The following is a 144,179-nucleotide window of genomic DNA, read 5'->3' on the forward strand; positions in this document are numbered from 1 at the left end:
CATAAAACCGCTGCATTAGGTCAGTCCTTGCTTGGGCCATACAAGAGGTACCTTGCAATCCCAGTTCATTCAAGCGTGTTAGTTTTTTATTGGATGTTAACACCTGATATTTCCTCCAGGCTCTGGTTTTACTGAAGGCTTTGTGGCATTATGTTCTTTGGGGCTGGAATGGCAACGGGAGCTGAAAGAAAGAAGAGTGGGAACCCGCATAAATCACTGCCCTGCACTGTATCCTGACAGTGAAAGATCACAAAAGACACTTAGGCTGTTGAAGGAAATAGCTGTCGTTCACATGTGGAATACAAGATGTTTCTTTCTGTTGAAGACTATTTATGGCGAACACTGCACCTGTAAAAATTAGTTCCACACTTCAGTAACAAGGACTCGCAAGAATTCAACTCGGACTTGAACAAAACCCGAGGATTGTGTGAGGGTGTGGATGAACGTGACCTGTTTGTTTACATCAGCTGTGGGTCTTCCAGTACAATGCACTCCATCTGCAATTCCATCTGATTTTGGAAAGATTTTCTCCTTACGAGTTAGTGTTGCAAACAGAAATTTCACTTAGAAAATTTGTTTTCTGGCTCATTTCTCCTTGTATATAAGTAAGGTCAGATATCAAAATCTGATCAGTAGGAGTCTTGAGACTTCCTAGAAGAAAAATTGGGCAGCTTTGAATCAAACTTTAGGCTATAGACAGTTGCCTGAGAAATTGTGACACTAGTTTAAGCCTAAAATCTAAACTGTCCCTTTGGTTAATTTATCTGGATGCAGCTAAGATGCAGCAATGCATCTTGACAAGCAAATAAAAGGATACCAAAGACTGGAAAGAGGTGTATCTGGAGAAAGCCAGATGAGGTGTTGTCAAACATCTAACCTTGGTCTTTTAGAAATTGCTTTTTCATTTGACAGGTCAGCTGTCAGGGTGGAGAAGGTCCAAGTCCCTACGCCACGCTGCAAACAATAAATGATAAATGCCTCTCTGGAGTAGCTCACAGCAGACAGTGATAGTGTAGATCCTGTTTAAAACTGGTCTTCCCCTTCCTCCAGGTATTTTACTTACCTTGGACACAAATACAGGTAAGGAGAAGAACCAGTGTTAGTTCCCAGCTCACACTTTAGGCAAAAAAATTTCCTTGCTCTTGTTTATTCACCTTCAATGTTAAAGTCACTTTCCTGTTTGTTATTTGGTTTAAAGTAATTGTTCCAGGATAGAATGAAGCCAAGATGGCATACTAAATAATTAAAGCTACATTAATAAACAGCAGGATGTAACTCCTCCAGTTATGTTTAAAAATTAAATTAAGGATTTTAAGTGCAAATCAAGTGACTCCGTCTACATGCAAAGGCAATGTGTGTACACAGACGGAAGTCAGGCATGAGCGCCATGAGGGCTGACACCCACGATGCTGCTGGGGGAACTGGGGAGGTGAACCTTGGCCAGGCAGGGTGGTGCTCGGCTCTCCCCGGGCTCACTAACCACCAGCAACAGCAGCAAGAGCTCCCCTCGCTCGCGTTACAGCCTCACGCCAAGGATGTCTTGGCAAGAGAGTGGTTAAAATGCTGGCTGCTCTTCATTAGGGCTCTGAAATTTTACAGCTCATGGTGTGCTGGTTGTCAAACATAAGGAGAACAGGATGGAGCCTAATAGAGATACAGCTGGAGAGCAATAAACATTTCCAGCAACATCTCCAGGGTAAAAATCTTACCTTGCAGGGGCCGGGAGGACTGCTGGCAGTGCCCCTGCCCTCGCAGCAGGATGATGAGCTGCTTCACTGTCTGCTGCGGTCCAGAGGTCTCGCCTCAAAGGTCCTATCCTTTAACTCTTGGAACAAGATCAAAGGTAATAGAACATGGTAAGCATGACCCATTTGAGCTCCTGGTTCCAAATTAGCGCCTTGGCCTGCCCAGGAGAGCCAGTTCACATGCAGGACCTTCCTGTCCAGAGCAACAGCAATGGCTCTGCCTGTGCTGGTCCAGATGCAGGATGCAGTGATTCACTGGAAACCACCGGGTTGGACCAGAGACTCTGTCTGACAGAGGGAATGCTGATCCTTATAAACGTGGCTTTTGTTCAAAACCTTAATCTTGAATTGACAAAGGGTGCAGAGGAGTTCAGCTCTGCAGGCAGCATCCCTGGCCTCTCTCACAGGCATTTCTCTCCATGGCAGTTACACCACTGCTGCTGGAGCAGGTAACATGCTTCACCGTGACCATTACAGGGTATTTTATATAAGGGTCTCACTGATGAATGGTTTGTTCTCATTTTAAATAGGAATCCTGATCAATACCGATTTGTATCACTTTATGACAAGTAACACGTTGGTGAAATCTGCCGCTGTAGAAAATGAATCCAAAGTGACATGTTTTAAAAACACAAGAGCCAGCGCAAGACAGAACCCTGTCTAACGGAAGAGAAATGTAACGCCTACAGCAGAGCTACAACACGGCTTTTTCGGAGCAGATGTGCAACACATGAGTGTGGCACATGTACTGCCTGATGAAATCTCCAGCACAGGAGATACCCGCTTCCCACATGCCCACCGAGGTGTGTGCTCAGGGAGTACTTCTGAGCTGACTAAGCAGAATCTCACTGTACAATCAATTCACCTCTGCTCATGCTCTTAATTTATATTGTGGGTAATTCTACTTTTACCCTGGTAAACAAGTTTCTGGATATGGTTAAGCTACTCAGAATGTACATTTTAAATAAAATCTGTTTCACATAAAAGGACAAATGAGAATGACTATTACCCCCATCTTTAATGCGCTAAATTCTTTTGCACAGATTGTTCTTGTTACTACTTCTTTCTGTGAGAGAATCTGAACAGCACACAATATTCCTCCTTACGTGCACAATTACAGCAAGCCAAGAGAGAGAGGCTTTAAAGTGGGAATGCAATGATTTTAAAGCCCTTTTTTGTAACCCACCCACTCAATAACAGTTCGGTCTTTGGCCACAAAGGGAGGAAGAACAGCAGAGGGAAGGACATTCTTCTGAAGGCAAGATGATGATCATCTATAACTTTAATTACAAGCAGCAAAAATTCAGAGGTTCACCATGTAACCTAGAGAGTCCCACACCACCCAGAGAGTTTTAAGCCCAGGAAATGCAAACTGGCAGCCCAAGGAAACCACAGCATCAGTTTTGATACTGACCTTAAATAGGTGCTGGACCGGGATTAAGTGCTGCTTGTAACGCTGTCACACTCAGCAAGGTTTTTCTTGCATTACCTTTTTGCAGTTGCAGCAAACAGCCAGCTGCTACTCACACTCTCTGCAACTCACCATTTTCACATGCAGTTGCAAAACATTTAGCACAGATGTAATTTGGATCTGCAGTTCCAGGTTTAAGATGGAAGAAGAAAAATTTTTGAAATGGGGTTTATCAATACTCCATATAATAAGGACAGGGGTTTTTTTGAAGCCTGCAATCACATTCCTAAATTAAAAACGGACATCTGAATACTCTGTAGAATAAGTAACTTCCCTACAGCATTGACTCCAATGTTGAAGTCTAACAATCAAACCAATAATACTGTTCTGCACTCCATGCTCTGCTATGGACTCTAGGTACAACCCAGAGACCATAGGTTATCTCCGCCCCTGTCTCCCACCTGTGAAATGGGAACAGCAGCAGTTACCTTCCTCTAGTGAAGACTTATCATGACAATGGTATTTAATGCCACAGTAATGCAACAGAGAAGAGGCAGAGTAGGTGCAGAGCTGCCATGACTTGAGCCTTCAGAAGGCAAAGACAGAGGACATATTGACAAGGTTTTCTTCTCTCCAAAAGGTTTAAGGCAAAGGGAAGCTTCTGTATGTCTTCATGCAATATGTAAGGCTCAGGGCCATAGTAAGATACCCAATTACCAGCCAGCGCCTATTCTTTTTTCGGAAGAAAAAAAAAAAGAGAGACACCAGTGTATAATACAACCACAACTCAAAAAAATAAGGCCACTGGCATTCTTTGGTAAAGCCTAGGCTGAAAACTTATCCCAGGATGCATGATCTTCCAAAAATCTGCCAACCCCTGCAGTGTTCAAACTTCTTGTATGACCACAGCCACATGAAGAATGAAATTAAGCCCCATGGAAATCTTTGACATTTCTACTATTATGCAATGTTTGGGTGAAAAAAAAAAAAATTGCAGAAATTCTCCTTCCCTTTCCAGAGTGAGTTTAGAAAAACTATTTCTAGCTTTTTTTAATTACACATTTCACCATTAAAAAGAAACCATCCATAAATTAAAAGAACCACTAACTAGGGCTTATGTAACCCATTTAGAGTGGGAAATTGGTAACACTTGGGAGCGAAGTCTGTTACTGTAATTTCTGGAGTCTACAGCATTCATTTGATGTGTGCAAACATCACAAAAATTGTTTATTTAATATTTGCATTAACTGTTTTATACAAAAAAGTTATTAATGAAAAAGGTTTAAGGTGCTGGCATCTGCATCCGATTGACTCTAAAAGTAAAACTTCAATATATGTTTAATGATCTGAGGAATAGTTTATCACTGCTTCAGTTAAATAGTCTCCCAGGTCATAGTTCTACTTTATCCTTTTTTTCTTTTTTTTTTCTTCAGAGTTTTTATGGCTCTGTTATATTTTTGGTAGAAAACTGTTGTACTATGCTCTTAATCAATGTTATTGAAGTTTCCCCTGTGGAGAACATTCGGTGTTAAACTCCTGTCTTTCCTTCCCCTTTCTGACCCAGAAGTGGGGCAGCGAGCCCTAGCCCTGGGACTGCTGTTGTCTGAGCCAGTTACTTAATCTAACGTTCAAGTGATGAGAACATTCCAAAAATAGCTGTTCCTAATGCTATTGCATCACCGCTTTTCCAAGAGCAGCATATATATTTCAAACGAAAGACTTTTTCCTGTTCACAGCAGCGGGTACCAGCAGGAACAACGACCTTCTCCCTAACTGGGGTTGTACCAAAAACTGCAAAGACAATTTGACCAAAACCTTCCTGAATGAGCTGAGTCTCTCGAAACTGAATTTACAGATTAGAAGGGCTTGTTTAAAAATCCTCGGGACAGTTGGGTACTCTGGGACTGCCTGGTTGCAGCGAAGGCAGCGGCGGAGCAGCAGCCTGGGCTGAAGTTCCACCTGGCGGTCAGAGCCACCGGGCCTGGGCCGGAGCGGGATGGCAGCGGGGTCAGCAGCCGGCTGCGCCCCACAGCAGCTTCTGCGCTCCACCGAGCTCATCCACACCACTGAACTGCAGTGATGGCTTGCAGAAAGCAACCTTGCACTAATAAAGTGAAGGGCAGCAAAAGCTTAGACCAATACTTTAAAAAAAAACCCCAAACCCTAATCAAAACCTCCCCCCCCCAATCCTTTCCTCTTAAGACTGTTAGAAAACTGTTTATAACAAATAAATTAATGAAGCAGGTCTACACTGATCAACACAAAGCACTGACCATTACTTGGATATGCATTTCCCATGCTGACAAGTTAAAGGGCCACAATGCAACTTAACCTGTATACTTACAACTGACAAGACACATCTTGAACTGATCATGCCAGGACTAACTTAGGTGCATCATACAGGGGTATATGGATGAAGTAAAGAAGTTGCATAAAATTTATTTTTCCACCTTGTTTTACAACATTCCCTTTTAAGATCTTACACATCTGCAACATGTAACTCCACAAAACAATAAATAACTGGCATTCATATTTCTCTTGGATCAAGAGTATTTACACATTGTTTAACTAGATGACAGGTACAAAACATCGGCATCACAGTATATATAATTTTGACACCAGAATCCATTTCCCCAATTAAAAACGAAATTAAATTAACATTTATTTTTTAACAATTTTAACAATTAAAAATGTTCTCAAAGGCATATAAGTACACAAGTTGTAGTAGGCAGTAATAATGGACCATATTGGCAAAGCTGTAGAACCCAGGATTTCATGCAAATCAAACATTTTATTAATTATGAAATCATTAATAATAAATAAAAAAAATAAACGGCCCATCCAGCTCACACTGAAGATTTTAGTGGGCACTGGACTGGCCCCAGCAACTGTGGAGACGAGTTAAACCCCATCCAAAACAGTTGTGTGCAAAGACCTTGTGACGGCGAGCTGCATGCAATAGTACTTCACATACCTGCTTTAGAGCACAGCTTGTACAAACCAAGGATTTATGATGCATCGGATGGTGCAGCAGCTTTCTTCAAAAGATAAAGTCAAAAGACGAGCTTTAGGGATTCACACATCTAACTCTCTGGGGCTCCCTGACAAACTCAGCTCAACTGTAGCAAAATTTCCCTCAGCAGTGGAAGAGAATGAGAGAGGTTGTCACGGCGTTTAATTGTGATAGTTCAGTAGACCACAGAAAAACGCCTTTGGTGCTGCTCAGTTTGGTCCAGCCACAGCTGTAGCTCTCAGCATGTAGTTCTCAACACCGAGGGGACACCAGGGATGTCACTCATCACTCCTTAGCCCAGTTTTGATAAGACCCTGCACAGACTTAAGCTGCTGCTGTTGAATAAAGAATGTTGCATTTCAATTGCACTACGAGCCGAGCAAAACAAATGTTTGCAGAGATGAACAGAACAAGCTCTATGGAGGAAACAGATACAGAGTTTAAAAAAAAAAAAAAAAAAAGAGGGCTGCGACACACCTGGAATTACTGCAGAAGAGAACAGTGCATGTCACAAAACTGCCATGTTAACTAACCACTGCAGCAGCACAGCAGAGCGTTGGCTTCCCTAAAGCAGCCATGGGAAGTGAGAGCACAGTGTGAGACACACACCGCTACCCTACAGCATCACTTGGAGCACAGTCCTAAAGTACACAAATTATATGCACTGCTACAGTACATAAACCTGAACAAAAAAGAATAGGAAGAACACTAAGTAAGGCTACAAACAAGATACTACACAGAAGAAAACAATGCTCCACTTCCAATAAGCACAAATTATGAGCATACTAGAGGAAAAAGATTAAATTAAATTTCCAGCAGAGAATACACTTATTCAAATGTACAGTAAGTATGAACATATGTATTAAACTTTGCTTTTAAAAACATTGTTTAAATAACTTAAGAGAAATAGATTGCAGACATAAAGTGCTAAACTTGAAAAATACAACAATCATTCCTCTTTCCTGCTGTTAGATGGCAGTTTTAATTTTCTGATTGCTTTAAAAAAATGCAGTGTATACCCAGACAGAAATTACCTCCTGGATTTACAACCTTGTGCAAAAAAACTAGCTGCAAAGGAACATAATTCGCACCCCAAAACACAGCTATAGATTACTACAATTCCACTAAATACATGTTCATTATTAAAGTCATGACTCAATAAATATAACCGAAATCACAATTCACTCCCTTTCTTGGTGTAAGCTAATATTTTGCAAATATGGTCCACTCAGTGTAAACTGTATTGACTTCAGGAAACAGTGAATTCTACCATATATACGTCTCAAATATTTACATACAGTAGCATGGCACTGTTATTCTTGCAGAACATTTAACTACTAATACACACTAGATAGGGACAGGGCTTCACAAAGATGTGTACTGCGATGTGTTTGCCAACAAAGAGGGACTGGGCTTCTCAGTCACAAGAAGTGGCCAAAAGAAATTCTTGATTCTTGTATTTCAATCTACTTAAATCAAATGCTGACTGGGGACTCCAGAACACCTGCAAGGCCAACACTATACTATCCAGGAGCTGAAGCAAGTCACAATAAAGACAACATGAAGTATCTTTTTGGCAAAGTGGCATAATTCACAAAAGGCGATTAGCCCAACTCCCCCACAAATGGGCTGTTCAGGCACTGCTTTTCCTCTGTGAGACAAATCACTGAGAATGTTGGGCTTCTAGGGCCTTTCCCAACATGAACACACGTGTCAAATAATGTATATTATTGTTATTTTTAGAAAAAAATTAGAAGAGAAGGAAAAAGGCAAATTCCAAAATATTATGAAAAGGTAAATGCTAAGAATTAGCTTTCCTTAGCCAATAGGTTGTTTCTGAAGGTGGTCGTTTTGTATCCAGACCTCAGACAAGAGCATCATCAGAAGAATGGCATAAAAAAATGCCCAGTGAGTTAAAGAGCTTTTGCTGCTCTTATACCTAAAGGATTTTGAAACATAATTTTCTAAATTAAAAGGGTTTCCCCACATGAAGTAACAACAAGGTCATACAGACTTGCACCTTCCTCTCACCTCGAGCCACAGGCATTATGAAGCGCATCCAATTTTTCCCTAAATCTTCCAGAACTTGCTTCCCTGCCTCTTTGATATTTACTCACAGGAACTGAGAGCAAAGAAGGCAGGTCAGGTTGTGTAAAACATTCCCCGGAGCAATTACCACACATCGGCCACACAAGCCACAGCTATCTTACATCTGAAAATTCAAGATGTACTGCTATGGGTGAACACAGACTCCAGCTCTTTTAAAACAGCACTCCCATTTTCCACTGGTTTTCACATCAGACCTTCTAATGCAGCATTGTGCTGCTTGCAACAGTGGAATGCCTGTAGCAATGGCAACAGAAGCTGGCAGTCCACTAAAGAGGTTCAGACTGGCAGAGAGACAACCAGGGAGCTTCTGCTCCTCACACCAGTGCGGCTGCCCTGACCTGGAAGGGCTGCCTTGAGAGGGGAGAAGGGAGCTCAGGCTCTGGGCTCTGCCGTTCCCAGTCCCTCCACGCAGCCAACCAACAACGGCGCCAAGCACTGCCAGCTCCGACAGTGGTTTTTATGATGTGGGAATGAGACAGCAAGCAACTAATTTAGCACAGACTAAACAGCCATTAGATGAGGATGGCTGCCACTGCTCATCCATGTTTGTTGCGTGGACCCAACCATAAAAGGTTCCTGTAACCCTCTGTTCTTACCCTGAGCAGCCCAAGTACATGTTGCTCTCCTCACAGTATTATAATGCAGGCGAATGCTTATTATAAAAACAGGCTCATTGCGTTTAATTTTTGAAAATTAAAAATAAATACATAAATTTGCTCTGCACATGAGCCTGAAGCCTAATGCCTCCTGTGATTCAAGTTTGGGTTTTAGAGCAAAAAAACCTGCCTCTCCGCAGGGAGCATGTCATGAACAACATCCACCTAGGAGTGCCTCAGCTTATTTGCAGCTCATCTTCGCAGTTTCACCCTAACAGGAAACAGATTTCGTGTAACTGTAAGGAGTAGCAGCTCCATGACCTCTCCTTTCAGTCTCCAAGGATTCAAGACACGTCTGCCACATTGTCTACAGAACAGTACGAGCCTCCTCTCACGTTGTCGACACATTTCAAGTCTGATCAACTGCAAATTTCTTTTCCAAAGAGGATTTGCTTTAGTTTAGATAGTTTTCTCCTATACAAACAAATACAGAGTAAAGCTATTATGTCACCAGCTTCTTTTAACAGGAAGCACAGAAGGTAAACAAAAATTAATTTATTCATTTTGAACTACCATTTCTCTGTGTTTATCAATGGCTGGATACCTCAAAAATCACTAGCGTGACCACATTTCAACTGAAGGAAAATCTCAAATACGCTCAGATTCTCAAGTGTGTGTAGAACCGACATGCTGGAGCCCCATTATGGAAACAACATGCCATAAATCAGGAATCAGCTGTCAGCAGTAGAGTGCATCACCTACATTAAGGGATTTCCAAGATGTAAAAAGAATGTAACTACTTGAATCAAAAAGTTAAATAATATAAACCAACATAAGACAATGCAAGGAACACCACTTACTTACTTCAAAGTAATTTAAATTTGTCAAATGTGAATTCCAGGGTCAGTTAGCAACTTTCAGATACTTTTAACCACGCATGAGAAACCCCATCATCATCGCAGTTACGTGCATTTGACCCCAGTTAAGTTGAACAAAAGTGACAAGAACCGGATGAACTAACAAGTGCCTCCACCCTCAAAAACCTCCCTTTTATTGTTAGGTTTCCGCTCATGACAGTTGTGAAGTCTTTTTCAATAAAGCAGCATGTAAGATATTACCACATGATCCTTATGCAAATATCGGACGTATTCATTATAGTAACAACTACATGATTTTGTCTCTCAGCCATGTGCAATATTTGTCTCTGATGTGCAAGGACAGCAGCCCTAGGATGTAAGCTTCGAATAGCTTGGGGGAGAAAACCTTCGTCTCAGGTACTTCAGGACGTAGAGGGGAAGGCAGCTCACCAGAGTGATGACGGTGACTTTCCACAAGAACGACAAAGTTGCAATAAAGTAAACATCTGTATAAAGAAAAGAGCACAAAGTCAATGAAGATGGGCAGTAAGTTCTGGGAAGAGGTGCAGAAAAGCAATTCAACCTACTAATGCTTCTTGAACTGCCTCACCTTCTCCGCATTCAAGTTCAAAGCTCGTAAGGTACCTGGTTCCTCATACTTCTGCCCTTCTCTTCCACAAAAGATACAGCTTTCTGCACAGCATGTTTCAGTAAGGCATGCAACTCCTCACATGCAAATGCCCATCTGAAACAGGGCTGTCCATCTCCTGGTAATACTAAGCTTCCTTTAAATGGACTACTAGTCCTCTGACTCTAGGAACTAGCCTCTGCTGCTGACAGTCCAGAAAACACATCTCTTGATTGAGTTATAACACCTCGCAATCTTTGCAAAAATAGTTGAAGCATCACTCAAAATGGAGCTGGTATACCCATATGCAAGAGATGCGGATCCAGCCCCTTGGGAAGTTATCCTCATCGTCTTCAGAGTTAGCAAAGAGCGTTATGGAAGAAGTAGTGACCTCTTGTGGCTCCTGAATGAACATTGGAACAAACCCTATGGATCTGATACTTGCAACTAGAGAGCTATTGGGGGAAACTGGAATTCCTCACCCTTTTTTCCTTTAGTTAGGGAAAAGGATTAGCTCTGTTTCAGGCAACTAAAAAAAACCCAACAAACAAACCAACAAGAGAAGGGCCCTAATGAAGCAGATAAAATAAGGGCAGTTTTAGGAGGCAGCTCCTTCACCCAGTTAAAAGATGAAATCTTTCAAACCAACAAGAGGCTTCCATCAGTCATCTAAAGTTCAGTTCCCGTACAGAAATAAAGACCTCTGTTACATTTGACAGCTGACACGGGGTGGAGCTCTGCAAGTACAGATGAGATTTACTGGGCAGCACACACAGTCACCTGACAACCTGTACCTCCTGTAGCATTTTGTTATGAGAAGAAACCATAAAATATCTTTCAAGTACCTTCAAATCAAATAGAGCTTATTCTGGTCATAACCACTGCTATTGTAATGATTGTTGGCTGCATCAACAGCCTTTAATTCAGCTCTTTAAGGTCCTATGACTGCTCAGTAACTAACTGACTGGAGAAAAGGCATTTAACCTTACCAATGAACTCATGTAAGAAGACCAGAGAAGCTATGTAGCAAGAGAGACTGAGCAGCTCAGCCACTATCATGAGCCAGTGCCACGTCTGGATCGTCAACGCCACCATCAGTAACTCGGTGAGAATCAAGGATGTGAAGGAAATGGCAACAATGTGGACAAATTCGGATTCAAAGAGGAGAAGTGCTCCATACATGATGATGCTACCTGCAAGGGAATGGAACATTTCGGTATTTTATTCAAAGACCAGTCTAAGCTCTAAAACCCACTGCTAGGTCTTGGAAAGGCTGAAACACAGTCATGCCTTGAGACTGTTTTTCATGAAATCTGATGAATGTAATGACAATGAATCAGTTTCTATTTAGGAGACAGAACTGATGAGAAGACAGGGAAAAGTTACAGCAAAGGTGCCCAGACTTTTACAACAGTCTATCATGTTCATAGACACATGGAGATTGGAAATTAATACACGCTATTTTGGCAGCTGGAGATTTCTAACATCACGAAACTCTATCCTCCCAGAAAAGCAGTTGGTCACTACTCAGAAGCAAGAAGATATCAAATATTTCTAAGACCTACTGCATTGCCCCAGTGCCCAGATGGAAGCAAGGTGTTGAAAAGCTCAGTGGATACAAGGTAACTTCTCTTTGCACTACTTTAGCCAAGATCTCTCCCCTTTACACTTCTCCCCAAAAGGCGTACATATTAAGCACTGTTAATGATGCATTGTTTCGTGCTCCTATTCTGGCTAGCCAGGGAATGCTCACAACGCCCTGCACGGCCACCTGCACAAATAACTCATGTTAGCAGCATGAGTAATCTGCACCAACATCCATCACACCAGGCTAGTTTCAGAGGGGAAAACCTGCAAGTGACTAGAGCTTGAGCCACAGAGTTCAAATCCAGCTGTGAACTTTCCAAAATCTCGGACTGCTCAAGTTTTTGGTCAGGCTCATCTCTGCTAGCAACTAGCCCAACTGTTTGGCCTGCTGTTTTCTAGTTATTTAGCACATCAGAAGTGAAGTCACTTTAACCAAATATTGTAACCAGATAGTGGTCTTAGCTCGAGAAGAAATCTTTCCCTCAATGCATCACCCTCTGGCTTTAGCTTTCCACCACTTGTGAGTTTTTTATAAATGCCTTGGCTTTGCCATCATATTTATACAGCACCAGAAAACCATTATCCCTGTCGTAGGGTTCTACTGTATTAGATTTCAGAAGATAATGCTAATAGAGATTTTATAATCTTGGATTCACTCCCTACTGAGAATGGTATTATCAATTAAATCAGTAAGAATTATCTGATTATTTTGGAACATTTATTCTGACTCTTGTTTATGAAGGAGTTTTGGAAAACAAGAAATTTTGTCACAAAATTATATGGCCACTTTAGCTTTACAGCTCCACGTTACTTACATGTTTTCAATGATTCCCTAATTAAACACTTATATAAAGTATCTTAGTTTGAGGTTATCTGATTAAAAAAAAGACAAAATAAAAGACCTTCTTAGACACATACCTCAATTATGTCCACTTTTGGTAAATGGATGCACTGTAATTAAGGCATTTGCTTAACTGTTTTAGCAACCTAATTAGAGTGTATGGGATACGATCAAGAACCTGAGCTCTACTCTAGTCCTTCATTACAGATGACTATGAAGTAACCAGAACTTTTGCCACTTCTAGTAGACAGGGTTTAGATAAAATACACAAAGCTACAGATTCCATATGGTGCATGCTGACTTAATAACCTGTATAACCCATAGGTTTGAAAACCTTTTTCAAAAGAAAATTCACAAGCTCTACTTTACAGCAATTAAAGCACTGAAAGGAACTTGCATAAAATGACAAAGGACAGTCCCTATGGGAAGAGGCATGATGCTTGACCAGTTGAGGGTTGACCAGTTGCTGCCAATATTTAGATATTTTCTTCCTTTGGTAATGCTACCAACATTCTTGGAGACAAAAAAATATCTATTTGTTTTCCCAAGGGTGCATTGCTAAATTCACTTCATGTCTTATTTAACTTCTTGCAATACAAAAAATTAGGTATTTTGTACTCATTAAAACATCTAAATGCACACGCAGAAGTTGATTTCTTACCTTGATAGATGCTTATTAAGACCCATATTAAAAATGTTTTGTATGATAACGGTCGTCCCTGGGGTGGAGGTGAAGAAAAAAGAAAAGACAAAGCTCCATTGGTGTTTTCTTTTATGAACATTCACTTACAGATCAACCCAGCAATTAATAAAAAAGAATCTGAAGGCGATTTGGAGAGAAAACAAAACAAATCAAGCAACCCTGAGGTACTGTCTCTTTATTCTCATTTTTCATGATGCACGAAGGAGGCCTGGGACTGTGGAAGCGCACTGCTTGTACAGTACAGTACAACCTCGTCCTTACTGCACACACAATTAATTCCATGCAAAGATGTCTCATGAGTTTAGTAACTGTACTGTGAAATATAAGATGTGTGTATACACACACATATGAATATATTAATATTGTATTTCTAGACACACACACACAAATCGCCATCATATTGAAGGCAGATAGGTTTTTAAAAAAGCATCTTCAGCCAACACAGCTATACCAGTACAAAAAACCCCTATGTTTAGACCAGGCCTAAGGATGGTTGGAGAATTAGTGGTTTATGACATAAGAGACAACATACAAGTGAAACCAGATGGAGACTTATTCAGGCTGTTGGAAAAACAGACTTTGCCTCTCAGAGTATCTGTTTAACAGAAATCCTTGAGGGAAAGGATCTGTTGAAGACTCAGTCCACCCCTTCCTTCAATTAAGAAAGATGTTCCCAGTCTGCATACCCCAGTTATTCAAAAAAATTTCCAGGAAAAAAAAAAAAAAAAAGAACTTAAGACAATATTTACCTTCCTGATATTTCTATGGTAAATATCAAATAAAGTTTTCTTTGTCTAAGGAGAAGGACCTGACTTTCATGCTAAAGCTACAAAATGACACAGCAACCAAACCTTTAGGTCTCTATAGATCATCCTCAAGGCAAATTTCTGTCCAAGAAACTATGTGATAACCTCCTCCCTCCATCAAATGAGCATATCCCTTCCCCCCATCCTCTTTTCTGGCTTCAGGATAGTGCCAAATCCCCGACAATTTCTCTTTCCCCTTTATTTTGGAACAAATCAGTAATATTAAATCCTTAGAATTTCCCACAGAATGGAACTTCTATTTCCCCCAGCCGTTTTTAATAAATTGTATTTCATGTAGCATTCAATAACAAACTGCCAGGAAATCTGGTTGTATCTGTTAATTTAAATTTGCCTTTAAACCAACTTTGCTTGAAAATGCATGATAAAGTTCTGTATCTACTGATCATATATTTGACTTTACACATTTAGAGTGTTTCAAATTAAGATGGGAACCTTGCCTTAAACCAAAACAGACAAACAAGAGCCTCCCATACCTTAAGAAGATCTTTGTAGAGCTCTGGGTACAACATTGCAACTTCAGATTTAACATCCTTGTCCAGGACTAGTGAAAACACTGGAAACATTGTGTAGATTGTGGAGTATCTGGGAAGAAGGTAGAAGACCAGTAAATTATCAAAGGTGTAGATGAGCAGAAATGCTAGTCTTCAGAAAGCAAAGAAAGTTTTCTTCAAGTGCTAAATGATGTATGTATTATAAAAACTTAATGGAACACAACAGAGTTTTGCATGAAGGAAAAACCTCTAGGACTTGCTTTTTGAATGGATTCTGATTAGGAACACTCACACACAGATGACCGGTTCAAGTATTGTAGCTGGTGTTATAGAGTTATTAGTGGAGCCAAGGACAGACCTGTCCCCACCCCAAAGTTGGTTCTACAGTTCAGGCTTGATCCTGTTTGCATCAGAAGGCAATGGGGATGAATTTACTGTTTATTTTTTAATTACGTACTTGAAAGTCCATAAAATCATGGTATTACAAGTGCAATCGCAGTATATTTTAGATAGGAGCTGATTCCTCCTGTTGAAAAGGTTGGCTTGTCCCCCCTTTCTGACACTGTCAGGAGCTGGGCATTGGCTCTCTGCTGCAAAAGCACCAGAGCATAACGACTGTCCCTCTGACTTTTACTAGGATCAGAGGAACAGTTCTGGAGGATGGCTTGCTTCTCATGTTCTGAATGTGACAAACTGTCCTTTTGGAAAGGTTTCTAGAAGTGTTTGCACTGCTTCAGCGGCTTTGCTCAGCGCAGAGGAGGAGAAGGGGGACAAGGATCACATCCATCTTCTGAAGCAGTGTTGTGAAACACGCAGAGTGGAGATGTGCATGCCTTGCATGTTAATTAGTCCAAATGTATTCATTATGCACAGGTTTTCCACACTATTAGTAAAATGTGAGCTCTTACCCAATGATGAGAAAGCCTTGGTAGAGAGGAACTGAAGCAAAGTAAAATACTGATGAGAAAACAGCCTAGAAAAGAAAAGAAACAAGCTTTTCAGGTGTTAAGATACTGCAGTAAAAGTAACAGCTTAAAAATATACTCTGTTCAAACTGCAACATACTTGCAGTGGGTTCTCTAAATTTCTGAAATGAAGACAGAAGAATGTAATATCAACCCTTGTTATTCCTACACAAACCTTGGATGAAAGCTATGCTTAATAGCAAACACTGGAGAGCCAGAGTTGGAAAACTTTTTGTAATGTAATTCCACAGAAAAGAACATGACGAGTTTCCTTTAAAGCCCACTGGTTTGATCAAAGCCATCCAGATGCTGTGAAGAACAGGTGCATACTTATTTATGCCTGGATGATGCCTTCACAACATAAAAAGAGTTAACACTCACCAATACAAACTCCAGAAAGTTTAATTATTTATTTTTTGTCAGAAGTTACAGGTTTGTTTTCTGTTCTTGTTTTCAGCTGCCAAGTAAGCTCTACTGTCACCTGAGTTTGAACTTTTCGTCTCCACGCATCTCTCTCCAATGCGTTTATTCTAAAAAGGGGAGAGGGTGGAACCAGCCTTCTCAAAAATATAATGTAACTTATCAAACAAATACTTAGTATTAAGGAATAGACACTAAGGTGTGGAAATGCAACTCCTGAAGAGTAACCTTCATCCTTAACTGTAACTTCTACTCAAGTCACCGCAGCTAAGAACACAATTTGGCTCATGAACTCATGATCTCTTTCAATTCTCCCTGCCAACTGGCAATTGCATTTTTCTTACACTGAGGCTCTGCACACATGAGCAACATAAATTTTGTGAATACCAAATCTGTTTCTAAGGTTCCCTTTGAAATGGAGGGGAACAGACCGCCTCCACGTTGCTGCAGCGAGCTGCTGAGTACTTGGGAAGGTTCATACGTGCTTCAGCAGCCTCCGCGGCACAGCTCCCACGAACACTCCGCAGCACGCCAGGCCCAGCTTTCGGTAACCTCATCAGGGTCTGAGCCAGGTCCCCCTCAGCTGCTTAAGTAAGGCCTTCAAACAGTGAAACTGAAGTTAAAACACACCTGAAAATAAGTGCACTTACTCAGCAGAGTCCTCGAGAGTATCGCCCTGCTTCAAATTTTTCGGTATCTCCTGGCGTTACTAAACGACAGCGATGACACGGAGCATGAAAGCAGTGTTTTTGGAGGTAGAACACTGTTCAATACCAGGAACTTTCTCACGTGTTTTCACATCAAAGTAACAACCTCAAGTTCCAATCCACAAAAATTTTCAGAAGAGATAATTGCATCCAAAATGAAACACGGAACTTTTACTTTTTCCTTTGGCTTTTTCACCTCTCCATTGGAAAAACCCTCATGACAGTCCATTTACCTGCATTGTACTGATGCACAGGCTCCTGTGGATTACAAACTGACTGAGAGCTGCAGACCGTTTGTAACTGTTCCTTCCATGCACCATTAGTAAACGACCCAGATGTTTAAACTGAGTGATAGAGAAATCGGCTGCAAGTGATGCCTGTTTTCCTTCCTGTGTAGAAAAGCATGTAAAAATATAGTGAGATAATTTCATTATTGGAAACAAAGAAATACTGTATTGTTATTTAGTTATCACTGACAGAATTTCCAAGAAAATTTGCAGTACATTAGGTGGGGAGAGTATTACCTCAGCACTTCTGCCTTCCACCGTGGCTTTTAAGCAAAGAGTAAAAATATGAGGAGAATTCCCATTTGAACCCTGGCCTCCAATTCTAAGCAACCCTCTGGATTATGATTCACAACACGCATGTTAACGTGACACTCATATCAAGTCAGCTTTGAACTGAAATTTACAGTCTCAAAAGTTCAGTTTTAATGTTTTGGCTCACTGCAAGCAGAGTCTTTCCACCGCCGCCAAATCCAGCCTTGTTGCTCCAAGCAGCTCCACATGCAGGAACCAGAGCTCTAACCCAGAGTTTGCTTTCTAAACTAATATAAACAGTGCTTAATTGTACATGTAGGGTACGTGTTATCAGAGTAATTATAACTTCAGCATTTGGAGCATTTATGCACGATCAAAACCCCCAAAACCAACCACAGGGGTCCAAATTCAGGAAATCTGCCAAGAACCAAATAATGAACTTGAACTTTGTTAAACAGTAGTCTCCTTTACAGCCAAATTATTTTTCATGATAAGGCTATTGGTCTGATGATTATTCTTGGGGAAGTTTCTCACTTTCTTGCACAAATTTGAGGATTCATTTAAGAGTTACTTGCAAACTAGCTCCTGAATTGTCACAGAAATTACTACTAAACATGAGGTAATCTCACCTTTCCTTCAACTCCAACACCACAGTCAGCCTCCTGAATCATGCTAACATCATTCCCTCCATCACCTGCAGGTCAGAGCACAAACGACACTGATAGTTAAGCAACAGGGGCAATTTGCAACCCCAAAGGCATCTGCACAGACTGCAATATTAGAAGAAACATTTAACCTTACCAACAAAAGCAAGATTTTAAATAGAAATCATTAACTTAAGTTCTTAAGAAGTTTTGTTTTGCTTTTAATAGACCCACAGGTCCACTGGTAATTTTACCTGACTTGTAGGTGTACCATTATGCCTACAATGCTGAAACAAAGTTCACAGATTAACAATGGCACTTTACTTGCTCAAGTTCAAGCTTTAGTTTTGCAAACATATCACCCCAAATATTTATGAATAGTTTGTCATTGAAGTTTCCATGTGCAATATTTCATCTTCTCAATCATCCCACAAAACCACTTTCCCTAACTCACCATCTCTAGGCCTTATGAGACGACACGGGACTATTCACTCAAAAAGAGCAGTAGTAAAGACACTATCCTCATGGTCACTCCTCTCTAACTAGTTCCTTACCTACTGCACAGGTGAGTTTGCCAGTCCTTTCCTGGAGCAATCGCACAATCTGGGCCTTCTGCGTTGGAGCGCATCTGCAGCACACGACGGCAGGGCACTGGCAAGCCAGCTCCATGAACTCATACTCGTAGTATTTCAGACACATCTAATTTACAGAGATCAGAAGTGTCACCAAGGTTTGTGCTATGAAAGTCTCTTTTAAAAAAATCTGAATTCAGCCAGTGTTTTGGGGCTGTTCCTGAACAGCCTGAGGCACTTGAAACCTACCTCCAGCGAGTCGCCAGAAATAACAAGAGCACAGTCATGTTTCCGGCGGAAGGCGTTCAGCTCCAGATGGGCTTCTCCACGGTTAGTCACCTGGGGAAAAAGATGGCAACTGAGGAAGGGCTTGCTTCACGGGGGTGAAAAAAAGGAACAAACAGTCTCGGAGGGAGCAAAAGTAATATGGACAGGCAGCACACTGAGTTATTCAGAGCACACAGTCAGATAAACAAAAATTCAGAGGATAGAAACGGTCAAAAGAATAAAAAATATTCTGGGTCTACTGCTGGAAAACAGTTGTGATCTCAGCACCCCTCCTGTCCCAGAATTAGGGGTCCCGAACAAGTCTTGAGAGAGGGGTATGTGGGTGCTACTCACTAGTCTGAATATATGGATGTCCTGTGTCCGTGTCACCAAATGTGCGTTCTTGGCTGTACACGTGGCTGTCTCTAACTTATCCCCTGTCAGCATCCACACCTAAAACCCAAATGCTTAATGTATTAAATACAAAACTTAACAATCACGTCTGCAGGACATCTAGAAGTACCACCTGCCAGTTCAGGCATATAAAAAGACTGTTAGAATATATATATATAAATTATTCTTCTAGAAAAGCCTGATTTTAAAACATACAAGAAAATTCCCACAGATTAAAGGAAGCAAAGCTTTTAAAGAGGCTGAAATGCAAAAGAAGTTACAAACAATGTATAATATTTTTCCCACCTGCAATATTTCAAGATTCTGCTGATAAACCCACAAAATGCAAGCTAAAGAATGTGTATTCGTGTGTTAATGTGTCCCACCCCAGCTATTTCTTGTACGCTGAAATAAGCAGGCCCTGCCGCAAAAAATCCCTCATGGCCCTGCCTGAAATGTGGATGATGCAACTGGGGTTAGCTCACTGCTGATGTGTGCGTCTGGAACAGACTAAGTTGGTTGGTTGGGTTTTTTTTTTTAGTTGTTTTTTTTTTTTTTTAAAATACACTGCTCCTTTTATTTTGTGCTGGTGAGGGGGGCATTAGAAAGCAATGGCAGCGACAATACTCAGCAGCAATACCCAGTTATAATCTGTGAGGGAACTCCCTCAATAGTGTAAATATATCAGAGTTTGTTTTGTTTTTTCCACTGGTGTTTTTATTCTTTCAAGACACCGCCCAAGAATATTTAACAAACTTTAAAAAAAAAAACCAACAACACAACAAAAAACCAAAACACACACAAAGGCTCACTTATTTGTTTAATAATCTGAGGTTGGAAAGAGATTTGATCTTAACAAGATGGTCCCTGTAATGAATTACAAGACTGCCTTCACTCTTGATTTACTTCTTGCATGCAATACCCTAATGAACATACCATTGCAAGGAGTGCTCAGAAGTGCTGCGCTCGCTGTGTGACAACACGCTCCACACCCTGACACCAACTCCAGCCAAGGTGAAGAGAAAAAATTAAACAGCTCTGGAATAACTGGCCAGGACTATGCCGCAGGGGGAAAAAGCCATAGTGCTGCTAAGAAGCTCTGTCTGATTCCACTCATCTTGCTCTCTGCTGAAGTTCCTGCTGTTTACAGGGATGTCTCCAAACAGAAAGCACTTTTGGAAGCTATCTCAAGCCTTGAATTCCACTTCCTACCTAAATCTAAACCTACTTAAAGCAGAGAAACCACAAGAAGAAACTCATACCTACTTTTCTTGCCCGGATCTGAATGTTTTTCAGATTTTTCAGTCTTTTTTTTTTTTTTTTTTTTTCCCCCTTTTGCAAGTCCAGAATCTGACTTACAAGTTTTCAGAGAGAGAAACTAAGCAGGCATCACACCAGTTCCCTCACCACCGAGCACAGCTCAGGCCATAGGTGTCTGAGTCTTACTATGCCAGAGCCCAGAAAGCTGGAAAAAAAATAATGTTCAGTTCGTGATTCTCTTGGCTTAGACCCCCTCTAGTGGCTACTGAAAACGTATATTCACAGCCTCAACAGGACTTTATGCACCAAGTATGTCCAAACTAGTCTTGTTTCATGCAACTAGCTGAAGGAAACAATTGCCCAGAAGTCTCCTGTAGCTACTCTCCTGCCTACATGCTCAGTTTCTCTGCAGGAGGAGCCAGAGCATGTTCGGGAAAGAAAAGCACGAAAGTGACATGCATTCACATGTTTAGTTTACATTTACTATTTCCAGCCTGGCTTTTTTCCCAAAGTGATGTTTAAAATGCATCGGCCAGCCCCACTGTTCCCACTCACAAAGGGCATGTGGTGAAACGGCCCCCAAACTGTCTTCATTTACTATCTGTAGGACAGGGCCACATACTCTCGAGGGTCTAAGTGTTCCTGCTAGGAGTAACATTAGGTTAGGCAGACCTTAATGCCAGCATTTCTCAGCGTCTCCAGAGTGGGTCTGACATCCGTCTGCAGCTGATCCTCGACGCCGGTGAGACACAGCAGCTCCATCTCCATTTCCAGGCTCTCGATGACTGTGGCTACCTTCAGGGAGCGGTCGTGCACGCTGAGCTTCGCCTGGACATAGCGTGCCTGAGGACAGAGCAGACACAGCCACCGTCACTCACACAGCTGGCTTGCACTTCTGTGGAACACAGGGTTAACTAGTTAACTTCCCTCTGTTAACTATCACTCAGGGATGCCACTCGTAGTGGCTGGCAAACACGAGGGGCATGTTACAGAAGCTGGCTGCTCGTGGCTTGGATGAGCACACACTTAACTGGATAAAAAACTGGCTGGATGGCCGGGCCCAAAGAATTGTGGTGAACAGAGTTAAATCCAGTTGGTGGCGGTGACAAGTGGTGTCCCCCAGGGCTCGGTTTTGGGGCCACTCCTGTTTAACATCTTTACTGATGATCTGGACGAGGGGATCGAGGGCACCCTCAGTCAGTTTGCAGACAACACCAAGCTGGGTGGGAGTGTTGATCTGCTCAAGGGTGGGGAGGCTCTGCAGAGAGACCTGGACAGGCTGGAGCGAGGGGCTGAGGCCAACTGAGGCCAAATGCTGGGGGCTACACTTGGGCCACAACAACCCCCAGCAGCGCTACAGGCCTGGGGAGGAGTGGCTGGAGAGCCGCCAGTCAGAGAGGGACTTGGGGGTGTTGATTGACAGCCGGCTGAACAGGAGCCAGCAGTGTGCCCAGGTGGCCAAGAAGGCCAATGGCATCCTGGCTTGTGTCAGCAATAGCGTGGCCAGCAGGGACAGGGAAGGGATCTTATCCCTATACTCAGCACTGTTGAGGCTGCCCCTCGATTATGGGGTTCAGTTTTGGGCCCCTCACTACAAAAAGGACATTGAATGACTCGAGCGTGTCCAGAGAAGGGCAACGGAGCTGATGCAGGGTCTGGAGCACAGGTCGTACGGGAGCGGCTGAGGGAACTGGGGGGGTTTAGTCTGGAGGAGGCTGAGGGGAGACCTCATCACCCTCTACAGCTCCCTGAAAGGAGGGTGCAGAGAGCTGGGGATGAGTCTCTTTAATGAAGTAAAAAGTGACAGAACAAGAGGGAATGGCCTCAAGTTGCATCAGGGAAGGTTTACACTGGATATTAGGAAGCATTTCTTTCCAGAAGGGGTTGTTGGGTGTTGGAATGGGCTGCCCAGGGAGGTGGTGGGGTCCCCATCCCTGGAGGGGTTTAAGAGTAGACATAGTGCTCAGGGATATGGTGTAGTTGGAACTGTGAGTGTTAGGTTAATGGATGGACTAGATGATCTTCAAGGTCTTTTCCAACCTAGATGATTCTGTGAATAAGGCAGAAAATATTCCAGAAGTTTTTGCTGTTTCATGCCTGTCCCATTCCAGCTGGGCAGCACGGTGCAGAGCACGTCCCTGTGCACACAAACGCACAGCAGCTGCTGAAGTGACACCTGCAGAAAGCCCGGAAGCGACTCCCTCACAGCACAGGTCTAACCATGGTTTCTGCAACTAATTCATCTACAAACAATGGCAGTGGAGGATCCTAAGCCTTGACACTATCTAATCTCTGCACTTAACTAAACAGTTCTCCTTCACATTTTGCCTGCCTGGGGTAAGCAAAATAGTGCTGTGTGTAGAGATCTGTCTGACAAACCTCATGCATGAGGCCTGTGTTTCCATGAGCCCGGGTTATAGTCTGGTTGTTTGTCGTTTCCCTTGATGTTGGAATGCAATAATGAAAATTAAAAAACAACACATTTCCTCACACAAACACCCAACTTGTCTAACAAATGATGAATATTTGTAGGATTTATAACCACAAAAGATTATAAGGCAGGATTCAGGAACTGTTTTTGAGGGTCCTGGCTGGGATCCAGTTTCATACATATCACTTAAAAAGCAAGTTTGATTAAGAGAGCAGCAAGACATTGAATAATGACAACTCTAGCAGAAGGAGTAGGGAGATGAGAGGCGGTATTATCACAAGAGGTCTGTGAGAATCACTTTAGTGATTGTTTGTTTAAAAACAAAGGGAAAAAAAACAAATAAAAACTTACTTCAAAGTCTTGATACTGCTCTTCCGTCAGAGACTTCTTGGCTACAACAAGAACCCTCAGGCCTTCCCGAGCCATGTTACCACACTGAAAAGAAGTATCACATTGTAAACCATAAACTGCATCTCAAGTAAGATGATTTATGCACAGCATTGCAGAGATGGCAATGTAAGATAGCGGGTTGAGAAAATAACCGTCCTATCTGAGCAACCCCCGTGAGTCTATAACATCTGATAAAGTGTGTGATAAACCCGAAAGGAAAATGGGAGATCTGCAATGGTTCATAATCTATCCCAGTGATCAGAGACAAAAATGTCCTCTTTGCTATGCCAGTGTGGCAAAAACCACCCCACTGATTTAATTTTCTCTGTCTTGAAGTAAAAGGACACGAGCCTTTGATCTGTAGACTTCACACCTTTGGCCATCGAGTCTTTAAAATAAGACCAAGGTGTTATTATTTCTTTGAACACCAGGTTTCGGGGGTGGGAAGAATCAGTAACTGAAGCTACTGCTATGAACTCTTGTGTCAACATTGCTACTAACCTGACAAACATATCCCAGTACAAAGCTGCCAAATGCAATTTTGAAATTAGATCTTTCAATCTAAAATAAATCCAAACACAGGAACAAGCCCAGGACAAATTTGGTGATCTAGAGTGGCAATCAGTTTTGAGCAAAATCCATTTTATTTACAGGACATATTCTGTACTAAAGATGTTGAACTCGCCACCTGACTCCCTTGTTACTACATATACATTTGGCTGAAGACTAATCCAGCAAATTGCCAAGATCAGTGACCTTCTGGCTTGCAGATATTTTAGCAGTTATGTCCACTCTGCCACAATGACAAGTTTTATCATGCGTTGCCCTGGAAGGAGAAAAGCACTCGCATGAAAAGCCCTCTGTATGCAGGCGAGACAGCCCTGTACCTCCTCTTCCAGCCAGTCGTTGTACTGCACGATTCCAGCCATCACCACATCAGCCCCCTTCATATAGAAGGTGATCTCTCCTGTTGATTCATCCTGCAGATAAGAAACAGAAGAGTCTAAGTTGGGCCAATCTTAGCATATTTGGAGTGGCCTCACTGCACAACAGTTACAAAAACGTCTGCACTGGGTCACACTGAAGGTCCACCTGCCTCAGCATCTTGTCTCAGGGCCAAAAGGAGATGCTTATTCAGTTGCAACTTAGTTACTTAGAGCAGAAATGAATGCTTTAGACAAGGATGATCAGTTTTTTAATCAGCAACATGGCATCTCCATGCAGACATCTCTCAATCCTGACTGAGCGTGCCTTCGGAATAACCTCTAGCCCTCACCTTGAAAATTTATTTCATACTTACCTGAAACAATAAAACAAATGCATGAAGCTTAATAGAGTAAAAATCACTCTCAATTACCCACTCTGTTACGTTATATGGCATAAGCATACTTAAAGTTTATGCTTGCTGTAGAAAGGTTAGATTGCTGCCTGCCTTATCTGATACAAGTAATTTGTAGGCTGCAAGCAAAGCATATTTACATTACTACAAATTAAAAAATCCCTTCTAACCAGGCAGATACCTAAGGAGGTCACAGCTATTAGCATTACAAGCTAATGGAAACCCTGGCAATTTCCTCAAAGGAGACAAAACAATGAGTAAGGAACAAACTGCTCTGTAAACCAAGATAGCCACCAGGGATAGGAAGAAAATAAACTTAACACGCAAAAACAAAAAGCCCAGGAAGGTCTGGAAATAGACAGCTGTGAATGAAGGGGGGAAAGTACTTTAGGAAAAAAAGAAACTAAAGAAAAGCACGGTGGACACTTTTTCATTCTCACGCTATTTAATATACATGTCAGTCTGTTCTGCCATTACAGAAACTAGTGATGAAGGTTGTCACACATGAAGAGTTTGAGTGGGAAGGTGAAACCCTAATGTCCTGTGGCACTGGCAAAACAGAGTTTACATCCTTAACACAAAACACACACAAAAAGCAGCACCTGATGTGGATATTAAAAGTCAAAGAAGTGTCTTTGCTAGGGAAATTAAGAAGCAGTCAAGGTTAATGAAGTCCTTTTACTAAACATTTGCCAAGCTCATAGAGGTATTCACAAGGAAGATTCTTATAATTAATCTTAGGCACAGTCTTCAATGTCCTGAAATGTCCAGCCTTCATGAACCAAAACCCACACAGCCCACATCCCCAAAGCAAATTGCATGTCACTCCACCAAAACAACTAGAATCTGCTTAAATAAAACACACTTTTGGCAGTAGCCAAAGGTACAGGTTTATCTATTAAATTATTTGATTAAAAAGTGTCTAACAACATCTCTGTAGGAAACTGAATAAAGACTCCACTTCCCGTGCTGCAGAACTGGCTTAAGATAGTTTAGATTTTTTGTCCAATATAAATACTGTATCAGCTATCTTCTTGCATTAGTCATTTCCTCTCACCGAGTTCAATAGGAGGTTAGTGTGTTCTCATATTATGGTAAGATCACACTATAAATCTACACAGAGATTTGCCAGTTATATTGTTTTGGAGAGGCATCTTTTTCCACCGTGGTCTGACTCTGGCCACGGTTCAAAGGCTTCTTTCAATTCCCGATATGACAATAGCGCTATCTTTGCTTTACAACAAAGATAATTCCACATGGGTAAGGGGAAAAAAATGCAAAGAAAAAGAAAAATGGAAAATATTGTGGTCAAACAAACAGGCCTTCTTTCAAGAAGAAGGTAAGTCAGTAAACAGTACGGTGAAGAGCGGCTGCTTTGGTAGAACAAGACTTCTTAGAACTGAAATAATCAGCTGCAGAAATGACAGTTGATCACAAGTAAACAAGCAGATATTGCAAAATTATCCCAAATGAGGCAACATCTGCTACTTGTTTTCAATATTAACTACTACTTTATTTACTAAACGTTACATGTTGAAGGAGATCTTTTTATTGGAGCCAGAGTGGACAGGACCAGCAGGGGAGATGGTCGTCTCTGCCAAGGACTTCAGTAACAGCATTACTGGGCTGGACGCATAAATCGCTGAAACTCTATACCCACATTGTACAGGAAGCCTGGCAAGACGATTTCAATGGCTCCTGCTAGCTGTAAAAACTGCAGTTTATAAGAATGGGCAATATCTGTAGAACTGAGCAGAAAATATTACCAGTTGAATTCTATTCACTACAATCCTGAGTGCAGTTTCTTCTACAGTTTCGCCCTCCCTCCTGTCCTGCTCACCCTGTCTGTCATCTTCTGGATACTTATTGCTACTTTCCTTCCCCTTATTTCTGTTTTTTAAACAAGCAGCACAGTTTTAGAAGATACACTGAAGAGGTAAGTACCTTCCAAGTTGTGGATTAAAAATAAATGGAGTGCCTAAACATGCATTCATGTATGTTTAATAAAAGAAAATTTTACTTGACAACTGCCTCTTTATAAACCCTTCTTAAAAACAAACAAACAAACAAGCCCACAACATTGCTTGAATATATTATTTTGGAGTATACAGGAACAGGCAGCCAGCATCTGCTACTGAAAGCCTACTTCTGCACAGGGTATACAGGGAGATGATTTTAGTGGCTTAGCAGCAGCTCAGTAGCTGAAAAATAAAGACACTCTAATAAGCACAACAGAGAGGGGCCAGTGCTTCTATTAACAGTACTTAAGAGTGAGGATCTGCGCCTGACATTGCTCCCACTGACCACAAGTGGGAGTTTTGCTGGTTTTGGCAGCAGTAATACTCTAAATAGAGAAAGGCAAAATAGAAAACTACTTCTTCGTAATGGAGGAGAATGTAGATAATAGATAATTTAAAAGGAGTAAGCTTCAAATCAAGGAGAAAAAAAAGAAAAAGGTGGCTCTTCCACTTAAATAAGATAATTTCAGGGCATCCACTTCTCTGCTGAGCATATAAACACAATTTAATGAAGTGTACCCTGGCTTCAATGGTTAGCCCACTTCCTATACCTTTGATAAAACAGGATCTCACCAAAAGTTTGCACTTACAGTAAGCAATGAGGAGGGAAGTTGTTCAGTCCTCCTCCTTTCATATCTAATTTTTATTCTAGGTCTTGAAAATGCTGCCTGAAGTCTCCACATCATTTTCACTATAAAAATAATCTGAAGAATTTACATTTGTTGTACTTAAACAGATTTGTCCCCTCTATACCATACTGTGGTGTGTGATCCAGAACTTAAAAGTGGTTCCTTGAGCAATAGGAGATCCAGGTCCAGACCTTATAGCAGCCTTCCAGTACCTAAAAGGGACCTATGAGAAAGCTGGAGAGGGATTTTTTACAAGGGCATGCAGTGACAGGACAAGGGCTTTAAACTGTAAGAGGGTAGGTTTAGATTAGATACAAGGAAAAAAATTCTTTACTATGAGAGCAGTGAGACACTGGCACAGGTTGCCCAGAGAAGCTGTGGCTGCCCCCTCCCTGGAAGGGTTCAAGGCCAGGTTGGACGGGGCTTTGGGCAACCTGGGCTAGTGGGAGGTGTCCCTGCCCATGGCAGGGGGTTGGAACTGGGTGATTTTTAAGGTCTCTTCCAACCTAAACCTTTCTCTGGTTCTGTGATACTCAGGTAGGATAACACAAATACAATCATTTGCATGAGCTTTAATGATTTTCAATCTACATTAAACACAGCTTTGAAAAAATCATATGCACATATTACAGTTCCATCTTTATCACCGAATCTCTTGGTAACAGGAATACTGAAGTTCTCTGTAACATTTGTTGTTGTTGAATACAAACACTGCATTGCTCCATTTTACATCATCCCGTCACGGTGCCATTTCTGACAGGCTATGCTCTTACAGGGGTCCAGAGAAGTTGAGATTTGTGAAGCTACCAAACATCAGCCAATAAAGCAGACCAAGTGAATCTGCTATTGAAGAGGCCCACGGGTGAAATACTCATTCCAACTGCTTCTAACCAAGCCAAAGGGTACTCCTCCTACTGTTGTAACTTAAAATACATGAGGCAGGTATTTTTATACTCTGTTTCCAGATACCCCGAAATAAGCATGCAGCAACCCAGCTTTACCAACCAATAAATGAAAGAGTAAAAAAGAAGAAAAAAAGAAAAGCAAAGGGGAAAAAAAAAAAAAAAAAAAGGAAAAAACCCACCAACCTTACCTATTCTCATCACCCTAAATACAAAGCTGCAGATCCCATGAAATGATACAGCAAATCATATCTATCATATCTTGCCTGGGATCAGAGTTTTCACATTCATGTTTTAGATTCCTGGTCGCAATTAACTGTCTGTACTCTCAGTAAAAAACAACAAGGATGTTTTAATTATCTCCAAAAGAAATATTCAGACTGCTTCACCTTGTTTGCTTTGCAGGCAAATGGAAGTGTCCCACCATAGCTGGGTTTGTCTATCTTACTAACACCGATTCTCTAGCACTATCTTAAAAACTAACAATGATAATGGTGACAACTGATCTTAACTGTTTTTAACACCCACACTTTCTTCTTTCTTTTTAAGGTAATTTTTTCTGAGAGTCCAATCTTAGATTGTCTTTGTATATAAGCCCACAAGCTATGCATACAATTTCAGCTGGGCACGTATTTAGTGTGTGCAGTGCCTGCTGCTGCTGATAAAGGTACTTGAACAAATGGACCCTTTTACCTTAACTCAGCTATTTTCAAACCCTGCTCATGACACTGTGTTCTCAGCATGGCTGCAGGCTCTGTTAAACAGATTTAAAAAAAGTCTCCACAGCTCCCTGCAGCTGCAAGTGCTTCCTCCTGTGGTGCTGTACTTCCACAGGGCCCGAGAGGACTTTTGATGCCTCTAGAGATCTGGGGAGCACTTTCACAAAACCACTAACAATATCCTAAAGTTATTTGTTGTGGCATAATGCCAGGATCTCCTCCATCCCATCTCCATCACCCCCTGTTGTACCACCACAACTGCTTTGGAGATGCCCTGCAAGCTGGACCCATGAACCTGCTTGGGTTCCTGCTGCTGGCTGACCCCGATGGGGGAAAGCACTTGTGACCTGGGTTGACTCACAGTTCCAGTCCACCACAGAGCACCCCCCAGCTCTGCCAGCATGACTGTGGCATGGACAGGAACTTCTGGACAGACACACCCCCCCCAAGTGCCTGAAGCCTGGGCTCCTATGTTACTTCAAGCAAGGGACCAAAGATCAATAAACTAAAGATGTGCCAGGGCACTACAGGACTTAGTGCCAAACATGGCCAAGCAAAAGGATGTAACACCAAACATAACAGGCAGCGAGATGCTATTAGCTCAAAACAGAGAACCAGCTTGCAGCCTGAGGTAGAAGAAAGTGCAAAACCCAGCCAGGAAGAACAGCACAGCTGAGAGCAAATGATTTATATGTTTCACCTTGTGCCAGCAGGAGATTCACAAAGACACAGGAGCTTACCCGAAGCCACTTACCCGAACGATTATCCCCATGCGCTTGCTCTCGTAAGTGAAGGGAAAGATCTGGAGGATGGTGAAGTTCAGGATGTGGCCACCCGGTGTCCTCAGCTGCACGGAGGACTGGTCTCTGCCGACCAGCGTTAAGCCCACGCTCTCGGTCCACTGTACCAGTGCCACCTGAGGGGAGAAGGCCACGGGTGAGGGCCGCCAGCCCACACCACACCTCCCCTGAGCAGCACCGGAGGGGAAGGGATAGGGGTGGGCGCTGCAAATAAGTTCATTAGTCATTAATGGTGCTACAGAATGAATCCGTTCATATATGCAGGTGCTCCTATATGGCTCTTTCTAGTGGGCTTTCCCTCAAGTTATAAATTTACTAACAGCATCAGTGGGGTTTGGGCAGCCCAGCTCCCGTCCCGTTCAGCTGCCAGGCTTGCAGCAGGAGGAGTCGGCTCCCTGCCTTCAGCTGCCACATCCTGAAGCACAACCCTTCAGCAAGGGCAGGCACAGGCACCCTCTGCCCAAACCTCCGCTTGGGCACATCAGGTAAATCTCTTTACACACATTTACTTTTTCATGTGCTATTTCTCAGTTTGCTGTTTATGAAATCAGGAATTCAAAACGACACATTCACCCTGGATTTACAATATCAAAGCCATAAATACTAATGCACAGCACATTAAAAATTCATATTAATACAGCAAACAAACAAAACGAGCTCTGTGTTGTACTCCGGTAGTAACAGTTCAACAACTTTCAACCTCTGTACTCATCAGCAAGACAGCTGAAGGCTGACTCACAGGCACTTCTTAGCTGAGAATCCCCTCTGCCCACACATTAAAAAAAACCAAAACAAAAATCGCAAAACAAACACTAGATTTTTCAAGGTACACACCAGAACTCATTTAATTGAAGTTATGTGGGTATCATTTTGATTGCCTCTTCCAGTATTTAAGGACCTACAACATTGAATTCTTTACAAGCTTTCACTAGATTACAACCAGAGTCAAGACTGAAGAACAAGCCTTTATTTTGCTTCCCTGGCAATCCCCCCAGAATCCCCACCTCAGATGACACATCCATCTAAGATCGAGTCTGCTGAGATACGGAGGTTTAACTCTAGAAGCTGTCTTGGCAGTAACAGATGGGAGCAGCAGCTGACATGAGCCCATATATCACTGGCCTCCAGAAAGGATCAAGGGATACTTTCTGCAAACAGACACAAAATACTGGAAGTATTTTACAGTGACATTTTCAAAGGCATGAGAGTGCTGGGCACATGATTGCTGCTGACTTGAAGGTTAATTATCCCTTGTGCCTTTCAGGTTCTGCCTTTACTGCCTTAAGCGACCACAAATACCTCAGACAAAAATGGAATTTACTTTGGGAAATCACATGCACAAGATACAGATAAAAATGGAACCTATAAATAGTTGTATTGAGTCAAGATTTTACTAGATGAATTGATACAATTGGGTCTAATTGGAGGATCTTCTGTGAACTCAGCTCCCTTTCATCCACAATTAGGCTTAAAAGACAACCTAAAATAAACTTTTCCTTTCATAAAGTAGTCTTAAATCTCCAGATAAAAAAAAATTAGTTGAATTGGTTTTGCCTTGAAAGACCTTTAACCAATTTGAATCAATATTTGGTTTAGTATTATAGCAAGTTTTTGCAGGCTTGCTCACAAAGATTACAACACAAAGATTACAACAAATCAAAGGCTCTTTCAAGCTTATCTTTTTCAAAAGTTTCTTCAAGCCATCCTTGGTGCATTAAAGTGTGCAGATAGATAATCCTCCTAACAGTCTCCCAGAGCAGAGATGGAGCTTGGGCTTCTAATATTCTGGTTAATAAATAATTATCAAGAATTTTTCACAGCATGATGTAACATGACGTTCAGTGTGTGTGACACTGGCTGTTGATTTGCCCGTGTTGGTAAGCTGCAAATGTCTGGATACAGACAGATCTCTGCTCTCAGCTCAGCCTGTTGAAGCATCTCCTTTGATACTTTCTTTCACAGACACTTCCTCCCTCCTTCCTTGCCAGCATCTCATTTAAATCCCACGTCAGGAAGCATTCAAACCTCCTGAAAGAAAAGCCTTGCACAGAGGAACAAATGGATGAGCAACACATCAGAGGTGCTACGTCATGCACGTGACACACTTCAAACTAACTGCATTGCACTGTGCAATGCCAGTCATTTCAGATGGCCGCTAGACCACAAAAAGGTACGTCAATAGAAGGGGAAGAATAATGAAAGAAAACCCTCTTTTCCATGCTGCTCCAGAGCAGGCATGGGTCTTGTCAGCCCTTAATGGCCCTCCAGGTGAACCGCATTCAGCACCGGAGGGGAAGTGGGGCTGACCCCTTTGAACATGCCATTTCCCTGCCTCTATAGTACTTAGGAATAATTACTGAGAAAGTGATATAATTTTGAAGTGTTTCTATCAGATGTACTAAAAGCATTGAAATTACCGTCCCCATTCAACAAGCCAACACAATGGGCCCAGCCTCTGGGAAGTGCTGCGGAACCAGCAGACAACACTGATGGCAACAAAAGCACCAATGGCTCTTCTGGCAGAGTCTGGGCACCCTGGGATGGGAGCATGTTCCCACCCAGTGCAAGACAGGAGAGGTTTACTCTGTACCAGGCAAACAGATACCTAGAGCTGCTTTCAGTCACAATGAAAAGATGAGAAACATTCAAGAGAAAAAAAAAATGCTTACAGCTTAAACAGAGAATATTAAAAGCAGGCTTGAAACTCCTCAAACACCTTCAAGAGAGCCCATGCTCACTGATGAGGGGAAATCAGTAAAGTTTCTGACTGCACTCCAGGACTTTTGCAGCTCCATCCAGGCCAAGCCAGACACAGATCCGAGCATTACAAAGCAGAGCAGCTACAGCGCCTCGGCACGCTATTGCCCAAACTTTACTCTTCCCGACAATTAAATTACCCGAGCCACCACTGAAGTGGATATCGACTAATAAATTTCATTCTAAAGAGACAAATTGATCCTTCTGTGCCATGAGTTGCTCTACAAATGTCCCATTTAGGGTTGCCTAGGCAGACAGACAACAGGCAGAAACCAATTGATCGGTGCACCCTTTCATGTCCTGGCAGCTGCAGCGGGTTGTCAGGGTTAAAGACTGGTTGCCCAGGAATCTCAGGCACTCTTATCTCTGATCAGATTATATCTATTTCATTTCCCCTGTTAGTTACTGTATGGCTACAACTGACACGCTTGCAGAGCCCCAAGGCTGTAACTGATATCTGAATAAAGATACTTCAAGACTTCTAAATGGCAGCGTGCACAGGAAACAAATTTAGGAAATCCTGCTTTCTGTTACAGGAAATGAATCCTATGCCAACTGGTAGAAATTACCCTTGCTGTTAAAGTAAAGAGAATACAAGTTTTTGTACTCATTTCATAAACTGACCTTCCCTGCCATGGCAATATTTTATTGATATAGGATTTCAAAGGCTGGCTTTAACAGGAGTCCAAAGCTATTCCCCTACAGGGAATGTTATTTAACAGCATCGCTCTCTTCTCAAGGACTCGACTTGTGCTGATCCTGCGTTTTGTACCATCTAGTATGACATACACAGAGCATGTCTAAACAATATTTGTATATCTAAGACCTACAGACAAGATTTCCTCAGTGCAGCAAAGCATATCTGATTTCTGAACCCGCTGTAATTCTCTACTTAAGATACCACAAAAAAGGAAAAAAGAATTTAAATAATAATCTTGGAAGGATTAGTTATCATGCTATAGTAAAACAAACAAACAATAATCTCTTGGGTATTTGAGACAAATTGCTGCATAAATATTTTAAAGACAGAACAGTATAAAGTGAAAAACAAAAAGAAAAATCACTGACTTCACTATATACCATAGTATATATGTAAATAAACAGTGGATCTTTGAAAAAATAGCCAGTGAATGCTTTAGGGACAAAAAAAAACCCCAAAAAACCCAACCAACCAACCTTAAATGCAGATCACAAAAATTACCATCTGGAAATCATTCAGAATGGGTTTCAACCCAAAGGCAGTTGCTTTCTGTAAGCTGTCTTTTCAGGCAAGAGCCACACATCAGGGGAGAAAAGCAGGTAAGCAAAACATGGATCTAGATGATGTGGTGGAAGAGGACACATGCACTCTGCTCACCAGCTCCAAAGCCAGGGAGGAGTGCTTGCTGTCACTGTAGGCTCATCAGTGAAGGAGGGAGGAAAATAAAGATCCATCTTTTGTATAGTACAGACAAGAACACATTATATGAAATTAATGAATTGGGAAGAAAAACACTATAGGGAATATTTTGAATGTACCTGAAATGTGGAAACTAATCCTGTGTGCCAGTCTTTCAGTAATACATGCAAGAATCAAAATCTTCACATAGCTGGGCTTCTAACGAATACATTTATTTCTATGCAAACAATGTCTCGCCACTGACAACGAGGAAAGTCAGCTTCTCTTCCGATGTCAAAGGTGAAAAGGTTATTATCAGAGGCAAATCTCTTTTATTTGGGGCAATAAATGGAAGAACCCTTCAAATGTAGTCAGATGGGTGATATGATCTCATATTGTCAGTAGGTTTCTTACAGGAAGTTTCAAACTTCAGTCTCTTTCAATGGCACAGAGCAAGTGTAATTGTACAAATTAATACAAACCAAATTGTTTTAGCTTGGTTGCACTACAGAAGATGTATCCGAGAAGCATAACCAATACATGAAACCATATTTTATTCCTCCTGTCTTTGTCACAGAAGGAAAAAACACTCTAACTGGATTTTCCAGACTTTGCAGAGGGTGGCAAAGAGCACTTTAATTCTAAGTCCTGTATTGGACCTGATCTCTCAAGTGTTCAGTAGAAGTCTCAGCAAGTCTCTGAAGAGCTGTAAAGTTTCCCTCTACTGTACCACACTGCATAGCCCTGGCTGGACTGTGTGCTGGCAGAGAACTGGCAGGGCACAGTTTTGCTCTGAGAAAAACTTCACTGCAGAATTAACTCGGGCTCTAGGTCTGTCCCACCCGCATGGGAAGGGATGTTAGCAGTGCCACTCAGAATGATTTACAACTTTTCACTTGGCCTGGAAGTTCAAACATCTTGCCGATCAGGGACAAGCTGACTTGTGGGAGTGCTCTAACCCCCTCCCAGCAAGTGATCATCCCCCAAACGAGACAAGATTGCCTATAATTTACCAAATGTGGTCAAAGGGACTCATGGGATCGAATTGCAAAATATATCCTGGACAAAAGGCGTTGAAACATGAGCAAAACTCTGTGATGCAGAGGCTGATACAACAGCCAGATGGTAGCCACCATGTAGCATTACAGCTTCAGGCAGAGAGGCAGATTTGGCTGAAGTATATCAGCTGAGAAGGCACTTAGGGTCTATTCATGGGTTATCAATGCATTAAAATATTATCCCCTTCACTAGACTGGAATACTTTCACCAAATGTTTTGGGTTTTTTTTTCAGCAAGCAAGGTCACATTTGTATTTTCTTATACTCAAATGGATACCAACCTCATCAGGACTGGAGGCCTGGTACACCCTGCAGGAGTCCTCGTAGTGTCTCTCGGCCTCAGCCTGGTCCGTCACGCCGTTGGACTCGTACACTGGTGTCACGTTGTGGCACAGCGCGATTGCCTTCACCGCCTCGTGCACTCGGCTGCTCATGGTTTTACGCACCTTGGTGGCTAAGGTAAGGCCCTTCACAGCAGGTGGGTCCTGAGATTGCTTATAAAAAAAGAAAGCAGAATAAAGTCTTACTTCAGGGAAAAAAAAAATTTTAATTAAGTTCTTACTCCAGTGAAGACCACATATGTAGCAGCTGTGCAGATTCTTATATCTCCAGAAATGAGACACACTCTTCATACACCTTAACTCAGACCATCACTGGGAGCACACCCCAGCATAATGCAACTTCTTTATCATTGTTACTGGTGGAGGAAAGTGCCCCAAAAGATTTACCTAAGTTTTTGGAAGAGTACATTGAGAAAAAGACCCTTTGCTGCAGATCCACCAAACACCAACTGGTGAAAAGACCAAAGACTCAGTGAAACCACTTTTTGCTCCACAATCATTGGCTTTGAAAACTCAGAGTCAATTTGGTTTCATGTGCAAGAGAATATAATTGCCAAAAACAGAAAACAGATGACTCGTATGGACCTAGAAAATCTTAATTACATTCATTTAATTTTTAATACTATTTTTAGTATCAGAATGGGAGTCTTCAGATAATTGCACAATTACTAAATTATCCTGGTTGAAGAAGGGACACACAGTGAACTAGTTTCCTGCTCTGTTAACCTTTAGTGTCAAGAGGACAAAAGTTTCACTTCCAGGTCAAAGGCCACAACATGGTAAAAATAAGAGCAAAGAATAAGAACTACAGTTCAAAATGAATCATTGCCAGCAAATGCTTCTCATTATGAGGAATCTCACTTGGTAATTATAAACATTTTATGAGACATATCCTTTACCATTACAATACCATGTAATTTCACATGCTGTTTTCCACACTCTTCAAATTTAGCATTGCTGCTCATCAGTACTGTTGCAACAGGCTTTAACCAAATCAAACAACAGCTGAAGTGCATTTAGATTGACATAAAGCACTAGTCACATACAGGACTAGTCAGTCACCCAAACGTTCTTGACAAATATTGAATACTTTAGCAAATAATTAACCAGTAGTCAAGTTTTCTCTGGAGATTGAGTACAAAATGAGGGCAAATAGATCTGAACTCTGAATTTTGGGTTTGGTTTTGGGGGGTTGTTTTGTTTAAGTACAGTTCAGTCATTTAAGGGTCTCAACACCAAAAGAAGAACTAGATGCTAAGACAGCTCTGAAAGCAGAGGAGGGAAAGAGAGAGATGGCTAGAGAAGTTACAAGTTACCTGAGACACAAGACAGTGAAAAAGGTAATTGCCCAAAATACCAGGCATTTATCAGCTATCATATGCTTAGTTAAAAGCACATTGTAGCTTGACAGTCTGCCCACGGAAGAGCTATGCCACCAAACGGATTACAGAGGTCAAGGAAACATGCTGTGTGTCTTTACCACCATGAACAAAATCCAAAAATAAAAAGCCCATTTACAATACATGGTGCCTTTTTCCAGGCAAGAATGCTGGCTTCACATTTCACTCTGGGGGGGGTATAGAAAGTGTACTTCAGTCTAAAATCTCCAGAGTAAAGCAAAACCAATGTGATGTGAAAAGCCCAGTTCACTGCATTGGGTATGCATGCTCAAGGAAAAGCAGGGGCACTTTGAAAACAACTTCTGCAGTTTCTGCATGAAGCAACTCCACAACTATTGAGAAATGAAAATGCTTGACATACAACAGGAGTTGTAACCCATCGCTAATGTCTGCAGATTGCATCTCTGGAATCACATTGTACAAAAGAAGAAAAAAAAAGTCTAATTGTAAGTCACAAAAAAGTTATGCCTAGCTGAAGTTGAGAGAATAGTTATTAACAGAAAATGAAAAATAATGCTTCCATGATCACATAATTAGCACCAATTCTTAAATCTTTTACAAGTACCACTCAGAGGGGTGGCTGGAACATCAGCCACTGATAGTTGATTTTTTTTTCTTAAAGGTAGTAATATTCTTAACTAAAACCTCACCCCTCCCACATCCACAAAGGAATTGCACATATCTATATGAAGTTTCAATTCATACGTATCTTGTCCATTGTAATATGCTAAGGAATACAGTTTGCTGGCCCAGACAAGTCACATGGCATTACCTGGTTATCACACAAAACTGAAATAAAGGTCTAAGAACAGACAAGAAGGCTTTTTAGATGCTGGCTTATCCAGTGATACAGAAAGAGGAATGCAAGGGAGAGACTTCCCAAAACAGGATTTTCCTGTTCTATACTTTACATGTTGACTTTGCTGCCTTCTTCAGGTGTAAACAGTTCTCAGAGCAGATGTCAGTCATGCACTATGCAAGATCACTGGTGCATTAGTGAAAGAATCCCACTTTTAGCATTTTCTTTTTTAACCATCAGGCCTAAAGCAGCAATACTGGTACACTGTTCTCTGTTACTGCTTACTGAGTACTGATGATTCCTCTTCCTTTATTATAGCTCCAGTACACAGCATTTCAAACAGCAACTTAATCCATTAAACATCACCCAGGCCCAATTTTTCAAAGCAAATGCTGTGGTCACTGTATGTGGTGAATATCTAAATAAAAGCATGCTATTTTACAGTTAGACCTCAGTAACAAGACACAGGCACATGCAGTCACTCTTGCAGATCCATGCATTTGCTGTCAGCTAAAGATTGGTGGATGTGAAACAATCTACAAATGTAATAAGCAATCATGATAATAGTTATGTATTAAGCTTCCAGTGACCTTCAGACTTTTCCAAAAAGCAATAGTTAATAAGCAGATCCCTGCCATATTAATTCACCGTTAGACCAGTGACATAAAAAACTGTTTTGTGAACAAAGAGTTAAGTAATGCAACTTAATTCTACCTGTGTGTATATACTGAATATGTGGCTCTGCACTTCATCCATGGAGTCCAGGCCATAAGCTACTGTTCCCAGGTGAAGTCGTTTGAAGACCATCTCGTTCTGTGTAAGAGTTCCTGTAAGAGAAGCAGCACCAGACATGGAGTGGGAATGAACATTCCTATTCCCCATCACACATTCTCACCCTTGCTCTACCCCAAATTCAAGAGAAACTGGGACAGAAGTTGAATCAGTGACTGCACCAGGCTCTTAGCACAGGCTGAGGCCAGCAAAAGACAATATTAACAAACCTGAGGGCTGATTCTCCTGGGAAGTACTGGTGCACGTTACTGTGCCAGTAAATAAGATTCACCCCAAAGTCAATGTCAGCAAGAGCTGCAAGCATAATTCTGGTCCTGCTGGAACCAAAGAAAACTGGAAAAACTTCTGTGGGACCAGGATTTTACATCAGACCAAGCTTTTCATTACCACTTAGGTCTTCTGAATTCAAGCTCAACTTTAAAAGTGTAAGGACAGTGGCAGACAGACTGGTGGTACATTTCTGCCTACACATGTAAGCTATCTTCATCTGGCTTTGAAAACTAACTCTAAAAAGTTGCTTTTAATTTTATTCTTACCCTCAGCTTTTGGTTTAATAGCACACTTTAAGCATCCTTTAAATTAGCATGACACTCCTGTCCTATCTTACTTATGGTGCATTCAGAACAAAAAAGGCAATTTTTTTTTTCAAAAACTGATTAAATCATATTGTCAAAGTGATAGGAAATGCATATTTCTTCTAGTCCAAAGAAATCTTACATTATACTCTCTGGCTGGCCAAAAATGTAACAAAATCCAAACAACAACATACTATGAATCAAAACTGTATTTTCTACATAAATACCTGTTTTGTCTGTAAGCAAATAGGATATCCTCCCCAGCTGCTCAGGAATAGTGCTGGACCGGACCACAGTCCCAGGAATTTTGGAATCTCTGCGGATCACCCAGCTGTAGACAATTTTCCCCATGTCCAGATTCACACGTAAACTATGCAGGAGGAAGGAAAAAAAGGGAAAGAAAACATATCACCAGTTAAAACTTTGGAAAAAAATCATTGTGAACTGCCACAGTGCAATGAAAGAAGGACACATCTACACTGAGTTTGAGCTGCCAATAAAGGTGTTTTGGGAGATGTATATTCAAAGCCACTGGCCAGGTGGCAAACTGTGGGAAGGACTGTGTATTGCTGCAGTGGTACTGTAATTCAGAGATACAATTACATTGAGAAGAATAGACATAATTTGCGGGGAAGATGGACACAGACAAGTAAGGACAGCGTGACTGATATGCAGACAGCAGGTTAAAAATGGAACTGAAATGAATCCCAGACCTACATTGAAAGTAGCAATCCACTTATTAATACAGTACAATTAAATATTAAAGTTTCAGTCCCCTCTTAACAGGCAATTGGGTCCTATTACACTCCATGCTGTATAAATAACCCTCCTTTTCCATTTTTTGCTCTACTTTTATCAAAGTAACCAGATAGCCCAAACTGAGAGAAGGGGTCTTAAATGACTAATCCACAGACTGAGTTCAAGTCAATGAACAGGTGAATACATTGAACAAATTCAGCAGAAACTACAAAGCAATTCTTGTGTTCTAACAGTAATTTAATTTCTATTTCTAGATTTGCTCAGTTGTCAAATGAAGGGTTTATGTGCTTGTTCATACTAGAAGCATGGAGGAGGACACAAAGCAAGCAGTATTCTGCTGGCAGGAATTAGCAATCGTCTTACCTAATGGGAATGATGTTTGAGAACAGAAGAAGAAATCTTATGATCTGGAGATACCAACGGCCAGCAAAGTGCTGAAGGGCCACCATGACAAGCGAAACCACCACAAGAGCCCCAAACAGGATCTTGGTAAGACAGTTCACTTCCAAATCAAAAAGACCAATCTAAAGAAATAAAAGACATTTCAAGAACACAAATGAAGATGTTAGCTCAATGTAGTATTCATAAAGGGAATGAACTGCCATATCCAAACTGCCATTCCCCACTAGTCAACTTCTCTTTTAAAACACTACAAACATACTTAAATGTATAAGCAATACTGTTGCCATCTTATTATATAAGACTTCCATCCTTTGGAAGCTAAGCAATACATAAAGGGGTGTCAGAGGACCCATGCTGCCAAAAAGCTGCAAACAGTATAAACATCCCTGCACCGTGTCTTAGCTTTGCTATAATAGAAGAATGAAGCAAAATGAGATTTCCTATTCTAACTGGGACTATCTTATTATAACCATACAAAAAAAACCAGGTTTGCCAAACTTAAAGTGAGAAGACACATGTATAATAGGAACAAAAAACATAAGGAGAAATAGGTTCTGCAACGTAACTATCTTAAATCATAGACTGGAAGACATGAATCATCATTCCTATGAGGTTATCCCTACAGCATGCACATATAGCATTTGGAAGGATTTTCTTTAAAAATTATAAATTTCTGCCCCTTTTTATTTATTGTAAGACTATTTCCTCACCATACCTTACTTCTTGGGTTTGAAGTATTCATCACACTGCGCAGTTCCCTTCCAGTGTAGAGGACAACTCCCACAACAGTACCTAAACAAAACAGAGCACGTGTCAGCCAAAGGAAAACAACCTCCAGTTGTTTTCTCTATAAAAACACTTGCTGGATTGAAAGGCTTGATAGTTGGAAAGGATTTTTAGCAGGTTAATTTCAGAAGCAATAACAACCAGAAATTAAAAAAGCCAGTACCCAAAATGTAAAACCTACAAAAACAGACTCTGAACAGAAGACATCCTACAAAAAGTCTACAACCACACTGCTGATATGGTTGGACCTGACGCAGCATCACAGACTGCATCAACTAATGTGTATGGAAAGAGAAGTCAACTGCTTTGTTCTCTCAACCATCCCCTGACCCTCTTTTGATGTCAGTTGTCTTGCCCCACTATAAAAGTTGCTAAGGACGGAGGATTTCTTGGTTTTCCTCCCACCACTTTGAATTCCACTTAGGTGTGTGTAAATTTGCCTTACGCCAGACAGTGTTCCTTCATTGTGTCCAAATTAAAACAGTGCTCTGGCCTACAGTTCTTTATTGTTGAAGGTTGCCACAATCAGAGTAAAACAAATTAATTCCAACAGTTTTCAAAGACAGAATTACCTTATTTTAAAATCTACATTTTACTTTAAATGTTTGTCTAATTGCTGTTCCCACCAAAAGGCGAAATCATACCAACTCCTACCTTGCCGTAACAGATGGAGCTGCTGGGAGCCCATCAGTGTATTTTAACGCTATGTCCCACAGTTGCTAAAGAGCTGAGAGCAACAAAGTTCTCCCTTTTCTTCTCACAGAAACATAATACAGTTAACACCATAAATTACTGGTTTTCTACAGATTTCTCTTAAAGACTTTGCAAAAAGCCATAAAGAAAAAGCCATGTACCGTCAAGAGTTTAAAAGCTGCTATTGCCAAGGTCTAATATTTTACTAGAAAATTTTAGGGGTCTGTAAAAACGGAGAAAAACAACACTGAAAAAAAAGCACTGCTGCAAATACATTGCCATTTTATACTCTGATTTTCCCCTGCTCCCATTAACGATCGAAGTTTTAACAAGCTGCAAGTGAATTATTTTTAAATAAGACTGATTCAAAAGAGGTGGTTTCTAAAAATATGCTGGGAAACATTCCTTTAAAAAAAAAAAAAAAAAACAAACAACAAAAACACTGAAAAACAACAAATCGCTGGAGCCAGATGGCAGGTGGTGGTAAGATCATCACAATTCAAATCAGCAGATGGCACAGCTACTCCAAATCAACCACAAACAGTCAGAGTCAGACCTATTCCTACTACAGCAGATGGAGAAAGCCACATAGCTCTGCTCCATCTTACAAGCAAAGGCTGCCCTAGTGAGATGGCATCACTACAACTTGACAGCTTTCACTTCCAGAGGAAGAAAAATAATATCCCCATTTTTTCTTAACAGAAATAACCTAAAACATGCTATTTATTATTGCCATAGGAGAAACAAACCCAAGTATTATATTGATCAAGTCAGTCAAAATGAGAGTGGAAACCTGTCAGGGCTAAAAAACAGCTTGAAGGCAGACTGATATGTATTAAAAGTGTGTTTCTAACTGTAGTTGTTTTATGGCCATTCAAAACAGACTCCAGTGCATAAACCATTTGAAATGATGAAAATATTTGCAAATGTTATTCCTATTAACTGAACTCACAAAGATGTCTATCTACAAATAACTTATCCAGAAAGGAGGATTAGATTCAAACAGTAGGTTCATTTGGGCAGACAGGAGGTTGTTGCATGCCTTGATACAGACACCAAGACCACACAGGACTTCTGAACAACACTGGAGTAGAGACCAGGTGGAGTAGAGTGTGAGCTCTGCCCTCCTTTGGGGAAAAATGTCTGCACCCACATGTAGACTACACAGAGCTGAATGTGCAGCAAAGGAAGACCTTTACCATCAGCAGGCACTGGCTGCGGGCATGCTGAGGACAGGAGAGCATCTCCCTCTGATTTCAGTAGGACTATTCACTGTGACACACACCCACACCCCATGTTAGGCTCAGCCATGGCAGTGTGAGATCAACACTGGTTCAAGAGCTGGTACAAATTAAAGCTTCAATACAAGAGGCAAGCAAGTCCCCCTGGGAAAGGCTGCTGCAGGGACAGTAGCCATACAGGACAGAATCACAAGGAAAACAGCTTTCCATTTCTCCATCTATTTTGTTCAAAAGCAGGATGAGCTGAGACTGATTCATTAGGCAGCCTGATGGGTATCTGAAGCTGCCAGACTGACTACATGTGTCTGCACTCGGAGGGGAGGAAGGTAGGTTACCTACTGCATGGCAGTTACTAATCTATAAACATAATTTACTTGATTAAATTGTATTTGGACAACTAGTTTATTATGATCCCTTGGTCACAGCACTGTGACAACACTGTAATACATTTCAAAGAAGAGTCAGAGCAGGATTAGATAGAAACATACAGGAATAAAATTTATTCTTGGATAGAAACATACAGGAATAAAATTTATTCACTGTTTTCTGCTTTTAAAAGAACAAATCAAAATCTTTTCAGTGCTTCAGGAAAAAAAAAATTCTTTAGAAGCTCATGTTCCTTTCCATTATTATTAATTCCATTATTAATTCACAGTACAGCACTGTGAAGTCTCTCCATTCAACAACTTTAATTCCAGAACAGAATTTCGCTCTCCTGCAGCTACCACCCTGTAAACCCTGCATGCATGCTGGACAGGAGAGGAACAAGGCTTTTACTTTGACAAGCCTCTACAAGAGGGCATTGATTAATCTCAGGCCTTGGGAGCTTATTGTATATATAAACCAAAATCTGTCACAGAATTTTTTTTTTTCCTTTTTGAAAGTATATAAGACTAACTCAATGGAAGCACTTACCTGGAAATCTTTCATCTTAGCTTCTGTTACCAGAATCTATTTGACACCATTTCTGTTACAGATTAGGATGTCAATGCAGAGAGCAATTAAGTGCTATTCTGGTCCTAGATGCTAAAGAAGTGCCCAAAGGCCACTCCAGTTCTTTCTCATCTAGGAATGTCCAAGAGGCAATTAGATGTCAGCTCAGCTCCCCAGAGGTGTTAGGACAAGTGGGAAACCTCATTCCAACTGCTAATTTCTCCAACTGACAGAGATTATTATTCCATTACAAAAAGACCTTTAAAAATTGTTAACATATTCCCTTTAAAAAAAAAAAAAGAAATTACACATGCCTCCATCTTACCTGATGCAATCACTGTGCTGGCCCATAGGGTGTTTTCTATGCTTAAACTTTCATTCACTGGAGGGTCACTGTCCTCCTACAACAGGATAGAAACCAAAAAAACTCGTCAGTAGTGTAAAAGGCCAGTGGATGGAAGAGTTACACAGAGATCTCTGGAGAGGGACACGGGGAGTGTTGGTAAAGGGCTTCTTGATAAAACAGGGGATTTTCAAAAACCCGGGTAAATCTCTGCTTGGATTAAGAACATGAGCACTTTGTTTCAGTGGAGCAGAAGGGTTGGGGGGAAAAAAAAAAAAATCTATTAAGATACCTCTGCCTGCTGAAGTCCCCCAGGAATCATAAACGAGAAAGGGATTTTTCAGCAGCTCTCCAGGGACTACAGGAAAACGTTCCCTCACTTGGTTCATGCAGATTAATAGCGTTTCTCCTGCTACTGTAAGATCTCACTGAGAACCTGGTTGGACTGCTCAGTGATGCCTGGAAAGTTGTCTGATACGCACCAGAGAACGGTTACAAGAAAGTGTGGTTCCTCTTAGGCACCAAAAGATTAATTCTACCCAATTATACCTTTGCATGAGAAAGTAAATTAATGTCAGTGCAGGTTTTGTACAAAAACTGTCTCCCCAAGCCACTCAAACTCTTCTTCCATGCCAGCACTACTAAACCAGATTAAACCGTGCCACATAAAAAGGGCAAAACCTACAATTTTGAACTAAAATATCAGCAGACAACTTCTAAAAAGCTGTAACTGTCTTCTATTTATTACAAACCCTCTTGTCCTCTGAAAACTCACCAAGGGTGTTAGATGAATCTCTCAAAGTTTTTGTAATCCCACTGAAGGGAAAAAACCCCAACCTTTTGCTCCAAGTAGGCAATGCATCTTCCCAACAAGTCAAGAGATAAATATTTTTTTTAATAGTGAAATTTCACAGTGGCTCTGAGCTGCTGCCCTCTGAAATAAGGGGGCAGATATAACTGAGTTCACATAGGTTGCATGCAATTGGAGGCAAAAAACCAACTGACTCAGAATTACAACTGCTATTGCTTGATCTAGCGAAGATCCCCTGTCTTTTCACAACTAAAGGATTTTAATCTACAGAGTCCATGGTGGTCCAGGTTTTCTTCTGAACATGCACCATGAATTCATAATTACCAATCTCCATCTGAATGTTCAGATCTAATAGCTTCAGAGTAAAGTCCTTAATCCCAAACAGCCTAATACATTGTCTCCAAGTCAAAGCTTTAATAACTCTATTTTTGTTTCAGATTTATTTCATGGATTTTATGAAGGGAAAAAAAAAGAAGAAAGAAGAGATAATTAATGACAAGACAGACTTCACTATTTCTCCTGAAAAACTCTGGCACTCTGGTAGCATTCAGAAGGTTTGCATAACAAACACTCCACATATGATTTCAAGCATATGTCAGCAAGACTCACCCTTGTGAAGGTCCCCACAAAGTTATGTATATCAATACTGGGTTCTTCTGCATATACATAGGATCGGATTTGCAGTAGGTCCTATAGAACAGATATGTTTTGACAGACAGTTAGACAACCACATTTTAATAATGTTTCTACCAAAACACTTTGAGCAAGAGCTACTTACCACGTTAAGATTATCACTAAACGATGTTACTTACTGGAGCCCAACTGCCTAAGACAAAATACAATTGGTGTACCAGCTTCACTGAAGGGTACATCTTGAACTGCTACCTGAGAGACTCCTGGGAGTTACTGAGATGTTGGTGCACCATAAAAGAAATTTCAGCCTGAATAATCAAGACAGCCTAAGACACTTATTTCTTCACAGCAAAGAAGGTTTGGACAAGTCTTCTACGGTAACCAAGAACACCCTATCACTCAATATTTAGTTCAAGCTGCCAGTGTCACTAGGAAGAGTTCTGTGATGACAAGAATATACACCAATTCTGCAGTGTTTTCATTGCTGACTCCTACACATGCATGAACTCCATGGAGGGAATGCCTTGCTTCAAAGCCTTTGTATAAAATAAGCTTCTTGCACTTTTTACAGATAGAACATAAATAAAGCAGGTATTCTGATTTCCCCTTCTTTTTCTTTTAAAAAACACAACACATAAACTACTTTAGCTAGAGATTCTGGGAAACAGCACATTTGATGGAGATTATATTATTTCAGATCATACAGTACAGCTTCCATGGTGACATTCCTCCTTTCATAAAGGTGAGCAATGAAAACTTAATGGCCTCTGAGGCCATTTCATTAAAATGCATCAATTGTGCCTCTGAACATACTGCAGTACAAGGAATGAAAGGGAGCATTTGAAAAGTACCACCAACCAAGGGTACCTGTCCTGCAGTAAGTTACTGCAGTGGTTTCTGGAGAGGAAAAAGAAAATAGGAGCATCCTACCATTAGCCACCTCCTGCTGCAAGGTCATCTCTAGCTGCCAACCCCAGTGCCTGTCTACACAGCTCTGGGTGACAGCCGTGCAGCACAGACACCTAGCTTCAACTTTCCTGAAATCACGCCTGGGGCTTAGGAAGAGCTGGTTTACCCTTATATTCTTTACTGCCAAAGCTAATCTGTAGCACGTACTGAGCCCTGTGCAGAACAATGCTGCATTAACCTGCTTCTCAAAACAGCCCATTAACTGAGGCACCTGAACATTTTTTAGGTAAAACAGATACCTGTGTTTACCAAGTACAGTATTTTGTATGAAGGCAGCTTACAGAAGCAGTTGGCAGCCTCTGAGTACAGGTAACAGGTAGCCGCAATTTCCAGTCTGTCTCACCATCCAGCTGGTCAGTGCGAAGGAAGCAAGACCCTGTGGATTTTCAACACCAGTCAGTGCTCTTTCCAGATCTATCTTAGGTACATCTATAACCCATGAAATGGCTTCATATCTAGGACACCCTTCTTTGGAGACAGTAACTGATTTCAAGTAGCATTTGTTAATAACATAATTCTTATATTCTTGCATCACACATTCATTTCCTCCCACTAGTCCAGAATACAGTTCGACTCTGCACTGTATCTTTAAGACATTTGAAATGCTCTCATTAGTTTTTGTTTTCTAATCCTTCTGATCAAACATTTCCTTATCCCACACTTAACAAAACAAACCTGAACAGCAAGTAAAATAATTTACATCTAAAACTCAAACTGTTACGCAACCAGATCCATTTACCTTGGATTCAACTACTTACATTCTTTGACTAGCAAACAAAAAGAGTATAACATCCCAAGAAGCGGTGGGCCATAAGAGCATTTTAATTTTCTGTCTCTCTAAAATTTTACTATTATCTATTTCTTTCACGTTTCCAAAAGATAATTTTCTCTAAACAACCAGTGAAAGGTTAATGGCTATTTTGACAATTGGTTCCAGATGTTTACCATTCTTCTCCGACGTCCTCAGGAAGATCATGTCAGCAGGGACCCGCTGGTTCTGTTAGGAGAAGAAAGGCTATTATTGTGCATACAGCCCTGCACGCGTGTGCAGCCGCCTTCCACAGCCCCACCATAACAAGCAAAGGGGATATGGAGGAGAAAGAGGATTTCTTTGTCAGACCGAAGATTGGTATTCTTTTTGCTTTGAATCCTGAACTCACTTCCCTGTAGAATTCCAAGTGCAGAATAATAACTGGTGCCAGCTCCCACTGACCAAACCCACCAATGGGTAGGTTTACAAAAGGGCTAGTGAGTAATTCTAGAAGTATGAAGAAATTTTAAACTAATGCTGATTTCCTTTCACGAAGTCCCGTGCTAGAAGAAAGCATGTATCTGGAATCTACAGCTACCATTTTTCTCTTTTCTGTACTGAATATTTTCATACTAATGGTTTTAGAAGTTACAGCTACTTGCACAAAGAGTATGTGTGGAAAAAAAAAAAAAAATCAGTGGATTAAAAACACACACATGATTGTATAAAGGGGAAAATATACCTGTACATACCAGTGCCTACAAATGGATCACTGTGTCTCCCAATACTTTTGTTGTTTACACCCAAAGCAACATTTGGATGTTGCATTAGTATCAGGTATTTAACCTGTCCAACAGTCAGAGACAGGACCAGGGAGGCTTTTTATCTTGCTATAGTACAAGTGGAAAAATTAGGTTAGAGGTGCATATCTACAGATTTGCTCTCATTCGTAAAGATGATGCTGCTGTTCTGGTGGGGTGAGGGAACCCTGAAAAGTGGTGAAATATTGTAACTAGTGTTCAACACTTGACATTCTAAGCCCACTGTAAAACAAATACGACTTAAAATATCTCCTTTTCTATGGTCTTGCCAAAAAAAAAAAAAAGTACATTACACATAAAGGCTAACCTTTTCAACAATGATGAGGTCGCCTACTTGTATATTGGAGCTCTTCACCTTCACAGTCCCTGCAAAGTAAAGATACCAGTGCATTAGAGCAGCAGCAGGACAGTTTGTGGGCACTGTGCAATGTTCCTTACCTCCCTTCCTTCCACTTCACTACTCTGGAGAAAATGGGTGATGTTTCCATCACAAGAATTAGGCAACACTGGCCAATCCTTAACCTCTCATCTAACCGCTCCAGATCTCAGCCCTGGATGCAGAAACTCCCTGCTCCCTCTTTAGTGGCAACTCTGAAACAAGCCCTTAAACTGTTTTTTGTAATGCTTAACCCAGGAATTCAACATTACTTTTGGCATCAGGCAAGAACAGGAAAATTACAACAGGGAACCATCAACTCCTGACTCCTTCTCTTTTCGTGGTTGAAAATTTAAAGTTCAACTCTCGAGTCAAGACCTGGAAGCTCTAAGTACACTGGACCCATCTTAAAAACCAGGCTCATTTTCTTCTGTGCCACAGCTCTTGTATCTAGGTCAGCTCTACCATATCTCCTTTGCCTCTTGATGCACACACCCTGAACAAGCCCTGCAGAGCATGGGTCCTACAGAAAACACATAAATATTTATTTATTTGCAGCTGTCAAACATTTCCCAGTTGCTTTAAAACAGGGGATTAATTTAACAATTGGCTAGTAATTTCAAATCATTAGCCAGCTCTAGATTTGGCTTCTCGGACTAGCTAGTGATTTATAATCAGTTAATTTGAACCCTGGCTCTATGTGTCTGTCTGTTATATTTCAACAAAAGCCTCTTTAATCTGCTGTGATTTGAGTGGAAGTGGGGGAGGCACGTGGAGCTCACCCTGGCACGGACAACACTCCTACTGTACCTCGAAATTCATGGGCTAACTGGCCAGATAGCAGCTCAGGGGGAAAGGAGAAGGAGGAAGGGAGGGGGAATAGAAATTAGCACAAAGCACAAAGGTCACTAGGATTTTACTACTGGCAGTCCCTTCATTAGCATCCTTCTCAGGATATGCTTCAGTGTTTCTGCTCCAAATTAACAATGAAAGCCATTCTGGGCTCCCGGCAGCCTGCTGCTTTGGTGACACACTGTGTGCTTAACAACATGCTTCATCACTGCTGCTAATAAATGCAGACTTCCTTACATGCTGTAATTATTCCTACAAATTATAAGCAGTCATGGCCCATTTCACAAATATCTCATAGGTCTTTCGTGGATTCTGGGTTTTGACTTGTGAGATTTTTAGTTTAAAAAAGGGTAAACAAAATGAATGCTGGGCTAAAGACATCTCTGCCGGGGCAGGAAGCATACCGGGGATTAAGAGTCCATTACGCAGAGGCTTGAAAAGAAAAGCCGCACTCCAAGAGGATCCAAAAAAGCATCCCTGGCAGTCCTCTGTATGGGCTATACAAAGTTAGGTACTATGACACTAAAAGGGTCTGACAGATAACATCTCTTCCTCCCCTTTTAATACGGTTATTCACAAAACAACAAAAAGTGCTTTTGAATATTCTCCTGTGCAAAGGAGGAGAAAAAAAACCTGTGTGCTCTCCCCACACAGGCACAGCAATTCCTAAACCACTTTGCAAAAAAGCTCTTGGAAGGAGAGGTGGATTTGTTTAACCATATTTTATGTGTTTCTCTTAAAGGATTTATTTGGTGACTGTCAGTATACAAAGCACTACCTTCAGGGTTCAAAAATTCACTTATTTTTGTAGTGCTTTCCTTAATGATGTAAATTCATGCTGGAAAAGAAAAATTAACGCCTGGTCAAAGCTACAACATGATGATTTCCTATCACTATGCACATAAAAGGCTTTTTGGATCATTATTCTGAAAACAGTATCAACTGCTTTAAAATTTTTCCAAGCTGAGAAAAATCAACGCAGCTGGAGCATATTTGTCTTGTTCAATAACCCTCCCAACCTCAGCTGTTTTCAGGTAAAAGAAAGAGGACCTTTCTAACCAATACACATTTTTATAACTCCTGTATAAATGAGATGCCCTTTTTAGATAGCAAAGCTAATGCTGCTTTTCCAACCATACTCCTGGCCTCTCATGGATGACATCTCTGCAGTATGTACCACATGTCCTGCTAAGAAGGCGCAGGACCAGATGTTTCCTTTGACTCAGGACTCCCATAAAGCAACTTACTTGAATTAGTTTTATTTTGATCTTGGGAATTCTGTAATTCCTTTTTCTTTCTGTGGGGAAACTACCTCCTAAACATTAGATGTTTTCTCATGCATGTTTAACAAACTAGCTAATAACACAACTGCTTCATTTCCCAGTACTTCCCTGCTTTTAAAGTATTTTTGTAATAATAAATTACTGCTTTTACAAATGCATCTAGACGTGCTTCCTCTAAATACACATCGGTTTATTTAGCACCTACAATACTTGCATATTTTCTGAAGTTAGAATACAAATCAGTGATCAACACAATTTTAAAAAGCAAGTAGTCATGATCTCTTATTAAAAAAAAAAAATCTGCTCTTAAAAGTTGATTGGTATTTGTTTATTCTTTGCTGTATCCTGATTTATTTTTTAAATACAAAAAAAGTAAACATAATAAAATGCAATCAGTTCTAACTTAAGCTATGGTCTTTGAAATTATCACCAAATCTGCAGAGTGATGGATGTACCAAAAAGCAGATTATTCTAAGTATTAAATATATTGGCCAGAAGAGATGCCATTTTTCTACAACTTAAGATTTCACCATAGATCTGCAGAACTTCACTAAGGTACAGATCAAAACACTTAATTTGCCATTAAAGATGAAGCCAGAAGTTTATTAAAACAAGCTAAATACATCTGAAAAAAAAGAGGGTTGTTTGGATGTGCTGCACCAAACTTTTAGCTTTTGCAGCCTTATGCTGTATAAACTGTGGAACAGGACTCAGAGGGTTTGGGAAAATATTGTTTTTATATGGCTGGTAAATGCCAATGATCTGTATCTTAAGTAGCACCCCTCAGTAGGAGGTCTCTTCCCATTTCTTTCTGTGGAGTTTCTCTCTATTATGCAGTGTTACTCAGGGAGGGGGGCTGCAAGAGAAGAAAAACAAACCAAGAATTTGCAAGCACAGTTCTAGCTTTCTATCAAGCAGAAAGTCAGCACACAGACCTCTGAACACAAGGAGGCTTGTGGGTTTATGAATAGGGGATTGAAATTTGATTATTTTTTATTACAATCCAAACAACTGTCCTTTAAATTGAGAGCTTTCTATTAAAAAAAAATGCTTTCCAGAAGTCTGCTGGTTTCATCATTTGGGAACATAAATGGATCATACCGGTAGAAAGAGAAAAGAGGTTCAGGGTGGAGTTTTTTCCACGTTATGTAAAATAAAGGAACACAGAAAATACACTACTGTCTACTCTGCCTCACACCGCCCTCCAGAAAGATTAGCCCCTGGCAGCAACTATATGCAAAATAAAATGTGATCCAAAGAGGATTCTTTCTTTTTCTCTAAAAAAGCAAGCAGCTTAATGAATCTTAAAAAGCTTAACAAGAAGAGTGCCTGAAAAAAGTTTAATTTACAGGAGCAAAGCTGCAAATCTAAAATACCACCCCTGCACCCCCAGGGGTGGGGGACCAGGCTGGGGGGGGTGCTGGAGCTGGAGAGCTCCTGGCTGACCACGCTGCCGCCGCGGCTCTGCGCAGGATGTGAGGAACTGCACACAAAGAGGACAAGAGGATCCCAATTTGGGAAAGCACTTAAATCTGTGCTTACGTCTATCCCTATAAGCATGTGGTTAAGTCTCCCTGACTTCATTCAGACCTAAGTATGTATATATCTACATTTGTGGGCTTGCACCGGGAGGCCAAGGTTGGAGATAGGAAAAACTACACTCCAGCCACCTTAACTGCAGCTTAGTGCAAATACTGAGGAGAAATAAAAATAACTTGGAGAAAGCTACAGTGCTCCATTAGATCCATTATAGCCAATCTTCAAGACAGCAGTGCTCAGTGTCAAGCCTCACCTAATCCCCTTCCTGCAAAGCACTGACTTTAGAGGTGAAACTATTGTGAAGTTTCAAAAAAATTACATAGCAACATTTCAGAAGGCTTTTGTGCATCAGTACCCTTCTGCACTGCCTCTTTTCAGTACAAGGCTGCGCCAATATCCTGAAGCATGAACCATGCCATTCAACATCAACAACAAAAACCCAAACCAAAAAGCCACCAACAGCCTGTAAACAGTCCAAAGCAAGTCCTATCTGGAGTTTTGTAGCTACACTGAAAATTAATGGTTAAGATCAGCTCTTCTCAATTTCTTTTGAAGCTTCTAATTCTGACCTGATGAAGGGCTTCTTAGAAAAAGTAAGCAAACTGTCAAACAGTAGTAACAGATATAATAAAACAAACCCAACACTCTTCCATCCCCCAGCCATGGTGGCCTCACAAGGTACTTCCCTGCTTCTAGGTGATTCTCAGAGGTGTTAAGGTTTTAATCAGTGAAAAAGCAGATGTTCAGGTCTCCTGAAAACCTCGAGTACTGAGATTCAGCGAGCACAGAAAATTACTTTTCTCCCCAAACCATGAGACAATCATAATTTCTGTGTTTTTCCTACTCAAAACTATACTGCCAAAGACTCTTGTTCCTGTTTCTGCATCAAATTCGTGTCAAATAAAGTGGCTTAAGATTTTCAGCTAGTGCCCAGCTGCCAATCCTCCTTGGTTTCTTTCACAAAATTAGAAAAGTTAAAGGACTGGGGGGAGGGAAATCATTCATGGGAAACGTAATAGCAATATGAAAAGAACTAAAGGAGAGGTCAGGCCCCTTATAGATCACTGAATAGAATCCAGAAGGCAACTCTTTTATATCTTTAAATAGATGTAGTACACCCCTCTTGGATGAGGCTTTTGTTGGTTGCCAAGCATTTTAAGTGTTGTAGTAAGAACACGTTATTAAAAGAGGATTTAATATTCAGAAACTCAAACTCCCTAGTTCGAAGTTGCCTCATAATTCCTAGCATGTGAAATATATACAGCCTTAAGCAATTACATTTAAGAAGCAGCCTTATTCTTAAAAGTGCAAGTGTTGAAAGCAGGATATTTTTACTACACCTAGTTCACTGCATCTTAATTCAGGGGTATAAACTTTTCTAACAAAGAAACTGGAAAAGAAAAAAAAAAAAAAAGAAGTTGTTTAAATTCAGTTCATTTGCTCTTTAAAAACAAAACCCTGTCCTCACCATCATTGTCATGGTATTAGGAGTAACTCCATAGTGAGGTTGCATTCGATTTTTCAAATGAGAATTTAAATGTCTTTGTTAAGTAAGGCACAGCTGTAAACAATGGCCAGAGCCGGATCAGACACAGCTGAGCTGCAGCCTGGGCTCACTGACAAACGAGGTCTCCAAACTCCTCACAGTTGGAGGAAGGGGCTAAAGATTATGTATACAAAAAAACCCACAAAAAAACCCACCAAACAAGAGCAGATATTTCCAGTATGAGGAACTATATCAGCCACTGCTAAGAGACACACACAAAAGATATGACAACGTATCACACAGTCTCTTTTATCAAAGGACTTGCACGATGTAAGTCCCTGTCTGATAAAACCCAGAAAAAACTATGAAACTCAACCAGTATTGTATGTTCCAAAATTGATGGAACATGTCAATACACCAAGCAAGTCACCTTAAATTTAACACATGCACTCACAAGCTTCTTCACTTCACAGAGTACTTGTACTTAATGATGATCTGCGGTACCTGTGCTGAAAGGGTCCCCAGCCCTAGGCACTAGAACACAGCCTGCCTTCACTCCCGTTCCCTCGATCTGCCTCTGCATAACCATCTTCTGACAATTTCACAGAAGCTGTGTGATTTAGTTCTTCTAGTAAAGTGCTTTTGCAAGTTATCTATGTGGATCCTTCTCCCTTTACTAAGCATGCTGTTTCCATTAAAGAATATGAATTGGCAGCTTATAGGAATTCTTACATCTGCCTCTTACCGACAGGGTGAGCAAGCAAAAAACACATGCAGGGGGCAGATGCACTATTACCAAAACTGGAAGAAAAACAAACAAAAACCCCCCAAACAACATATTGCATCTACTATACTTCCATTCTTGTTTTCTTCCTACTATGCTCTTCACTGTATTTGCCTCTCCCTCCCTCCATCCATGTAACCTTATGGAGCGCTTCTCTCACACCACAGCTTTGCAGGAAGAAAAACACATTTCCCCTCTGGAAACATCCACCTCCACAACCTAGAGCAGTTCAGATCCAGTTTCATTTTCTTTGGTGACTCTAATAGATGAAGAAGGGATAATAACTGGGAAACAAGCTTTGGCCTACAGTGGAGTTAAGAGCATATATGATGCGATATTTAAAAATACCACAACAGCGGCTTGGAAGTTCACTCCCGCCTTGTGCTGGCTGCAGTGAACTCCCAGCCCACCAGGCAATCTCCTGCACACGTAAACACACCAGCTGCCCACTCCCCGTGCCTTGAGTTGCCAAGATGATGCTCTGAAGTTACCTGAGGCAATTAACACACCCCCTCCTCGCATTAGCTGGGCATCTCCCTAGGAAACCCTCAGCAAAGCCCAGCATCCACCACAGCCCAGCGAAGAGCCATCCACAAGAAGCCACCCAGACCCCTGAGGCCTCCGCAGCGGCAGCAAGGCCACAAAGCCACGTGCCTGCGAGCCCATAACCCCCTCCCCATTCCTTGAACTCTGCTTCTCCGACTGTCAGCAGCGTTTGATTGAGTTGCAACCCCCGGCGCTGCCGCAGCCGCGCCAGGATGCAGCGGGCACGCTGGAGCCACCGAGCCGACCTCTCGCTGTGAGCTTGCTGTAGATCTGCGAGTTCACTTCCTTGTCGCGCATGTAACATCTGATCTCCTCCGTGGCCTCTCGGATGACGGTAACAGCAAGCACAAATCCCTAAAAAGAGCATGGAGGGGGGAAAACAGCCTGGATGAAAAGGTCAGGAAAAATCACATCTGCCTCTAATAAGAGCAATATTTATCAGTACCAATGCCAACAATCTGCATTTCCTTATTCCATCTTCTCTCACTAAATCATTACAGTGATATCATGTGCTGCTGTGCAGAACTCCCAACAGTCTTGTTGCTTAAAAAAAACCATGGTTATTTCTCAGCTTTACTGTGATGCTCTTCCTGTACCTCCCCAAGCAATTCTTTCTAAAGTTTATCTGAAGAGTGTAAATAACATATTTCATCTCACTTCACAGGTGAGTAATCAAGACTGAGCGGGATTACACAAAAGTCCAATGTAAGACAGGATACCTCGCATCTCAGCACTCCCTCCACCACAGAGCCATCAAGGTTAGCTCACCTCATCAGGGAGATTTCTTTATATAGAAATTTATGTAGAAATTTATATAACTCCTTTTTTATATAGACAGATATATAGATATATAATGCATGTGTATTCATGTGTATGTATACACACACTCAACCTACACAAATAAGCACTCTAAATAGCGTGAACTACTCATAGTGTAATTACTCGTTTGTCTGATTAGGGCTTTGTCCTACTTTTCTGTGAACATGAGCCATCATTTAATTTCTTCTTGTCATGAGGAAAATACCCACATCACATCCTTCACTATATATATAAAAAAAGCTAAATTAATGCAAAACAATTCTTTATGGGACTAGGACCACAAAGTTATATTTTTATTAGGCACTACTCAGCTCAGACTCACTAAACAGTTAAAACACTCCTCATCCATTACAGAAGAAAAATGTACTTTTTACAACCTGTATTCTTGAAAATTGCAACCATGTACCGATTATCTCTATCAATGAAAAACTTTTTTATTTTAAGAAGGAGGAAGGATAATGTTAGAAGCTGAGGGTTACATGAAAAACATGAAAATATCTGTAAATACCCACCTACCCCAACAGGAGACTTTGCCAGAGGGTTGCAATTTCCAGCTTTAGGAATTTTTAGAAAGAACAGCTATGCACACACATCCAGAAAGCGTGTGTACAAGCTGTTAATCTGGGCACAAAGAACTTGTAAACCTGAAGTCCACAACCACCTCTGTAAAGTCTTGCTGTGGAGCATTGCTAACACTACCCAACACAGCAACAATTCAAACTGTCACTTTTTTTTTTTTAAGCAAAGAAAAATGATGAAGAATGACCTAACAGCTACTAAGACTGAAGGAAAGTAGCTTTTTTAATTATTAAAATACTGAGGTAAACTTCACTTGCCAGCTCTCAGAATCCCTATAATAAAATTAAATAGTCCCTAGTTCTATTACATACGTCTAAATGCGTGATCTTGATTCATTAATATGTCTTGAAATGCAATGTAGTATGTTTGTGCAGTATTTAAAAATGAAGACACATGAAGAGACCCAAGGATGGGCAATTACTTTTTAAAAAAAATGCCTGTATTCAATCCCATATTTATAAACATAGAAGTAAAAAGCCACTAATAAAGTATTTTCAGAGAAGTGTTTCACCCTGCAGCATTCAGGACCACAACAGTCTGGTTTGCACCACCATGGAAGATCTCTTTCCCATAACCAACAAATCAAGAAAAGAATGAACATTTCTATTTACAAGTGTCATTTGTGCATTTAGCTAGAAATTCCTATCTGCTTTCCAAAGTAAAAAGCATGTTGCTTCCAACTTCTGTTTCAGCTGTTTGAAGAGTCCTCCAATAATCACCCCAAAATATTCCCACATGTGCCGACTCACTGTGTCATCTCGTATGTCATTCCATCCCCAACAGTCATATTAGCAGTCAGTAATGAACAAAGACCTTTCTTATCCTGCTTTCTGGCAGCTAATATGACAAATTCTAATTGCTCACCTGGCACAGTCAAGTCACTACTGCCTATACCAAACCCCAAAAGAGAGATCCTCTGTGTGCATGTATACTTTATTTATAGACAGGATCTTGTGAAACTAGTGTTAGATTCACACAGCAAAGGAGAGAAGAGAGAGAATTCAGTGCTTGAGAGAGAATCTGGTGAGATCCAGGCTTTAATACAAACAGAATTTTAGCAGTAATGCCCCAATAGCTGCCCCCTTAACTTCTGTCTTTTACCAGGGATTTCACTGTATTGATAGTCTAAAAGGCAGAAAAAACTACCTTTGCTTCTTCTCAGCTCCCTCAATAGAACCACAAATTTTTACCACCACCATTTATCAAATCAGTGCACAAGTGGTTCTTAGAAAAAGCCCTGTGCTTTTCTAACCCATTTTCAGTTGCTTTTGTGTCATTTCTTTAAAGTAAAAAAAAAAAAGCCTATCCTTTCGAGATTTTAAAAACTCAGTTAGATGAATCAAACCAACCTAAGTTTAAAGATAGGCCTGCTTTGAGCAGTTGGACCAGATGTCTCTCTGAACCAACATCATTCTACCATACCATTCATGAGCTGAAGTGCACCAGAGAAGTTATTCACACAGAAAGAGAAATAATAGTTTTATTGAGATAAAGAAAAAAATATACAGGTACCTATATTTAAGCACTGAAGTGGTTGCAACTGGCTCATTCAGTGCATTTTAGAGATTTAAGACCACCATTCTATTCCTCTTTCTGTACTTTTGACAGCACTGGAGTTTCTGCTTCAAAACTGATTATTATCGATTTCCTTTGATCACAGGTGAAACACATGGCTATCAAAAGAAAAGAGCAAGTAATTTACAGGAAGGAAAGACTATCTGCACCTTGAACAAGTGTGAATGAGTGTGTGTGAATACGTCTCTATATATTTATTTTCTATGTGGGAGGTTTGTGGTGGGGTGTTTCTCAGTTTTTTCATTTGTTTTTTACAATGTGGTTGAACTATGAAGCAGCCTGTTGACCTATCCCAAGGCCACAGGTCAAACTGTTTGGCAGGGGAGCATAATTTGCCATCATTGCGCATATGGCCACTCATTAAGGTCACTTGTGAAAGGTGCCCTTCAGTCCTGCACTCCAGTTGCCAGGCTGGTCTGAGTCCCGCAGGCGCTGGCCCTTGTGTGATCACCCTGGGAGGGTGCAACACCCCACGCAGACCCTCCGTGAGCACACCCTGTGTTCAGATGCAGCTGTGAACAGCACACACGTTGCTCCAGGCTCCAGTTGTTTTCTCATGTTATTCATGCAGCCCTGCTGCCCCTGCAGTCACGGCAGCCAGTGGTGAGAGTTCTGTGCCTGTTAACACCCCACAGATGAACAACTTGGGGCAGAGTCCTCTCACATCCTTGTCAAACCTCTACAAAACAAAGCTTAAGGCCAGAACACACATCTACACTACATGTATGGAGCTGGCCTGAAGAAGTAAGCTAACAAAATGATTTAAGGTGCAAAAAGGCAGCAAAAGAAATTTCATCAAAATTAAACTTTCTTGAATAAACCAACCTTAAATTACCTACCAGAGGAACCCAATATGTGTAAAGTGCGCCAAGCCTCATTTCAACGACAAACTGAGAGCAGGCCAAAAGCAAAAAATAAAGGTTGAAGAAGTATTTGAACTGGTTAAATAACACCTAAAAAAGAAAAAAGGAGGGAGGAGATTAATGGAGTTCAGAAGTTATGTATATTGAACTAACCACTAACTCAGGGCAGTCTTAAAGTGGTCCTGGACACTCAGGACAGGTCCGTGCCTGGTTTGCTGCTGCTCTGGGGCAACTTTTGCAGAAGGCCCACCAAACACAACCTCAACTTTAATTATTTCCCCTGGCTCCAGGTTCTGCACCTGTCTACTGTAAAAGCACTGAAACTGGAAAAAGCATTAAGGTGGGATGATGAAAAGCAATTTTCTTCACACCTACCCCAGGGAGAAATGTAAAAAAGTTGTATTTCTGATTGTTGATGACATTGCGAGGATACCGCTGGTCTCTCTTCTCTGGGTGGCCAAGCCAAACAGTACGAGGCCTTGGGTCTCTCCTGCCACAGCATCTTAAGCACTCACAACACCTATGGAAGAAACATTTAATTTTAAATTAATGAGTTAACTTTTAACACGTTTCTCTGAGTCACACACACACCTCAGACGTTGTCCACCAGCCAGGCGGAACAGCTGAGCATCACTTCTTGATCAGTCACTCACCACCTCTCATCTGTCAATTATCTACTGTATTATAAGCATCTTAAAACCCAGAGCCTGACTTTCTACCAAATACAGTCACCCTGCCTGCTAGGGCCATTGCCAACCTGGCTCACAGTCCGCTGAGGTATGAGCAAACATCTCGTACGGTGTTGGAGCTGTTACTAAAACACCAGGCAACCATGTGTTTGAAGCTGGGCAGGCCTGTGGTAGTGCTAGAAATGTGCCCGCAGCAATGAGGGCTGGGGTGGGTCCTTGCTTTGCTTTCGAGAAGACGATGCATGGAGAAGTGCAGACCAAGCTCATCACTGACTGAGTCAGTGCCAGCTGCTGGGAGAGCTTCCACCTCCTGTGAATGAAAGGGTTTCAGGAAGCAAGGAGGTATGGGGTACAGGTGGAAAGGTCCCCTTGCGGCGATCCAGGATTGCAGCTTTTATGCAAGAAAGCTCCCATGAAAAAAAAAAACACAACCAGGTGCTTGTCTTTCCTTGTTGGTGTATGGGAACTCCCCCAAACAAAAAAGGGTTTTCCCATTCACAAACTGAACTTAAACAGGAATGCATATATGTAAAGTGATCTCATATGTCCTAAAGAAGAGATGAAGACAGAGACTCTCTCCTCCTTCACATAGATTTATACTTTTTAACAGAAAGGTTTAATAATTACAATTTGAATTTTTGCACTTTAAAACAGTCTTGCCAAGGAATAATAATCTATAATCCTCTAAAAATTAAACCTTAAGAGGAATCTGAAAATAGATACTAAATAATTAGTGATTTTATTTTTACAGAGTATTACAGCCATTCGCTCTGTTTATGTTAATGGCAAATCATATATTATCTATTAATGAATAATACATTCTCATCGACTGAGGACACGCACCACAGATCCAGACACACAGCCTGAGTTTGTTAGTTTAGCTATAATAATTCATATTTCCAGCTCTTGAGGTGACCATCCCACTGCAGCACCACTGTGGAGGCTGCATGTTCGGGCAGCCCAGACCAACCCTTGGACCCAGTGCCACAAACCCAAGGTGTCAGAGAAAGGGCTGCCAAAATTTAAGTTCATCCTATTTTGAATTAGACTAGTCCAATATAACCTCTGCTCTGATTTTTTTTCCTGCATTTTTGTCTACTTTGTCAGCAGTATCTCTGTTCTTGTTCTACTAAATACTGCTACGATCCATTATCCAGCTCGACAATTACTTTTTATATGTTGTAATGCCGGTTTTCCAAAAATTGTTCAAAATAAATATAACATGAACATGATAGCATGCTGACTTTTTACTTTTTCAACTCAGGTTTACATTAAAGCCATTTGTTTAACATTATTTCAGGTTTTTGCTAAAAGTTACATGAGAATTCAGGAAAGCCATGCCAACTTCACTAAAACTGATATGGTTACTCAAGGATCCTCTCTTCTCTCTGGGGGAGCTATTTAATATCCAGGCTATGAGATGAGAGCTAAGCTAGTGTCCTGAGCGCCTGTTTAAACCACCAGTACACAACACCTCATCAAAGGTTCCTCCACCAGCCCCAGTCTGGCCATGCCCTGACCTCTTGCCACTGCTGTTGGGCTCACCAGTCAAAAATAAATCCCAGGGATGGCATGCGGTGCCTACATTTGAAATTACCCAAATTAAAATCTCCTTTAGCACACAGTTGGATGTCATACAAAACAAAACTATATGCCTCATTTTGGAAACCACTGCACAGCCTACAAACTTCAGGCTAGATGTTGCTCTTCTCAACCGAAAGACCCCAGGATGAGGCAACAGGAAACGCTTACTCTAGAGAACGTGGAGGATCAACATGCAATTCATTAAGCATGTAAGAGCAGACTTTTCTTCCACAGGCCAGAGCCCACCTGCCACAGCCCCCCGGCTACCAGCTCGAGGCGCCTCACAAGGCTTTCAACCTGGCTGCTGAGGTCTGCAAAAACTCAGCTCTCACACAGATTTTAGTGAATAAAACCATGTACTGCTCAATGTAATGAATCCTTACTTGAGGCAATGAATCAGAGCATCAGTTACTTTGTGGGAGATGCAAGGACTTATCAGCCATCATTCTTGTACCTTGAAAAAGCCTCTCTGTTCAAAATTGCAGCATTGTACCTTCTCAAACCCCAAAAGGGTTATTTTTCTGTTGTCACTGCTTCTTATTGAAAGCCAATCTCTTCCCAATCCCCCTTGTTCCTTTAAAAACAGACCTATTGAATTTCGTTGACATTTGGGAAAGCCAGTAACAGCCGGATTGATAACCAAAAGCTTCAGAGCTCTTACAAACATCTTTCAAGAAACGACTGCTAAGATCTGTTCTTGAACTGGCATTTTGCTACAGAAGTCCAGTTAAATACATACCTGACCGAAAGTAGTAACTATTTAAGGAAGTCACTCTCTTGCCAGGAGATACAGGCAGCATGATGATGAACAGAGCTTACAACTCACCACACAGAAGGCGGTTTCCTACAAAGATACCATTTTTAATGTTTTATGTCCTGCTGGATGCAAATAAGCAGAAAGAAGTGTTATCAGTTAAGTCAGTTTCTTCAGTACAGAAGAGAAATAAAAATCGACTTTGCTTCCAGAAGTAAAGAAAAGGTGTCACCATGTGATTCAGTGCTCCATGAGCAGGCAGAGACATTAACTTCACAAGGCTGACTTGCAAGATAATTTCTCACAAGCTTTTAAAACTAGATAAAAGGATTTTTGCATAATCAAATTACTTTGACATTATTATATTTCATGAAGAGTGACAGATGAGCCCTGAAAGGTGGATTTTCTCTAGTCTGTACTCAAAACAACCTAAGCCATAAGTGTACAGATGCCACCCAAACACAGTAGAGATGGTTTTCTCACTCAAAGAAGCTTTGAGACCAAAATGCTGACAAGATAGAGCACTACATAACACCCACACATTGGTACTGAGGGAACATGAAATCACAAGTTTTGGATGGTGTCATATAGTCTCTTACCAGCTCCAGGTTAAGTCAAACCCTCCACTCCAAAACCAGAGTACTTGTAAGGTCCCCCAACTTCATTAACTATCCTACTGCTTTCACCTACACACATTTATCACTGGCCACGTAGAGATCAGCTTTATCAAAGCCTTGGCAGCTCTCAGCTCTGGCTTGCCAACCCTTCATTTGCTGAAGAAGAGAAAGTTGGGAGAATGCAGGAAAATCTGACAGAAATAAAGACAGTGGGTAATGAGAACAGTTCAAAACGCTGATAGCAATGATCAAATTACTGGGAAAAAATAATTGCAGATGCTTTACTGTTCAAGCATATAGAAGAGGCATCTGACTTCCTGCAGACTTGCAGCACCACTACTGCCATCTCTGCTTACCTTTATACAGGGACATTGCCTGCTATTCTGCATTTGTAACATTCCTAACACAATGGAGTTCCATCTTTGACTATTCCCTAGGCAGTATCATAAAACCATAATTAAGTACCCTAAATGTAACCCACTTCAAAAAGTTACACATGCCCCTGAAACCATCAATTTTTGTCAAATTTACAAAGCTTTTTTTCCCTGGTAAGAAAAACTAACTAGTAGATCCTTCTTCCCCACATGGTTGTGCATAATACCCACATCTGAAAGACAGTTACCAACAGGAAACAAACAGTAAAGCTGGTGTTAAAGATTCAAATTCATAAACTCTACTTCAGTAGTACAGTTTAACAACTTGACACTTTTTAACTGCAGTTTTCTTTTGTGTTTGCAGATGAAGACCTAAGACATACAGTCACTTATATTCCAAATATATTTTAATGGAAAATAGTGAAAATGGTGGCATTTGGATCACAATAGAAAAATAAATCTATCTTCAGGAAAAAAAAAAGGTTTTCCTTCTTTCATAATGGAGAAAACCATGCAAAATTAGACTTGATTCCATGTTTTAATGACTGTGAATTCTGTAAATAAGAGGCTTTGCCCAAGGTAGCAATCCTGGTATATGCACACCCGGTTTCATCACAACGTGCTTCCCAGTTACAGAGAAAGTCAGTCACTCTTTGTAATCAGACATCTGAAACCAGTTACCTTTGTTTATTTTTTAGGTTGGGCCTCTTCTAGGGTTTGTACTCAACAGCAAAAATACCTACACACCTATATGATAATATTTACAACAGGATAAAGCTCAAAGAGGGTACTACTACAATTTAATATATTTTTTACCTGTGTTGGAAATTTTTTTTTTACAAAGTAAAATTCACCAATACACTCCACAAAACTTTCCAAGTATCTGGACAGATCTTCAAACCAATACCTACATCTCCAAAGCAGACTTCCAGACATTTTAATAAGTTTAATGACTTACCAGCATTTTTTCTTTACAAATGTATAAGAAAATGGCTAATTAACCCCACAAACCAATCAAAATGTTTTACCTTAAGAAGAGTGTGCTCTGCCCAACTGTTTACATACAATTATATTGCTTTTAGTCTTTTCCAAATTACGATGAATTCATTCGTCTGTGAATGCTAACACCTAGCACTGCAAAACTGCTTACACTTGTATGGCTCTAAATGAGACAGCAGTCCCAATACTGACAGCACCTACAAATGCAGGGAAGTAGAAGGCAATTGCACAAAAGTGAAATTACCCAAAATTTCACACACATTCTGCAATCAAAACCATGACCTCTTGTAGCATTCCCAACACTAAGATATGTGCTGCTTTAAGAATTTTAATTTACAAATACTGTGTTACTACAAGGTTTGAGAAATCAACCTAAAAATAATGCAGGTCCAAGTATAAGGAAGAAAGGGCATGGGAGAATCTGCTGTGTAAAAATAACAGTTTTGTGAAATTCCTCCCTGGCTAGTGTCACTGTTTTTGCAACCTCCTAAATTACAGGGAAAGCAAACTGAAAACCTGATTAGACGAACAAAAGAAAAACTTCCTGTCCAGCAAGTTTTTGAAGGTGATTATCAGTAATATCAGTGCTCAAGTAAAGAATATCCAGCATTTCTACTAAGAATTCTCCTAGACAGCCTTTTAGTGTGAGGTTTCTATGCAACGTAGAGGAATTCATTAAAAAAAAAAAGTCCAACCAATGAACACAATACTACAACCAGCAATAACAGTCACACGTTGCAACACTTGAAGTGGGGAGGTTTCTCAGTGCCCGGCATCCCATTACGTCAGGGCCTTGGAGCCTCCTCCAGAGCGCGCAGTGCTCAGCAACAACTCACACACCGCGGCTGAAAATCCTGACAATCAGCAAATGCTGATTTTTATCCTATATATGTTCAAAGATCCCCAAAGAGTGTTTTTGTTAGGAAGGCACCTAGTCAGCCCCAGCACTGGCATTTAACTCTTACCTACTCTGTGACTTTATTTTTTCCTCTTGTCCCACAAACCACCCAGCACGCTGCCTGTGCTTTGCCAGGTGGGCACAGAGCAGAAGCCCACAATCCAACCCCTGGGCTAGTGGGAATGTTATCTCTGTACACTAACTGCACAAGTGCCAGCCCATGGCTTGTTGGAATAAGTTTGAAAATGAGCTTTTGTTAAGAACACAGGCATTTCTCCAGCACAAAACTGTGTGCTCACTCTTACAGGCAGGTGTTTATCACACACCCCCAAAGATACTCAATTGCCATAATTTTTATTTTTTTAAACTTTTCACTGATGTTTTAAACTTCATTAAGGAAGAATACATTACTAAGCTCATTAGTTCTATATGACATCTGTCATGTACAAAGCACTTTACACAAACAGGAGTGGCTGCAATGGCAGATCGTGTTTTACTAGACTAACAACAAGTTTCATTAACCTACCCGGGGTCAGGCGCAGACAGGACGGTTTCACTACCTGAACACTTTGTCTTACATGTGCCCATGTTGCAATGTGAGCAAACACCAGTCCCTGCAGCCACAGTTATCAGTGCACCAGGTTGCACTGACACAACACATGGTGAAACACTGGTGAAAGCCCAGCGCTCGCCGGCACTGCACAACTGCTGCACACGCCCAGGAGCCAAAGCAAAAGCCCTCAAAACTGCCAAGGACTTGTAACACGGGGAGAGACAACCATGTGCGAAGTCCTGAGCCATGCTGCTAAATATCTGACTTGAGATGTCCAAACGCTGGGATGACGAAACACAACTCGCACTGAGAGCAAAAGGGGAAGATGATGGAGAAAGATGGCTAGTGAGCCTAACAAGGAACATTTCGGACAGTTGCCTTTTCCCTTTCTCCTCTGGAAACCGAATAATCTTAACCTCAATAAAACCTATTCTGACAAATCCACTCAGTTGGGTACCAGCAACAAAATACTCTGAACACGTACAAGCAAGTACACAAACGTGTTTTCAGATTATCCTTGTGCTCATTAAATAAAAAGTCCTTTTGACTGGGGCTATCCGCTTTTTCCAGTTAACTTACACTTGCTTCTCCCTGAAATAATTCTACAGGCACCACACAGTTCTGTGATTTACTGTTCTTTGGATACCATCCTTATTTCTGAGTGTCAGCTTAAAGACCTGGGTGATGGCGGAAGGAGTGAGGGCCATCACATTACTCCAAAGCTTTCTGCTCAGGGCAAGGTCAGTTGTCACTGGAGGAAGTTGTCAGTTTCTGGCAGGCGAGAACTATCAGCATTATTAGGAATAATCAAATACTTTCCATCAGGAAATCAGAAGACTACACCCTTAAACGGGAAAGAAAGATTGTATAGAAAAACAGCTGAGAGCTTACATTGCTGCTTAGAGATGCTGATAAAAATAGTATGCACTTTCTAGGAACTGGAACCACAAAGTTACAGAAATGTGAGCAGTTTTCTGTAAAAGTTTAGGAATACACATTCTGAACCATATTGCAATAGCCCCTGCAGTAAACCAGCAAGTCGCTGTGTATCATGAACTTTTAAAAATTATTTAACAGAAAGAACATGAAAGGCAGCTTATATGGGGAAGCTTATACAGCATTGTGTTACTCACATTTTAAATCGTAACTTGGTAAAAATAATAATAAAAACAAACTCACAAATCCCCAAATAAAATCACAACCACTCAAAAGCATCTCTTTCAACGTGAACTGTATCTGAAACTTTTGAGTCCTGTAAGTAATGTGGCCCTTAACCTGCACAAGGATCTAAATGAACTGAAGGTGCTGAAGAACAGTCTACTGTGTGCTCCATTTGGGATTATATTTGTTTACAAAAATGCATTTTTACTGATTATGTAAGAAGCAGTAATATGACAGATTGACTGTCAGATGCCAATTAACAGCCATTAACAAGAAGCAGATTTATAAACGAAGCATGTTTGATGGAGAAGTATTTGAGAGAGCAAATGAAAAATGCTTTCATAAGCATTTTTCACGTAAAACAAACTTAATGGGAAAAAGTGTCACATTTGTCTAATACTGGGGTAGCATTTGTCAAACTAGTGCTGAAGTTCATTAACATATTTAATCAGTTCTACAACAAGCACGTTTCTTGAATAATGTTTCTATGTTTCTCACAGGCTGTGCTGTTAAGTCCTTGGCGCCTTTAATATACAAACCTTCCACACGTCATTATTTTAAAAGCATGTAAAGAATTTTCCACTGATAAAAAGTCCAAAGCCATGCACAACCACCTAGCCTTTTTATGCGCCTCCACATGAGTCAAACATTTCCCTGTTTCAGGCTGTGCAACGACACAGCTGGGGTGGCTCAGGAAGGGGCCAGCAGCGCTGCCATCCCCGCAGCCCACCCGTCAAGTGCCGCGGTGCGAAACAGCTCGGCGGTGGGAACCCAGCCCAGCCCCGCACGCGCCGAGGCACTCCCACACGCAGGCAGGCGGAGGGCAGGAGCTCCCATCTCTCTCTGTTCACTCTGAAATGGAATTTGCCATTTTAAATAGAGCCAGGGCACATGCGCATGTACAATGGAATGGCCACATGAAATGTTACTGTAAAGCTCCTCCTTCCCCATTCTCCCCCACACACATTTCTAGATCAAGGCCTTTTTACACTGCAGAGGCAGCATTAGCACAGCAGTTTGCTGGTTTGAAAAAATGCCTTGCAGGATTGTGGACTGAGACCATAAGCTATTTAGGGAAAAACTTGTGTCATGCACCAAACGGAGCATCTGGGGCGCTTCAGGAACTTGCAGCTCCCTTCCTGGCAGAGCTCGGCCCCTGGGAAGCTCAGGCTCACTTGCCATCCCATCAACAGTCCCGCTGCAGTTAATGCTATCCTTCCCTCCTAACTGGCACATCTCTCACTGTGGTTTTCAGAGCACTGCAAAGCATTTGGAAGAATATGGCTGAATTCAAGGCATACAGCTGCAGAACTCAGAGCTTAGCCTTTGCAGCAAGGAAGAGCCACATTAAAGTTATGCTCAGGAACAGATTACCACTTCTCCCACTGGTTTATTAAGCACATGGTTTCTCTTCTGTCTACACCATCATTTGTCTCTGCAAGGCTACTGTGTGAGTTCCTCTCTGGCTTCTCTTCAAAGTATGCTAGAGGCTGAGGCTGTCGTCCTTGCTTGGATGACACCTGCCCTACGCGAGAATCAGGCATTTCTTACTTCTTGGTTAATGTATCTGAAGATTTCTATTAAGTCATTCAGTACAAGAACAGATTTCTGTTCCCCGCTCCAGAAGACAACACTGACAAAAACTTGCGAACCTGCTCCCACTGGTAGGGGGAAATCCCCACAGTAGAAATTGCTGCCAGGGCTATGCTGAAGTGAAGCCTTCCAAGATTTGCCTATCCCTGGGATTTCACATGTATTAAGGAAGGTAACTCAGAAGGCTTTTGTTTGGGTTTTTCTTAGAGGGAACATAATAAAGAAGGTCTTGTTTATGGCTTAGGATTCCCTGGACTCCGTCCTGGATGTTATAACAGGGACCCTCCTGGACTTGCTGGCTCGTTTCTTCTTTGGTTTATAATACTGGTTTGGATTCACTCGACTCTGATGCTTTGCTATCCACACTCTGATGAAATTACTGACATATCACAGGCTACTTATCAGTAAAACAAGAGTTCCTAATATAGCATAAGTCCCATTCCCAGACAGAGTTACCTCACCAAGCAGAAACCCCAAATCCAAGTTACTCAGACTGCTACTGAGTAAAATCCTAAGCAATCTTTCTTCACAACCTCATGCTACCAGAATTTCTTGCCAACACTGGAAACATCATCTCTGTGACTGCTAATCAGGTAGAGTCCACAACCAACAAACCACAGCTTAGGTTAGATCTGGGCAATTTCTGTTAAGACACTACTAACCACACTGTAATACCCAAGAGGGTCTTAGTGGAGATAGAGAACTTTAAGAAAATATATCACTCAAGAAGCTTTGAAAAAATCTATCAAGCCTCCACCTCTCTCTGATCCCTCTCAATCACGTCACCGAATTTAATGACATGATGGCTGCACCTTGTGGAACCTGCCCAGTGATGCATGTGACACAGGCCCTGGGGAATTAACTTGCTGCATCACACACATCTCCCAGCTCAGCATCAACTGGCCCGGATATTGCTACATCAATTATTAGAAACAATGTTGATAATAAGGAATAATTCTAATATTAAATAAAATGTGTAGAACCATTTCAGTTAGAAGAATCTGAATCAAAACTATCAACCAAAACCATAACAAACAAGGGAAAAAGTATCACTTTCCTCTTGTTTTAGTTTGGTTTATTTTGCTAACATCACTCACCACATCTTAGAAAACAAATTATCCAGGGATAAACCAAGCACTGCAATACTGACAGCCTGGTAACTCGGATACCCTGTACACCCCCACTGTGTGCAAACCAACCTGTCTGGAGAGTGGTGGAATTTTCTAACCAAATAGTATGAAAGGATCATTTTTCTTATTTAACTTCCTGCATGAGAATACCCGTATAAATACACATATACATCTCCTTCAGGAACAGATCCCACTCTCAGAATATCGCAACACCCCACACCAAGGATACTGTATTGCTTTAGCTGATACAGTTCAACGGAGCCCTCTGCGTTTGGAGAGACCTTTGTCTCAGCTCCACAAACACCGCGTCTGGCCTAACGCTGCTCCTCAGCAAAGGCCGAGCGCTCGCTCAACCACCGGCCTGTAATTCCCCAGCGCCGCAGCGGGGGGACCGGCGGGACGGGCCCGGGGCCGGGGCCCGGCCGCGGCGGTGACACCCCCGCCCCGCTGCTGCGGGCCCGGCGGCGGCGGCCGTCAGCCGCGCTCGCTGCTGCCCAGGCACCGCTTTGTCTGGAGGGCTCTGATGGAGACGGCGATGAGGATTAGGGCCGCCGGATGGTTTTTCTCCCCACGCGAGGGGCTGCCAGCCGGCGGCCGAGGGTGGTCCCGCTCTGCCCAGCCCCGGCGCCCCCGGCCGCAGCGCAGCACCGCCCGCAGGACCCTGCCCTCCGCCCGGGCGTGCCACGGCAATGGCGTCAGGAGCAACCTGTCAGCGCCTGCCTGCCTGCCTCCCCCTCCTCCTCCTCCTCCTCCTCCTCCTCCTCCTCCCCCCGGGCTCGGACCGCGGCCGCGCAGCGCAGGGCGACGCGGCTCCCACCCGCCCCGGGCATCCCCCAACAGCCCCCGGGTGGGGCCCCGCCGCCGCCCCGAGCGTCGCGCCGCCCGCCCCCCGCACCGCAGGCGGCGACCAGACGCGGAGCGGAGCCCCGGGCCCGCGGGAGCCGCCGCCCCGCGGAGCAGCTCACCCGCTGCGGTGCTTGCTGTCCATCCGCTTCTTCTGCCGGACCGGCTGCAGCGGGATGTTGTCGGTCATGGCCGCGGCTGCCGGGGCGGAGCGGGGCGGGCCGGGATGGGCCGGGATGCGCTTCCCAGCAGCGCCTCGGCCCGGCCCGCCGCCGTCTGGCGGCGCCGCCGAGGGGGCCGGGCTGGGCGCCGCCGGGCTCCCAGCACGCAGGTGCCGCGCCCGCTCCGCCCGCCCCGGTGCGCTCCGCCCCCCCGGCCCGGTTCGCTTCTCGCCTCCGGCCCCGGCCGCGGTCCGCTCCGCCGGCCTGCGCTGGTGCGCTCGCTGCGGGTGCGCTGCGCTCCGCCCGGCCCCGGCCCGCTGTCCCCCGGCACCTGCTCTGCCGTCGGCCCCGCACCGAGCCGTGCCGGGCTGCCAGCGCCCGCTGCCCGCCTCGCCCCGGCCCCTCGGTGCCCGCGCACCCCGTCTCTGTTCCCCACCCGGGTCGGTGCTGGGGGCTCAGCGCAGCCACACCGGCACCGCGGCCCTTCCGCACCCACCAGCTCCCTCCCGCGCTGTGTGCGCGCGGCCTCTCGGAGGTGCGGGACATCTGCCCTGCTCCAGAGCATCCCGCCACCCGCGCTACAAGCCGGGCTTTACGGTGCTGCTGCTCTCACCCTTCTTGCTCGGTGACCTTCACCCACTTGTAGCAACACTTGTTTCTGGATCATAATTCAGATTTCCTCTGCAAATTCGGGCACAAATTGCTCCAGCATTTCTGTTGTTTATGTCTTCAAGTGACTAAATCTCCATTAAAACTGAGTATAGGATTCAGATTAAAAAAACCCGAGAGGGCTACAGAAGCTAAGATACATGCTTGGCCTGATGAACTCTGTATTTTATCAGAAAGGGCTCATGGATGCCACCAGTCTTTCCACTGGTTGCTTCATATTCCTGCCCAATGTGTCTCTGACACCTGTTCCATTTTCTCCGTTCACTCACTTTATTTCACTCCAACTCTTCTGCCTCTGCTGCATTTTCCTCCTGCCACCTCCATATCTTCATGTTCTTCTTTGCCATAAACAGGAAAGCAAAGGAATCCTTTAAGAACCACACACCCTGCTCACCTCTAGCCCGTGTACCTTTCATCATCTTGACTTATTCTGCATCCAAATATGAAAACCAAAATTCCCAGTGGCAAAGATGGTTTCATAAAGAGGATTAGAATCTGGTACTGCACTGGTCCTATTCAAATTAAATACACTTTTCTAGTGACACTATCATTAAAAACTTGGTCAAGACAAATAATGATATAACACATCTTTCTTAAAATGTGGAATGTGAAATTATATCTAGAAAACCACAAACAGGGAAGTCTAACAGGGTTACTGATATCTGGTCAGCCACCAGAAAGCGTGCTGATATAGCCTGGTGGAAGCTTGGTTAAAGTCAGTGGAGAAAACCACCAAGTGATTGAAAAACTGTCAGTAATAGTAACAAAGAAAAAATTGCTTCAGATGATGTAACTAGTTAGGCGATGGCTCTGCGTCACAGTGTCACAGCTGGGCAATGGGGATCCAGCCCCCACCCCTTTCAAATCACTTCCTCCAGCCTCACTGTTCCCCTCTAACACTCTCTTCTCTGTGTGGCTGTACTTTATATTGGCTCTGCAAAAGGACTGCTTTTACAAAAAACATCTGTCTGGGAGAGTTCCTTTATTTATTTGTTCCAGTCCAATCCCATTAGGAGCTGGATGCCAAGCGCAGCCTTCAAACAGCCGAGCAGCACCAGCGAGGGAGCCACAGCCCTGGGAGGGCACAGCCTTGGACCCAGGGCTTCTTCAGCCAGATTTGTCTCGAGGGATGTAATAATGTGGGTGTTGGACGTTTTCTGTAACTGAAGCCTTGTCTGCACCCAGCAGTAGCTGTGCCCGTGGCTCTGGGGGCAGGTGCCCGTGGGTGCAGACAAGGTTACTGTTTTGGTACAAGTGCTCTGGCCGCCGTGGGCACTGCCCATCTATTTGCTCCCGTCACCTGCATAGCCACACCAGTGAGGGCAGCAAACCAGCTGCAAGCTGTCATTTGTGCCAGCGTAGCTTCTTCCTGTTTAAAACCACCAAGATTTACACTGGTACACCTATAGAGATGGAGGAAATGCCCAGTGCAGATAAAGATCATACGAAACAGATCTACACATCCCTCTCAGCATCTTTCACTGCAGTCCTGGTCACCACAAAATCTGAACTTTTTTCTAGTGCATGGCCAGCTTATTTCTTGCCCCTTTGCAAACAGTTTGCAAAATCCTTCATTCAACAAATAACCTGTTTGGAAATATTCACTAAGCAAACACTCACCGTGCCTACTTACACATGCAGCTGTATTTGGACCACTTACAACGGGTGTCTCATTTAGTTGTTGTAGCTACTCCCTACAGCTGCCTGCAGATCTGGGCTGCCAGATCTCATCTGCCTGCACAGTCGATCTAAACTGCACATGGCTCTGCAGAACTAAAATACCACAATCATGGTGACCAAGAGCAGAGAATGAGTGGGTAAGCCCAAGTGTTCAAAAATCACCATTTAACATACTAAAAAGTAGCATATACCAAACTGACTGGGTTTTTTTAAGATAAGGGATGTAGGTGTATGTCTTAAAATGAGCTCAAGGTAATCTTAAATGTCCTTACCCAGTGAAAAATGAAGACTATTAAAGAAAAACAAAACCAAAAAATATGCATAAAAAAAGAAAAGAGAAGCAAAGAAGAGAAAGTCACATCAGTTTCTGCGTAGTGCTCTGTTTTCTCCTGCCTCCACTGCGTTCCAGCTCAGGTTACACTAAGGATTACACCAGCACAAAACCAGCAATTGTCATTTAATTTTTTTCCTTACTGTTGAAGCAGAGTCATCCTGACATTTTGTAATAAGGACATTTCAGCAACATAATTAATAGTTACACCAGTTTCAGGCACCAGGACTGAAAATGTTTAGGCAAATATTTTCAATGCCGTTCTAACTAGGGCAGTCTTATTACAAAAAAACCTGTTTGTAGAACTGACTTTTAGATGGTATTTAGTAATAACATGTTTTAATTTCTTACTTCTCAGTCTACTGTTCTTATCCACTTATGGGGACAATTGAAGTAGAAATAGAAATCCCTTCTCCTCCCACAGACATATCAGCTCATGAAACATATTTGCTCCATTTTTTTTCACATAGAAGTGCAGAAAAATTTTTTTTTTTTTAATGGGAGAAAAGACATGATGATAGAATTCACTTCAAATGATAATTAAAGGAGCAGACGAAGAACCTAAACAGGATGTTGTACTTGACCAAAACTGTCACAAATGATAACACCATTGCCACAAAACTACTGACCTAATGTTGTGACTGGCTAAAAATGATAATCCTAGCCTCCAACCTTGACGCTCAGTCTGTAATTAAAATAAAACTTAACAAATGTCACTGTTACTTGCTTTGAGGTGGAAGTGGCACTGGATTTTAAACTTCAAGCACCACATTTTGGCCCTTGGTATCTTTGTGTTTCAGCCAGAAATGAATGACATCCATTCTTTATATGGAGCAGCTAAGCCTCCTTCGTATAGTTTCTGCACATTGCCCAGCACCACCATCCAAGAACGTGGGAGGAGAAACAACTGCTTGTCATACAGTGACTCTCGATTCCAGTAACCCTAAAAGAAGAGCAAAAGGATGCACAGCCAGGTTTACATGTACCTGCATAATCAGGAATAATGAATTTGACAAATGGTGATAGAAATAAAGAGACAGTGATATTGCAGCCTGAAGACTTACTCCCACAGCATATGAAGATTCAAACAAACTTTCAAAGCCTCCCTTACAGGCACTCTAATTTTCTGCCTTGTATTGTAACACTTTTGGTTTTTAGTTAGAAAAATCACAGTGAAAGATCTGCACTAGGCTGTAGCCCAATGGGCTAAACCCACTCCTTGACGTATTTCTTGCATAGCATTAGCTTTGCTATAAAGATTTTATATGTGATCTCACCTTTCACAGCAGGTATGCATTCTCCTGATTTCCAAGCCTTCGATTTTCATTTGTCTGTTGAGAAAGAATGCCCAAAGGAAAACCTTCAGCCTCAGACTGAGAAGTCAAGAGAAATAAAACCTATTTTGGTTTTTCTGATGCCACTGGTTCGTTCTTTTGATGCTCAATTTTTGTAAGCACAGAGCTCGAGATTCACAAAAAAGCCCTGCAAGCTGCAGAATTCATACTGGACAACTGCTAATTAAAAGGAGCTGATATATTTTCCATAAATTTAAATCATTATCTTTTTTTTTTTTTTTTCTCCCAGGACATTTTTTGCCCAGATGATTAACACCACAGCAAGGAGAGTTTTATTCCCCTCCCTGGTCCCCCCCCACCAAATGATTTGTCACAGAACCAATTCTGGACCACCTGGCCTCCTCTGAGGCTGTCCTGTAGGGAAAGTTTATCAAGTGCTGTCAGGGTTCTCATCACTGTACATTACAGATCCCATTTCAAACCCAGAAACTGTTTATTGTGAAGTCCAGGACTGAGTCCCTATTTTTAATGCAAAGGGTTGTACAAAACTACCAGATTGTTGATTGGAATGATTTAAATCTTTTCTCAGAGCAGGCAGCACAAGCACGCTTGTTTTGCAAGTAGGATTATGTTTGATGCACTGAATAGTCAGGAGTCTCTTGTAGTCTGCCATTCAAGTTTGCAAAGACAAGTGAAGTTCAGTCTTCAGAAGCACAGCCTGTGGCCACAACTGGCTGGCAGGGTGTGCCTAAATCAGACCAGGAATTTCTATGTCCATGAGCTTTTACTGTAGTGGTTCCCAGAGTTTGGAAGTGAACCTTCCTGCCGTATCTTTTTTGCCTTTCTGCCCCACTTCTCCGTTGCACCTCTGTGTTACGGAGCACCACCACCTCCTTGTCCTTGTGGCTTTGGCTCCTCCTCTCTGCCTGTGGCACCAGCTTCTCACCCACAGGTGATGCCTTCAAACACGTTTCACTGATTCTCAAATGCATCCAGGTCTCTAAGCTCCACTGATTAGAGAACATGTAAATAAACTGTACTTTGGGGGTGTGCCTATATTTCTCCAAGGAGCAAGTCCTAGTGCGTTTCCCACTCAAACAATGGATGGTGGTTTTGACAATGCACTTGAAAATTGTTCTCATTACCTATTTAGCACAATACGCTATAAATTTTCTTCCATTTTAGTCGTGCTACTAAATAAATAATTGTTTTTCATGCACAGGACTCCGGTGTTCTTGCCTGATGAACACTGTGGGAAGTCAGCATAATAGTACTCTGTTTGCCTTTTTGTATGCAGGAAGATTAATTCAATTTTGGAACTACATTTGGTTTTGCTTACTTTTTTTTTTCTCTTTAAATATGAGTATCAAATTATAGATATTTCTGACACCTGAGGAGATGGCTCAGACTATAGGTGTATAACTGGTTGCACAAAATGTTTGTGATTCCACAGGCAACTCAAGTTGTGACATTATTCTTTGTACCTGTTATTATCTGATTTCGTAAATGCATGTTTTACAAATACCAGGGTGCACCTTCTTTGTCTGAAAATGTAGCCCATTGCACATGGTATTTTGAGCTTTGTTTCAGAGCCGTGTTTGCAGTTGCACCATTTGTAAGGAAGACAGCAGGCGAGAGTAGGGGTTTGGTTGCTAAGGGCTTGAAAACTTGCAGTCATGCAGTAACTGTGCAGCAGGCAGCCTCGTACGCTCCGTTATTTCCCCATGCTACTGACTCACTCCCACAACCGACAAGGAAAGAGGCGGGTTTGGTGCCACTCTTTCTCAAGGCAGGACTGAAACAGGCTCAGACTATGACATTCAATCCCTCAAAATAAGAGCGAACATGCAAAAGCTGCCCATTCCCGGGTCTTAGCGGCCCCACGCACGCAGAGTCATTGCTAGGAAGGAGCATTTTAGTAAGAGAAACACAAACATGAACTGGGCTACCAAGGCAAGAATCATTAGCAATATGGTACCATTGTACATGTGCCCTAAACCTACACAAGATGCATTTATCTTTTAAATTTATCTTTTAAATGTCTGAACTCAGACAAGACTACTGCAATTAATTGGCAAGTTAAACACTACCAGATTATAATGCACTGTTAACACCTGCATCTCTGATCTGCACGGATGGCTTTGATATTATTTTTTCTTTTGACAAGTGGGCGATAGCGGATATCCTTTAAGCCTATATTTAATGAAGCCCTCCATAAATCCATCAACACTTGCTAAGGGAAACTACAATAAAGCTCATACTGCCATAGGCTCTGTTATCGAGAGAACCTTTGGCATTCTCATAATGAAGTTTCAGAGCAGATACTTGTCATGCTGATGTGAGGAAGTGCAGTATTTGTATAGGATTTTTTTCTTCCTTCACAATTATAAGTTGCAGCTCAAGAAGAAAACAACCCTTCTGTACCTGATTTTCAAAACAATAATAGTCAAACTGTTCATCTTGAACAGCTGTCAAATATAAGAAATTAAGAAAGAAAAAGGTGCAGCTTTCTAGACAAATAAACTAACATTTTTATTTTGTTAACTCTTGAAATGACTTTGTTATCAGCTGTAACTGTTTGGTGAATTGTCTCCATACTGATTTTTGTGTTACATATCCTGTGGGTGGGATAAAAAATGTAAAGCTATAAACTGAGAATAAATTGGTGTTTGTTATACATTTTATATTTGCAAATTTTATCCAAAAATTCCCCCTACATAAAGTGGTTATTTTGTCAGTTAAGACTGAAAGAATTGATGGGGGAATAGAAGAATAGGTAATGAGAAAAATCTGATTTTTTCCAAATTGGGACATCACGAGTTGACAGGGGTGAAGTACTTTAAATACATACAGAGATTTAGGTATCCCAAAGCAGCAAATCACCTGAACATGTGCTGAACTTGAAGGACTTAAGTAATCAAACTGGTTTCATGGAAACAATTGGTGTGTCAAAAAAAAAAAAAAAAAGTTTGGTATTCTGAACATCTAGACTGCACGGAGACAAATTTTTCTAAAACAAACTTCATGTAGTGGATCTACAGGACGTAAAGGGCTGTTAAGCCAATTCAGTTAACTTGATTTAAAAGCATTCTCTGTCATCATGTATGTAGGACTGCAAAGCCATTGAGGATCTAGGAAGATAATATTATTGTCAAGTAGTTCTTTACCCCATATGTTCCCCCTGCATCACCTTTCTGGTCACAACACACCACATTTTCTGTACCTGGCCTTCACGTTCTCAAGGTTTCATAAACTGGGTGCTTTGAATTTTGGTCTTCTCACAGTTTGTTTTGGGTTTTTTTGTTTGTTTTTTTGTGTTATGTGGCTTTTTTTGTAATTTGAAAGCTTAAATGAGCTGAGTGAAGTATAGACAAGATCTTTATTAATAAAAATCTTATTTATGCTTTGAATCATATTTGCCCCTAATCTTATGTAACCAAAAGCATAACAACATCTCTACACAACAATTATCAAACTGTTTTTAAAAAGCCTTTGTTCGTGCTGTTCAACATGTCCTGCTTAACCAGACTGAGAAGGAACCCAGAGGCATCCTGACTTACCATGAGTGCTCAGGTGCAGTATCTGCCCACCAAACCCAGCCTCTGGCATCAAAGAGGAGCCAGGGAACACAGGCTTCAGCTTCTTCAGTTTCCCTCCTGCGCCAGCACTCCCTTAGTGACCATCAGTTTGACAGCATATTTTCAACAGAGATGACTTTCACGCTTCCAAGCCTACAGAAGCTGTGACCGCACTCCCCTGTTAAAGACATTCAGATACTGCAAGAGTGGATTTGTACTCCTGACCCTGCACTGGTGCCCAATGCTGCTCGAGGTTGTGGTCTTTATATTTCACCCTGTTCCTCCCTTTTGCTTTTGTAGTTCTAGGTATTGTGTTGACATTATTGATAGTACCTCTGCTTTTCCTCCATGTATTTAGATTCTGACTAAAAAAGAAAAAAAAAAAATTAAAATAGCACTAGGTACTGTGAATTTTATGTTGTTTTTTAGTTTTCTTTAGAGAGACACTTTTACAGAAACCTTTAGTAATGTCTGGATTTTGCCTAAACCAAGTATTAGAAAATAAGGCACACAAGGAGATCCACCTCTTCTCATTCTGAATCAAGACATTTTCTGCATGAAGTAATTGAATCGGAGAAGTTAATATTTGGACTGCAAGATGTGACAATAAGAGAGGGTAATAAAGAAGTTTGAGAGGAGAGGGATGCTGCTTTAGATTGACTGGGATGTCCAGCATGATTCAGGGATAACAGACATTAACAAGCATGCTTTCCAATAAATCAGTCAGCCTTGAGTATCAGTGGTATTAACAGCAATCAAAATCGTGCAAAAACCACTGCCCTTTATAAGCAATTAACTCAAAGGGCAGAAAATGGAAGATATGGTAATGAAATAGATAATAAGATAATAGGTACAAGTGTGTAATTGCCAGTTTTTCTCTCTGCTTCTGAGTTATGCTTCCTGTCCTGCTGTGGCTGTGCAGTGACAGGCGCTTTTCTAGGTCAGTGATGAATGAGAGCTGAAGTCAAACATGCGCAAGTCCAGTGCTCAGCCCCACAGCACTGATGTAACACATTCCCCGGCGAGCGTGAGGCCTCTGGGAAGCACACACAGAGAGAGACCTCTCATCTGAGCACACAATGCAAAAGGGAACCACGAAACCTCAGCACCGTAGCCGTAACCTCATGGAATCACACAGACACTAAGGCTTTCTGCCTAAGCTGTTATTTTGCAAACAGAAGCCATTGCATTTCCAGATTCCTCAGGTACTGCAAACCCTGCAGTGAGCACAATGGCTTTCAATAGGAAAAATAAAAAATTAATGCAATACTCATCCTTTTTCCTCTGGTTCAGTCTCTCCCATCCCATCAGCTCAAGCACCTCAGCGAGGTCTTTCCCCTCTGCAGATCCAATTCCAATGGTTATTTACACTTTGCTCCACATGGCATTTATCAGCAGCTCCGGGAAGGCTCCCACCTCCTCGCTGACAACTGTTGGAGAGGCAACCAGCCTCACTGAGCTCTGCCCAGAGAGCAGATTATCTACATGACTTTTAAACAGACTCACTCCTCGAAGTTCCCATTGACTTTCTGGGAAGTTTTGAACAGGAGGAGTAGGTCAAGAGAAATGTTTCTTTAGAGGAATAGAGGTAATACATTAAGGTAAACCTAATGCACCTTTTTTTTAAAAAAAAAAAAAAGCAATGTAACTTCTAAATACAAATTTTAACATTTTAAGTAAGCCAGCCTTTACCTTAGCTATTGCAAGTAAATATACTACTTACACAAGAGCTACAGCCTGGGCAAATCCTCTATGTGATGAGCAAAGTAAGCAATAACAAATAAGAACAGGAGAGTCCTTTAGGCAAGAAGAGAGGCTAATGAGCAGAGACAGTGCACATACCATGCTCACTTCTGCTCTCACACCAGTGTAGCTATATTAGCTTCGGTAAACTTGTTCCTCATTTACATCAGTATAGGGAAGAAGAGAATCAGCTGTCTTTTTTAATAGTTAAGATGCAACGTTACTGTAAACTGTACACATTTGCCAGTGTGGCGTGTTCCACCATGCTGAGTTTCAGCAGGTGTTGGTTCAGCTCTTGTACACGGGAGAGCAGCTAATTCCCAGTCCTGCTTGATTTGGAAACAGTCTCTCTCCCCAGCTGCCTCCAGCAGAAATATCCCTATGGCACAACCCACTTTCTGCCATGGGACAGTGGTTAGAATAGGTCCTACCCGTTCTTCAGGTTTTGTGATAAGATCCATGACTGGTCCACAGTGGCTTAGCTAGGGATCCTGCTACGCTCCAGCCTGAAGCTGCCTTGTCACTGAGCTGTGAGATACAGCTTTGGGCATGGCGAGTGCTTGACACCGTGGCCTGGAGACTAAAGCCTTACAGAGACCATGCCAAGTCACATCGTTTCATTTTCAGTGCTGTCTGCCTGGCCAAGGCAGGCCCTAGCTGCATCCACCTGACTCCCCCAAGCAACCCTATGCTGCAGGATATTGTAACTATTGGCCAAAACCTCTTGTCCTAGTTTCCCACCAGTCTCTTGCCATTTTATTACTAGACCAGAGCTCATAGTTTAACAACTCCTCCCTCCTCATCTTCATTTCCAACCTGTTGCCCAGTACACTTAAAGGCAGCAGAGGTCTCAATACACAATTATATCCATGAAAAGGCAGTCAGAGCCCCACAGCTTGGCACCTTTTGAGGTTATGCTGTAACATGAGCTCAGCCCTTGTGGGACAGGCTGAGAGTCTACATTTAAGAGAGAAGGGAGACCCTAAACCTCAGGAGCTGTTTGGATGAGGAGACATCAACAGATACTACCAAGGTGCAAAGCCCCAGGACAGCAGGTTTTGTTGGCTTCCTGCTAGCAAAACTGCTCGTTTCCTCCTGCTGCTGGTATGTCTTCATGACATTGTGATACCATTTCGTATCAAGCGATCAGTGGAGAGCAGGCTTGTTACCACAGGTGCTTTTGAAGCCAGGCCACTTTTTCACAACACCCACAGTTGGCCCATGCTGAAGAGATTTCCCAGTTAAAGCCGGTCTTAGATGTGATCCACCTCTCCTGTAAACCCAACACCTCTTTCATACCAAATTGCTCCCAGTGCTGCTGCAGTTGGTCCTGCACAGGCAGCATATCCTGCATGGGGTGCCCAGCACCACCAGCGTAAGGGACCAGACAGAAATCCAGCTCAAAAATTTGAAGAGATGGAGCAGCCTTTGAGAGCAAGCCCATCCAGGCACACAGCGCAACACTGCTCTCAAAGCAGGTTATCAACTCAGTGGTTGACTACAGTATCCACACTAGCATGAGTGCAGACTTTATTTTTACTTACCACCATTGAGAAGTCTCTTGATATACTCCTCATCCATCGTGGTTCAGATTATAATCCCTTTGGTCATACCTTCTCTTGCACCAAGTATTTTGGCTCCTGGAACTATAGTGCTCCTTTTAAAGAACTGCATTGCTCTGTGTGTTAAGTATTCCTGCACAACCTCCACCTTTCCTTCTGTTCCTCTGTTTATTTTTCCCACCTTCCTGGACCATCTCACATCTAGTTCTGCCCTCCCCACCCTTCTTTTTTCATTCCTCCAGAGCTTGTAGTAGAGCCTAGAGAGCAAGTGTTTCCTTTCTGACTTTTTTTCCACTCCCAAGTACACACCTTGTGCAAGGGACACTATGATCAGGCAGCACTGATGGTGGAAGGGTGCACTTTAAGGGCACATTGGTTCTGCACCATTTTCCTCCACTATTACCTCCCAAGCTCAAAATATATTTGCTAGTTTAGAGGTTGCAAGTATCAGCATCTGAACACTTTTTCATTATATCAGGGCTGCTTTCAGAACTGTTATTTTCCTTTGCTCTTTAGGGGCAGTTATTTATTATTTTTCTATGCAGCCATCATCTTCAGGCGCAGGCAATTTACTAACTTAGTATTGCTTTCCAGGATCATCACAGTGCAGGAATTACTGCACATACTACTATTAATTCTATTTTAGTGTGGGAATCAACATCCCTGGCAATCCCAGCTGTTCCCAAGAAACTCATCTAGAGATTCCTCCACTGCTACCTAGTTCTGTTGTTTTAAGTAACAAACTAAAGCATAACCCTAGATCATGGATTTAAGAAGTCACTGGAGTGAAACAGCATGCTGTCTATTGAACTTGCTCTTCAGGAGACAAATGCTTTGCCAGAAAAACTTAAGCACTAAGTGTGAAAAAGCCATCCCAAAATTTATTCTCAAAATGTCAACAGAAACCCATCAGTAGATACTCAAAACTACAGAGTTCTTAAAGTCATACATTCACAATGCAGAAACTTGACAATTGGGATGCCTTTTGCATGGTCTATGTAACAATATCCATTTTACAGTGTAAACAGGTACTGGTATGTTCTTACTTACAAGTCCAGCAGGAAAGGCACAACTCGGCATACAGAGATCATAAGCAAGAATCAGGTGCAACAACATTACACAAACTTTTGGTAATCCGCATTTTTGGGGCCTTCCACAACGGAGACTGGACTTGAAGATTTCCTGCAGTCAACAACCAGACTTCTTTCCATCGTTCAGTCCTTCCATACCAAATGCTCGCTTTCCAGCCTGGTTTAGATCCCATTACACACACAGTTCCAGCAGACGTTAGAGGAATAGTGAAAGGTCAGTCCAGTAAGTCTTCAGGTGCTTCCACTAATACATCAGGTTTTGGTTTCAGATAGTGCATGGAAGCATCTGCTTGAATCTCAGTTCATTACAGTGGTCATTAATAGAAAAATAGACACTACAACTACAAAAGGAAAAAATGAGGTAGATAACTTAGAATCCAGATGACTATCCCAGCAACCTTCATACAATACACATGGATCATTAATTACCATTTTGGTAGAATGCAAGTTCGCAGACCACCAAGAAACTTAATGACCAGAGTAGGAATGCCATCCAAAAACCCACAAAACATTTAACCTAAGCATGAATACTTCATATTTAAATACAGGTTTACACAGACTGATCTTCTAAATTACCCAAATGAAAAAAATAAAAATAAAAAAAGTCTCTTGCTAAGGAAACCAGTTCCCATGCCTAACTGCAACAGTCACCTGAGATTCCTTGCAGAGCTTTTAGACCTGACTTCCCAAGGCAAGTCTTCCCTTTCAAGAGAGAGAAAAAAAAAAAAAAGTATATACATACCCACCCATGCTTGTTTGGGGCTCTCGGTATTGAAATAAAACATCTAGGAAAAACTGCACATCTTTGGAAGTAGGAGTTTTGGCACTATACTTGAAAGACTGTCCTAGTAGTAGTATTAAATAAGCAGCAGTCAACAATACAGAAAATTACTTCCTTAGGAGCAGTGATTAAAGAAAAACAGCAACTTTCTTTTCATAGAACTTCTGAGGCAAAAAAGGAATTAAAAAAAAATCTTGCCGTTTTTATAGCCATTATAGTAAAAAGTACATTCAGAAACCACACAGAGCCAAAAATCCAAACAGAAAAACTATTTCTAAGAGGGTGGCAGACATTCTAGGATATTTACCCGCATTAATAATTTTCATTTCTCACCAGTAAATAGAAGCTTTTCCATCAACAGTAGGTTGTTTCCACTCTATTCAAAACCCCCAAGTATTTCACTCTAAACAAAGAGGTAAATATTCTAACCTTTGGAATTTCAAGTTGTAGAAACTTCTGTAAGGCTGTACACATTAAAGTCACACGTAAGAACTACTTTGCAAGACCCGCATCTTTCCAAATAGAAGGAAATCCTATTCTTTTATTATTTACTATTTGCAAAGCAATATCATGATTGTACTCTGGGCAACTCTTACAAAGACAACCATAAAATCATTTGCACGTCAATAGGAAAATAGGAGGCTGAAGTGGAATCTCTTAAAAATATATGTTTGTGTATATATATATTTGTTCTTTCTGTACGTCAACTTCACTAGAGTTTTTAACTAACAGCAATTTTGTTCTCCTCCATGAAGTGAGGGAACTGGTGTTTTGGCACATTGTCTGCAGCAGCACCACTGGCCTTCTCTGTATCAGAACCAGTCCCAGACTGGGTCCCATCTATTTTGGAGACCGTAGCAGTATTTATTGCCGAACCACCCCCAATGGTGACTGGAAGGGCAGGTAAGCCACCGCTCTGGATCACCGAGATCTCATTAGTCTTCATTGCTATGCCATTGCTGAGTACCGCTGCATACTGGTTCCATACTGTGGGGTCAATGCTCACTGACGGAGGCATTATATCCTTCGGAAACATTTCAGATACCTTCTTGGGATCATTCCCCAGCAGAGCCATGGGGTTATCAATTGAAAGCCTTCTTCCCCGCCTGGCAGAGTTATTCCACATGTGAGTTCCTACATGGACCTTCCATAGGGGAAAAAAAAAAAGTAAAGAGAATCATTAATACTGCAGCTCTTCTGTGGTATACCCAAGTTCTTCTGAACAAGTCGGCTGTAGGCAAAGTAGAAGTAATTTTGCATTCAGGTAAGTATTTAAGATGGCTAGTTCTTGTCTTTGTTCTCTTCCTGGCATGTGCAAGATAGTCATTCTACTGCCTGACATCATCGTAGCTCTCAAGTTTACTGCTGGAAGTGTTTACAGTAAGTGTAAAAACACAGTCCTGAAAGTGGTGTTGGCAAAGATGCCCCCTTCCTCCACAAAAAAGTAAAAGCCACATTTTCTACCATGAAGACTACATTGAAAAACATACTAGGTAACGCCAAAAAACTCGAATAATTCAGAAGAGAGGTTACACCTAAGGTAAAATCTTCCACACAACAAACATAATGCTAGTGCTTCCAGCAAGCGACTGTTCGCAAACTGCAGAGTATTTTCCCTCCCCACTGGCATTTATGCAAGAGGACTGAAGAGCTTGAAGAGGTTCTTGTGGGAAGCCTCTGTGCAAGTGAGGGAGCTGTGAGTCTCTTACAGGGCAAATGGATTAATCTGACAATAAGGACAGACTTGCAGCACTTCTTCAGCAAGTGCTTAGACACAATCCCCAAGTACTTTGTGCCATCTCGGGATTATCCTCTCAGTTTTATCCCTCCTTGTCCTGCATGCTGTTTCAAGCAGTGCATGTGTTCTGTAGGCATCATTCTGTAGCATTCAGTCTATGAAATGTTTATGCCTCGACACATCCAAATCCAAATGAAAATAAAGCAAATCTGCTTAGTAAGGGCTAAGCCTTCCCTACCATCCGAAAAGCAAAGTCAAGTACAGTAGCAAAGACTTCTGTGGGTGATCTCGGCACACTGTTTAACAAGTTGTGTGAAGAAACTCAGGAAGGAGAGACAAAAGTCAAAGATAACCATTTGAGGAATTAAAAGAAAATCAAAGTTGTCCCCAGAGGCAGGACAAATATTAGCAATAGTCTTTCCCTCCCAGGTATGACTTTCCCGGACAAAAGAAATCACAACAGAAGAGACGACTTACCTTCAGGTTTCCTTTTGTTGTAAAGGCTCTCCCACAGATGGTACAGGCAAATGGCTTTTCACCAGTATGGGTCCGTTCATGAATCTGAAGGGCGCTGGCAGAGGAGAAGTTCTTCCCACACGTAGTGCAGATGTGCTGTTTGGCAGGACGGCAGAATTTTGGTCGTGGCACAAGGAGAGGGGCAACACCAGGGGAGAGAGCTGGTGGGCCAATGAAATGGCTAGTGCTAATGGGACGCTCACTGGGCACCTCCATTTTTATGAGGGCTGGTGGGGCTCTAACAAAAGCAGCTGGAATACTACTTCGACCTGTAAAGAAAGCAAAGATAATGATTACCCCAAGCTTCTTCTGCTTCCAAACTTAAACCTGGGTAAGATACCAGAGGCCCCGTCTTTGGAGCTGCAGGTGCCTCAAGAGCCTCCCTGCAAAGCCCTCCCAAGCCATGCGGTAAGGCTGCTATCACACTTGCTAGGATGTTCTGAAATTAATCAGTTCACCCCTATTTTTGTTGGTGAGCTTAGGAGTTAGAAAGTCTCACTTTCTGATCAGATTCAGATCAACATCAGCCTCAGTACTGAAGAGGTCAAAAACCCCAGAAAAGATTCCAGAGTCACATTCTTGGATTAAGCATTTTTCCATGAAACACAAATACGTGTCTTTTATAGAGCTATAAGGAGGTGTCAGGTGAGCCCATGAAAGATGGTAAGTGCACAGCCTCTATTTATTTTAAGGACCTCTATGCTACCCCTTGCAGGAATCGACAGCCCTTAAGTTTTTGGATTTTGTCGAACTTTGAGTCTGACTGAGTCAGGAAAACTTTACAGGGTGTACACCTCTATGCTAATAGAGAAGGAAGAGGGGAAAGCTGAGGAGGTTTTTACTCCTGTTGGTCCTTTTGGAGATGGATTTCCTCCAGTCCTACTACCTCACCCCAAGTTATTGCCAGCATTTCATATCACTCACCATATTCTCCATTTGCAAAGTGTAACCCAGGTTCTTCTTTAATGACCTTTCGACCAATATTGCCATAAGTTAAATCCAAAGCACCAACGACCCCTTCCACTTCTGCAGAAGCATTCTCAGGACCCTCCAACTTATTTCCTGTGCCTGTATCTTCTTGATTATTGAAGCTAGGTGACTTCGACCTTACGCTCTCAGCTTGGCTGTTGGCTGGGGACAGAGCCTGGAGCGACGCAGACTCGGAGGCAGCAGGACTCCTGCCGTTCTGATAATCTGGATCTCCTGCCACAGAAGATGAATCATTTGTCATGCCATCGCTTTCTGCTGAGCCATTGTCACTAGACTTCAAGCTGCTTTGCCGCTGCAAGTTCAAAGCGGAGTTGACGATCTTCATTTGATTCTCCAGTGCTGCAACACCAGAGAAGGTGGCTGCCGTGGCTGGCGATTCTGACTGTGCATCATACGGAGTAGGAGGTTTTGAAGAACTCCTAGGGCCATCCTGAGAGTCTGGGTCCTCTTCCATCTCTATGCTTTCCACGGTCTCATCTGGGCGACTGGTCTCTCCGTTCTTCTCAGCCACAGTAGGATCCACATCAGTATTGTCACAGGTGTTTTCTGGCATTGGTGTGTTGGGTATTTGTCCCCCCATATGCATGCGGATATGCTGCTGCAACACAACTGCATTTGTAAACTTCTTCTGGCAAATAGGACACGAATGTTGCATCTTTAAAGGAGTATTGGCCCGATGGACACCATAATGAGTTTTAAGGTTCCCTTTAGTGGAGAAGGCACGGCCACAGATTTTACACTTGAATGGCCTCTCTCCAGTGTGAGTACGATAATGCATTTTGAGTGAACTCTGGCAGCTCAGCACTCTGTGACAGATCAGGCACTCATTAGGGTCAGCAGTGGATTTGTCAATATTTTCAACCAGTTGCTGAAGCTTCGATGTTTCTGAGCCTTGCTCGTTTGACCCACTTACATGGAAGATGCTCACGCTGCAGGTAGCTTGTGGTGAACTCAAGCTCTGCTCTGTTCCCGATTCATGACCGACCGCCCCCGAGGAGGAAGAGCCACCCTCACTTTCTGGAGAAGGCCTTGGCTGCAGGTCACTTGAGAATGTACTGGGCAGAGACTCCTTAATGCCTGCTAAGCTGGAGGTGGTCTGAGGTGCACTGGTGGCCGCAGAGGTAGGCAGCGTTGTTAGGAGAGGTTTGCTATCCACAATTAGGTTAGACTCATCCAGTGGCACAGACATCCCATATGGGATTCCAGTGCTAGTGGGAACATTGTCCAGGTGCTCAGGAACCGGGTAAGGATTCATCTTTATGTGGGGATATTTGTCTTTGTGGCGCTGAAAATGCACTTTAAGGTTTCCTTTGGTTGTAAAGCGGTTACCACAAATGTTACACTTGTAGGGTCTTTCACCGGTGTGGGAACGGAGGTGGATCTGCAGGGCACTGTCGTTGCCAAAGACCTTGCCACAGAATTTACACTTGTGTTTGAAGAATGGCTCTTCTGCGTTCGGTTTGCTTTCAGACACGCTGATGTTGGGAGGTTTTCCTTTCCCCTTCTTTGAGGAATCTATTACAGAAGAAACAGCCGAAAGCGGATTTTGGAAGATGACGGAGTTGGAGGACTGAGGTAGCAAAGGATTAGGGAACCGAGACATGGAGCCGGGGAGGCTTCTGCTTGCCTCTGGCTTCAAGGGGAATGAGGAGGAAAGCCCAGCAGCCAGCGAGGTGGCGGCCGCAACGCCAGTGTTAGAATGAGGTAGTTTTCCTTGCTTCAAGGATTCCAGTGATAGGCTCTGGCTTCCAGCTTTCTGTCCGATTAAAGCAACAGCAGCCGACAGCTGCTGAGACATGTGAGCGCCCAGAGCTTTTAGTGGATCAGTAGCAGCTGCTATAGAAGGATGCAGGGCATGGGGAGCCATCATGGCAATCTGAATGCGAATTTGCTCCGTCAACTGAATTTGCTGGAGTTGCTGCTGCTGCAAACAGACGAGCTGCTCCAGGATCATGGGGATAGCATTAAAACTGGCTGCTGAAGAAGAGATGGCATCAGAGGTCCGCTGGTTCACAGCCACTTTAGTGCCGCGTATCGTCTGCAAAGTCACGTTAGTGTTCGGTACTTTGGATTTTGGTAGATAGCTCAGCCCAGAAGCTGCAGGTGTGACGGGGGGTTCTATTTTAAGGTACATTCCTCCTACTGCCTCAGCATCCATTTTTCCTTCTCTTTTTTCTGTAGAACCAGTGCAGCCCTTTGCCTGAATGTCCTTGCGTGCCCTGCTATCCATTCGATCACTTGCAAAGCTCCCTAGAGAAGATTCAGAGAAGCTTTCAGGGGGTACTGTTCCCTCACTGTCACTCATGATTAGAACAGGTGGATTTTTAGTGCAATTTTTCTTATGCTCAAGGAATTCAGAGAGATCAAAGAACTCTGCACAGCATTTCTCACAGATTTTAGTTTCCTCCGTGCGGCACCTTTTGGAACTCATTTCACCATCTCTGTCACCTGGGACGTCTTGTGGACTCCCTTAAAATAAAAGAAAGTTACATTATTAATAGCTAGATTTAGATCAAGTCTTTCCTATTCTTAAGATCACTGATTTCACCTGAATTGCAAGTTGAAGACACAAGACACTGGAATCAAGTTTACAGATCAATCTGAACTTCTTCTCTTTGTTTTGCTGCCAATTCATTTGCAGCCCCAAATAAATCTGCATCTTAATTCCGTTTTCAATAAAACAATAATATAAAAGGAACCTCATGAGGCTTGGGGGAAAAGAGGTTTATCACAAATCCTTTTATACAGGTAAAGAGACAGTGCAACAAGGTAGCTAGCACCTGCAAAATAGTTTAAAAGGAATATGACTCAAGGAAGATAGAGGTGGCTTCATAACACTGAAGCAAAACATCACCTAAATTTATTTTGTGTTTGTACTTCAGTTTACAAACCTTAATTAAGCGTCTCACAGAAATTCATATCAGATTGTTAACGCAGGAACCTCAGAGCCTTTCTTAATTGTACACTGATCTACTAAACGACATTTGCTCCGCCATTATGGAAGTAATTACTACCGAAGAGGGCTGACAAAAGCAAAAGTAAGTCCAATATTAGCTTTTAAATACTTCAAAAGCAAGCTAACATAAAAAAACCACTAAAAAGCCACAGTAGTAAAGCAAATACGATTAACTTACAGAACACCACACACATAGGTACGAGCCTACATTGATACCGATGATTATTAGACAGCGAAGCAACAAGTCCTACTTGCAAACCACACGAAGTTGTTTCAGACCTGCTCAGGACGCCCTGTTTAGTTAGCTGCAGCCACAACTCACCCACCCATTTTTAGGGAGGGGGAGGCAAAGCAAAGCTGGTCGGCAAGTCCACTCCTGCCCTTCCTCCACCAGCGCCCCACAGATTAAACTGAGCATAATTTGCATGCGGACAAAAAAACCCATAATTCAGGGAAATATCAGGACGGGAAGAGAGGTTAAGAGAAATTCTAAACGAAAACAGGATGTTTTTGCTCAGTCTAGCCATCCTTCAAACAACAAACTCACACCCAGCTCAAGGTAGGCAAGCATTCGGGGCCTGGCACACAGAAGCGTTCAGGAGGTAAAACTTGAGGCTTATAGAGCTGAGGGGGAAGGGGGAAGGACTGCGGATGTATTACAGCCCCCATCAGGTGAAGTGTCCTGGAACTGACATCAATTGGTCCAGTTTTGATGAGCGCCAAGGGTGCAGTAACCAAGTACTTCACCTCCCACCCACCTGGTGGGGCACACTGCAGACTTCAACCACAATTGAGAATTTGTTTTATGAGACGTCTTCTGTTCAGGTCCTGCTTCTCCAGTAATTCATCTCAGGGCTCAGCTCCGATTCCACATTACTAACCCACACCATTTTACAAGGGGAACCGAAGACTCTGCAAGCACAGCAGCTATTTGCGGCTTTCATTTTAAAGGTGTAACTGAACCACACATCTGATACATGTGTATATCCTGTACATGGCAGGGTGGAGGGGAAGCATGTCCAAGCAACAACTCAAGCACATTGACTTACTGTTTCAGGGTAATGTAAAAGCTCTGTAAGGGAAGATATCACAAACCTTGACATTTCTTAAGTTAACAAGGGTATTATATGTATATACAACAAATCGAACTTCAACTGTTTAATGTCGATGACAATGCACATGCAAGTTTTTTCTTAAAAACAGCTTGATCAATTAAAAAACTCAAGTATCAGAGTCCTGTTATGCTATAATCTGAAGAGCAATAAATCCCAATCTATATGTATGCAATTCTGTTAACCACGCACATTTCAGGGTTGCAAGTCCTTGAACGGGGAGGAAAGGTGTTCTCAGCACAGCTATGGTCAAAACTGTTTGGATCCCTCATACCTAAACAGAAAAAATTAAATACTTTTTTCCCCCTCCTCCTTCAGCCCAAACAACTTCCACAAGTGAAGGAGATAATAGTAGAAGCATAGTTTTTAGCTTACATTTCCTACCCCAAGAATCATTAAATTGATGCCTCTTAGGTTGATTTAGCTCTATGGAAAAATATAGAGAGAAATCTAGTCTGCAGAGAAGTACAAGTAGTACATGATTCAGAACTTGGTCAATAAATAGAACCAAATGAGGTCAAGAATGGATGTTTTTAAATTCATCTTTGCAAAAGTCTGAGTAGATATAAAGGGAAAGAAAGCACTGCTATTGAAAAAGACAAGCAGCTTGTGTAACTACCCTGTACACTGACTCAAGAGGTCTTTACTTGACTACTTTCATAACATCCATCCAACAGGTATTTCACAGAACAGGCTAAAACAGCAAACCCTCCTTTCCAAATCCTTTAGGATTTAGGACTTTAACAGTCTAACGTCTCGGGCCCAACTATACAGTTTCCCCGTGTTGCAAAATAACCTCAGGTTTTACTTTAGAAAGCACAAAGCTTTTCCTTCCACAGCCTCTCCCTGTGAGCACATGCACTTCACACTGCAGCCTGCACCTCAGCAGGGGCCATGCAAAATGTTCGAAGTGGAGTAGAACCGTCTGCATGAAAGACTGCTGCCCACCCCCAAGGAGGTATTCCAGGATAACTATGTCTAGACAAGTCTTCAAACTTTAACTGCTTCAAAGCGTATGATCATTTATCTCCCTTCCATTGATAGTTCTTTTTTTTTTTTTTCCCCACTGATAAGACCATGCTAAATTCAAAGCCCCCTTTTCCAATCTCCAGCACAGCCTATGCTCCAAATTTTCATAATTCTGAGAAGCTCCAGAGGTTACTTTTCTGTTCCTATGCAACAGTTGCCACCTTAAGAGGAAAAAAAACCTCGGGTAAACTGAAGGTACCCGTGTTTGGCAGCAGCTGGCAGGTTAGCAGCCCTGTCCTGGCCCTGCCAGCTCTCCCTGCCCGACACACAGTTTAGTTCCCAGTTCCCCTGTCTGACAGCAAGGCACTAGCTCAAGGACTCCAAATAAATTCAATTCCCAGCTTGTACTGACTCGCTGCAAGCCAAGTAGGGAAGAGTTATGCCTTATTTTCCTTTCTACCTTAGAATAAGTGAGTGTATTAGCTTCCTCTAGATCAAAAAGGGTTTAAAAATACAGTCAGTAGAAGCAGGACGCTTGGTTACTCTGTGGTAGCTGGAATAACGAAGGAGCAATTTACTGTTTCTTTAAAACACCCAACAGCTTGTGTGAAACTCTTCATCTTGATCTCCAGCTCCATCCTCCCCCCAGCCTCGCAGGAGCACCAAGCGCCTGCAATCAGAGCACCTCATTTACCCAAACCCCCACGCTGAGCCGCCCGCCCCCCCGGAGCAGATACCGCTGACATGAACTTAACGGTCTGAAATCGTGGGGTTTCTCTGCAAAGAAACCTCCCTGCGCACCCCGCTCTGTCCGCATACTGTACGGAGATTTACCGAGGAGCGGAGAGCCCTGCCACAATTGCTTGTGCACTTCACTTAACCCTCTCCAAAGGCTTCCCAGGGATAGGACTTCTACTGTTTTTTTTATCTCCCCACCCCCGAATTTCAGGAATGTTATCTCTCAGCATCTAGTTATCCAATAAGTTAGAAGAATGCAGTAAACCCAGCAGGGGGGTTAGATTGAATCACTGGCAAATGGATGGAAAAAATCCACTATTGTGTAGGACAAGGCGGTCATCGACAAGGAAGGCTGATAAAATCCACACAGCTCGAATTAATTTTTTTTTAAGGGACCCAGTAAAAGAGAAATGAAATAAGTCTTGTCTGTTTTGATGTGATTCAAAAAAAAGGTTCTGCTGGTCCACCACTCATCTGAGCAATTACCGACTTTTTTTTTTTTTTTCCCAACTGTGGTAAAGTTATATTTCACTAGAATTGGGAAGAAATAGTCAGATCTCAGTCTGTGTGTGTCCCCCCCCCCATTTTTTTCCCCAAGAATTTAACACCTTTGTGAGCTTACTTTTTCCACAGACTACCTTTAATCAACTATTTTAACATTAACATAATCCTGGACTTTCCCAATTAAAATTAACTCATGAAGGATTAGCAAATATCCATTCCAGTCCTAAACGTGAAAACCTCTGCCACCACCTCCCCTGTTGCTCTCAGTCATCCTGCTTCCCTGATTTTTTTTTCCTGTTCCCAGCTGGGAAGCTGTGACTTCCAAGAACTTTAAACTGCCCAAAAAATTCCCATCTTTTCCCACTATAAAACCCCATATAAAACATTTACTTTAAATATAACGACAACAAAATCACTTTCTTGAGTAAGCAAAATACACGACTGGTTACTTAAGAGAAATACTCCAAAGAACTGATGCTTTTTACACTGAATTTACCAGCATCATTTTTCTACCCGAGAATTAGCCAGAAACGTGTTACACCTAACAATTAGGATTTCACGTGCTTTCAGGTTCTCTCTCAAGGCTTTCATTATCTACCTACCGATTCACCCTTTCCATTATCCACCTATTCGAGAGAAACACTCGGCCAAGGGCAGAATAAACTACTGTGAATAAACCCTTCGGAGGAGCGAAGAAAGAAGTGTTAAAACACGCGGGGAAGGTTAAGATGAAGGTAGTTACTTCAAGCGGAGGCCACGGCGCCGGCGGCAGCCCCCCCCCGGGCCGCCTGCAAGGGCCGGGCGAGCCCCGCGCCGCCGGGCGCCCCTGCCCGCGGTGCCTGCGCGCTCCCCGCCGCGGCGCGGAGCAGCCGCGCTGGGCCGGCCGGTCGGTGGAGGGCACTCACGGCCCGCGCTGCCGCCCGGCCCCGGCCCCGGCGGGGAACCGGCCGCCCCCAGGCGGGGCCTCCCCGGGGAGCGCGGGGCTGGTCCCGCTCACCCCCCCCCCCCCCGGCATACACCTGAGCTAAACAGCAGCCCAGTATAATGGCTTTTTTTTTTTTTAGGGAAAAAAAAAAAAAAAAAAAGCAAAGGGTGTTTCTCGAGCCTGCTTCAGGGTACAGCAGCCACACCAAAACGCGGAGGGCTGCCCCCAGCAGCAGCACCAGGGGCCACCCGCCCTCGGCCCTACCTGCTCGGCGCGGCCGGTCCTCCCGCCGGCGCGGCCCCCGACCACACTTAACACTAGGACAGTGTTTAAGACCGAGCTAAACGGCACAAACCCCGCTGCCAAGGTCAATTGCATGAGAGTCCTAATTGTAAGCCTGACATCAACTTACCACCCACAGCAAGCAGGAGGAGGCAAAGGTTAGAGCAGCAGCTCTGTCAAAACGTCACATGCCGCCGAGCCCAGCGAAAGGGCTTCATCACTACAACCACTATAATGTTTCACTTACGTAAAAGGAAAAACAAGCCGGGCATCGCCCCCCCACACACCCCCCCCCGGCTCCCAGGCACCCTCTCACCCTTCGCACCGCTGCAACCCCCCGGCTGCGCAGCCACGGCAGGGCCGGGGGCCGGTACCCCGCCCCGCCGCCCCTCCCGCTGCCCCCGGCCGCCGGGCCGCCCTTCCCCACCGGCGGGACCTTCGGGCAGCCTAAAATAAAAATAAAATAAAGAAAACGAACCACAAAACTTGGCTTTGCTCGTTGAACACCACCACCCCCCTACACACACACCCCCCCTCCATTTTTTTGCAGCTCTGAAAGCACGAAGCGAGGATTTAAATAAAGGAAATCTCTAATCTTAGCCTGAGAAAAAGTTGCCGTTTGATACTGTATTTTTAAGAATGAATCAGATTTTTTAATGGCAGCAATGCAGCACAATGGGCATTTTCAACCCCTTTGTGAAAATGCTAATTTTCAGTATGTAGTATTATTCTCCAGTGACCACCTGCTGATTTTTTGACCTGTTAATTGATCACCAGGTTAGCAGAACGGTTTCTTAACACTCTGCATTGTTCACAGAGGTGGGTCCCAATCCGCTTTGCAAAAAAAGGAACACTTGCAAAACAGGCGATAAGGGCTTGATTTTATTATTACGATTATGCTTATATTCGATAATGTCCCAGACAAATCCCTGCGGCATTTCCATTTTGTTCTGCACCTTCATCACTTGCTATTTGCGGACACACCTGGGGCGGGCAGTTTCAAGAGTACTTTGGAGATGCGCGGACGGGAACAGCCGTCGGAGCCGCGACCACGCGTTTTATTTCTGAAAGCAGACAGGGGGGATGGCGCAGGACGGGGCTCCAGTGCCGAGACCTGCACCGGCCGCTGCCTGCGGGCGAACCCCACCGGTGCCCCCGGGCCACGGCGGAGGGTCCCGGCGGAGCGCGGCCGCGGGGCGGCGCGCGGCAGCACCGCCCCCCCCCCCCCCCGACCCACAAAAGACGGTCCCGTCCGTAACCGGCGGGAGAATCCCCCCGAGCAGGGTGAGAGCTGCTCCAGGTTCCCCCCGGGCTGTGCAACGGCTGCCCCGGCTCCCGGAGGGATTTCCATCCAGGGTTTTGGTGTTAAAAGAGGGGGGGAACAAAACAAAATAAAAAGCCCCAACAACAATAACAAAAAAGCAGCTGGCCATTGCCCCGGAGAGCACGGTGTGTAGCGATCCTCCCCTCCCTGCACACCTCCCCCGCCCCGAGCGGGCCGCATCAGGAGTTATTAACCCTTTTGTTTCAGCGCGGAGCCGGAGGTGGCTTTCCAGCAGTGGGCAGAGATTTACATGTGGAAACATCACCTCCATCCCCCAACCTAACCATATGCACAAAGGAAAACAGTCATGCATTAAACATGGGATTTATTGCCTTCTGGCCAGCTTGCTGTTTCTTAAGTCACCATTAACCGGACCCAACAATTGCACATTTCGGCTCAAAGAAGAGAGGGGGGAGGAGGAAAAAAAAAAAATTAAGAGCCCGAACCTCCTGCGGGCTGGGAACGGGCAGCTCCTGTAAGGCGCACTAGTATTTATCAGTTCTAGGGATGGAAAAACCCCACGCGAAACCAGCCGCTTAGGAAGGCCGAGAACCCACAGAAAGTTCTTGGGGGGGCATAGAGAAGCGTGGGGGGACAGCCACCACAACTCCTCCCAACAAACGCAGCCCGGCTCAGCTCGCCGCCGGCCTCCCCCTCCCCACGCGGGACTCTCGCTGCGGAGCAGGACGGCCACGGGGGGGTGGGGGGGGGTCCCCAGCGCCGCGGCACCAGGGGCGTTAGTAGCGGTGGGGAGAGCCCGCACCGGAGCCGCCAGCCCCCCCGCAGCCCGGCTGCAGGAAGATGCTGCTCCGTCGAGGAAAGCCGGGCAGGCTCCGGCAGCCCCGGCCCTTCCCCGCTCCCGCGGGGGCCACCAGCAAGCGAGTGCCCCCCCTCCATCCCTTCCCCTGCGCGGCCGCCCCCACCGGGAGCGCGGGGCTAACTGGAGCGCGAATTTATACTTTTCCCTCAGCAAGGCACGGGGCTGCGAGCTCCCCTAAAAGGAGGGACAGCGATTTGCGGGAGCAAAATCCCCCACACCGCCCAAATACAAAGCGCTCACGCACACCCCACATTAGCTCACCGGAGTTATTTTAGGAAGTCGGAAATCAAAGATGGCTGGAGGTCAAGCTACAAAAGGTCCAGGGCGATTGTGATCTCCAACAAAAATAGTCCGAGCGTTGTTTTGTTTTTTAAAAAAAGCCCCACAAAAATCCTCATATAACTACCGAGAAAGCGTTAAATAAACGGGGGAAACCACACTCGAGCTATTTCCTACCCCTGCGAAGATTGTTCACAATTCCTTCCTCTCTTGCCCCCCCCCCCCCCCCCCCCAATCCCCTCCGCCTTTAGGGCGGCTTTGGGGTTCACCTCCCATGAGGCTGCACCCCGAGCGCAGCGGGGACGGCGCAACCCTGCGCCCCCCACGCGGGGGCCGGCGCAGACTCCGCGGGATGAGGGGGGGGGGGTCAGGGGGTGCGGGGCATTGGGGGGTCGCCAGCCGGGCAGGGCGAGAGACCCCTCGGGCAGCACCGCGCTCCGCGCAGGGCTGCGCCCCGCAGCAGCCCAAAGCAGAGCCCCCCCCAAGCCAACACCCCCCAAAAAATAACGAGGGGCCGGTGCCCCGCTCAGCCCCACAGAACAACACCGCGCCGGGGCTCCGCAGGGGCGCGGGGATTTAAATGCCCCCCCAAAGCCTGCAAAGAGCTGGGGGTCGGGTTCCCAGCAGAGCCCACAGAGGGAAAAAAGCGGGAGATGAAGCACGAGGGTGGAAAAAGCCCCCCCGGCAAGCGCCCCGCCACCGCCTCCGCGCATCAGGAAAGTTGGGACCCGCGGCGGCTCCGCGCCCTCCTCTGCGCCTTACCACTTGCAGCATCTGGGGGCTGCTCCTCGGAGTTGATGTGCTGGGGCTTCGCCTGCTTCCGTCGCGACATGGTGCACCAGCATCGGGAGCAAAATAGTAGCAATTATTTTCCTCTTCACAACAAATTCCTAGAGTTGGGAAATTACCCCCATTGGGCGGAATGCGCATGTCAGAGTAATTATGATTATCAATAATGCATTGCGATTTATCATGGGTCCCTGACAGCTGATTGGCCTGAGTCCAAGAGCTCACAGATTATTCAAATAAGGCCCATTGATCCGGGCGCAGCGGGGCACGCTGGGCCATGTAGTCCCGGCCCGGCCCGGCCCGCCCGAGCGGGCGACAAAGGCGGCGGGGCCGCCCCGGGCAGCCCCCCCCGGGCAGGGGGGGCAGGAGCCAGCTTTGAGAGTAAACAAACAAGCCGGCAGACCGACTTTCCAGGCTGGCGAGGAACAATACCTTTGTTATCTCACCTGCGCTTTTTATATTGTGCTTTAAAGACTTTTTTTTCTTTTTCTTTTTTTTTTTTCTTCCCCCCCCCCCTCCCTAAAGCAAGCAGAAGCCCGGGACAATGCTAATTCTTCCCTTTGTCGTTAGATAAAGTGGAAAAGGAAAGAGCACTGATTGTCCGAATGGACGAGCCCGGGGTCTCCTGGTGGTGTGGGCAAGCTAAGGGGCTTTAAAAGCGGATCCAGACAGCGCGTAATTATGCTTGGCGTTGGTTCATTTGTTTAAAGACTTCTTTTAAGTCTCACTTTCTGGGAAGCCGACAAAATTGAGCCAGCAGTGTTTTAGCCAGTAGTATTTTTAACAGCAAATAAAAGCGTTAGACATGTAAAAGGTTCATGTGAAAGACTTGAAGCAAGTGAAAAAACAATGCTTTGAAAGTGTTTTCCTGTACTAAGTTGACTGTGTAAGTACATAGTGGAATCATTTTCATTTTTACTCCCCTCTTCTGCTGTTGGGCTCCATGTGAAAATGCACCACGTTTAAATCCTCCTCCAGAGCCCCAGCTGGGTGGCCCCTGGCGTTTGGTGGCACACTGGAGGCAGAGCCCATGTGGCTCCATGTGACTGCAGGACCCGGCTCAGCTAAGGCTTGGATTTACTCTGCTGTAAAGCCCCCGAGTGTTACAGAGCAGAGTCCCCTCCACCCCTCTGATCCCCACTGAAGCCAGCTGGACCTTGCATGAGCAAAAATGTGAGGATCCTTGAATATATGAAGATGTGGATTGCAGAGTCTTTGTGGGAGATGGGATTGCTTTTTTGTTTTCATGTGGAACATCCTTCCCTCCCAGGTCTATGTATGAAAAATGAGATGGGTTGCTAGAAGACATTGGGGAGAGAAATTGAGTTGGTGAAGAAAGGGTTTTGTTGATTTGGAGGAGCAGAGCACTGAGTCAGAGTACAGAAGATCTAGGTTCAGCCGAAGTCAGTCTCAGTATGCACTTGCCATTGCATTCACCAGCAACAATTTACCAGGGTCCGTGCCTCAGTTTCCCACTTGTGAACTGAGGATGACATTTCCCTCACTGCAAAGCCGCCGTGAAGATAAACATCCATCTGAGATGGGGGTGGGGGGGTGGTGGTGTCAGAAGGCTGATGTAGAATGGAAAACCCAAACCATGCTAGGTAGCAGGAAGGTGGAGGGAGGAAACAATGGTACCTAAGACGCCACGCAATTGCCACAGAATGTTGCACAACACCCACAGTCTCATTTTACCAGTCATTTTACTGGCAGTTTTACCTTGCAAAATTCCCTGGGGTTTGTACATTTATTCTATTCTAAAGTTTATGCCTGTGCATACAGTCAGGCCAAGGGTCCATAGTACTGGTCAACATTTTGTCTTTTTTTTTTTTTTTTTTGGTGATGCTAGAAGAAGGGGGAGCTGTAATTTGCATGGGACAGGCATGAAAGGATGTCAACATTGTAGACCAAGGTAAATAGCGCATCATGATCTAATTAGTTATAAATCCTCTTGGGGTTTGGTTTTGTTTTTATAGTGTCTCATAAGGGGTTTTATTTAGCTAAGGATAGTACAAACCTGAGGTAAAATATCGTAGAGCAGAAGGTATCAACCCTCCTCCTTGGACAGTTACTGAACATGGAGGTCAGGGGAGAAATTTTAGGCCACTTTCCTTGCTCTTTCCTCTGCAAGCAAATAATGGTTTTACAAACCCCCACCACTGATGCACTTTAAGGGACACATTACATCAAGAGAAACTCCGTATTTACTAATATAAAATAGAAGAGATTAACGGGTATTTAAAATCGCTGACCATTTTTATCTGGTGATTACTCCACCCCCATGTTGCCCAAAGAGCTTCTATATATTTGTTTGTTTAACCAGCAGTTTGAAATGCTCTTTGTTTCCAAAGTGTGTCCTGAGGAAATAGACTGTTAAACAAGATTGATACCAATTGATCCACAGATAGATATTTACATTGATGAATTTTCTCCTTTTACACTTGATATGCTCAGTATAACCAACAGATTTTCATTTATTACACATAATGCTACCAACCCACACCAGCGAATTTATTAAACATGCTGTTTTATGTATCAAGCTGAGAGACAGACAGCCTTGTACAGTAGATCCATATTTAAAATAGATGACTCATGTGGAGCATTTGTACTGAATTTAAAAGAATATATTATATGAAATCAATGAAAGTTTTGGTATTGATTTCAGAGGACTGGGATTTCACTCAGTATGGCTCTAACACACTGAAAAATAGAAGATGTGGAAAGCGTTAGTTTAAAATGAAAAATAAAAAAGCAAGGGATGTTGCTGTATTTAAGGCTAGGAAGACAGCAAAAGTAGGAGAAAGAGAACAACTGACTGAAAAACAGGGAGGAAGAGGAGGAATGTGGTCAAGGAAAAGCTCTCCTGATTATATTTTTCTGGGAAGGTGTTCCCAGCCAGCGGTGGTTATAAATAGGTTACACTGAATGATTACATCATATGCAAAAGGCATGGTGCTTGGCTTTAACACGATCATATGGATTAGCACGATTACAGCTTCTGGATTTGAAAAATAGCAGGCTTCCTTTTCTGGCTTGACATTTATTTATTTTTTTAAGAAAAGTCCAGAGGAACAATCTTCTACCACCAACAGAGCTGAGGCATCATTCTTGATAGGCATAATTCCAACGGCAGCCCAGCCCCACTCTCAAAGTTGATAAAAGGAAGCTTTTTTAACGCTGTGTGTTAGGAACAGGTGTTGCTTATTGCCACAAGAAACTGTTGCCAGGGTCAGGAACCACAGCTCTGCCCAGACCGAGAACTTCCCCTCTTCAGGAATTACATTGCAAAATTATGACTGTGGAAAATCTGATGTTTGTGGAGAGATGTATATATGTTGTATATACATGTGTGTATATATCTCCATATGCACACTTACTGACTCCCACCAAGGTAAAGAACATTGTCTTAAATCCTGTGCTATCCTACTCTGATCAGGTCAGTTTATTGCTGGGAAGAACACAAAAATTTGAAACATAGTTAATTTTTTTTTTCTATATTCAGAATCTAAATGTAAATAAAAATGCCTTTTCCTAAGTTGCTATGTATTACCTACATCTTTATGTAGAGGAGAAGGGCAAAAAAGAAATCTTAATATACTTTGAGGCACACTTTACTCCTGTATTCTTCCCCTTGTTCCTTACTGCAGCTCACTGCTAGATAAATCTCCCAGTGTAGGCTCTCAGGGCTTATCTCCGCTACACGGAAGATGACTTGAATGTTACCCTCTTGGAACATGTTTGGAAAGCCTCAAGTTTGCTGATATGAAGTTAACCGTAGATCTGTAGGCAACGTAAATCAGAGTAATGAACATTCGTTGTTGGGCCAGTTAATCAAGATTGAATGCAGAGACCCAGACATTCAAATTCGGAAGTGGTTAATATGTTAAATTGCATGTGGGTAAGTACGTGTAGACTCCTCCACACTAGACTCTGACTGAATCCAAAATCTTTAAACAGTTTTATACCATTATAACTGTGGTAATTAAGGGACTTATTCTTTCCTACTTTATATGGAAATAAGGGTTATGTTTTTTCCCTGGTCCATCCATCCATCCATCTTCCTTTTTGGAACCTGCTGACCACTTCAGTCAAATCTGATAGTAGGAAAACAGTTTCAAAGACATGACTTCATGCAAATTGTGTGACAATCAGCATCTGGATAGGGAAGAACGATGCAAATTAATGTCCTCATTGAAAGAATGAATTATGGTTCAAATCTTAGCCACATGGCAGCCAGCAAGCCAGACAGCACGTATGCACTGCTGGCCCATCAGCCTAACTGTTGCTCCAGATCTGTACACACATGCACTAGCACAAGCCTCCCAGATGGGTTGTAGATACTAGTCTGAGCAGGGAAAACACAGAGGAGTAGGGGAACGGTAGCACACAGACCTTTAGAAGCAGGCTTCCTTAGCCCACTACGCAGGGAACAACTTGCTTCTTGACCCACTGATGCTTTTAGTACAGCTGCAGTTAATATAGCCACAATAGATCTTAAGTACCTTCCGTGTGGGAATTGTTAATACAAATACAACTACCCTTACTAGAGAATTGATCCTACTTTATATGTATTTGCAGGCCAATATAATTAAGGGTCACACCTGTTCATGAATAAGCTTCAGGTTAAATTTAGAAACTCTTCTGAACTTGCTTCCAGTTTTTTAACACTGTGCTAAAATCTTCGATGCCAGTTCTTTTGAAGATCCTAAAGGGATCTAAGCACTGAATTCCCTTGGACACTCAGTCCTAAGTATTTAAGAGCCAAAATATTAAGTAAAACGGTAATGAAGAGCTGCAACCAAGGTGTTATTAACAGTTTCATATTTTCCTCCCAGTAAACAAACACAGCATCCATGTAAAAGCATGACAGAACTGTTATTAGTTAATAACTAGTTGTTAAATGTGAGCAGCTATTTATCCTTCTCTGAAACTTTCTGATAGCAGCAAGCCTTCTTGCTTTAGTGGTTGTGACTCTGCAGAGTCGTCTAATTGCCCCACGCCCACTGTTCACTCCAGCTCCCTCAGCTGGGATTACTGTGAAGAGATTACATTATTTTGCATTATTATTATATTTTAGGAATAATATTTAGACGTTGATGATGAGACTGAAGAGGGGAGGAGGAGTTCACACCTCCATTACAGTATGGAAAGGTGAAGGAGAAAGGGGTGTAACAACTAAAAAATTGTAGTTACCCTCCCTCTTGTAAACACAGTCTCTTGTACTCAGGCTGACAATGCTGCCAATTCTAATATTTTATAAACACTATGGAGCTACCACCTTCATAATGGTATTCCTAACGCAGCTAATGGACTGCTGGTTCCCATGGGTTCTCGGCTGCTGCATCTAAAATGCATTTTACCAAAAATGCCTCTGACTGAAGATGTGGAAAGCAAGTTACTTTCAAACCTTACCTCTCCCAGGCAGGGGCGGGGGGGAATAACATAGGAATTGTATGTAACTTTTTGAAAGAACCACCAACTGGCTCTGGGCCAGGAGGAATGAGAGGCATGTGGGCTAGGCAGGTAAACAAACAAATCTCTGGATGTTTCTTAAAATGCCCAAGCGTTTCATCCACAGAAAAGTAAACATTATCAGCTCTATTTCTCACAACATGAAAAGTGTCCTCCTGTAATATCTTGTATTAGATGACAGATGCAACCTGGAGAATGAGATCCAGCTTCGCCCAAGAATACAAACCAAGTATTTTAAGGAATGGATTAACTGCATGTTAAGTGAACAGCATTCCCTCTACTCTGCAATATTTGTTCATTTTCAAGCACTTACTTGCTTTTGAATAAACGTAAGATCAGAGGGAAGTGTAACTTGTCTTTGTGGTGCTGTCTTCAGTGAATTTCATGACCCAATGATACATCACAGATAGTAACAGGAATCCTGTGAGATCGTTTCCTTCCAGACAAGGTACACAAACCTTTTTTTTTAGCACTAAGCTGTAATGGAGCCTTTGGAGATGTCTAATTATTATCCCTTTTTACAGGGGGGATGTAGGGCCAGCAGTGGTGTAAGGGTCTCAGAATAACTGCTGTGAGCTGGCAGTCCCTGCCTCTGGTCCATCAGCGCTGCCGTTTGCATGTGGTAAATCCCTTCAGAATTAGGAACAAGGCTAATGGGTTTTGATTATCAGGTATAAATTTTTCAGTGAATACCAAGTCATATCTGAATGTGATGGTGAAATACTTAATCAGATGGCAATGCTAAATACAACTTAGCAGGTAACAAATTAGGAGAACTTCCCTCTGTATCCTTATCCTCTCAGATAATCATGATTGAATCACATGTAGTATTGCTTCATAATCAATTTATTGATACGTTGTGCCATTATGTTATTCTAAAAAGCAGCTCATGAGCTCATGAAAGGCACATGGAGCATGTTGCCTGTCCTAGCAAAGGACTGAGCTTGGTTCTAAAAGTCTCTTCCTAGATTTGTGTTACTGGTGGTTGCAAAGAAAATCTGCTAACTGGGCTCAGCGGTCTGCGATCGTCTGTCTGGAGACAGCTTGAAACAACAGCTCGGAGAGAGAATTATGAATTTCCTTGTTCATGTCAGTGAAGCACCAAGATCGAAACTGAATTATTTTCAGATGTCAAAATACCACTTAGCAGGGGTCTTTTACTTAGTAAAATTAGCTCTCATTTTCTGCTTTTATGACTATAATTAATAAGAACTTTTTTTTTCCCATGTTGTAGACCTAATTCCATCTATTTTGCTACAGCAGTTTTTCCAATTACTTTTATCAATTACATCCCAGTACTAAATTTGGCTAGGTTCCATGTGGATGAATTTGGTTCATGCCATACCTAATGAGGGACCGACAACCAATTGTTAGTGGAGATTCAGAGAAGTAGCAGGTTTTGGAGGTGCCATCTGGTCTTTGATAGCTCGGCTTTTAGTTTAAAAAGTAGCAAAAATTAACAACTGAAAAATCCCCAAGCCCCCTGTCTTCAACTGTTATGGTTGGAAGGCAATAGGAAAAAAAACAAACCAAAACATTAACACTTAAAACCATTAATAGAATGAAGTCAACATAAAATTATCCAAATGACAGCCTGAAAGAAAAAAGGACAAAAATCTATTAATTGCTTTTTTTTTTTTTTTTCTTGGTGAAGTGTTAGCTTAGTTGCAGAATGATGACTTAAATATCTAAAGTGATCAATCTTAGCACTCCGCTCTTTATACCAGGAATGAGGGGGGAAATGGAAGGGATATAATACTGTGATAGCTCTTCACCATCTGCACAATTTACTGTGACTGGCATCCTATTTTCACAAATTATAGATGTTGTACAGAGAGTGAAGTTTGGAAGAAAGTCATCCCTTCCTTCTCATTCCAACTTTCCTAAAGATCAATTCTTGATCAAAACTTGAAGACGGTAGTATATTCTGTCTGTCATAAGTAGTATTATTTCAAGAAAATTTGAATTAAATGCCTATCTCCAGTTTTGATTAAATTTCCAATACCATTCTTTTAAATGAATAATTAAAGGAATTTTCTCTGGCTTTTCGTAGAGATGTTGACATGCCATAGCAGAATGAGCCCACTGAAGTTAAGACTATACTTTTGATATTGTTCCCTATCACTACTTAGATTGGACAACTGAAAAATCACATTTGAATTTCTATACACAAGAAGATTAATTACCAAAAAATCAAACTACAGGAATAATGCTATAAATCTCGGAGTGTTTATTCAGTCTGGATGCTGTATAACCATGTAGCTATATTACTGCATTTAAGAGAATGCATGTGCCTTTCTAAACAAGTCTTTCATCAGAAAGTTCAGGCTAAACCGAGGTAAACTGACGTTTTCTGCAAGATGTTTCTGCTGTCAGATACCGCTTTCAGCAAGAGACAGTATTGCTACTCAGTTTTTTTCTTCAAGGAAAGGAAATGATTGTTGAGTGTTAGTTCATAGATTGTCTCCCAAAATGGTTGAAACAGACTTTAATCTTCATCAAGGCAGCTTAAGTACAGCCCTTAAAATTGAAAGAGGGAGCCTGAAATTGGTGGGTAAATACATTGAAACTAAGCAACTGGCAGTTGGGACAGAACTAATTAAATTTAATAGCTGCCCCCAAGTATGATTAAACACAATAGGACATTTTTGCTGTTTTGTTGGCCAAAGTCACTTCAGCCAGCCAATTGCGGTCTAAATCTAAAAAAACCCAAATAACCAAACCAAAAAAACCCCTAAAGCATTCCTGTCTATGAAGCTCAGTTGTTTCATTGTAAAACAAACCATCCACACTGTCTGATCAAACTCTTTTAGGACCTGCTGGTTTTAACGTTGGTTAGTTAACGGGAATGCAGCACGACGGTCTCAGGGCTGTTGCTGTCTGTAAAGTTCCCCTGTCAGCTCTTTTACAATCTGTCAGCTTTTATACCTACAAGAACCTTAACATTGTCTGATTATTCCCTGTAGTAGTGTAAATGATACACGATAACCATGGTGCATCACGTGATTTCAGGTCACCTACCTGCTGTCCCTCAATGTACGCTGCACGGAAGCTCTTTGGGTAAGGCTTTTTTGTAGATGTGCACAGGTGAGGATAGATTTGTGCAAGACCTGGGTGTCTACCTGGCTGCTCCAGGTGTGCCATGGCCACACAGTGAGCAGGTAAGATGCCAAGCAGCTGCTAGGCCACTTGCTCCGAGGAGCTGCAAGGTGATGCACTTGTGCAAGTGGCACTGCATTAGTGCTCCTGAGCCCACTGCTTGGGGAGCTGGGATGAACCATTTGGGAGGAAGAAAACAACTAGATTAAACGAGTTGTTGTGCTTGGCTCAGCCCAAAAGTACTTTTTAAGGCCCTTTGTAATTAGAAGCTTGGCAGAGAGCTGCAAGGAGAACTGAGGCAGAGTTTGGACATTAAAGGAAGATGCCCATTTTCCTTGCAAACCTCCCACTTTTTAGCTAGTTCTGGCTGTAACTTGGTTATCCCTGGTTACAAGTGTTCAACATCTTGAATTTTAATTTAGTTATGTTCGCTAAGGTGCAGTCTACTGTACAGACTTTAACTAGATTAAGAGACAGATCAGCTATAATTGGAGTCCCTGATTGAATTAGATTGGGATTACAAATATAATTGGATACTACCCTATTTGAGACACTTCAAAGGAAATACATCTTCAGAGCATGAAAGCTGAAAAATCAACAGACCTTTGGAAATCCTTGATCCTGTTTCCTGTGTGGACGTAGCTAGTCCCGTGACACTCCAGTGCCTTTTGCAGAAAAGATATTTTTTAAAAGACAATTGCACTGGTGGAAACTATAAACCAGACTTCTGACATACATTCGCAAGTCAAAGGCAACATAACCTTGCAGTTTCCTAATCTTGCCCATGCTAGTGATACAGTCAGATTAGGCTAAAACTGTGCCTGAAAGGAGCTTTAAAACCTGGTAACAAGTCCTAAGTATGGACTAATAGGCCTCAGGTTTTATTGTAGGATATAAGCTAGGAGCCACAGTTTAAGCAAAGAATTCCTTTTGCTGACATGGCTTTTGCAGACATTTCCATTTGAAAAGAGCAGTTGGTTGAACAATAGTCTCCGGGCTGGTTCAGTGCCTGACACCTTGCAGCATGTAAAGGACAAAAGCCTGAAAACTTTTCTTTTTTTATATGATATCTTTTCCTGTTTGTGGCCTTTAGTCTGCACTACTGTGAGCCTCCAGCCACCAGAGCTCTGGTTAAGTAGGTCACACCATAAACAGGCTTATCAGAATAACAGCAGGCTCATAACGCAAGTAGGAAAAACCTAGAGAATGTATTTTGTGGAAGAGAAACAAAAGTCTAGCAGCCTCTTAACTGACCAGCCATGTGACAAAGTGAAATTAAAATTCAACCTTCAAGATGTCTAGTCCTGTTTCAGTATAAACCTCCTTAAAGTATCAACATTATTGAGAAGGTGCTCCACTCTGGTCCAGGCTTGAAATGACTTTAGGTCTCTTGAGCCTTCCACATCTCAGCCTCATTCAATATCCTTATCAAGGCTTCTCAAAAGCCCCCAAATATTCAGGTTTATATAGAAATAAGTTGTTATGCAAGAGGTAATTTAAGGGGGAACACTCAACTTTTTGTTCTTTTTTGGATGTTCTCTTTTTTTACCTTTGGGCTTCCTCAAAAACTTGATACTAATATAAAGAACATTCATCCAGTTGTACACTGCTCAACCCTGGGGTCTCAAAGTGCCTTCCACCCATGAAATATTGTTTAGAAGATAAAAATCACCTCAGCAAATCTGTAATTCCTTGACCTATATCTGTATAACACTCAATCCTGGCTCCCTCCACCCAAATTCAAGAGCAGCAAAGCACCTTTACAGGACGCTCAAACAAGCTGGAATTACAGTTAATAAATTGTAACCTGCATGCTTGTGTTTCCCCACACTCTTTTTGCTGATTAATTGTTAACAGCATCTCTGTTTAAAGGTACTCCAGGACGAATTGAATCCTGATTTATTTTTTTGACATCTCACAGTTAGGTATTTTCAGGGAAGAAGACAAATGCATTAAAGTAATTCCGTGTCCCAAAGTGAGACCTATAACCATGAAAAAAAGATATGGGACTCTTGGCTCCTTTGTGAAACAGATCATGGATATCTAGGAGAGGTTTTATTTATATGTCATTCGTATACACAAGATTTATGTTTGCAATTAAGTTTCAGTGTAAATTAGCCTACCCTGTGTGGCTGTTTAATTGTAGGTGAAAATCAAGTCAGTAAAACATCTTCTTCTGCCTCCCTTGGATTTGTAGGCAGCTCACATCTGAGCTTCAAAACTCCGTGTGTATATTTTGCAGATGACAATTGTGCTTTAAAAAGAGCAACACAGATCTTGGCTCTCTCAAAGCTTCAACTAGTAAATGGTCTCTTATACATTTTAATTAAAGTGGTTATTCGACAAGAAGCCCTTGTTAGGTTTAGGTACATAAATTCACTCAATTTTGCACATCAAGCGAGTAGATTGTATCTAAATATTGATGTATGTTGAAACTATTGATACAGCCAACCAGGTATCTTTCTTTTATTTGAGATTTTCCAATTTCTAAGCCTGGTGTTATGTGACAACTTTAACATGAGCAATCTTTATCTCTGTGCTAGTTAATTGAGAGGGGTCAGATTACTTTAAAGAGCCAATCACTTCTGGGTGGGGGTTGCTGTAATTTAGGACATCAGGAATTTGGACTCCAAGAAAATTTCATCTCTGAGATTAACTTTTACATTTTTAGGGAGGAGGGGAGAATACGTGGGGGAGGGGGGGGGGAAGCACTGAAGAGATTGGCAGTCACCTTGTGTGTACTAAAGGGTGACCAAAGAGAGGGAAAAATTGCAATTTCCTTTATTTACTAAGCTTGCTCCATTCCTGATTGTGTATGACTGGGCAACAATATATTGATTTTTCAGGAGTTTCTTTTTACAATTACAAAAGAAAACGAAATTACTGATTGGGAAGGAAAACTTCTTTGTTCCGTTTCATAAAAGAAGCAGGTTTTTGTGTGTTTGGAAGAAATAGAAATGCATTAAAAGAAGAAAAAGAGAAGGAAGAAGATGATGCCACAGAAATCAATACAGAGAATTAGGTGAAATAGAACATCTTGTATGCTTTTTAGAAAATCATTTTTCATACACTAAATACATCTGCAGACTTGTTTCCTACAAACATTTTCAAGCTGCAATTTGAGTCTGAAGCTATAGGCCACCTGATAGGTTTTAAGATGGCTGAGAAATCTTTTTGTTATTTTGGAAGAAGCAAAAGGTTAGGAAGAACTCAGGCCTTCAGAGACCACCTGAAGTAATCTTAAGAAATGCATGTATATTTATCATCCCTTCAGCCATGTCAAAGAAGGTATAAAGTTATTGCCTGAGGGTTGAAAGACCTGATCATGTGTCATCAAGGTGCAGGGTGTTACCTCTGTATGACATAATGAAAGAGGAACTCTGTGTCGAGGTGGCACATCCTCACCCACCTTACACCCACAGGCTTCATAGGAGAGAGGCTGTCTGAACACAGTGTGAGTAATGGTAAAATCAAGGCTGAATAGCTTGAATTTTGAATGCTAATGTCACTCTCAGAAATGGTATCACCACCTACAATAATCAGGGAACAGTCTATCACCCTCATTCCCACCCGCTATTTATTTTGGGCAGTCAGTGTACTCAGGGCTGTTTAAACACAGAAGATGACAAAGCTCAAGTGCTTGCAATCAGGAGACCTGGTGTGTTCTCTCAGGGTGAAGTTACAGTTTGGGATGAGCCAAAATACCCACTTGCTGTCATCCCTGTTTCCAGCCAGAGATGGGAAGAGGAAGGATGGTGGCAGCAAGTCTTTAGACAGGGTTTTCATGATCACAGAGCCAAAGCCTCCCAGTTTAGTTCAATGACATTTGAGTAGCAGCACTAAACGGCATCATGGCTAAACCAGCCTCTGCTTCCACCTCTCTTTTGTTCTTTTTATGCTGCACTGGCTGAAAAATAACCCAGTAAAAAAAACTTGCTAGCTCAGCTGGATCATTTCCTCAGACCAAAGCCACAAAAAATGCTTGTGGGTCCATCCACCGAGGAGGGGCGGCATGTGGGGCTGGATCGTGCCAGCCATGGGCTGCAGCCTCCTGCCATCCACAGTACCTGTGCCACTCAGGTCTCCCCTTTATTAGACTCTCACTAATACAGCCCTGCACAGGATCAGGTCTCGTGTTCAGGAGTGTTTTCTGCTTTTGAGAAGGCTGTGCAGGTTTTTTTGCCACCAATGTAACTTCACCTCTAGGAAAGAGGAAATTAGTCTGCAATTATGTAATTATCAGCCACCCTGAAGCTCAATTAATCCATTCTGTAACTCTTCCAGGAAAGGGGGAGGTCTGTTGGATGCTTTGTGTAAGTATAAACAATAGGAATTTATCTCTCCAACTTTGTTTCTCTGTATTTTTAATTGCATTACTAGAGTGGTGTGTAAAGAGAACTGAATTCAGGTGCATTTGGGTTTACATCTGCAGCTACTGGGTAATATTGATGAGCTGCACATTGCCTGGCTGGGCGATATTTCAGGTCCTGCATGTATAAATGGAGTTGCTTCAGCACAAGGAATTTTGGTGTAATACCCTGAGGCAGCCCTACACAAACAAACAGCCTCTCGGAAGAAATACTCTGAATGAGTAACCCAGGATACAGTTTCCTGGGTTAGAGTGGATTTACCTCATATTGTGGAGTTGTAGAGTACAGGCACAACTTTTTTATTTTAAAAATACCCTTCTTCCCACCCCCCCTTTGCAGTGAATCATTGGGGGTGTTCCCCAAGGTTAAGCAGCTTTTCAAATATTTAGGTATCTACAGAGAGTTAATCATCAGAAGCAGTGACTCCAGAATAAGGTTTCATGTAGATAAAGACTTAAGAAGGGCTTGAAATGTCATGAAACAAGGAAGGACTTGATCATGTCACAGCACAAACACCAGATTTGCTTGTCCCAGGGGGGTGCTGCAGCCTCCCCTCCAATTTCTGCTGTAGCTCTGCAGTGGATTTGCACCAGTGAAAAATCCTGAAGGTGCTGATTTACTAGCTCACTAGCACCCAGACTAGCCAAAGCATGCTACTGTAATACAAGAGGGCACGGACAAAGTAATCCATAAATTCACCTGTTGTCCAGCTATTCATTTATGCTATTATTCCATAGCCAGAGAACAGCATCTTCTCCCACATTCACCCTCCAAACCTTTCCTCGGGGACTGTCGGGAGCTGTGGGTGTGATGGGGTGGGTGTAAGCGGGCTCCAGGAGCAGCAGTGTAACAGGTAACAGCTGAGGCTCTGGCCCCAGAACGCCCACCAGCTTCTCTTCTACCTTACCCCCTGCTTTCAACATTTATTCAAGAAAACCTGATTTTATTTAATCAAGCCTTACGTGTAATTATGTGTATCTGTGAAATATGATGGAAGTTCCATCCATGCATGTCCAAAAAAAGAGGAAAAAAAGTTTCAATTCGCTAGTGCTTATTCGAGGAGATATTTATACAAACTTTCATAATTTTGGGAACCTGTGCTTATATGGCCAGTTGATGGCACTTCTGAAAATGAATGACTACTATTCAGAGCACTCAGTGTTCATATCAAGCAGTTTCTTGATACAAACTCTTTGGTTTCAGGTTACTAACTCCCACGATATTTGATGTTTCATTTAGAACTGAAGTTCCTAGAGAAACAAATGGTTTTAAGAGAAGCCTTTCTTCTGTGGATCTGTAAAGTAATCTTAAAATATGTGATAATAAAGAAAAGCTTGAAAATGTGGGGTCCCTGTGGGGTTCATCCTAAGGTCACAAACCCCCAGAAAGTAAACAGAACATTTCCAGTATATATATATGTCCAGTGTGTATATATATATATATGTATATGTGTATTTCCAGCATATATATAACTCCAGTATTTATATATATTCTCTGTGTGTATGTGTGTATATATATATATCTATTTATATATATTAAAATCTCAGATAACTTTAAGGTAATTTTGGAGCTTTTGGAGTAATTGAAGCTAATAGCTGGGTTGGCTTGTGTTGTTTTTTTTTTCCCATCCGAATACCTATGAGGCATAATGCTGTGTTTATCTCACTCTCATGTGAAATTATTCATCCAAACTCTGTGCATATTCAGTTTTCCAGATAATATCAATGATATGTGAATAAAACAGGCACAGGAAATCAGATTTCAGCCTGTTGAGGTTATGAGCTTCAGTCTCTTTCTGGTTTTAGACTGATGGTCACAGCAGGTAAATAGATTGTGGAGATACAATTTGGAAAATGTATTAAAAATAAGGAAAAGAAATCTCGAGAGAGATAGATGGCAGGAAGTGAAGGAATGGGCAAATGAAAAGAAACACGCATTCTAGTGCTAGGGAAGGATGAGACATCACCATGATCGATTGGCTCCAAGTGACAGATTCTTTGGAGGTAGAGAGATGCCTCAGCAAGATTTTTAACTAAGTGGGCAGATCCACGATGGGCCTCTAGCCATAAAACAGATTTGCCAAATTGCCTTTGATTCATTATATTTATGAGTTTTAAAAGCATGTAGAATATTTTTACATATTTTTGTTTCAGGAAAGAATAAACATAAATACTGCAGGAGAAGGCTGAGTTCAGCAATATGGCAAGTGGCACCCACCTGAATCCTGATGAATCTGAGATTAGGGCATGTGAGGTCAGGTCCATGTGGAGTAAGGCTCTGGGGACAAATCGTAACATCCAGGGAAGAAAACTTTATCTAAGTAGCTGGTTATTGCTGTGCTTGTAGAGATCATTATGTCTATCTTTTAGAGACAGAATCTCTCTGCAGGCATTTGCACAGTACCTTTCCTGCAGGGTTTGAACGCCAAAATTTGATTTTAGGACAACAGAGATGACCATGTGGGACTAAGCCAGGGGCAGGGGAAGGTGACTGTCTCACTCAATAACCACTTTTGATATTGAACATTACTTGATGCTCAGGGAAGATGGTGTAAAAGACCATGCAAGATAATCAGCCACCACATTGGGTTTTGTCTTGACCTGAAAATCAGAGTGTAGATTAGATCCTGAAGCCTGAGGTCAAACAACCCTTGCAGAAATGCCATTAGTAATAACAGTTAAACAAAGATAGTTCTGTCATCCAGTCTGTGCACAAAACTTTTAAAATCCTTGTCTTGGTGGCCATGAGTCCCACAGTGCAATAAATCACTTCACTGAAAAAGCATTTCCTATGAATTTGCTGTCTAATATAATAAAATATCTCTTGAATGTCATGTCCCCTTTTTATGTGTCTCCCTTCAAAATTTAAATTATTTTACTTCCTGCTGGAGTTGTGCTATTGTTTAATCTTTAAAAGCTTCTTGCCTGATTTTCAGAAGTGCTGAGCACCCACAAACGGAGTCAGTGGGCTCTGTAAATGTTCAAGATCCTTTTAAGAGCAAGACGTGGTGTTGATGCTTAGCCAGTTCAGTGATGCTATTGATTCAAACCCATTTGATGTAACGGATTTCCCAATTAGCAGACAGTGGAGGATCACACCTTGGGAATATGTGCTTCATAAAGGGGTACAGTATCTGCTCTGAAGAAACGTTTAAAGAATTAAACCCCAAAATTAGTCCAAACCCAAGTTGCTCGTTCTCCAGCTAACTTACTTACCTTCTGCAGCTCTAAGTAGTATTTAATCTTCTGAAGAATAATTACTACTTGCAAACATGTTAGCAAGAACAGCATGAGATTGGCCAAGAATCCATATGTTACAATTATTGGGTCTTGCTGGGGTAATGTGGGTGGGCTGAAGGCTGAATTTTTAAATAAAAGATGAACAGGGAGAGAGCAGGAGTGCGGTGGAACAGCCTGTAGTGCTGAGGCTGTTCTGTATCTGAACTTACTCAATGGAAGTAAAATATTTTGCTTATAAAGAATTTTCATAAACATGTCTTAGGATGTGTATTAGAGGTACGTCTTAGGATGTGCATTAGGAGTAAGCTAAACAAGATGGTATAAACACAGGAATGGCTCTGTAATAGGAGAATAAATGGCCTGCCTCTGCTTCCTGCAGCAGCCCCTGCGGAGGCTGCGCGCCCGGCGGAGCCCTCGGCTGGAGCGAGGAACCGCAGAAGATCAATCCCCCCGACCAGGCGTTCAGGGTCTAAATCTGTGAGATACCTAAATATAGACATGCATGGCTAATTCCAGGAGCCCATTTTTAAAACATCTTTAAATTGCAACCACATCTAACATCTTCAGCTAAAATTAAAAAGGACAGATCTACCTCAAGGAATGTCTCGGTGCCAAAAATACCTAAAAGTTTCTCAAGCAGTGGAAAGAACAAATCAAAGAGAACAAGATTTTATTTGGTTTACCATTAAACATTTATCCCAAGTGTTCTGCCAGATTTTGAAAGGTATTTAGGCATTGAATGATACAGATAGACATGTAAGAGGGCTTTCAAGAGAGTCTGAGAAGGTCAGGTGTCCAATTCCCATTTAAATTCAGAAATACCTCAAAAATTAGTTTCCCTTTACATTATTGTCCAGTCTTGACTCCCATTAAACCCTAGTTTAGGCAAACCTCAGCTAGAAAAATCCAATGTTCAGCATTTAAAATCTGGTAGATGCCTAAATATAGATGCAAATGCTTAATTTGAGACTTCCACTAAACTTCTGTCTAAAACTACTACCACATCTAACCTATATAAAGGCACAAATCCACGCTGAATAATAATAATAATAATTTAATTCAGATGCTTTCATCCAGATAAAGTGCAGCAATTGAATTAAAATCTGCAAGGATTTTTGGAGCCAGGGTGGACTGTTTAAGTTATAATCTAGTTTATGGTATAAAGTACTAATTATATGCCCATGGTATTCATCAGACTAAAATATTTCCTCTATGATGTTAAAAAAGTATGGTAAAGATTAATATAATTATACATTTTATAGATGAAACTATGTTTCTAATACTTTGTAACTAACAATAACTTTAAAGGGCTACTGTAAATATATAGTATTTTGGAACCTTAAGAGAATAAAATAAATAACATATGGACCAAAATAATGCGGGAGGCCTGGATTACAGTTTTGCTAACATCACTTTTAGAAGTACAGTACTTTACTGACAAATAACGCCAGTGAAAAAGCCAGCTCGATATAAACTCTGTAATATTGGCCAGAAAAGGACTTTTTACTAGGGAAAGTGGGCAGTCATTTAAGCTAAATTGACAAAAAGCCAATACTTTCTGTGCCGGTAGGTTTGACAGTCCGGGTTTTGGCATTGCTGTATTAGCAAACCTGCAAGGAATAACGAACTGCATTTCTCAACTGTCAGCACTATCCATTGAAAGCCTACGAAATAAATTAGAATTTCCACCTATTTTATCTCTCATCTTCCTGCTTGCAACCCTGTCATGATACTTTGGAACACTGTACAGGACTGAGTCTCTGTGCCTTGGCAGTGTCTGTGGGCTGTAGCATCCTCTCCCCGCGGCCAGATCCACTCTGAGCCCCTGGAGCCAGAGCTGCTCGGAAGGGTGAACTTCAGTGAAGTTATAGCAAAGATAAACATCACTCCGCCTCTTTCTCTGCCTCATCTTCAGATGGGAATTAATGTCGTTACCTCATCACAAGTGCTCCTGGGCGACATATGACAAACACATTAGAGAAGGGGCCGTGCTAACAAAACAACAAAAAGTTTGCTCTCTTGACGGAGTAATTAATTTTGGTGATTATTTTTTGAAACGGTGGCTTTGCTCTGTTATCTGCCTGTGGATAGGTGTTAAATTATTCCTGTGAGAAAAGGAAGCTAAGAGAAAGCTAAGGGTAACAGCAGCAGCAGCTGTGGAAACCATTCAAGCTCTAATAGCACTGCGGCAGCGTCCCCGGTGAAAGCCCCACCATGTAATGAGCAGGAGCAATTTCCATGTGACAGTAAACAAAGAATATCTATGTGAAGATAGTCTATGTGAAGTCACTCGTCCAACTTTTTTTTTTTTTTTCTTTTTTTACCCATTCCCCTGTTTATTTTGCAGCCTCGGCCTGATTAAGGACGCCTTTTTGTGTTTCAGCTTGGTCTCATAGGCTGCGTCATCACTAACAACTTGGTGCTATTTAGTTTTATTTGCTCTTAAAATGAACAAGGCATTCTTAGGATGTGTTATGTGATACTACTGTTTTGTTACTTCCCCTGGATAATAAACAGTCTGGAAATTAATGATTTATAAAGGGTTAGTGTTTGTGTGACAAACAGGACAAGTGACTTGACTTGGATCCCGCTTGTGCCCGTAACTCCCAATATTTTAAATGATTCACCTCTGATTTGCAGATATTCAGAATCATGCCCAATGCACTTCTTTTAACACATATAAGTCAAATGAACATTTAACACTAATATAATGGCCACTGATGAAGGAACCTAGTAGAAGTCATAGCTATATTTTCTTTGGAATGAAATACATACACAGCTGAATTATATTAGAGAGGGACAATTCTGCATGGTAAACTCCAACAGGGCCTTGTTTGTTGTACAAATAAGCTTCGGCCCTCCAGGATTTAGGAAGACAGAGTATCAGTCCCTTGCACAATGCTGCTGGGAAGCGATTCTCCCATGGGGTCAGTCATCAGCTGCACGTTGCAGGCTATGACTAACCTTATCTGAGGAGTCATGTTACGGCGAGTTTTGAGTCAATTGTGGTTTCCAGTAATCCAGGACTCCCTCCACGCTGTTTCTTCCATGCACCACAGTCCTTCCTGTGCTGGCCCATCTAGTTGTGAAATCAGTCTGTGAACCAGTTCAGAGATCTGATCCATCTTAAAAACACACACACAAAAAACAAAGGATAGAGAGGCAGCTCAGGATGGGAACTGGGAAAGGTGCAATGGGGCAAGAACACTCTAAGCCCTTTCTGTCACCAAGCCCTTTCTGCTGTGAAGCCACAGTCACAGATGCCACAGTTCAGCCCACAGGTTTTGGACCTTCTGGGTAGTTATCAGGTTATGACAAACATAGTGAAGAATATACTGCCTGGCATGTAAGGCTTGATCATGCAATACAACTTAATCATTTATTAAGACAGCATTTAGACTGAGAAGAGGATGTGTGCAAATATTAGTACGTTCATCAAGTGCAATTGCCTTTGATTTGATTTAGCTCCCACTGAACTGCACAAGTTGGCCCCTGCTCATATACTCTATTTAATGGAAAGAAACTCAAACACATCCTTAATAAATAAAACTGAGTAATGCTGGGTGATGTGACACAAAATTTTGAGACCACTGTTAAAAATCAAGCATTGCTGGGAACGGCTGCTGCTCCAGCTGAATTTTGGAACAACTCTGTGGACTGAGAAAAGAGCCCTTTTTTAAGCTGTGCACCTGCACAAATGTCATTAAAAACCCAAACAGAAATACTAGAAAACAGTTCTCATGAACTCGCCAACACTTTCATGATACAAATATAACTCCTGGGCAGAGCACGTGGGATATATAACACCCTCAAACAATAGCTTTTTGTTAATGAGCTCAGGAGAGGCTCCAATATAATTTACCATACAATGGTGCAGTGTGAGGGATGTGCAAATCCGTAAACACCCCCCCCACCACCACCCCAGTGTTTTGTGGTTTTGAAATGGCACGGTAAGATCATATAACCTAAACTGCAGATGTAGGGACAGAACGGACATATCAGCCACCCCCAGCTCAATTACTGAGACTCTGGGTCAATGTCTTTACAATCCTTCCAGTGTCATGGATTGGTGGCTATGGGAAAAGGAATAACATGATGGTGTTATGTGTGGGGTTTTGCTCGCATGCGCCTGTAAGTGCTGTGTAAGCCTTGATGTCATTCATGGACTTTCAGAATTGCATATGGACAGTAGTCCCTTGACTCATTGCTGTTTTCTGCAGAGGACCTGCCTTGGGAAAGAAAACCTTACCAAACTTAGAGGTTTTGGTAGCAAAGTGCATCAGCAGCTTGTGAATGGAAAGATTGAAAGGTGCTATGAACACTGTAAACTGTTACTGTATTTTTCTAAAAGATTAATGTCAGCTCCTCAAGAAAAGGGCATGTCTACAGGCTGCTAACTTATTACCAGTAAAGCTTGGTTTAATAAACTTGTGGTAAATATTTTCTGCTTTTAAGACCCTTTAAGGCTTCAAAGGCTCCCATTTGCTCTAGAGTCCCTAGGGATGCTGGTGCCAATGAGACATGTTTCATTAATTATGTTGCACAAATAAGCCAAATATTGCACAAATGTGTGTAGCAACATTGTGAGGAATGCAGCAAAGACTCTTACAAACTTCACATGGAGCAGAGCCACCCAGCTGGGTCCTATTTTGAATGACATTTAGGGCTTGAAGCACACGTTTGGGTCCTGTCCACACCCCAAAATGTTATCATTACTGTTTAGGTCAGCACAAAATTGCCAATAGTTTTCCCTCTGGAATTCAGAAACATCAGGCTGTCTTTCCCAGTGCATGGCCCTGTTAAAATAGGAATAGAAAGGAAAAAGCACACTGCAGAGATATCACAAATCTCTCATGGCTCATTGGCTTGGGAATTATGCAAATATTGTGAGATACCAGAGGATTACAATGTCTGAGGTTGTGTTCCCATAAGTTACCTTCACCTGGCTGCAGCTGAAAGCAGGGCATCTTGCTGCGAGGTGCCTGAAGGTGAGATGTTCCTGGGTCAGGTTCAGAGCCAGGGTCCTGTGTTGCTGGAAAATATCAGTGCTGTGAGCAGGTACACTGCAGTAAAACCAAATATACTGGAAAAAGGGACAACCAGAGATATTTCTCAGCCATTAGCAAAAGGTCACTGAAGCCACATGATGATTGCAGCTTTCAGAAGGACTGTTGGGAGAGCTACAGGCAAAGATAATTTTCCCAGAGGGGCACACTGGGATAAAACCCCTCATTTTGATTCTCACCTTACCTTTTTGCTTTCATAACTCATGCATAGACCAGCAAAAAGCTGCATCTGGCCTGGGCAGGTGAAAGCTCTCTGCTAAACAGGCAGTTGATAAACTGAAAGGCTGGAGATAAACTCTTGACCAGTCTCTCTCTAAACTAACTATTCATATGATTTGTGTTTTGCTGGTAACTGAGAAGGAAAATTAACAAAAGTTCTGTGATAACTGGAAAATGTAAAGATGCTGTTTGACTGGCTGGACACAAGAGCCATTACAAAAGCACACTGAAGTACTTACAGCCAAGGGAGACCTTAAGAGCATACGCTGACAGTGTGCCATATGTCAGGGCACGTGCTGCTTTATATTACTTGGTGCAGCTTTGTGAAGGAACTGTACTTGGCTTGTATATGAATTTTAAATGAATTGTTAACACATTTTATGAATCTGGTAAAGGGGTGCTGATGTGGGAGAGCGCACATGTCTGTTCTGCAAGATGGAGTAAATAAATCATGACTTTCACAAGATAAAACTTTATTGAGTAGCAATAAACGACAGAAATACTTCTAACAGCATTTAAAGCCATGTAAAAGCAAGCATGAAGGGCTGATTGCCCCCGAGTATGTGTGCTTGTAACAGCTTGTGTTGCACTGATGGGAGAGAAGGTGCTTTGCCAGAGGAGCACCGGCTGTCACACACATGCTGTCGCGCTATAACTCCCCGGGTCTTTGGTCCATGACGTCTTTCAGCACCTACATTTGTTGCTCACAGTTACTACAACATTTTGGTGCCTTTCCCTAGACATAATCTTTCTCTCACTCTGTCTTTCCCCACCATAAATTCCTCTGCTCTTTTGTCCTGAAGACAGTTTTGGACCAGAGGACAGATCATCTGTGCCGCCCTCCTGCCTGGGCTCACACTCCGAGCAGGTGGGGGAGGTCATTCTCTAGAATAACACATTCAAGGCCATCGGGGATCAGTGAGCCAAAATTAGGCTGAAAAGTGGGCAAGAAAAAATCCCATAATTTTCTCTTAAAGTTCTTCATAAGAATACCTTGACTCTTGTCAGCGCATTTTGGCCATTGGTGGTGGTGGGGTAAGAGCTGCCAGGTAGGTCCTCTGCAGTAGAGAACGGACTCTAGAGCATCTGGGGCAACACATGCAGGAATGGTACTACAAATTTTGCTGGTGACTGACATCATGTGACACATAAAATATTAGACATCCAGAGGAGAAAGCTGCCTGAATTGGTATCAAAAATCTCTGGTAGCTTGAGCAGTGTGGGCCTGTGTCCTAACATGCAAAACCAAGAAACACTTTCTAGAAATATTTACTCTGCTTTAAGAAACACTTGTGTAGAAGTTGGACTCTGAAAAGAGCTATTGCTGCTATTCGCAGCAGCCAATTCAGTGCCAAATCCTCTCAGGCAGCAAGAGATTCTCTCTTTTGTTAGAAAGTGACCAAATAATTTATCTGAACTTTCAAAACTGGAAAACTATAGTTCTGCATTATCGACACCAACATTATAGATTTACTTTACAATTTTATTAATGAAAATCTCTAGGTCTAAATGATCAGTTCCTGGATTGCTTGCAAGATTACTGAATTCTGTTTATATCTCTTTGTTTGCAAATTATTGATTTATGCTGCTAGAAGCCCATCTGCCTGTCTTGCCCTGCTCTATCATGGTGGCTTTTATTGTTTCCTTTTGTCTAAGACTATTGCTACTTTTTTTTTCCTTTCTTTTTTTTTTTTTTTTTTTTTTTAAAGAAACCAACTATTTAAAAAGGCACTTTCTCATTCTCTGCTTGTATTTGTTTATTTGTCATTTAAAGAAGAAAGAATAGAGGTCTGGGGAGATGGTATTCTGGGGAACATAGTATCTACCTGAATGCCTTTCCCTTCTTCACTGGGTTGTGAGTCTGAGTGTGTCTGGGTCTCCAAGAACCTGTGGGTCTCTTTCGAAAGTGCACCAGCAGAACACCCAGCCTTCAACAGGCTCCTCATCTGAGTGTGCTCTGGACACTCCTGCTTTCCAGAAACACAAAGCTTGTCGGATCAGTCACAAGACAGAGACTGTCTGGGTTGGTACCCAGAGTCCTAACTTTACTCACATTGGCTCTTCCTCTGCACCACACTCCTGCCTCTGCACTTCTCAGGGACCATCTCTCTCCTGCAAATTCGGCTTGTCATGTGCTAAGGTCATTCAGAAAGGTAAGCTCTGCCTTAGGTGGAAGCTGGCATTCCAGATACAGCTTGAAACAGAGCCTCTCTAGTCTTCCTGCAGAGCTGAAAAGAGAATTACAAGGCAGACAGGCAAGGTATTACTGGGAGGTTTTAGAGAGCCAGGACTGATTTTCACACATCATGAAGGTGGTCACCAGGAGTAAAAATTTGTACCAGAGCATTTTCTGTCATTTTTCTGGAGTGCAGTTTGTACCAGAAGATAATGAAGAGTCCATACAGAAGCTATGTGCAGAGAACAGTCTTGATACAGGGATATTTTAGAAGTAATTTCATTTGACCATCAGGAATATCAGCTTTTACTGGTGAAGCCAATTGTGGACACATGCAAAGATATCTCCACTTCAGATATATTTTACCAGTCAGGCCTGGTAGGCCTGCCCTTTTAAAGAGCTTAACTTGAAATACCACTACAGTGACAGTATTCAAGTTAAGATATTACAATGAGACAGCACAGATCTTCTTAATCAGGGGATTACTCTACAGAAGGATTATTTCCCCCAATATTGAGTCAAAGATACTTATCTAAACTTACCCAAACAGCTTTTACTTCAAACTCTTATGTAAACAGGCATTTATAAAGTGAAAAATATCATCCTGCTTTACCCCCAGATGTATCAAGAAACAGTTCACTAAATTTGTAGGTGCAAAGGTGACCCACTGAAGTCAGTGGCAACATTTTTGCTGTACAGATTGCAGTCTGTAATTTGTGAAATTAGGATTCTCAGAATTTAGGTCTCTGGTTTGATTTCGCTCCAGAACTACAATCTTGTCTATTATTTCTTTGCTCTTCATGGATATTGGGATGGTCATAATTCATCAAAACTGGGAAATGAAAAAATACAAAGATGTCTTATACAAAGACACAGGCAACACCACTTTATGCTCCCAGGGAAAGTTGACACTTTGCACAGACCCAGATTTTGTGCAACTATTCCCTTAGTCCAGCTCAGGGCTCAATAAAGACAAGAGGATTTTCCATCATCTCCAAAGTTTCTTGGTTCCCAGAAAAACTCCCCTTCTACCTCAGAGATACCCACAGAAGCGGACAGATGAATCTTTCTTCTCAGTAAAAAAAAAAAAAAAAAAAAAAAAGTAGAGTAATAAAGATTAAAAAAAAGTCACTTGCCTGATGATTGATCCCTTTTGGCTGAATGTGAAGTGGAATGAAACCTCTTGCAATGGGACAGTCTTACTTTCCCTCTAGTGCACTCACTGCAGACTGCAGCCCAATAAATCTGTTCTTCAGTGTATCCACAATACCATCAGCTGATCAAGGCTCAGCTGAATGCTGTACGTTCAGTGACGATATAACAGAGAATGAGATAAGTGACTTTATATACACATGATGGTAATCCCCTCTCCATCCGGACATTTTAAAACCATCTTGATATAGAATTAAAACAGAGAGATGTGAAAAGAGGTGAAATTATTCAGGATATACAATGGAGGAATTTTATTACCAAGCTGACTGTGTTATAAATCAAGTGCTCTGTAAATGCAATAAAACAATTGTTTAGTCTGCATGATTCATACCACAAACCTCAGTATTCTGTGTTTTGATCTTATTGCAGCAATAAACTGTCTAGACAGCAATTAACAAACTGTTTTTTCTTCAGATGTTTGGAGTGCCTTTGCTGCCTGATCAGCACTCAGAAATACGGGGCTTTTTCTCTATTCCTATTAATTATCAGGTTGATCGAGAAGCATGGTTAGGCATTCTCTGTAATTGTACAACATTTCTCTTTAAGTGAATTGCTATAGGAAAAGTACCGATAATATTGTTTTTCATTAGTACTAAGTAGCTAAGATAAAGATTTATTTTACCATGGTGCTTGAGAATGAGCTTTAAAGTATAATTTATACTGAGCAGCAGCATGCCGTTTTAGGCCCCGATTCCACAAACTGCTTATGCGTGTGCGCCCAACTTTAAGCATATAAGTAATCCCAGGAGAACGTGTGCATTTAAATTTTGGTATAGGGCTCCATACTTTGTTGAATTACAACCAAATAATTGATCCCTCATATATAGTTATCCCTTATCTTTTCACACAATAAGCAGAGCAGATGTGTTGTGTTTTGGTCTTAAAGCTTAATGGCTTACCAGTGGGAGGTGAGATGGAAGGGTCTTAAGACCTAGGACAGCTTCTGGGGGAAAGAAGGATGCTTGAGAAAAGCCTGCAGAAAGAGATTAAGATAGCTTCTTCAGATACTCATTTCACACAGGTGATACAATGAAGCCTTTAAAAACTATAATATAATTACAGAGAGTTTTACAGAAAGCTAAAAGAGATCTGTATTTCCTTTTCAGGAGGGATTGAAGGTGCAAGAGGCATCTACTCCGGAGCTGAGCCAAGGGCATCACGGGCTGCAGCACATTTGCTCAGCACAAACACGGGGGCCCTAAGCGTGCGCTGACGCTCATAAAGCGGAGAGCGACTCATGTCCCCCCCTTTCCCTCATTCCTGCTCCGGGAGGCTGGTGCAACTCTGTGAAGTGTACAGGAGATGGAAACAAACAGTCCCCGATTTTCGCCCGGTGTCGAAGAGCAGCGCGGCCGTTGCTTGGCGCCCCGGGCCGGGAGGCGCAGCGCCCGCGGCCCGGCCCTTGCTGGACAGCTCCCGCCGCCGCGCCCGCGCACCGCCCCGCGCCCGCGCACCGCCCCGGCTCACCCGCACACCCGCACCGCGCGAAGAACACCGCGGCACCGAGCTCGGGTCTTCACGCAGTGCAGCTGCCGAGAAACTTCCAGCGGCGGCTGCAAGAAACGTGTAGGCAATTCAGCTGGGGCACTCCGCTTGCTTTGATTTGCGGAAATAATTCCGTGGGATTTGGCTGTAATTCGAAGTCAGTGGCTAAATATGTGAGAGCTCAGAAGCAAAATGAAGAAATTCAATTTGAAGCAGCTCTTCAGAAGTTATTTGAACAATAATTCTTCCTTAAAGAAAAAAATTACCTTTTTTTTTTTTTTAAAAAAAAAAGTGCTTTCGCTCAAAACTCCAAAGCATACAGAAGAAAGAAAAGCTACAATCAAATTTGGTTTGATTATCCTCAAAAGTGGAAAAATAGCTAATTAGTTGAAATAGAACTCATTTACTTTTACAGTGTTTCACCGTTTTCATTCAGAGTTTTTTTTTAACAGTTCTGGAATACTGTTTTGCATCTTCAGAGGTAAAATATTTTATCTCCATGTAAGAGAAAATACTATGGGTCTGAACCTGATAGAGAGCGTATAAAACATGCTTACCATCCTGACCGACACAAACAACACAAGTGACATTTTTAAGACACGTAGGTTGTACACAAACGTGAAAAATACACTGAAACTTGGGAAGTTATTTTTTGAGCACTATGCAGTTTACATGAAGTACCGCAAAGCATTTGTTAGCGATATCCATACTCCATAGCATCTTAAAATAAATCACTGATCTCTCAGTCAGTGGTGATGATAAGGTGACCAGTTCCAGTGCACTTGCAGGGGGACTATGTAAGTTTGATGTTCAGATGCCAAGGTCTCCAAATGCCTCTGTTACTCATTCATCTGTAGATGGTGACCCTAGTGTTGCGAAGTATTACAGCTTCCTTTGCTTTCCTGGGAATATTTGCAAAAAATAATCACAGTCCTGTTGAAATTAGGAGCAAGTTTCAGGATTCATATTTGGATAATTTGTCTCTACAACTTAAGGACATAGACAAGAGGCTTAGCTGCCCTTGAAACATAGGCAGGTGTGTTCATTTCATTCCTGAAAAAGAAAAAAAAAAAAAAGAATAGAAGCAAAGAACCTGAAAGCTTCCCATGTTCTGTTTCACTGAACAACATTACAGTAACAGGAGGAAAAGGAAGATTCTGAAAATAGATCTAAGAGGATACACATCTTACAGGTTATTGACTGAATAATTCAAAGTCCAGCACACCGTAATTACAGTGAAGTCTGAATGTCAGGATTTGTCAGTTATAATTGGAGGGGCCAGAGCAGATGTGAGGGGAGACTATTTAAAGTGTGACTCTGTGAAGTGTGGGAACCACTGTAGGAGTCAATAAGTGCCCCATAATCCACTGACAAATACTTGCCATGTTTGTTTGGTTTTTAAATTTCAAAGAGTTTTGCTTAAAGAGTTGTACACCATTTATAAAATCCTCCTCTTGCTTTATTATTATTATTTTTTTTAAATAAACTCATTCCATTGGAAAGCTTGAAAAAGAAGCTTGCTTTCATTCTAATTTGCTTTCCTCTATTATGTATGAACACTAGGCAGATTTAGCAGGATTGCTCATGAAGTCAGACCCGCAGCTTTGATATATTTTCCCTGAAGAATTATCTTTGTCTTGAGGAAAAAAGAAAAAAAAAAAAAGTACAACTATGCAGACTTTTCAAACAGTTATCAGAAAAAACCTCATGGCCAGTCAAATCAAATTCTGAGCTTGCTAACCTTGACAGTGTCCCTTTAACTTTATAGCCTGGAAACACACAAAGAACATTTTAAAGAATTTATCTGAAGTGGCAGAATTGGCAAAGCTGAGATTCGCTGCACTGCTTGCCTGGTGCAAGGTCTAGAGGGTGAAATCCTGGAGGACTCTGTGCACGCCCTGCATGGGGAACTCCCTTTGCCCCCACCCAGACCCCCGGCCCGGGGCAAGGAGTGCAGAAGAGGCCTGGCTGGGAAGTTGGGATGAAAAGCTGCTTTACTTTCAGAACTTTGCCAGCAGTAGCAGCCTGTGAAGCACAAACAGGAGGCTCATTTCGCTGTGCTGGCTGAGGGGGGGTCCCCACTAACACGCTGACTGGGCAGACTGGGGGGATGCTGTGGCTCGGCTGGCCACACATTCCCTCTCACAGTTCTAAGGCATCCATCCAGCAGCCCACAGCGTTGCTACCGATGTCAGGGAAAGTTGCCTTCGCACTTGAAAGGATGAGGAGCGTGTACAGGAGGGGCCTGTCCCCTCGGGTGGGGGGTGCCTGGGAGGAGCTGTCAGCAGAGATGGACAACGCCTCTGCCACCCCTGCAACAAACACCAGCCCACGTCCAGGAAAAGCAAGGAAAGACTCAGAGGTGCAGCCAGATCACCACTCACCCCCCTCCTTTTTGAGGGTATGATTTCACTTGTGGATTTAATCCACATCGACTTGCTCCTAAACATAAATCACACGTTGTTCTTCGGCTGTCCTTAGGATTTTAGCCATCTAACTCCCCCACCCAACAGGGCACCCTGTAGAATTTATGATGGTGTGTCAGCACTTTCAGTTTATTTTTTAAAGGCAGTTCAGAATAACTTAAATATATTTTTCACGATTTCATGCAGAAAAAAAAAAATCCCAGCACAAAGTTTTCTTTTTTTTTTTTTAAAAAAAAATTTTGATTTTTGCATGAAAACACATTTACACTGTTCACTTGTAAATTTTTATTTAGCTTAAAAAAATATACAGAGAGTAAGGGCTATGCTGATGAGTCTTAGGAAGGTGGGTGGAAGGAAAAAAAAATAGGTCTGATGTGTCTTTTGTGCTGCTGCACGGAAACTGCTGCCTGTAATGCTACAGCCAGGCATGCTCATTTGTACAGTCAAACAGCAGAATAGTAGCTTTGTTAAACTAGACTGCTGAATTTCATGAGCTTCTTTCTTCCCCCCTTTTCTTGTACACAGAGGTAAGCCCATGTTTTTGCAGAAGATGGAAAAGTAGGCTTGTTTAACTATTTGTCATGTTTTTTTGTAGAGGTGCAGAGCAGCTTCTGCAAGGAGATGCTGCTGTAACTCTACCAAAGTACATGCAAGTTTATTTTTGCTTTCATTTATTTTTTGATCTTTCAAATAACAAATAGCACTCCTGGCACCCATCTTGTAACCCAGAAAATCTTGGGGTAGAGGAAGCAGCAAATTATTAGGACCATGGAAATTGTTCAAAACAGCAATAAAACATCCCACAAGACTCACCTGTTTTATAGTTTTATTCCAAACTCTAAATTCAGATCAATTTCTTCAAAATGTTCCTGTCCTTTTCCAAAACAAGCCTGAATTCCCTGAAAAGAAGTCTTATAGCAAGATTATTAGTCCCATCTAGCTCAGTTTTATAGCCAAATCAAGAAAAAATAGTTTCACCTGGCTTTGCCTCAAAAAAATCAGGTGATGTTCATCTATTTCAGATAACTATAACTTTGAGAATTAGTTTTCCTTTAAACTTTGGGGTTTGAAGTGGTTAAAACCCCGTATTCATCAGAACCTGGTAGAATATTCTAATGAATGTCCTTTACCTTTCAACATCAAGTTTTATATAGCTCTCAATATAGCCTTAAAGAAAGACAAACCACACCAAAACAAGCTTAAAATTTTAATATTCCAAATACATTTTGTTGCGTTTTCTTCCAGTTAATGCTGCCAAACAGTGAATCTAATTAACTGGACACAGGAGGGCCTTTATGAATGGAATGTAACATAACCATACAAAGTAATCTCGTTACATTGTAACAAGAGGTTAAATACCACTTCCTGCTATGTAGTAGCTGTTAAGTATAGTATTGATGAAAAATATGCTAATAACACCTTCTGAAAAGAATAGCTTAGTTCTTGTTAGCTAATCTCTGCAAGCTGTTTGGTAAGCTGCTTTTGTGGTATGGTTATATCACATGCACATCAAGCAAAACTATTCTGTTATGTCTATCACCCTGGTTTCAACTAAGGGGTTGGGGTGGTGGTTGGTTTTTTTGGGGGTTTTTGTTTGTTTGGGTTTTTTTGTTTGTTTTGGGTTTTTTGGTTTTTTTTTTTTTTTTTTTCCGCCGGGGAATATTTACAAATATATACATATAAATATGTAGGCAGACAAATAACCAGTGATTTGCTCTGTTCCTCAGCACCCTTCCCAGCCCTTGCCCTGCCTTCCTCTCGGTGTGAAAGGAGCTGCCAGGCATGAGCCTGGTGACCAGATCAGCGCCAACAACACGGACTGAAGATAGAGTGGGAAATGAGGGGCCAGGGTTTGGCACTCAGGTTATGCTGAAAATCCCTGAAGTTTCAAATAGGGCATTTTATACAGATTTATACAGAGAAATGAAAATCAGGTTTATTCTTCCACTTGTAAATCAACAGAAATCTGCTTGTAAATCGTTACTATTTGCATCTGGAGGTTAATTATTAGTCAAACCCGAAATTTTCACTTAAGAATAACGTCAGAAATGTTAACTGTTTTAAATCGCAGCAGCTGGCATGGATTTTCACAGTCCCTGAACTGATTTGCAGTTGTATTAGTCGATCAGCATCTCTCATTAGGTGTCTATAATGCAGGCAGGGACATCATGCTAAGCCCGTGTTTCTTCTGTGCTTGGGCCCATCTTTATCTGGAGAGTAACGTTCTGTTTTCTTTTCTCCCTCTTCATTTCCATAAACAATATGCACGATTCTCTGAGCCATTCAGTCTGCAAATAAAGGCGGAGGGCTAAGTAAATTTGCTTCACACCAATTATTTTTGTGAGGTCACTGAGTTAAGCATTAAAGAATACTGCTGTGGATGAGCACTGGGGAACAGTATGATTTGTGCTATGAACTGGACAAAAGCACTCAGTGCATAGCAGAATACGACATTTATTGGGAAGCTTTGTTCCACGAGTTGACAGAAGAATAATCCTTTTCTTTTAACAACTAAGAATTACTCATTTTACTGCATAACCCAGCTGCACTGTAAGTTACTTCTGTAAGTTACAGCATAGAAAAGAAAGTGAAAGACGTGTGATTTCAGGGGAAAAAAAAAAAAAAAAAATTAAAAATTGATTGCCCAGTTCAGTATTAAGCTGTTTTGCTTCTATGAACAGCATGAGGGGGAGCAGTCGTCAAATTATTGTGTTGTGTTTTTATGCAAATAAAATTACAGAAGGAAGGAATATTTTTAAATAATCAGAAGCCAAGTGAGGAGACAAGAATCCAGCTGTTGTGGATTTGCATCGCTTTATTGTCACACTTCTCACAGCCGCTTACACCAGCAGAGGCTGGCCCCACATCTGTTTACTATGTATGGCTGGCTTGTGAGCAGTAAGTAACTGTGACAAAATGCTCTGCACATGGGTAATTGCTGATGATTACATTTCAGACAAAGGACTCAGGCTTGAACAAAACAGCAAGGCAATATTTCTCCGATGGAAGACAAAATTATACAGCGGTTATATAGCTATTAGTGGAAGAAGGAGTAAGTCTTAAAGTCACTCTAGTCATTTCAGGATGCGAGGCCAGAGTCAGATCCTGATGTTTCTGGGGGTTTCAAAAATCGAACAGAAAAATATGATTGTGCCTGAAAAAATTAGAGATCAGGTGCAGGCTAGAATTGATGGAAATTTGTCTGGAAAAATCACTGCAGGATCTGATATTTTATCATGCTTCCTAGGAGAAAGGGCTAAAAAGCAAATGCCTATGCTGGCATTTTTAGTAAGACCAAGTTGCTTTTTTTTTGGACACTATTCTGTTACAGCAGAAGAGAAGTGATTACTACATGTATCAAAAAAAAAAAAGGTGAAGTTACACGTTTGATTATTTAGTAAAAAACAGCTTTAAAGTTACATATCTAAATCCAAATAAAGCACATGGTGTGCCCTTTGAAACCAAACAAAAAGATGAATCTCTGAAGGTAACAATGGCCCGAATTCTCACTACCCAGGTCTATTTATGCCAGGGTGATACCCAAAATCAGAGATTGGAGATTTCTGCCCCCCTCAAAGGGCCAAAGGCAGAGAAGGCACGAGTCCCCCTGTGCCAGCCGGGGTGTGGAGATGCACCAAGACACTCCCCATCACGATCCCTATGTACTTGTCCCAGAGCCACACACCAAAACTAGGCAATGTGCCACCTCCTGTTCAGATTGGGGGACTTGGAGCTGGCTACAAATCCTCTTTCGTAGCAGCTTTGGGTTTGTTCTGCTCTCTCTAACTGGCACTCAGCACATTTTGGGTGACATGCAGGTATCCTGGAATGACGGATCATAGCAGAGAGTTTCTTATCAGAGGCACAACAGCATTTGGAGCCATTTGTTGGTTGGGTTGTTTTTTGGTGTGTTTTTTTTTTTTTTTTTTTTTTTTTTTTTGTGCAGTCACTACATCAAGCTTCCCCAGGTGCTTTAATTAACCATTTGAATTACTTTTCCCACCTCTTAAATATGCTTCAATTCTGGGTGCTGGCTGACCATACCAGGATGCTCACTGTAATCTGAGTTGTGCTGGGATTACATGGCCAGGCATGCAATGGAAATATCACAGTGGAGAACACTGGTTTTATTAAAAGAGAACATCTCCTGTATTAAAACTGACTTCTTAAAGAGAGTTCTTAATCTTTCACTATTTTAGTGCCTTCGTTGTTTTTATTAATAGTAGAAGTGTTTACAGCTTTCTCAAAATAGGAACAATCACACTAGTGTAAAACCTCATTGGGTCATCTCTTTGTTCAGACAGTGAGAGTATCACTTAATTATTTTCAAACAGACAAACCTATCGCTCATCCATTTACAGTATTTAAGTTAGCAAGGACTGAAGCCGATCAATACACATAAGCCTGGTAAAAGATGTCATTTTGTTATTTACAGTAAGAGACAATAGCATGAATGCAATATTTGCTCTTTTCTTGAGACGTCTGGGTGTCAACGATAACATCCAAGGTCTTTGCCTTTGTCACAAATATTTGATTGTCTGTTCAGCACCCTCAGTCACTAACAAACACCTCCGACATTTACTGGCTGCTGCCCGTTTTCAAAGCAAAAACAATGCCAAGAACCACACATCCCTCTGCTGTAGAAACTTGTGAAACTCTTTTGTTTAATTTTCCCCCCACTGTAGTGAATAAGCCTCTTACACCGTATGTCAGAAAACTTGAGTTCTTTTACACTTTCCAGATCTGTGTGGACCAGGCTAATGCGTCTAGCACTGACAAAAGGACCACTGCTTTCAGTTATTAAGCATGAGCGCTGCTTGGGGGAAAAAAAAAAGGAAAAAAAAAAAAGTTTCACAAATTGATTAGTGTCTGCTTGGAATTTGGTGCTATTTATTCAATCCCGGGCATGAATGGGGAATTTTCCTTGAGTCATCTTCCTATTCTTTAGTGCTGCAGATTGGAATGAGCATGCAGCGCAGGCATGACATCGCTGCTTTTAAGGGGAACACAGAGAGTGCAAACAGTTCTGAAATGAAAATAGCAAATTCCACAGTTATGACTCCAGTAAAAGTTACTCAGGCATTTAAATAAAGGGACTTCCTACTCCCCAGATATCTTCCTTTCTGAAGAATTGTCTCAGGAAGGGATAGCATCAGGGATCATAAATTGTCTTTTGGCTTTTCAACACTTTACAGGCTCCCATGCATCGCCAACAATAGGAGTGGGGAATGACTCTTAACAGCTCATTAAGGCTGTTTTTGCCAAATGCAAATAATAAAAAGGCCTCTTAAGAGGCTGTCTCATTTTTATTCAGAAAAGCCTACTACAGAATATAAAAAGATGCCATAAAATGGAAATGCAATAGAAGAACCAGTGCAGTTATCTTTGGTGTCCTTTGAAAGATTTCCAGGCTAACTTCAAATCTCATGGGCATTTCTGAGTGATTGCTGAATGTTTCTGCTCTGCAAATACGATGGATAATTCAGAAGGGCACTTAAAAAAAAATCAGATCCAGACACTGTGCTGGCAACATACACATTTCTGAGGAATAAGGGAGCAGAAATAAATAGGAATGAGTGTTAAGTGGGCTTACATCACATCTGACAAAATTTTTTAATATTAGTTCCCAATTCACTTCCCCTGCTTTGGTCTGACTCTAGGTCTGACTCTTCAGTGCTTTTGACATTCCCGCAGACAAAGAAAATACACTTTGGCTATGCATGAAACGCAGTTTGTGTCCCCAGACAGGAAACTCTTTTTCCATTTATATGTTAAGTGTTGGACTAGAATTTCCTAGATTAGCACAAGCAATGGCGAGAGCACCACGTCTGAGCATTTGCTGGAGTTTCGGGGCTATGGCTCCCTCCTGCTCACTGCCTCCATGCTCCCACTTGGCTCATATTGCTTGGGAGGTTCATTCCCGGGCAACCCTCCACGGCCTTCAGCATCGCTGGCTCAGGTACAATCCAGCACTTGTGTCCGAGTGCGGGCCCCGGTACCAAAGTTGCCTGTGAGAAAAATATGTGCTGAGGCCTAAGAGTTTTGGTGCTGATATTTCTCTTTTCTCCCCCAGGAAGATTCAGTGTTCTGGCTTGATCAGCCTATGAGATTATCCCATAATTTTCAGGGGTATTACATACCTAAAGCTTTCCTTGATTTTACCAGGGGACTTGAAGTCTCGTTACTTTTCAAAGTTAGGTCTCCAGGTAGTCTATGTTAAAAATAAATCAAGATTGCATCGGGGATAGTCTAGTTTGTACAGACATAGGCACCAGGCGTTGGACAAAGATGTCTGCTGGTTTCAAATGAGCAAGACAAATACCCCAGCACAGCTTTAGAATAACTCCATGAAAACTAATAGAACGACAGTTTATAGCAGCTGACGTAGTAGTCCAATTGATTTACAAAAATGACTAATGTTAATGTATTTATATTTAGATTTACTTCCTTTCCCTCCCAGAAATATTTTCTTATAATACTGGCCGAAAAAACAATTTTTTCCAAAATCTGAACATTTGCTTAAATCTGAATTATTTGAATACTAGTAGGTTTTCCTTATCTTTATTATAATCATTGTTATTTATTATGTAATAACACTAGAAATCCCCCAGTGAGAATCAAGCTGTTGTTGTGGGAAGTGAGTCCATTACCAGAATTCCCCAGAAGCTCACTGAATGTCACCATGGGGAGCCTGCAATCTGCAGAATTAGGACTCTTCATAAATTTGCTCTACTCTCTTAAATCAAGCTTAAGAATTAACATGAAGATCAGGCTTGGTAACTTCTTTTGCATAAGGCTTGAAAAAGAAATGAAACAAAAGAGAAATCCACTGGGTAAGGCTTGCAGAATTTGGTCCAGACACGATCCATCTCTGGGAATTATTCTTAGGCCAGTGCTGGCCCATATTAATTCCTGCATCACTTTCCTTTGTGCAGCCTGAGTCAGTAGGGTCATGTCTCTAAATCTAGGTTAAGTTTTCCTGAAAAATAAATAGGGAAGCAGAAAAGGAAAATATTTTTTTTTTTTTTTTTAAATAAAAGAAACAGTATCTTTGGTTTAGGGCTTTTCTCTGGCAGACAGATTTCTGGCTGTGTCCCATACAGTTGCTGATGTTATGCCACACACAAGCTTACATTGCAATTTATTGCAGTTTTCACTACCTTGGCCTCTCAGAGTGGAAGGGACGGGCAGACTTGACTTTTTAAAATGCAAATGAACCAGAACCTTGAGGGGCCTTGGAATATTTTCCTAACTTCCTGAGAGCCCATAAAAATGTGTCTCTAACATTGTGTTATGATGGGAGACCTCCAAGAAGCAGCATAATGAAAAATGGCGCCGAGTTCTTAAGCTCAGAAATCCAACCCATCTCCACGCTCTTGAGAAACCCGCTGCCTGGTAAGTTAACTTCTCCCGAGTCCGCTCTCCATGTTCCCTGCCCTCCCACATTTAAAGATTGCATTGATTTGATAGTGGTTCATTGGCACTATGCCCTCTAAGGAAAAAGACAGTAGGGTTAAATTGTGAATAGCCCCCAGTTTTGAAAAACTGCTGAGCTCCACCATATGGACTGCTATATGGCAAGGAATATGCTTTATTGGCATTGCTTGGAGGTTTACAAGCAATCTTCTTGAAGTTTTAATGGTTGCTTGGGTGATTTATCCCGTCTTGAGAGTCAATGCTGTTAGGAGGCACCCAATTCTTGAGCTCTTGCTTTCCTTTATTATGAAAACCTTTAATCTTTCCTACATGTACCATAAATAACCTCATTATGGCCACACAGAGAAAATGTAACAGTTCCCATGTAAGTTTTGACTTTTTACTTAACACTTTTATGAGCTACTTTAACTTCACAAGGGGGTGCTTAATATACAGCAGCAGAAATTTGAGGGGTGAGGATTAAGACCAAGAATGAAAGCGTCATATACAATTTTGTGTCTTTGAAGCCATTAGGTCCAACGTCACTTTTTCAGCTAGTACTGCTGGCATGGAGACAGGCACTCTTTGCTTCCTTGAAATTCTCAAGGGCATTTCATGCTGCTTCCTCCAGTGACTGCTTCAGAGCATTTGGTACCCCAATATCTGGTTTCTTAACCGAGTATTTCTCCCCCAACACACCACTTAAATCTGTTCTGCATTGATAGAGTAAAACTGATGACAGAAGTGTTGAGGTTGACAGCAGGAGTAACATTTACTTCAAACTATCACCTGAAGGTATTTAAGACAAAATCCACAAAAACTGAAGGACATGCAGGAGAAAGAAAAATCATGATAATCCTTGTAACTCTGCTATGTCACCCTTTTGTATCATTTAAGGAAAAATGGGGCATAATGTCCTCAAATGAATCAAATACTCCAAACCTCCGCAGCTCTGTATCAAATCTGTCTTTGTCCAGATCTAGCCCATGTAACTTTCTGCCCTTCACCTCAGTTTATGTTCCTGTAAAATACAGATGACAACATTTACTCCTCTTTGTTAAGCTTTGTGAGATCTATAGAGAAAAAAGGACTGTATTAATGGCCAGCACTAATACTGCTATTTTTTCTTTAGCTTTAGTGATTCTGCCTCAAGGGATTTTCTGTAACAAAACCTCGGCCCAGGCAAAAGAGTTAGCCTTTGGGACTATGTGGGATGTAGATCACCACACCCATGGGTGGAAAGCATGAGACAAATCTCAGATAAGGAGGGAACAATTAGAGAATTCAGACTGATGTTTCATGCAAAAGAACGTTTAAATTAGCATAAACCAGCAGAGCATATAGTTTGAGACTGTGGGTTCTGTAATTGAAGCAAAGCTTTAAGTGCATCTCTCGAGCTAATTGCCATCTCAAAGATTGTAAAAAAAAAAAGAGAGAGAAAAAAGGACTGGAGGGCAAATTACAACTTTGGAGTAGGGATGGACTGAAGTTAGAGGATGCATGTGAGAGTTATGCAGGGAATTTGCAAAGGGTTGGGCAGTGTTTTATGGAACATTTGCCCTTAAGTTTTAAATATGTCCTTGGTTGTGTAAGGGGGATGGGAAGTGCAGGATTGGAAATACCTCTCTCTTTTTGGATAGAAGACATTAGATTTGAAATTAAATAGAAAAAATATACAATGTATAATAATAGTAGATTAAAATAGGCCATAATTTACTTTCACAGCTATCCCTATGCCACATGCAAAGACTAAAGCCAAATGCCCCATCCCATGTACAACTTTTACACCTTTACCTGGGAGATTTTCACTATTGCCCAGAGCACAGACATTGCTCCCAGCCAGAAGCAGGACCCCAGATCTGACAGACCAGCGGCAAACTGGCAAAAATGACATTCTTGTATAACACTTCAGATAATCACAACTGGTTTAATTATCAGCAGCTCCTATCTTTTGGAAAAGCATTAGCACAGAATATAGAGTGGGATACTTTATCAACATGCCCAGTAAGGTGTCCAGTTAAAACCTAATAATAAACATATATTGCTGAAACTTTCAGAGGTTCAGACTATTAACCCAACCCATTTGCTTTCTGTCCTACTTTGTTTTTCTCACATAGAGATTGTAGCAATTTGGAAGAGAAAGCACCTTTTTTTGCTAGAAATTTTTCCAGCACCTAATACAGTTGAAATCTGGGATTTTATGAGAGTGCCTATGTGCTTTTGCGGTACGGAATAAACACCTCATATTAAACTAGGATTTTAGATGTACATTACAATTGATATAAAGAAAATGTAGATAACTTTCCCCCTTTTGTGAAGCTCAGTAAGATCTATGAATGTAAGAGGGACATGTGATGTCAGTAGTAATCATTATTTTTTCTTCTCATTCAGTGATTCAGGTAAAGGAACGTCCATTAACTAAACATGTTCATTGACCAGATAGCAAACCTGTGTGCATTTAGCAAAGCTGGGAAGAGTTTGCTTTGGAAGAGCCATGAGTGTACCAAGTTATGGGAGCTAGCACACAATCCCCTTCCAGTGAAGATCAGAAACAGCACAAAAGAAACACATCTGGCTTCTCTGTGTACCCACAGGGAAAGGAGCAATAACCGATCTTGCAAGATGGTGCAGAAAAATAAACTTAATTTGCAATTATGGAGATAGAGTCTCTTCAGGGGAAAACCAAACCAAAACAAACCCCTCTGGTCTCCATTGCAGGCATTCATTCAAAGAGCTGCTTTCAACACATCTTTGTACCCTGTCTCTATGCTGCACTGACGGGTGCCCTGAGTTGATGAGAGAGATCTAATTCTCCTGGCACATGCTGAACTTCTTACTGTAAATGGCATACCTTGTCTGTGAGGATTTAGTCTTCAGAGGTAATTTGATGGAATAAAGAGAGATTACACAAGTTAGTTTTATATTATCAGATACTTTCAGATACAATTAGTAACAACACAATCAGTTATCAACTTTAACAAGCTGATCTGACAGACAAACATGCTATAATCGCTCCAAAAGTTATTTTTCCCTGTTTGGGTCTCATCATCAGGTCCACCTGTGGCCTGTGGTTGAGGCCACACAGTCTTGGAGAATTGTTTACTTTAACTCAGCAGCATGTTCCCATAAGTCTGGGGCTATTTCCCAATTTTGAAGATGGTGTGGGGAGGGGATTGGGAGCTGATGATAACGGGATGGAGGAGATTAGGCAGCTAAGCCATCCATTTTAGTTCCAGTGATCAAATTTCACAGTCTTTATCTGAAGCACAGACTAGCTAACTTTTCAAGTGAGGGTAAAATGAGGGAGTGCAGCTATAACCAATAACTTAATGCATGTTGATCACCACCACAAAATTGCCATCTATCCAAAGGTGCTTGTGTCTCTGTGCTGGTGTGTGTGCTTGAACCGGAGAGTTTGATCTTATAATTTCTTATTCCTCTTATCTGTAGAATTACTTATAGCAGAAAGCTCTGCTCTCGGTTGTGATTGCAATCACAGTACTCACAGTAAGTATCACAGCAAAGAGATGAGGTTTGTAAAGATCAGCATAGATACCAGGGACCAGATTCTGCTCTTATGCAAACAAAATGCTTAAGAATTGAATAGCAAATGTTGTACTGGACCATTAGGTAGAAATTTCTTATCGAGAGGGGAAAAAAAAACCCCACAACTCAGGAGAATTAAAAGTCAGTGTTGCCCAGACATTTTACAAGGAACTGTAAATGCTTAATACTATGGGTGCCAAATGCTATGAGATACAATTAAATGTTATTAAGCTTTTTTATGGTGAGAGAACTTTTTCTTACAAACAGTTTTTAACTAGCAGCTTTACTTGTTTATCCTCAAAAAGAAAAATCTTTACATGTTTTATTTAAAACTAAAAATGCCGTGTTATACATATTAACATTCTTTGAAAGCTCCCAAGAGTTTTCCAGACCTCCCATAGGTACCCTGAGGGGAAAATCAGAACCACATATGGGGAAGTGTGGGGGTGAGAAGAGAAAGAAAAGTTAGTTCCACGTGGATTTTAATGCATCTGATCTCAGGAGGCATGAAAAAAACCCATTAAAATGTGCATTTTACAAGGTGAACACCGTATTGATTTGAGATCTTTATATCAGAAGGAGCTCAATTAATCTGATTTCAGTTGACTGATAATATATCCCTACCTTTCAAAACCAGAAGCAACTACCATAGCAACAAAATATAAATATATGTACATAGCAAAAAACACCATAACAAAAGATAATGATGTATATTGTTAAAAATGGAAAATACTGTAGTTTGGGTCCCAAAAGCTTCAGAAATGTTCACAGTGGTATTTCTGGTACAGTAAAGACTTGAGGTCAGTTTTAAATACAGATGGTGATTTAACTAGTTTGATCTTTGTTGTTATTTTATTCTAATGATTACATGCTCTATAAACAGAACTAGACAAGTCATGTTTCTTGTGAACTGCTGAAGTAATAAACGCGTTATTTAAATTAACCCTGTAAGACTGACTGTATGAAGATGAAATGAATTTAAAAGGTAGAGGAGAAAGGTGAGAATTTGATAAAAAACACACAAAAATCACAAGTCTCTCTGACTTTGCTGCTATGGGATCAGAAGCTCACATGTACAGACAGTATTAGAGCTGCTGAGTCTCTGAGCTCACAGAAGTAGCACTAATGGCATTTCTCCAAGGATTTGCATGGACACTGTCATGACGTCTGCCTAGCTGAGGCGATTCCAGTGTTGCCATTAGTGTTCGTAACCTGGAAACCTCTTTTTGTTTGCATATGGAGTAATATATGTGTGTGTTCTGGAGTTCTTTTGGCTGGTTTGACACCAGAAGATAAATAATACAGCACCGTATTAGACTTAAGAGTCAGCTGTCACCCCATAATGAACAAAGATATTCAGAGGGTATGGCAAGAGGATAAAACGTGGTACAAAACTGCTAAAGACAGATAAAACTTAAGCAAAATGGTGTCATTCATAAATGGGTAAAATCAAGAACTTTTATGCATATTTAAATATATTAAAAGTTTAATTTTCCAATGGGATGATAATAATTAGTTTCCATTAATTTGCTGTTTAAAAAACCAGAACAAACCAAAGCCATGAGAACAGTAACTTTAAATTCCTGCATAGTTTGTTGAAGAGAGATGACACGACAGTTTGGGCTCCAGGGCTACCTTTGCATTGCAGAAAGGTGGCAGAAGGTGCCCACCAAATGGCTGCCCACCTCTTCAGGGTCCATGATGCACATTTACAGAGATTCTCACCTGACAAAGTGCCAGTGCTGGCCAGGACATGGCGTGTAACCATTAATCTGTTCCAGCCCAGGCACCTGCTCACCAGAACATGACTGAGACCTTCCTTACTCTTTTCTGAAAAAGGAATTTCAAGACCAGGAATGTTTTCTTATCAAGAGCAGCAACTTTCAGACAGGCAGACTCATGACTGCTGGATCAGATAAAGCAGCTATGGAATTTATATGGTCCCCATTACAGAGTATCTGAATATGATATGTCACAACATCACACTGACATTGGGAAACATTTTAATCTGTGCATTTCCCTGTATAAAGGGTGAAACTGAGGCAAAGGGAGAGCAGCTAAGTAGCTCAAGGTTGTCCCTGAACATTGCAGTCGAGGGAGGACCTGAACATGGGCTGTCAGGGTCCTCAGGCAGTACCCTACCCTCTGCACAGCTCCTCCTGTCTAAATTAGTATTTGTGAGATTTCCATTGATGGTGGTGTCTAGTGAGCTGTGTAAATGACATGGAGATGTTATACCTGATGGACAAATGGTTGTCAGAAATCTATAAAAGGCCCCTATCTTGCCATAGGCACTCCTTTCATGCCCCATACAGAACCTGTACTGACTGACTCCTGTGCCACAGTGAGCAAATCATGGGCAAGGAACAAATCATGGACATTAACGGCAGCTCATATAGACTGGTAACTAGATTATACCTTCTTGCTCAGCTGTCAATAGTTGGCTGTTCAATACAGCTGCAGGAGTGAATCACGGACTGGAGTTGCCCTGTGTCATCCTGTAAACTGTCTAAATCATCACCTGGGAGTTTCACAGTGCAGGATTTCAGAAGTGTAAGTAGAGAGAGTAAAGTCGCCAGAGGGATGGAGTGGGGGGTAAAGGCAGCCACACTGCTTTAGCTGATAGACAACAATACCCTCAGAAACCGACCAGCCATTGACTATCACCAGTGTAACCTCTTACCTTCTGTCCTCGCTTAACTCACCTCACACATCAGGGCTAACTTCTACACCATTGCTCACCGGCTGGAGTTTGAACATTTGAATCTTACACGTCTCTTTTGTAAAGAAGTAAACAATAAATCTCTCTCAGGGACTGTGTCTGTGAGTTACATCAATCTGACATGCTGATGATGGAGACACATCCTGACCTAACTGAACTTCCTTGCTTTTGCTTACAAGTAGTAGAAGGTTCCCTTCGCTTTCCTTTGTACATCAGCCCTACCTGCAGTGCCGTATCTGTGATTTGTTATAGATAGGTTTCTACTAGTTCCTTTTTCAGGGTGAACCAAGCACTTTCCCTTTCTGGTTACTGCATGACCACAATAACGGCCTATGTTACACTGACGAGCAGTTGAGCCTGAGAAGAGTGAGGAACGCTTTGAATTAACCCCATTGCTTTGTGCTTAGAGAGAGATGTTATCTGTCGCTCTCGGCAAAAGTCATTTTTGTGCAAGGGGAAGAGATAAGATAATATGAAAAACATTAGACATTTATTTCCATTTCTTATATTCAGATGTACAGGGGTTTAAAGGAGCGTTACAGAGCACTTTCTTAGGGTGTATTACAAAAGACATTTTCATATATTGCTATTCCGATCAAAGTCTAAGAAACAGGCTTGCTCAGGGAGCAAATTAGAAGTTGATAGACACTTCCAACTAAATTGAAATTATTTATATTCTAGCAAAAACATGCCGATAAGTAATTGTGGGCATACCAAGAGGAGCTATTGAATAAATATACCTGTCATCTTCTAACGGTCAAAAACATAACTACACAGTGAGTGAGAACATGCATAGTATGGGACATATGGTCTTATGACTTCTGTAAATCTAAAAATAAATCTGGACCCTACATCTATAATCTCCTGAATTGAGTTTGGAAGCTGATTGTAACCAGCCAGTCAAACACAGGTTTCATAAGCTTTCATAAAAAATGGTAAGATAAACAATCCCAAATTATTCTGTAAACAAGCAAACAAAAAAGGTTTTTAATTCAATAGGGTTGCTTCTGACATGAAGTCATATTCAACGTGACTAAGGGTATCAAAGTCCACCATGCAGATTTTCCAATGCAGCTAATCAGGGTTGGGGGCTTCCAGTAAAGACAATTAAGAAACAATGACACCAAACCCAAATCTACCTGCTGATATACAATCCATGAGCACTCCTTGAGCATTTCCTCAATTTATCTGCACTTTTATCTATACTTCCAACGTACTTAGGAAAGCTTTGTCGGTTGCAGGCCTGAAGTTCACGCACAGGCTGTTGAGTTACAGGTTAAGGTCTGAATGACGCACAACACAGAAAAAAAAACTAAATAAAAATAATTTTTTGTGGCATTTTTCTCTCAATATTACATGAAAAGACAGAGAAATGGAGTTCAACACGACAAGTTAAATGGATATAACTATTCTAACTTCAGGGCTGCAAATACATGAAGTCCAAGGAAGCTTCATTTCTAATGTAATAGAAGTAGTTTCTGGTCATCTGAAGTCAGTGTGATGTTCTTGGGTTATTACCAATTCAGCAAGGTGCTTAAGCAAGGAAGTTACTCACGTTACGTGCTTCAAACAAAAACTCTTATCTGAAGTCCAATTGTCATAATAGAATCAGAGTCAGATGATGTCTTGGGACTAGATTTGCTCCAAGATCACAAGGACGAAAATACAGACTCAAAATAATTGCGAAGAATCCCACAGACTTCAGATTGGGAGGAGATTTTGCAGAGGCTTTTACCAGAAATTCCTTCTCTTCCTGGAGTTCTAGGAATGTGACTATTCAAAATTTCTGTAGGTTAAAAAATATATTTATTTAATATGGAGAATACACTCTGGGGGCATGTGTGGATACAGACTTAAAAATATTGTGTTACTGTGAGAGTTTATGAGTTTTGAATATTGAAATTTTAATGCCACTTGAAATGTGTAGTTGATTTATTTTGGGTTTTTGTTTTTGTTTTTTTTTTCTCCACAGGAGGAATTGGAAACAAGCCTTTTTTTTTAGAAGACAAATATTATGTTTATTTGATTTAAAAAACAAAAATACCTCTCCTCAAAAACTTATGAATTCTCTCTTTGTTCCAGATGATTGTAACACTTCTGAATTAGGCAAACCATTTGGTGTGTGCGTGCGAGACCATAGAATGAATTTTATTACAGCTACAAAACAGATTTTCAGAAGTCGCTTAGTAACTGAGAGCAGATGAAAGGGGAACCAGCTGAGATCTGTGCACTGCAAATTGTTTCCCCATGATCAAACTATTTCATCCTCCGGGCTAACATCTCTGTACTTGTTTGGCAACAAGTGATAATGGTAGCGATAAAAGTCTCTCCTGGATGATCAGGGAAGGATGATAACAGTTATTATTACGTTTTCTTGTGGCTAGTAAACACTTCTTTTACAGATATTTTGCCAAATACAATGAAATATGAAGGATTAAAATAATAATAATAAAAAAGAGACTAACATTGTCATATTGCAGCATTACAGAAGCCTGTGATGTGTTGCTAGAGTTTTTCCTTGGTAAGAATGCCAAGAGCAGTCTGTCAGTATTTGAAGAATACAGAAAGTGTTCCAGTTTGGCCAAATTATTTTTGCTGTAATAGTAATTTTTTTTGCCTAATTATGAATAATTAATACAGATTATTGCTATGTATTACTAGTTATCATAAACTTAAATTTACTATTCACAGCAAAACATACAGCTAAGCCACCAAACTTATAAATGACTCCTCTACAGACTGAGAGAGAAAAATACTATTTGTCCCCCAGGATAAAAATAAATAAATAGAATGTGTTGAACAAATTATGTTCATTCATTTGCTTATCTGTTGTATTTTTTTACTCATTTTATAAGGCTATATTTTGGACAAAACATTGCAAACATGGGTATATTTTTCAAAAGTGAGTCTAACCCAAAGCTACCCATCTATATTTTTATCATGTCAATGAGAATTCTAAGCATTCGGTGTCTTTGCAAATCAAGTCACATTTTTAGGTGCTGTAAGCCAGAATTTTGACTAGTGCTTGGAAATATAGTTTGAGCTGATTTTTACAAGCATTCCTGAATAAAGGCTTAATTATGAATTCAAATGCTAGTTTTCAGCCATCCAAATTTACACTTTTGGTTTAATTTGTGTGAAAACTTCTGGAAACAGTTGAAATCACAAGTTTAAAGAAGTATAGATAAACTAAAAGAAAGACTTCTGAACCATCTGAAGTCAGATAGAGATTAAAAAAAAAAAAAACAAAAAACAAAAATCACAGGAAACCGAGACTAACATGCAATCGTGCTACAGGAATCAGAGCACTTGGACTCCCAAACGCAGTAGTGCTGCCTGAACATAAAGACACCCCTTATTTCAGCATGTGCAAATGTGTGCTCGGGTGTGTGGAGGCACCCGGGAAGCCACTTCCTAGCTAGGGAAGGTTTATATGCAGCCTATTCAATACCAGAACTTTTGCTACTAAATGGTTTTCAAATACAGTTCATTTTCATGCCATGATCTTTAATGAAAAGTGCCTGCTGAGTGCAGTACAAACCATTTGGTGCCCCAGTGTCAGGGGAGGAAAAGAACAACATTCAGTAAAACTGAAGGTTTTTATTATCACGTCGTAAATGAACAAATGGCATCTGTCAATACAAAGGAACTCATAGGGGGTATAGAAAGGAAGCTTAGTTATTACACTCAGGGTGTGCTGCTGAAGTGACAAACTGGAGTTTTATTAACATGCCAGTTATAGATCTCCTCTTCCTCCCCCACCGCCCCAACCCTTTTCTTTTACCTCCTTCAATTTGGTACATACCAGAACTGCTGTAAAACGAGCTTTGGTCAGACAGTGCTCACAGTTTAATGCTGGAAGTTGCAATCATCACTGTGAGTAATTAAAAAGTGGGGACCTCTGTATTCAAAACGAAGACTTGGCCCCAAATTTGGCCCTCCTTTGGGAATGTCACTGCACGGGATCAGGCAGAGAGCCTCCCGAAGCACTGATCCCATCATAGTTTTCGTATTTAGGCAATAAACATCTTTCACTGCACTGATAAATGACAAAGGTGTTTATGAGCTTCAGGAAATGTTTATACCAAATGTATAAAAACCAGAGATGGGATTGTTCATGCTAGCAGGGAACTGGGTTAGGAGTGGAGATGCAGAGGAGGACAGAAAGGGAGGCACAGGGGGTGGGAACCTTGGCAGTGATTTTTACTGGAAGGTATTAAGGCGTTTTTCTCATAAAAGAGTTTAGTGGCCTTGAGCAGGTGTGGCTGCAAGCTGGCAAACGCGGAATAGGCAGTGCCCCGAGGTGAGCCGGGGAAGCCCTGGAGACCCCCGCTCCCTGCCTGGCGAAGGAAGTGGGGCTGGAAGTGCCCCCCCATGCCCTGCTGGGACGCTGAGCCCGGCTGCAGGTTCACAGCAGGAGCTTTTCTGTGCCATAGAAAAGGGAAAAGCTGGTGTTCCTCTTTGGAAAAATCATACAATTAGACCTACAGTATACTGAAAAGAGCTTAGCAGGCCAGACCTAAATCATGTTAGCAACCGTGCAAATACAGGGCACTGGGCATTTTTAATGGAAACAAGAAAATCCCAGAATCACTTATGTGCTTTTCTAGCTTTTTCAACTGCAAGAACCAGTTTGTATTTTATGATTAGCAAGCATCAGAGCTGCATTTAAAATGAAGCATGAAAGGAAGTGCCTGTCGGTTATGACTATAAACAACAATTTCAGTGAGACTTCCTTTATAAACTGCCCAGAACACAAAGTCAAGCTGCTTCTTGCTGATACACTAAATACAAGCAAGAGTCTCATACTGTCCCAGAAAGAAAGAATTCCATGCAATGAAGCATAAGGACAGAACTGTGAAGCCAAGAGATTAAAAAGATGCATAAGCAGGTCTAGATCAATTTGCAACTCAGACTGACCTTGTAAATTCAAGGCTCGCTGGTGCTTGGCAATGC

The 144,179-nt window shown here is 41.9% G+C and overlaps 2 protein-coding genes and 1 long non-coding RNA gene across 3 annotated transcripts; all 3 read right to left on the bottom strand.

Moving 5' to 3' along the window:
* Window positions 1-5,570: 5,570 nt before the first annotated feature.
* On the bottom strand, window positions 5,571-70,238 carry ATP9A (ATPase phospholipid transporting 9A (putative)). The gene is made up of 28 exons (XM_074919958.1): window positions 70,065-70,238; window positions 59,123-59,267; window positions 58,724-58,837; window positions 55,157-55,265; window positions 48,353-48,411; window positions 47,419-47,470; window positions 46,755-46,849; window positions 45,481-45,561; window positions 44,043-44,118; window positions 40,780-40,856; window positions 40,026-40,186; window positions 39,131-39,273; window positions 38,251-38,363; window positions 35,278-35,490; window positions 29,758-29,919; window positions 24,284-24,376; window positions 23,358-23,441; window positions 21,248-21,418; window positions 19,277-19,375; window positions 18,905-18,994; window positions 18,638-18,782; window positions 18,069-18,133; window positions 17,134-17,289; window positions 15,717-15,781; window positions 14,791-14,899; window positions 13,449-13,506; window positions 11,349-11,552; window positions 5,571-10,237 (listed from the first exon to the last, which is right to left on the bottom strand). The coding sequence occupies exons 1-28, from the start codon at window positions 70,130-70,132 to the stop codon at window positions 10,101-10,103; spliced, it is 3,144 nt and encodes a 1,047-aa protein (XP_074776059.1). The 5' UTR covers window positions 70,133-70,238; the 3' UTR covers window positions 5,571-10,100.
* Window positions 70,239-81,887: 11,649 nt separating this feature from the next.
* Window positions 81,888-96,890, bottom strand: SALL4 (spalt like transcription factor 4). Its single transcript, XM_074920449.1, has 4 exons — window positions 96,749-96,890; window positions 86,012-88,546; window positions 85,049-85,356; window positions 81,888-83,977 (listed from the first exon to the last, which is right to left on the bottom strand). The coding sequence occupies exons 1-4, from the start codon at window positions 96,816-96,818 to the stop codon at window positions 83,555-83,557; spliced, it is 3,336 nt and encodes a 1,111-aa protein (XP_074776550.1). The 5' UTR covers window positions 96,819-96,890; the 3' UTR covers window positions 81,888-83,554.
* A 19,035-nt stretch (window positions 96,891-115,925) lies between these two features.
* On the bottom strand, window positions 115,926-120,649 carry LOC141967012 (uncharacterized). The gene is made up of 3 exons (XR_012634641.1): window positions 120,294-120,649; window positions 117,892-117,987; window positions 115,926-116,080 (listed from the first exon to the last, which is right to left on the bottom strand). It is a non-coding gene; the product is annotated as an uncharacterized LOC141967012 (long non-coding RNA).
* Window positions 120,650-144,179: the final 23,530 nt, after the last annotated feature.

Source organism: Athene noctua, chromosome 16 (assembly GCF_965140245.1).
Source record: "Athene noctua chromosome 16, bAthNoc1.hap1.1, whole genome shotgun sequence".
Lineage (NCBI taxonomy): Eukaryota > Metazoa > Chordata > Aves > Strigiformes > Strigidae > Athene > Athene noctua.

Bases quoted from the DNA above. Each gene is read 5' to 3' on its own strand.
- ATP9A (XM_074919958.1), bottom strand. From the start codon at position 70,132: ATGACCGACAACATCCCGCTGCAGCCGGTCCGGCAGAAGAAGCGGATG. The intron at 47,471-48,352 runs GTTAGCCTTTAT...TTCTCCTAACAG, and splicing joins ACCTCATCATTGTTGAAAAG to AACCAGCGGGTCCCTGCTGA. The intron at 17,290-18,068 runs GTGAGATTACCT...TTTTCTACACAG, and splicing joins GTGTTGGAGTTGAAGGAAAG to GAAGGAAAACAGGCATCACT.
- SALL4 (XM_074920449.1), bottom strand. From the start codon at position 96,818: ATGTCGCGACGGAAGCAGGCGAAGCCCCAGCACATCAACTCCGAGGAG. The intron at 85,357-86,011 runs GTGAGTGATATG...CTTTCTTTACAG, and splicing joins CTTTGCAAATGGAGAATATG to GTCGAAGTAGTATTCCAGCT. The intron at 83,978-85,048 runs GTAAGTCGTCTC...CCCCTATGGAAG, and splicing joins CAACAAAAGGAAACCTGAAG to GTCCATGTAGGAACTCACAT.